Raw genomic sequence first — 144,179 nt, 5'->3', positions numbered from 1 at the left:
AATGCATTCCTGGCATCAAGGCAGCTATGCAAAGCATTCACACAGCAACCTAAAGTCTAAAACCACATACATTTTGTTCAGATGAAGATGCATACCCTTGAGGGTAGGTGGGAGGAGGAGGTAACACGTTCTTGGATACTAACTCAGATAATGGTTTTATCCTCCTGTGGGCCAAAAGAAGCCATTTTTCACATTCTCCTTTTCCCTCTTGCTTGTCAGCACATCTGACATTTAATGTAGCTGCTGGACTAGTTTCTTATGAAAGAAACTACAGAAATATTTTCAGGATTTTTTCTGGATATTTTTAAGCAAGAAAATTCATATTCAGTCCTCTGTGAATTTTACAACAAAGCAGATGCTTCAAGTTGCCCTCTCCACTGAGTTTTAATTAATAATGTCTTCCTTTCACATTTTATGTGAGTGAAGTGTTGATTGTGTGCCAGTTAACAGGAGGGACATTACCTAAACAGACACAACACAAACACAGCAAGGCAGTTGATGACTGTTCTGCTCCCCTCAGTCTCCATGCCATGTCCCCAAAATCTTCCATCACATGCTTGTCTTGATACACAGACAGTATGCTTACTACTGACTGGTGGGTGGTGGTATAAACCTGTCCTAAAATGAGTGCATTTTCCCCTTATTCCAATGAATGACAGAGAAGAGGGGATTTGCTCAGTGTCAACAGTAGGGAGAGTTATATCTAATCTATGAATCAAAACATTTCCAAATCTTAACAGTTGTACAACAGGTATTAGTTACCTACTACCTCTAGTTTAATAATTCATAATGTCAGTCGTTGTCAACTTGCTATTTTATTCATGTGAATATGCTTATGCAGACATATACTCTAAGCCTATAAATAAAAACTGAAAGTAGAAAATAATTACATGCAGATAATCACAAGAATTGGTCTTCCATCAACACTATTTCATCCAGTGCTGTAGAAAGCCTGGGCCAAACAGTTTGAGTTTTTCTGGCAATGATTTTATCTGATAAAATGGCATTAACCTACTGATGTATGGTGATCTAACATTGATGATTTTCCTGAGGTGCTGACGGAAATAGCATTCTACATAGGGAGGATTACCCTTTTATGGCAACGTTCTATCTCAGGTTGAATTTCTAACATTTGTGTCTCTCTGCTGTGCTCCAGAAGTTTAGATTTACTTTGGTTATATACAGTACATTTATTTACTTGTAAATGCCTACAGAGTTATGACTGTTATTCCCTAAAGACTGATAATTTAAAAAATCTATTCATTAACATCACAGCATTATTTTTCACAACATCAATGATTACTTCTGGTATTACTCAGAACACCTTGTATAAACCTGCGTCCGACAGTTAATAAGATGGTGACTTCTTGTCAAAAAAAAAGAGGGCCAACAACTATTTTACTCATTCTTTCTTGAATTTAAGCCCTGACATGTGAACACACTCACGTTAAACACCAGTATGGCTATGGTCTTTTATTCAAAATAAGTATAGACGTATTATATTTTAAACAAACACGGAGATCTGGCTAGAACATGTAACAAACAACTAAGATTTTTGGTCTTGTTGTAACCTGTAACAATCACCATACTTTCCAACAAGCTGCTTTTATGTTTGCTTTTATGAATATTTTCCCTTCTGCTCACTAGTTAAAAGTGGTTCAAAACAGAGGGAGTTCACCCATACTAGTGGGTGCATGTTGCCCTACACACTGCATCATCTTCTGTGGTTAGATTTAAGAAAAGCAGACAAAGGAGCACATATGCCAGGTTGTAGAGAAAGGAAAAAAATTTACATTGCTCTTGCAACGTAAAAGATAACCCCTCGTGCTGCTGCAACCCCACTCAAGCAGTTTGACAGAAAGCAGAAAAAGACTTCTCACAGCAGTTTTCTTTCCTGGAGGGGAAAAAAAGATAAAGCAAAAAGAAGCAGTGGAACTATCTGTGCACTCGTGACAAAGACAGTCAAAGCCTGTTCTCTCAGCTACCCCTTATAGAAAAAAGATGTGGAAAAGATAAAAGGCAGCAGATGTCTTCTCCATTAAAACTACCCACCTGGTCTTTATATATTGTTTTAATGGACAGTAGCACAGAAGCAACAGAAATTCTGCACTCCTTTGGAGTATACGTTACCTTCTTGTCTGAAGAATTTATGTGCCTAAAGGAGCTGGACAAGCTCCAGGGCACCACAGCACACCATATTTTTCTGCTCAAAAAAAACCCCATGAACTCAACAAACCTTGTTGGATTTAGACAGTTTACCAGACCTCTGTCCTTTCTCTCCCCAAAATGGCTTGAAATATCTGTTTGGGTGGGTTTTTCTACCTGGAAGGATAAGGTCCTATGTGCTCTGAACTAATCAGATACTCAAAGGTCTGGAGCTACTACCTAAAGCCCTTTTTAGAGACCCTTGGCCAAAAAAATCATAAGAAAATTAAAATGTGTGCTTAGTCTATATCCAGCTGCAGGTACTAATAGGAAATTGCAAATTTATTCTGGTGAAAAATGCTATAACTTAACTATGTCAGATACCTTGTTCTGTCAGGTTAACAACAGGCTTTTATATCCATGGTTTTATTACAGGAATCTAGAGCTCTGCTTTCAAAGGAAATAGCTTTAGGCTGCAGTGCATGTTATACCTCCATATGGTGATAGTTATAAAACCTTTTTCTTAGACATATCCAGGAAAACTCAGAGTTGCTGTCAAAGCTGACATAACATTCTGCTTTATCTCCTTAGTGGATGAACAGACTAAAATAGCCTTTTTCTCACTGAATGCTAATACAGTTTTGTTTCTATATATAAAACATGGATTTATTGCAAACCTACTGATAAAACTAGCAGTACAATAACTTCTGCAGACTACTTAGGAATTTTTTCCCCTTTAGAAAATTCAAATATACTCAGAGTACTTCTCATTTTCAATCTTTTTAAAAGTATCTTTAGGAAAACAACACAGTTTCAATGCACACTAACACTTCCTAATTTGACAACCATCTCAGAAAACAGACATGAACTTAACAATGCTAATTCATACATTTGAGCTCAATCTGTCAGCTAGAGAAGTAAAGTTAATATTCTATATAGGCATTAATTTATCAAATGTCCAACTAATAATATCTTGCCCAAATCAACTGACATCTTTGTTGACACCAGCGATCTCTAACCCTGCCTGGCTAGGATTTAAACTGGTGATCAGGTTTCACAAGACTGCATACCACTCACTGCCAGTAACATGAGTTATTCCAGCTCCCATAGACTTTCCTTTCCTATATAGTTTTCCCTGAAGCAGGGGAGGTGGAACTAAATGATCTCTGAGGTCTCTTCCAACCCAAACCATGCTATGATTAGTAAATCTTCATTTTAGACATACATTCTGCATGCTCTTGATAGCTGGTGGTATGCCAGCACCCTTATCCTCACCTATTTGCAGTTCTCCAAATAAATTTTTAGGCAGTTAAGTTTTTAGTAAGATAAAGGGAGGAAGGGGGAGAGAAGGTTATTTATGGTAAACTTTAAGCTGCTTTTCTCCCACATTCTTCTTACAAATTTCTTCTTTCTTTCTGCTTTAACTGGCAGGCTCTAGCTACTTCTTCACTGTGTGCGTGCAAGTTTGAGATCTGATGTGATTCCGACAACAATAGGCCACACCTTTCAATGGCAAGTTTCTAAGGTGTGGTAAGAATTACTGTCTCTTGTGCTTAGAGGGATGGGTAAATAGGTAAAATGCAGCTGGATCTCAAAGTGCTATTACATAATGCACCCACCTTGAGCTCCAATTATCTAGTAATGCAATAATTTCTTACAGTTCTGGGCGAGCTTTTTCTGGAACATGTTAAGTCTACGTAGGCTTTAAATGTGAGAATCTGCTCTTAGCACTATTCAGCAAACACTTTTCATTTCCTGGTAATTAGTAAACACTGGCCTCGGTATTCCAGAGCTAGAGCAGAACAAAGGCAAAAGAAGCCTTGGATAAAGCCGAAGTGAGAGAGTACTTTGTCTTTTTCTCTGTTTTGACAACTTGTTTATTGTGCTCCTTCCTTTTCAGATTTGCGGGGGGGGGGGGGGGGGGGGGGGGGGAGGGGGACGGGATTTAATATCTTAATTTTCCCTAAATGCAGAAGATCATATAGAAATATGCCATTTGCAGGCAGTTGTGCTGGCCTCTACATGCCTCTACATGGCCTCTACATCACCTCTACATGCTAACACCAGATGTAAATTTGCTATACTGTATCTTGCTCACCTCCATTTAATAAGGTGACATCGGTTTTTTAGGAAGAACAGTTTAAAAACTGTCACAGAAACTGAAACTGAGCCAGCCAGGAAAGAAAAAGATGTTCCCTTCCTTAAAAACATCAAGTAGAATAAAAATGAAGAACAGATCTTGCATTTTCCACTCTTACTTGCACTATCTGCATGCTGGAGATGGCAAGAGAAAATACGTCTGCTCTGAAATCTCTTCATTGCTCCTGAGTAGTCTTGTTTGCCCATATATCCAAACCTCTCATTATTCAGACAGACACTCATACTATTTTCACCTTCTTGCTTTGTTTATCCATGAAGGCATTTTTGAGTAGTTTTCTCCTTTAGCATGCAAATAGGTGTTATGATTTATGCTATGTTTTCTTAAATAACCTCCTATAGCAGACTCGCTCTTCTTCAACATACAGTCTCCAGTGCAGTTTTATTTTTTCACATGCATCAGGTTAGGTAACATTCATGTTGTCATTTCTCTAACCCCAGAACAGTGGCAGCCTGGCTAGAACTGAGCAGTACTTACACTAGAGCAGTCTGTCAGCCACGATGTTGACGTAAAAAAAGTTGATTGAGTGGCCATGGAAGGAAAGAAAGAGTTTGGTCTTCAAATCTCTTCAATCCTTGTCCTTTTTACTGAAACATTGTGTAATAGAAATATCTCTCCCTCTGGAATAGAAGAAACATCATATTTCTAGCCAGCAAGCACAAATTGTACAGTTTTTAGCCCATGCCAACCTTGACATGAACTGATAACTTCATAGATGAAAATAATAAAATCCCATTCTTCAAACCAATGATTCTTTGCCACTGGACATTACATTTTCAAATACTCAATAGGATTATATCATTGAGTTTTGTACATTTCTCCCACAGGAATTACAAGTTGTAAGTACTAGTGCTGATCTATGAATTCAGTAATCAAATCCTGTTTTGCAAGTCAAAATGACAGAAATCTTCCATTATATGATACCAGAATTTCCAAACCAAACATGCCCTTGTAGATGAAAAACAAAACAAAACAACAACAACAAAAAAAGTGTTGTTATTTCAAGGAAAAAATAAATATTCGGTAGCTACTACTGAAACAAAGCAGAGTAAATACAGAAGGACTGACATATTGTACGTATTAATGGATAACCACTTCACAATTAGATCTGCTATTTCCCAAATACATGGACAGTATTTACGTTACAGCTTTATTACATGGAGTGAAAATATTCTGAAAACTTTGTCACTCAGTAAATATCTTGAGCTAATTGTTAACACTAGATGTTAAAATTTAAATGTCCAACTTCCGTATCCTGTTGTACTTCATCATGTTATCCTGAATATGATGGTTTTAAATTGGTTTTTAAATTGGTTTTACTTTGCTTCACTATTCTTAACAAATCACTAAAATTTAGTGATTAAAACAAATCACTAAACTTGTCCTCAAGTCCCCTTCATCCTAGCACAGTTTCTTTTTTTCAACATAGAATGATACTGATAGTTAGATACCTTTGTTCTTTAACCGTGGGCACTAAATGTACCACATAACAGAGTTATAGTGACTTAAGTCATTCTTTTTGTGATAGTCAATGACCAGAAAATACTTCTGCAAATTCAGTAATGCTTCATCAGTCATTCCTTACACATTATAATAGTTTATTTTTAATTTTTTTGCTTACAAGTTTTGTCTCTGGAGGCTAGTGGTATTTTATATAAGCTCTCAGTTTCACAAAGGATAACAGCATTTATGATGGTAGCAACATGAATAATTGCCCCAAGAGGGATGCAGAGCCTACCGAGTTCTTCCTTAAAATTTTGAAAAAAAAACTTATCTCACACTAGGGATTTCGTGGTTTTAAGTGCCTCCAACTAATGACTGTTGCCCTGCAGATTCACAAGCTATCCAGTGTTTTCTGGAGAAACATACAGGCTAAATTCTTTCCAGAATCCAGAAAACAACATTTGCTCACTATAGATAATACTTTCTACAGATTTTGTTAACAGCTAATGTTTCTTACATCTTGAATAATTATAGCCTTAAGAAATTTTACAACTTGTCTTTATCTTCCCTTTTTTCTCCCTCCCCCATGGTGTCATATGAGATCTGGCTGTGTACCACTAACAGCCTGATATGTTCTGGATATAATCTGGAGCCAGGCCATTTTCATGTTAAAATATTTTTAATGAATTTTAAATAAGAAGCTCTTACTCCATCTATTAAATATGTTTTATGTTAGCTTCAGCTTTCAAACTGCCTCAGTTCATGAAATCTCCCAGAAATTTACAACTTATATACTACGATGTGATACCTAATTTAGTTTATGCTATGAAATTCTGATCCAGTTCCCATAGAAAAAAAAATGAAAAACCTTGTATTGACTTGAAAATCGGATTTGACTCTAAAAGTGTATAACTCTTTTAAGTAAGAATGAAAATTCGTGAACCTCTTATTTGAGAGAAGGAGAGAGATGAAGACATAATACCAGTGGAGTCAGCAGAGATAATGTGATATAAATTATTTCAGATAAATTGTTCCATTCTGACAAATGATCCAAAACTGCAGTAGCTGTTAAAGCCCCAGGTAAAAATCAAGACACAAAATAAAAATGATTTGCACGATAGAGACTCTACTTTTATGAACGTAAGATATATCCATCTCAGCATTTTCATCTTTTTAATTTTATGCTTGCATTTATGATCTTCTCTAGATTTTCTGCTCTTGTTTTCTTAGCAGTTGTAAACCTGCTACACTCTTTACTTAGGGACTTTGTGAACTATTACAGATTCTGCTCGGAGAGTATATATTTCAATCCCTACAGAGCACTGCCTCAGCACTATAAGCTGACTTTTTGTTTAATTCATATGCTACAGCTTTCATATTTGCAAATGGTATTTCATGTAGGGATAAGTTTCCTGAAAAATAAACCTTGGCCACATCAGCAGAAGTCCTGAGGTCTTCCTGTGTTCTGCATACTATGGAAAAAATAGTCTTCCCGAAGGTTGTTGTTGCTTCCTCAGATCTTCCAGAAGGAAGCATAGCAGCTGAAAAAGTTTAATTATTCTGTGCTGTTAAGGCTGTGTGTGACTGGCATTTGGGGATACACGTATTGCTATGAAGCACTTTCTGATACCTTTCATATAGCATGGGCCAGACTGAAGCTGTTACCACTTGGTGAGTGTGAAACACAGGGGCACCCATTTGTTTCCTCCTTATATAAAACTCCCTGCAGCATTACTATCTAATAGAACTATCACTGTGTATCTAGAACCATCCTGTAACAAGGCTGGTCCTTAAAATATGAATAATTGTCATCAATGACGTGCTTAAGTAGAATCTGATAAAGTTTACATACTTTTATATTTACTTAAAAGACAGCAGTAACTTACCCAAAATGTGGATTTTTGGAAAATAACGTTTAAAACTAGCAACACCCGAAGTGGAGCCACCATTAGAGAAAATTGTTGCTTAGGTTAGTCAGATTATCGGCTTTTTTTAGTGACTGAACTTGATCTGTTTCCGCAAGTGAAGAAGGGTATCAGATGTTAGGCACAGCCGTTCCTCTGCATGACAGTTCCCGTAACTACAAAGAGTAAGAAATCACATTTGTGGTAACATTGAGGTTCTTCATTAAAAAAGGCTATACATTTAGCAAAGAACATAAAAACAAATTGTAGAAGAAAAGGAAATACTATTAGCAAAGACAGAGAATAAGGAAACCTGCCTAAGATTCATTTGATTAATACATTATGAGTAACAAAATAACCCAGGTAATGTTAAGCTTCCCAGCGTTAAGTAGCCTTATTAAATTCTACTTCTCTAATACAAAAATATATGCGTGCTGCAGCTATCTATTGTGTTGAAAAATAAATTATACTTTTATTTACATAATTCTCAGTAACAGCAGCATATTTTAAGAAGCAAAAAATAAAGTAATAATGTTTTGTATTTAGGTTCTGTTCTATAGCCCCTGGAGTTAAATGTAGTCTCCCACTGAATCCCCAGCATTAAACTGAGCTTTAATAATGTGAAGTGTTTCATTCTGGGGTGTGTAATTGCTCTCTGGCCTATCTGCCACTCACTGAAATGCTGTATTTACCACCTTTCTGTAGGTGAGAAACTGAGTATCAAAATTATGACTCAAGCTCTCTACCAGGTTTTACAGCACTGCATTGCTAGGAGGTTGTGGACAGCAGCAGTTACCAGGAAAGATTTGCTGCTACCCGATCCTCAGCAGCCCAGACTCGGCAAAACATGAAGCAAGGGCAGATTGCTGCCAGCTCTTCCATTTGCATAAGGCAGAAAGTAATTTAGTGGCCATGAACGTTGTGTGTGGTGGAGTCATGGACCCCACTGGTGCTGCCCAGCTGCATCTTTTCCCTTTTCAAGGGGTAAAGCATGGCCAGACTGACACCATGCATTTGCAAGCATCTGCCATCTCTCTTTAGCAGCTAGATGCTGCCAGTTGACCGAAGACCCAAGCCTTAGATGAACTGTTAAAGGACTAAGAGTTAACATGAAACATTTGAAACCATATTCTCCTGTTCACGAATTCACCCCTTTTCGTATATTTTTCTCAGTGAAAATGATTTGTGAAGGGAGATAGTAGCTGTTTATAAATGTGGCAGCGTGTGCTATTACTGTGAAATACAAACCACTCCTGAAAAACATAAAATTATCTAAATTATGAGTGAGGCCGTTGAACCCAACAGTGCTGACATTTAGAACGGTAAATATTGGAATGAAGCAAACAAGTAAATAATGTCTTTCCACAAAACACTGCACATAATAATCGACTTTTTCAGTCCCTATTTTATTGTTATGTCGTATGTTAAATACTATTGCCAAATTAAAATATAAATTTCAAATTTCAAATGTTACAGAAATAAGTCCCACTACCTTGAGGAATTATTTTAAGGTCAAACACAATGGGCTCACCTGTAAACAACAGCTTATCTTCTGTTATGGACATTCTGCAAAGACATGCAAAAACATTTCTACAGAGGCAAACAGGTTTGGATGGGGGGGGTTATAGTACCCCTCTGGAGCATGTATTATTATACAAATACCAGTTTCTTTTTACCTGTAGCTTTGTTTATCCTAAAGTACTCCATGGCTCGTGTTATAGATATGATTGCTGATGGTATGGGGAAAGGTATGGGGAAAGATGGTGGAAAAGGGGAGGGAGAAAGGATGAAGAAGGCAACCCTCTTTCCCTCTGCTTACTCCACCATCCCTCCAATTCAATTCTCCTGCTTTCAGATGCAGAAGTACACAGTAGGGAGCGGTATGTGGGCGGAAAAGCTCTCCTGAGAGAACTCCTACAATTTTCAAGATGTTTTGTTGGTTTTTTTTGTCTGCAAAGTGTGAATACTATGCTCTGTACCACAACATTCAAAGCAGAGAGGAAATGTAAAAACCATGAATCCCTAGACTGCTTTTCTAGACTTCATGGCTGCCTGCAGCTCCCTCACAAGGGAAGCAGAGGGGCAGTTGCTGAGCTCTGCTCTCTGGGGACAGCGACAGGACCTGAGGGAACGGCATGAAGCTGGAACAGCCGAGGGTCAGTCTGGATGTTAGGAAAAGGTTCTGCACCAAGAGGTGGTTGGGCACAGAGACAGGCTGCCCAGGGCAGTGGTCACAGCCCCAATCCTGCCAGAGTTCACGTGTTTGGACAATGCTCCCAGAAATGTGGTTTACTTTTTAGGTTGTCCTGTGGAGAGGCAGAAGTTAGATGCCATGATCCTTGTGCATCCCTTCCAACTGGAAATATCCCATGATTCTATACAATTTAGATTACAAAGACAATGTTCCAGGTACAACAGAGTCAGTGTGATGAGTTGAGCCCATCAACAGCTGTACATCCAGTTTTGGTCAGTGAATATCTGAGGTTTATTAATAAGAAGCATTTATAATATTTACTAATGTATGTGCTATAACTAAAGCCATTTTTGCACTTCAAAGGAATTTGCACTGTATTTATTCCCTTTTAAGGAGTTTAATTTTCATCTGGAAACAGATTTCCTGTTTTGAAGCTTTAATATTTAAAACTAATATTATATCATATTAAGGTTGTTACCTAATGATTAAGACAGGGATTCAGCTCAGCTGGTCAAGTCACTTCATATCTCTCCAAGATGTCAGCTTTCATGAGATGAGATTACTAACATCTGCCTCCTTCATGCAAAGATGGGACAAGGTTTATTAGCTCTTTGTAAAGTTTGTTGAGTGAAGGATATTGACTTTGTGAAGTGAGGGAGGTTTTGCTGCTTCCTGTAAATTATCCTCCTGCACCACTGACCAGCATAAGATTCATGTTTTGCAGCCCAAAGGAGGGGTTGTTGGGCTTTAGTGACCCACTGATTCACTCAGACACAAAGGTACAATTAGTAGGATGTACCTGAGCATTCAGACTTCAAAACCTCTACTCCAAAGGAAAGGCTGATGCCGGGTTAAGTAGCTCCCATGAATTTTAGCTTGTGCACTCCATAATGCACCACATACATGAGGCAGCCCAGCTCTTTTCTGAGTTTTGCTGTTACAGATGACTTTTCTCACTCTGTCACAACTCTGAATATAAGAGCCTTGCTAGTGTGACGTTTTTGGGGCTTTACAGATTTTTTTTTATTATTATTTTTATATTAATTTTCATGAAGTATTTGCACAAGACTTTACAAGCACGTTGCTTTCAGCAAAGGAGGTGTGTTTGTTTATTCTCAGATTGCTTTTGACTCACAGACCTTTCCCAGATTAACAATTATCTCCAAATTACATTCTTGGTTTCAAGCTTAAGGAGAACAAGCTAATTGCAAAGAGACTTTATGCACACAGAGCTATTAATTGCAGTTAGAGTGTAATATACAGGAAGGCTGAGAGAGATAAAATTTTGTTATCTGGCTGCAATCAACTTACGCGGACCAGGGTTGTAAACTTTATTTCCCATCATATGACTTCTCGCTCTATTCCATGGTAGGCAGCCTTGAAAGACACCATTGTAATTTACAAGTCCTATTATATTTTCATAACTATTAAACTTCGGTGGTGATTTGCTGAGTATCCTGTACTTTATTTCCTCTTTCATCTTGGAGTGATTTCCCTTGATAAACATTCATGAAAATGCAAGCAAAGTTAATTGACACAATTTCCCATTTTTATTCTGAATGCAGTTGCTCTCAGTTTTACCCTGTTTGCACATGTCAAGGATCAATTGTCTCAGAGATAGACTTACTCTGCCTGAGAGAGAAAGCTCCCTGTTAATCATAACATTTTTCCACAGGCATTTCTGTGACAATCTCCCCCAGCTGTCCATAAGTCTTTTGCCAGTCATATTCATACCCAAAGATAGCATTAATCTTGTGGAAAATCCTCATAAAACTGAAAACTGTTTTCACTGTTAGAAATCAAGAAGCACTCCTTCCCTTCCACACAGCCCCATAACTTCTCCCTGAAAAGATGCATCCCAGAAAATAGATTTTCTAGCTCTGTTTTAACCAGAATGTATTTAAGAGTTTGCTTTTCTTTAGAGATTTACTTCTTCTCTAAGAGCCATGATGTCAAAAACATTGTTTGGCAGTGTTTCCTAAACAGTATTCATAGCACTCATTTGTCTCTAACCAAAGTTCACCAAATATTTAGTGACAATACCAACTACTCTTTCTTAAAAATAACAGCACCAGTTGCTGCATTCCTGAAGATTTTTATACCATTTCATATTAAGGTTTCAAAATAGGAAGATAACCAGAGAAAATAAACGTATATTTGTAACATTCAATTTTGTTTATGATGACATTATGTACACAGAATGCTTTCTTCAGACATGCCTCCAGCTTATGTATTATTTCCTTCTCAAAGCCCTCCAAATATTAGTATGTCGACATCAGTACAAAAGCAGCCTCCAGCACCAAACCGTGATGCTAGTAAGGTTTGCAATTCTGCACTAAAATGTCTTACAGTTATGAGTGTGTCACTTTATTCTTACTATAAGCTATAAAATATCATTACATTAAGAATTTGCAAATATTTTCAGTTCCCTTCTTTTATAAGGGAATGTTGTTACCATGCTCCTACAGATTCCCGAGTTTTAGCAATTTTCTAAAGCTTCTCCACAACAAATTCTGACTTACACTTGCCAGGCAGTTCTGCTGTTTTCCTTTTTGCTGTAGCTGCAGGAGCCAACCTGCTTGCCTTTGGGTTCCAAGAACAAGACCATGCCGAGTTAATCAGACAAGAGATTTTCCTGCCAAGGAATGGACAGAGTCAAAGAATGTCAAGAAAATTTGTGCATTCAATCCCATCTGATCTCAGTTCTCACCTCTCTAATCCCTGCAAAGCCAACCCTGCTGAGATCCTCCTGCTATGAGAACTAAGGTATCTGGACACCTTGCAAAGCTGGGCTCATTGCTTGAAGGTAACCCATGATCAAACGATTAAAAAATTGGCACTGAGGCATTCTGGGGCATTCTAAAATGTTTTTTTTTTTTTTTTGTATTAATTGTTTATTTGTTACTGGAATGGTATAGCAAAATAATCCATTCCCTGCTGATTGGATTTTCAAAGTAAGGCCACAGTTTTAGCATTCAAATTTGGTTTTCTTTAACATTAAATCCCCAATACTAGTTTTTTGGAAGTACCTAAGTCCTGAAGAAAATGAAAAGCTTCAGGTGATTTTGAAAATATCATCAGGCCTCTGTATTTTTCACACGCTTAAGCAGCAGCTTTTTCTGTTGGAAGAGACACAGGGGTTAGTCTCTTCACCCCAACATCTCTAGATGAATAGATGTAGAAAGCAGTGGTGCTTTTCTGTCTCATTCATCATCTGGGCAGAAATTATGCTTCTTTAGACAGGTATTGGGCCATGATTGTGTGCTGCAGATAGAGAGAGATGAATACAGAGACACATACAAATCTACTCTACAGCCTGATTGGGAAACAGGATGTGAAGGGGGAGCATTTATTTGTACAATGAGACTGTTTTTCTACAGGCTTTAAAGTTCCACATTACAAAACAGTCACTGATAATGACATATAAGTACAGGTAGTACGTATTCACAGGTGATCAGATCAGAAACAGGGATTTTCTCCATACAGTGGATGACACCTAAGGGGGCTGGTGAATGAAAGTGGTGAAAAAACTGTGTGTGTAATGGGAGTCAGCCTGTGGCAGGGGTGCTCAGGCATCACTTTGTGAAAAGGTCACTGAGACCTCTTCCCTGCAAACTCTCCATCCCACTGGCTCCAGATCACAAACCAAGAGGCTCATCCACTCTTCTGTAGCCACTCATGTTCAAGGACTCACGTTATTTCTATATCATATAAACTAATGTAGAGTAAGAAATTACCTGGTTACGTATCTCACTGTTCTCTCTGGTATGAGCTGATAATCAAGGGTGGGCACACCACTTCCATGCAGCAGCTGCAGGATTAGTATTTGCTGTTGAGAGATACAAAACTGGTAAAATATAACAGCCTAACGCAAAACCTCCTGAAGTTTGCAGAGTGACACCCAAAGATTTCAAGGGGATCTTGCTCAACCTCAGAGCACCAGATTTTCCAAAGATATTTCGATGCCTAATGGGATTTTCAAAAGTACCTTAATAGATTAGGCATCCAGTTGCCCTGAGATTTAGGCACCTCATTTTTTTTTCATTAGATCTTCATTTGAAAATGTGATGTCTGGGTGCCAGCTGCATTTCTGGAAATCCACCAATCTTTGCAAATTTGACTGCTAGCAGTTTGCCAGTGAGCACCTAGTATGTCAGTGAGCAAACTGAAGAGCACTAGCTCTCAATCACAGAGCCCAGTGATTGTGGCTCTCTTTTTGAAGCCTTAAGCATTAATGAAATGAGGATGTCTGACTGACATGAATAAAAATAACTGTAAAGACATCAAAAGTAATTCCATGTCCTGTGCATTCCACATTAAGTCTTATGGGAAAAGGAACAGGTATTTGTACTCTAGAGAGAAAGAAAAAATCCACTTTAGGTTTTGGCTTTAAAAATGCAAATTAATTTATTTTTATCTCATTCGGATGTCTGCTTTTATTTTTCACAGAGGCTGAAAACACTCTGTGCATAATTTTTTTTTAAATTTATTTTATTTAAATCCTTCCTTTAAGGTTCTATGCCCTATACTGCCTCTACTTCTTCATGGAAATTTTTACCATGACCAAAGAGGAGCAGGCTCAGTTAGTATAATTTCACTTTTCACTTTAATTCACTTGGCCTTTGCATGGACCTACATAGTTGCTTCTGATTTGCAAGGTTGCTGCTTTCATCTGGGCAAAAAGTGGTTGCTAAGCAGCAGTATTGCTTTTGCAAATGCAGACCCAGGGCCTGATCCTGCACCAACTCGTACATGTGCTTATTCACAGGTTTGTGCCCAAGGAATGGAAAAAAAGTATCTTATGCATATTTCCCACCTACACAAATGTATGTCTCTGTACAACTGACACAGGTGTGTGCATGCGTGTACACATATGTATCCACAGAGAGAAAAAGGAACGGTGTTTGTGTGATATGCATTTCTGAGTGCATTGGCACAATTTGGCTTAAAACCTAGTAGCTGTTCTCTTAAATGAATAACTAATTGCCTGTAATTGTGGTGGTGGTATGCAGCAGATCCACTGACTTGTGCCTTCAAACAATCCGTCACAAAAGCCTTGCATCAGCTTTTTGTTGTGAGCTTCTTGCCAGACTTCAAACACAGAACTGAAAACCTTTGAAGCAAACAAACGATGTTCATAATGTATACGAGAACTATCAAGTAATGTCTCAGCCAGTAGTGCATGGCTGTGTCTCTGACATTATTTATACTAAAAATCACTCATTTGTTGAAATTCATGCAAGTGTGCAAGATGCACAAGTGTAATATTGTTTCGAAATTTCTCTCATTTCATGAAATTTATGCAAGTGTGCAAGATGCATGACTCAGTAATAGCATTTGGAGATTTCACTCATTAATTCTTCACTGAGTTTTTACATTTGGTCTTGAACACAGCAGTCAGGAAAATTCATGCTGTTATTTTCATCTCATAAAACAGACCAAAAGCCTTAGAGAGATGAGTGCAAATACATGAATTAATTTTAGATGTGCAGGTGAAGTAACTTTAGCAAATGTAACGTAAAACATGGGAAAGCCACCATTCCATATAGTACCAAGAACTGGTGTGTTTTTAATATTCAGGCTGCTTTGTATGCTTTACCTAATTCTCAGCAGTGCCCTTGAGAGGTGAGTCAAGTATCTGGGTGCTTGTGCAGAACCACGGGAGCAAAAGCACTCTAGTGACTGTGTTAAACAGTGGGTTGGATTGAGCAGAGGTGTCATAAATTCCTTGCTTTGTGAGCCTTGTGGTAAATAGGCTGGACTGCAATCCATAAAACTAACTCATAAAATCCCCCAGATCTGGCACAGGCTGCCAGGTGACTTCGGGCAGACCACGTAGTTTATCCACATGTTGTTTTCTTTTTGTGTATAATGCACTGCTCTGGCTCAGCGTTGTGGCACAGGGGAGATAGTGTTGTAGCAAACCAGGCTACATACACATGCCTGACAGCTCTGGATCATTAGGGGACTGCACACATGCACATGTGTTTAGGTAACAGTCTGCAGATCACCATGTTCTCTCTTTCCTCCACCAGCATCTGCATTTTTGTGGCAAATCATGCAGTCATGAGTATTAAATGACATGGATGTGAACATTTTAAAGTGTAGTCACAATATCTGACAAGGAACAAGGTTGGTTGTGGGTTTTTGTTGTTGTTGTTGTTTGTTTGTTTTGTGTGTGTGTGTGTTTTTGTTTGTTTGTTTGTTTATCAGGCTTCTGCCTCACTCTTTCCCTGTTACTTTTATAAGAAACAGGAGACTGCAGAAGATCACAGAATCATCTAGGTTGGAAAAGACCTCCAAGATCACCTAGTCCAAACTCTGGCCTAACACTAACAAGGACTAGATGAACTTAGAGGTCTTTTCCAACTTTAATGATTCTATGATTCTATTCTGTGACTGCAGATTTTGTACAACTGGAGAATCTTTCAGCATCAAACAAAGGCTGGGGCCATGGTTTTCTTGAAATGAGCCCTTGTATGCAATCCCATGGACACAGAAGAATGGGATGATATTACTTCAGAAGAGCATGATTAATTTGGAGTACATGCCAGTAGCACTTAGCTCAGGTAAGATCCCTGGCACAAAAGTTGGAGCAAAACGAAACAAGCTTCAGAAGCAAACACTCTCACATTGTTGTGGTACTAAGGCCAGTTTGTAAAAACTCTGAAGTACTATAGAAAGAGACAAGGAAAAGCAAGGGTTAATCATCAGGGCTTGTCTCATTAATCCAGACAGGATTATACAATATACTTCAGTAAGCATAAGTCTTCCCCTGTATGTGTTTATTACTTTTTCAGACTACCCACCTTACTAAGCTTTAATAGTTAATTAACAATATATGAGTACATTGCCACAAGGGTGGGACTGTAGCCTAAACTCATATTTTTTTTCCACTGCTGCTAACATGAATTCACTTTTACAAGGTATTCCAGTAACCAACATTTTAACCACTCTGATGCTATCTTGGTCCGACATGGTCTAGACTGCTTGCTTATCTAAAATAACTTCAGCAGCCACTCAGTAGCTGTGTTCCACCACTGATTAAATGAGATACTCCTAGTACCTCCAATCTGAATTGTAGATATATGCAATCATATATACTTCTCTCATATTCTATAGAATTGTGTAAATGTCAGAGTTTAAAATGACTTTGCATTCTTAGCACATGAAAACTTAATGCTTTGGCCAAATCTCCAGTTCTTGGAAGAATTTATTGCTGTTTCTCTTGTGTCAAAAAGCAAAACTGATTTGAAGTATATTTTTAAAAAGCCAGTAGGAAGTTAAAAAGAGAAGTCATACACGATTCATGGTCCTGGAAACAGCTGTACTGCTTTTGGTAACAAAGGGTTGTTTTTATGCCTTACGTAACTTTGGCAAAATCAATATGCTGCAAACGTACTAAGCCAGAAAGGAATTTGACCCCAAATTTTAAAAATAATACAAGCTGTCCAATCTTATATCTTTAAAAGAGGGTACTTGTCTCTCCAAATATCTTACTATCATTTCCAGAGAAAAGAATGAGTGATGTGTCTGTGGTAGATTGGGTCACCGGGGAACACCACAGATAAGGATGGGTTCAGGGTTAATCACTGTTACATCAGGATTGTTTAAGAACATAAGGCTTGTTGATCAATTTAAAAAAAAAAAAAAAAAGACAAAATACCAAGTTGCACCTAGTCTAACTGCAGGCATCTTCATAGACATAAAAAGGGTTATATGAAACCACCAGGCAAATGCATCTGTACAGCACCTACCTGGACATCAATTTCCAGAGATCTCTGTACAGGGCTCTCAAAACCGCTCACTTCCACACTTCCCAAGTATTCTGAAAATCAGAGCATCCTCTTTGGTCCTTTTTTTCACCCTAATTTGCAGAACCCCATAACTCCATGTCTACTGGAGGTATAGGCTGATGTGATAGTCCTATCAAATCTCTCAAAACTGTTCCTTTACTGCAGTTTTTGGATCTGCTCCTGGAAAATAAAAAGGCATTCCAAGTAATCCAGCAGGCTGTGCAATAAACTGTTGTAGATTATCTCAGCTGCAGGAGAATCCTCAGTCTTGTACAGCAGCAAGAGATGGATCCCTTCATGGAACAGCTAATATTCTTATCCTTTTCCATTCTCCTGAACAGAAAGTGAGTACAGCTGCAGCTGGTATGTCTTCTTCCTCTGTAGCTCATTTTCTGTATTTTATCCATTTGAATCATATATCCACTACCAAAATTATAATCCCAAGATAGTGAAGCATCTATCCAAAGGCTCATGGCAGTGCTGTGCCTAACATCACAAAACTTGGAGACAAGTTGCTGTGGGGCAGTCAATCCTACAGGTCTGTTTCTGTCTTCACTTTGTGCTTGGCAACTGGTTTTGGTGGTGTACCAGAGTTGCTGTAGTCCCTGAAATCTGCAGCACACCTGATTCTCATGCAGTATTTCCAGTACCACAGCGCTGAGTGGAGGCAAAGGCTAAGTAGGCAGGACTCTGTGCAGAGCTCACTTTCTTCTGCCACATAAAATCAGGACATGTTTTCCATATCTAGGAATAGTATTCATGCTGTCTGATCTCCTGTTCCTTTAGATACAGCAGCAGCTGCATGCACAAGTGTACCAGTGGTCTGAGACAGGAAAGCAAGTGTTTCTGCATCTGTCAGGGGGTTTGTGAAGGAATGGGTCTCACTTCACCACTTCACCACCTGCTTTTCTAACCTAAATTCTGGGTAAGGGAGGGAGACAACAATGAGCATGGGAGCAAGCAGAGAGTGATCAGAAGTGAGAGGTGACAAGAAGTTTGATAATAAATGAAGGGTTTTCAGGCAGCAGACCTAGATGTGTGCCTGGGAATGTAAAGGGAGACTGGAGAAAATGACTGGAGACCACAATGAGCTAAATAAGTCCTAAGCTAAGGCGGAGTTAGAACTGGCAAAGTCAAATTCATGAAGAGAGTTAATTTTAGGATGAAGATGAATTGAGTCTGTAGGTGGAGAAGGATAAAGGAAAGTGATATAAGGACTGCATCTGAAAAAGGAAAAACACCACAAAATGCCAAACAATACCACTTCCATTCCATTTTGTTGTCTGTTCTGTTTGTTTGTTTGTTTATTTACTTCAGAAATCCTGGAAAGCTTCAGAATGTTTCCTTCTTTCCCTCCTCCCCCAGTCTTTTTGCTATGATCCTACTGTTACCAGGATTCTTCCACCAAACATACACTTTCCTAGTCCCAGTGTTTTATTTTTCAAAGTGGTGGCTAGGAATACTGCACAATACCTGCAAGTAGCCAGTTATTTTGGCCATCAGCCTTCACTGATGACTTCAAAAAAATCTCAGGTTTTTAATCTTAGCCAAACTAATTTCTGGGTATTTCCTCCTTAAGATCAGGCTGAGTCACTCAGATTCTTAAGGTGGTGCTCTTCTGGTTATAGTTACACAGAAGAGAAAAAGAAGCATGCATACATGAGTCATTTGCTTTATTCTTTCTTCACAACAGAACAATAGTTGTATGGTGAAAGTGTTGATAGAGGACTTGGGTAATCTGAATTTAATTCATAATTTTGCTATGCACTTCCGTTGTGATTTAAACCAATGGCTTAGCTTTGTTAAGCCTCAGTTGCTTAAAATGTAAAATGAGTCTATAAATCTGAATCATTTTGAGACTACAGTCATTAATCTTGGTGATGGGATCAGATACTACAGTGGGGAAAACTTTAAGAAAAGTATCTATAGTTACTGTATATAATATAATATACTATATAGTATAGTAGAATTCCAAGTAATGACGGCATAATCCTGATCAGCTCATAAAAAGGGAACGATTACAAAACTGAATGAGATCGAACTTTCACGTACAGGTTTGAAATGTGTTTTCCTTCCATACATTGTGGCTGCAACTTATAGTTACGCCACTTCCCTTTTCCTGTCAAGCACATTTTCACATCTCATTCTTGCTGTCATTTATAAGCAAAAGGAAAAGATAAGGCATCCCATAAAAGTACTACAATAGTAAAGCCACAGAGAATTTGTAATTTATCACTTTGTTTTTTTCCAAGTGACATAAAAGCAGACAATGAAAATTTCTGAAGAACATTCAGAAGACAGACCATAAATGAACAAGACAAAACAAGAGAAATGAATAAGAGATAAACATTAATAGATGAAGATACATGATCATTCTCAGTTTCTCTTTGGAATTCAGGCCCCAGCCATATAAAGTGAGAATGTTTTTGTGGACTGATATAAAATGAGCATCTGCCTTGTTTGCTGTAGTGACCACTAGAATTCACAAAAGCTGAATACACACTCTTGATTTTGGAGAGGTTGTATGTTATGTTTGGTCTCCATGCATTATCTGAAGACTGCTGGTAGAAAACACGATTAACATTATCTCCCTTTCCTAAATATATGTCTTTCCCTTTCTAATATTAGAAACGTACAAAATAATTAAAAATGTAAATCATGCTGCAATTACTTTAGTAAATTGGCTAAAATCAATGTGTAAGAATGATCGGATGGGTGAAGTAAGTGTTACTAAAGTCTATTATTTCACGCAGTTACCCAAGAGGCCAGTTCTTGGTCCAGCAGAGTTCAAAGGTAAACATGCTTTCAACTATCACAGGAGTAGAAACTTGATGTTGCTGGGCTGGGATGGCTGATGAGCTTTAAAGCTGGAACAAAATACACATAGCTATCACACCTCAATAATCATCTTGGCACCAGACACATTTTTATACCATCACATTGCAAACATTTAATCTTAGGTATGATGATAACAAAACAGTCCTTAAAATGAAGGTCATAATGTGGTATTTCATCTTAATAAAGACTGAATTAATTAAATTCCTCTCTTGAGCATGCTGGTATGCCTATATATAACACTTAAGAACAGCAGTATGTCATATATATATATATATATGTATAGATTTATTTATTTATTTATAGATTTATATAAAATTATATATTTAAAGAAATAAACTGATCATTTCACTGCAATGTGTTTGGCCAGGTAACAACACTACAAATACTCCAGTGAAATATGAGGCAGCCTGTAGCAGTTACCATTCTCTGTGCTAAAAGAACATTGCCAAAAAGTGAGATGTATGACCTTATAATGGAATTTGCAGTCCTCAGTAGAGTAGATATACATGACACCGAGTGTTGCATTTAGTTCACTCCCATTGGCAGCCAGCATGCTAGAATTTTAAATTTCTGCAACCTTTTTGTCTTCTTTCAAAACTGTGCTGTAATGCAGATTTTTGGAGGCACACTAGTGCTGCAGAAGAATTGTTTTCTTTTGCTCCAGACATGTGCCTTTACACATGTGCTGCTCTATCTTCCATGAAATTTTAAGAACTACTCCTATTTACATTTGCGTGCAAGTCTTCAAAGTACATGGTTATTTTCATTACACACTTTTTCTGTGACTGCATTACATAGTGTTGGCAACATAAAGTTCCGTCTGTGCATGAACTGATCCTTGATTAAATCAATATGTGGGTAAATTAAATGTAAAATCAGCCTGCTTTCTTCCTGTTTGCTTGTATTTAAATTAATAACTCTCACTAAGGAGCTACCGGTGTCCTTTAATTTTAATGGTGACAGTTTCCTTAGGTATTATCAGGTCACACTACAGACATTCAATACGAACATCTGTTAAAATTGTGAGAAATTTCCTCATGCTAGCATTGCAATCAGAAGCTACTAGCCTAATATTAAAAAAAAAATCAGAACTGAGAATAGTGACCTTCACAATTTTCAAAAGGAAGTATGTAAACAGAAGGGGCCTTAGGTGCCTCAGTTATCCTTTTAGCATAAGCACTGAAGAGATTCCTACTGCAATAAATACAATGACATCCTTATATCACCAAGTTTTTGTAGCTTTCCTTACATGTCCCCTGTCTGCCATATACTTCAAGATGCGCCCTGGCCTCTTCCAAGCTACTGAGAAAGAAGAGAGCTGCTAAAGAAACAGGGGGTTACCACCTCTGCAGAGCAGAGAAGATCTGGACAGCAAAAATCCAGCCCTCCCACAGATCTCAGGAGGGATATGCTGGAATTAACAGTGTTATAATCAAGGCCGTGCTGGAAGTGGTTCGGTACAGCTCAGTACAACCAGCTGTGAAAATCACAGGCAGTCCTCCAACCTCCTCTTATAAAAATAATTTCCATCATTTGCTTTCTGCTGCACCTCCCTCTCATTGCTCCCTCCCAAGAATTTTGGGTCATCCCTAGTATGAATCACTATGCATCTGACAAATGCCACACCCTGCGCTTGCGGAAGTCCCACAAAACTCCTGATTAGTGGAGACTGCCCCAATTTTCATTTTCTTGCATTCTCTCTAGATTCGGGAGTTGGGAAACGTACTTTTTTTCAACGTTGCCAGTTGCATAGACTCCTTTTGTGATCTCACACAAATCAGTTCTCTTCAAGGAGTCCACTCATCTGTGAAGAAAAAAAAAAAAAAAGAGAGAGAATAAATATAAAATAATTATCTTCTCCAATGCATTTCTATGCTGCTGAATTAATTTACATACTGTTCTGAGGTCTTCAAACAGAAAGCATTCTGGAATTGCAAAGTATCATGACTCATGAAAGAAATCATTCCAACAGATACTCTGCTGGCTAAACTCTACCTTTGGTTCAAAGACAGCTCATTTCTGTGAAAGCATTGCTCAGGCATATTGAAATCCACAATATAGTGCAGTTGTAGCCATCATCAATGTTTTTGGAAACAAATCATACCAGTAAAAGAGACATTTCACAAATGTTAAACGAAGAAACAAACAAACAAACAAAAAACATGTTTTATGAACTCCTGACATGGATGAAGTCAAAGAGGATCTAAGTCCATGTATAAGAGAGTTATTTTTTCAGATACTACCAAACTGCAGCATAATACAGCATGAGGACACAGTTCTAATAACTGTCTGTGTTCTTTGTATTCCACAGAGGGAATAAATTATGAGTTTTTAGGTTTAATTCATTGCTATTGATCAAGAAACAATATAGCTCATCTTTGGCTTGTTCCTGTGCACATCTGAAAAACAGACTGAAAGGAGGCTCTCTCATTAACCTTTTGCCTTTCTCTCAGGATGATCTACAACGGGAATAGCTTTCCTTTTGCAGGTCTAAAAGGATATTTATATTTTTCTTATTTTTTGAAATGAAATTGCTCAGAGCATTACTGTGGTAAATGCATACAAGCCAAGTTAAACTTTAGAAATAATGCTACTCTTCTACTTGTGCAGAGATAATATATGTATAGTCTGGGTTTTAAATCAATTCTATTCACATTAGCTTTAGAAGTTAGCACTATGTTAAAAAAAAATAAAGGCAATAGCTTTTTCTTCAAGATTGTAGAAACACTGAAAAAGGAGCTTTGCTTGAAAAAAAGCACCAAAACGGGATCTTTAGACCTACTAGTACAAATCTTTGCTCACTGCTGCCTGGAGCAGTTGCTGAGCTTAATTAACAGTTGCTTAATGGAAGAGGATGCTTAATTCTCTTTTATCTTATGAGAAAAGCAGATAAAATGACCTGATTGTTCCTGAACTTATAGCCTTTGTGTTATTTTAAAAGCCAGCCCAAGATGGCGATGATGGACAGTGTATTCCTCACAACCACTGGAATGAAAATAATCTAGATACCTTAAAGGAGGCTGTAGCGAGGTGGGGGTTGGTCTGTTCTCCCACGTGCCTGGTGACAGGATGAGGGGGAATGGGCTAAAGTAGCACCAGGGGATGTTTAGGTTGGATATTAGGAAGAACTTCTTTACTGAGAGGGTTGTGAGGCATTGGAATGGGCTGCCCAGGATAGTGGTGGAGTCACCAACCCTAGAGGTCTTTAAAAGACGTTTAGATGTAGAGTTTAGTGATATGGTTTAGTGGAGGACTGGTTAGTGTTAAGTCAGAGGTTGGACTCTGTGATCTTGGAGGTCTCTTCCAACCTAGATGATTCTGTGATTCTGCAATCTGTCTGGAAGCCCAGTCCTCAGTGCAGGAATGGTCTCACAATCTGTTAAGAGGGTGCTATGCCTGCTACCAAAGTTGTATGCTAGTGCTTCTAATTACAGTAATCAGTTAAAGACCAGATTAGGGATGTAAAATTCTGCAGAAGTGCAAGTGACACCACTGGCAGGAAGCAGCCTTTTCTAGCTGCTATGCCATAATGGGATTCACCGGATCTTGGCACAAGAGGCAGCTGCCAGATTTGCACGTCTCCCTTTCTTTTGCCTGTGTGATCTCACAATAATGTAACTTTTCATCTGGTTAGAGGCAATTAGGTGTTCCCTTGTTTGTTTGTTTTCCAGAGATTTCCAAATACTACTATCCTAATGCTTGAGAAAATTTGCATAGTTGAAGATTTCTGATTTATTTTTTAGATTTTTTCATTAGATCCCTGAGTGAAAGTAATGATGTAGTTTCTATGGTGAAAAAAAAAAAAAAAAAAAAAAAAAAAAGAGAGAGAGAGAGAGAAGGAAAAAGCTAATTGGGAGCTACCATATGGCAGTACAGCCAACAAATATATTTTGTGAAAGCAACACTAAGGACAAATAGTACAAAGCTCTTACTTGCATGCACAGCCAGAAGCTGGCAGAAAGTTTAAGGGTCATGAAGGCAAACAATTTAAGAGCAAACAGTTTTACAGCCTTTTATTGTAACACTCTGAACAGGATGTTTCTGCCAAAGAAACTATTGTCCTTATTGAACCAAGAAAGACGCACATGTATATGGAACAAGTCATCATTTTTATAATGAACAAGTACAATATATTTGCCCAGCAACCATAAATGAATATAGTTTGAAATCAGGAAAGAGTTAAGGAAATGTTATTAGTTAATTTTAACCAATAACAAAATTCCACGTTCTACAGGAAAGCCATTAACTGGAGATTTATTTTTTTTTAAAGGAGGATTCCTGATCCAGCTCTTGAGAAGCTCTTGAACACGCATAGTCCAAAGGACTGAACTTAAAGCAAGTCTCCCTTATGTGTCCCACCACGTTTGCTGGTGGATCAGATTTCAATATCAAATTTTGATTTGTTTCCCCAGACAGCAATGGCATGACAGATACTGCTTTGTGAACACTATTACACAGTTTACATACGCAAATCCGGTCTGTCAGATTGGCGCTACACCTTGGTTAAATACCATTTAAAATATTGCAGGCCAAATAAAGATGACTTGTAACATAAATAAAGGTGGTATCTCCATGCACTGAATGCATACACTGACAGTCACCATGTAAGAATTGTCTTGAAAGAGCTAAGAGCTATACTTTTTCAAAAATTGTAGCTATTTTCTCAATGCAAGATACATCTGCAGATTGGAGCTCCCATGATGCTTTATGATAAAAGCTGTGTTTCTGAGATTGCAGGAATGATCCTTCAAGGACAGGTAGCTAGATGAAGCTATTTTTTTTTAAGACACTAACAAGTGGCTCTGTCAGAATCCTGGGCAAATTTCTTATTGGCTTAATCCAGTGTAATTAATTAAAAATTATTCAGTTTATTATTCAGTTTATTAATTCAGTAAATTAGATGAGACACAATTTATAATCTTGGTGTAGAAGAATCATAGAATCATTCAGATTGGAAAAGACCTCTAAGATCCTCTAGTCCAACCTTTAACCTAGTACTGGCAAGTCCACCACTAAACCATGTTACTAAGATCGACATCTTCACATTTCTTCAAGAGAGTCTCTGGTTTTCCATCCAAGACAAAACTATTTGAAATCAAGGAAGTTCATTGTGGTGTCTCCTAAAATTAAGGAACAAAGTTGTTTACACCCCTTAAGAAAGATGAACAGAGTCTTGATAGAAAACTGGCATTTAAAATGTAAGGACACAGTTATTAACACTATTCTTCCATACCGTGTCTAAATTTCTGATAATCTTTGCTCCTGAGTAAAGAATTCATCCATGATTATCATGTTTTGCCTAAGAATAAATAAGGAAAGGAGATGAACTGCACTTCTCAGAGTAGCTGTTATCAGACAGACAGATGGCAAACGATGTGCCAGAATTTACAGGAAACAGTCCAACACAGACAATTAATTCCAACTCAGCTTCTACACCCCAAACACCATTAAAAATGTCACTTTTAAGGATTCTAAGAGCCAAGACACCAACAAAACATGTTCTACACAAGGATTTCTGCAACCATAATGAATTGCTGAAAATCCTTCCAAAATGTAGCAGGGAAAACTTATGGAACAGTAAATTGGTATACATAATAATATGGGAGAACATGAGTGACCTATCTATCTATATTTTAAATATATATAGATATTAAGTGAGGTTTCACTAAATTTTATTCAGCTTAACAAAACATTCTGTTCATTCATAAAAGCTATTTGTATTTTTAAAGGAAGACATCTTAAATGTCATGGACCTGACCTTGGTAATGTGCCTCACTGAGGCTGTGTATGTCACTGAGCTATACTAGTATGTGTCAAAAAAGAAAAGCTCCATGATGCTAGATTTAAAGCTATATTGTTGAGTTTCTTACCTGAAAGCAGTATTTGTTGTTACTTCTAGGACTTAAGTATTTTTTCTTAATTTTCTCCATTTTTAATGCAGCAATCCAAGCCACATATTTTGCTATCACCAAATGAAATATTTTTACGTGTCAGGTGGTCTTTGTGACTAAGCTGTGGAGGAAGCAGAGTTTAATGTTTATGACAATAAGCCTTCCTGGTACCACAAACTTACAAATTCAGCTTCCACAAGCATAACTTTAGTCTTTTTTTTTTTTTTTTTTTCTCTTGAAATACAGTGTTATTAAAGACATGCTGTTAGAGAAGAGTTCTCAACATCTTAATATTACTGTTACAGCATAGGACAGCTGTCAAAGTAGGAGCTCTAGGACCCTAATGAACATCACTGCTGCTCTGATGTTTGCACGTGTGCTAACTAGTTCTTCTGCTTTAGCTCCCAGGAACTTAATTGTCTGGTATCAACTTGATCCCACCAGCCCCTTTCAATAAAGTGTTCTTCTTTATGGATCAAGCAACCTCACTTACAAAACAAAAAATTGCAGTCACAGCTTTCTGCATTCTACTTGTTGACATGCTTCAAGAACTACGCAATACTGCCTACTTGCCTCTTCTGTTCCACCAAGCATATTTTTCCCTTCCAGAGACTTCACCTATACAGAGTGATCTCCTGATGTTCAGTGCTTGCCAGTGGCCAATTTCTGACTACCAGGTTTTAACGTGTATCATCCACAGTTCACTAACATGTGGAATGGTGAGGCTGCTATCTTAGCTTGGTCATTTAAACTATTATAATATTTATGTAAAGGTGCTCAAGATTTCAAGATACACTTTTGGCTAAGCCATTGGACAGTCTAGGTGAAACTCAAGCAGAAAATGTACTCATACATGTGATGTTAAATCTACTGTATTGTTATATATGAAAGAACAAACAAAGCAAGAGAGTGATACCTGAGTATTTCTGAGAGATCTTGCTTTCTTGAGCAAAAGTGACAGCTGAGAAGAGCACCCTTGTATCTCACTTTCACTGCTCTCTCTTATAGGAAGAGTGGTAATTGTGTCTAACAATTAGCATAAGTTTCATAGAGACAGATACCAGAGTGTTTAGCAAATTTAAATAATCTTATTTGCATGTTACAGAAGGTTTTTCCATCATCACAGGAAACAGTTACATATTAGCTGTAACAATGGTGTTTTAATAATGTATACAGATTTCATGTAAATCACAAAGCAAGAAGCACCTTTCTGGGGTTGTGAGTTTGGGTGATCATAATGCAACTGGTCCCAAGAAGACAATGGCCGAGATCAGTTTAGCCAGTCTCAAAAAGCACAAACATGTTCCTTTGTCACAACCATCTATGTGAAAAGAACTGGAAATACCCACCTGTTAACTGTGCTGTAAAGAAGATGCTATGCTTGCTCTTTGACATCACTAAGAGTAGCTGATAATGAAAATTAATGGTGATTCATAAAGACGTATCCTTTCCTAAGAATACTGTAACATCAGCTTGAGCAATAGCGAGATTTACTTAATTAAGGAACATCCCCAGAACTGTTTCATTTGATCATAGTACTTGTGCCTTGTCTTCACCTCCCTCTCCCTCCCAGCTTTACCACAACTGCTTTTGATTAGCACGTCCTTAGTAAGAAGCTTCATTCAAAAAGAAAGCAAAGAGTGGGAAGGTAGGCACTGAGGTGTGGCTAGTAAATTAAATATTGAAAGGAGCAGGGAGTGGAAATATATCAGAGAGAGGTGAGAAGCCAAGACAGCACTGTTTGCTGCAGGCAGCGTGAGTATCTGGAAAGAGGGCCCAGCATGGGTGCTGCGTTACCACACACATTGCCAGAGAGTGGTTAGATGTGTACGCCTGAGCAGTGTACCTGTGGCTTAAGGCCTCTGGTTCACCTCTTGTTAGACAATTACTTTCAGCACACTGAAGCACTTTCTTCTTGTAACCTCATAACCTTCCAACTCCAGTGTTCCAAAATATGCTTTTCTACTGAAACTCTTGAAGAATATTAGGTAAATGGGGAAGTATTATCATATATGTCTTATATATTTGACAGTTTAGATTCTGAAGCTGCATCTAACATAACCTCCTATAAGTTCCCTAGTTTCTGACCAATGTGGCCTCAGAATCACAAGGAAGTATGGAGGAAATAGCATGGGGAAGCATATCCCTGCCTTCCGGGTGACCTTGATGCTTTAAATTAGGAAATAAGCAAGGAACCTCAGACTTCATCCAACTACATGTTTTATGTATTGCAGTAGCACTCAGGGCTCAGCCATGAATCAGAAAGCCATTACACTATCTCCCATGCAAACACATAATAAACAGACAAGACTTGAAACACCCCTCATTTATCAGCAGTTATGTTTGAAAACTCCGTTGTCTAGGAAGATATGATTTATCTTGAAAAGCGGGGCCATATTTCACATTCGGATGGGAAAACGCCTTTATCCGAGCAGCTCACAGAGGCTGAGGCCAGAGCAGGCTGCCACACCGGGCAGGCTGCCACGGGGAGCCCCGTGCCAGCTGCCCTCGGGTTATGCCCGTCCACCTATCTGGCTGCCTTCAGCTACAGGCCCAGGTGAAGGGCGGCCACCATAGCTGAGGAGGAAAGGTGTGAGAAATAAACCCATCGAGCTGGGCGCGCTTGAGCTAAGAGCTACCAGTAAGGGCGCGAGGGCATCTGCGCAAAGACACGGCCCTGGGCCGGCCTCTGCCTTCTCTCACGCCGCCTCCTTCCCCTGCGGGTCCGGCGCTCTCCCAGCCCCGGGGGCAAGCCTCCCGCCTCCCCTCACGGCCCCCGGCCGCCACCGGCTCCCGCTCCCCTCGGGCGGCGGCAGCACCCCCGTCCTCCGGCCGGCCAGCCGGCACTGACCCCTCGGTAGCCAGGGCAGGACGGAGGGACGCACGGCAGGAAGGAGGGCGGAGGCCGGCAGGGCGCGGCCGCCCCGTGTCTCGGCACCGCCCCCCGCCCGCCCCGCAGGAGGCGGAGGGCGCCGCGGGCTCTTCCTGCTCCGGCGGCGGGTCCTCGGCGCCGTGCCCCGCTCCGCCTGCCGCCTGCGTTCTCCCTCGCGTTCTCCCTCCGCCGCCGCCTCACTCCGCTCCCTCTTCCTGCTGGCTGGGGCTGCGTCTCCGCCTCGGCTTCCCTCGCAGCCTGGAGCCTCCCAATATGAACGGCGTCGTCTGCGCTCAGAGGCACCAGGTGGGGCGGCGGCGGGGCGCGGGGGGCGGCGGGGGGCCGCGGCTCTTTGTTCCCGGCGCGGGGCATGGCGGCGGGCGGGGTGGGCAGCGCCGTGGGACCGGCAGGGCGAGCGGAGCCCTCCGCCTCCCCGCCGGGCCGCGGCGTTGTGCTTTTTGCAAGACGTTTCTCAAATCCCGAAGTTGCGCCGAGGAGAGGAGGCGCGATCCGCCCTCGGGCGGCGCTCCAAGGTCAGGCCGCCGCTCCGCCGCAGCCCGGCCGCCCGAGGAGAGCGCCCGGAGCCGGGCCTGGCGCGCAGCAGGTCACGGCCGGGGGCCGAGGGACGCGTGCTGCCACGGGCACGGCCGCCCGGCACCCGCATCGCTTCTGGGAGCCAGATAACGCGGCGGCACCGCGGCTGCGGGCCCGGTGGCGCTGCTGGAGGCGGGCGATAAATCAAAGCCCCTCTGGGCGTGAGCGCTCGAGGGGAGGGGGCGAGCCGCGGCAGGGCCGCCTGCCTGCAAGCGGCGGCCTCGTAGCGCCTCTGGGGCCCTTCAGGGCGGAGAACGGCCCGGCCTCGGCAGGTTCGGGGCTGCGCCCCAGACTCCCAGCAACACAAAAAGCAAATTGGTTGCGGTTCCGTGAAGGGTGAAAAAATGTTGACAAAGTGAGAGGCGAGGCAGCCGAGTTACTTACGAAGGAAGAAGGATAGCAAGGCCGAGTGGTGACAGGCTAGTGGAAATTCAGTATCATATCACTCTCTCCTTATTCGTCACAATTTGTGAAGGGGAAATCCTTTTTTTTTTTTTTTTCAGTGATGGGTGTGTAGACATCACATTTATTCTTTTCCGTCAGGGATCTACAAAGTAAGGAGCTAAGCAGGATGTACTGCTGCCATGGTGAGGTTGGTTTAATTTTAGAAGGTGGATTTTGTCACCACAAACCCAGCTCCTGGAGCACAGGATGCAACAGTCGGCAAATACATGCCAACTAGGAAATGGTACTTTAGCTACTGTAAATAGGTACTTTTTTTTTTTTTTTTTTCCTCAGTTTGAGTTTTTAAGGAGTGGGGAGTGTTAAAGGCAAAAACTGCCCAGCTGGGAGGGATGCGACAACAAACAAACCCAAACAGTTTGCTGGTTGTGTGATAAACATTTGAAGAACTGTAGGAAGTGTGCTAGCAGAAATCCATGGGGGTGAGGGGTGGGAGAGTTTTAACAGACTATGTATGAGGCAGAAAGTAGACAAAGACAATGAGAACAACAAAAAAGTTTTAACAAGGAGGAAAAGGAGAAGAGGAAGTGCAGAAATGGTATGGAAAAAGGAACATGAGACAGTGAAAGAGAACGTGGCAGAAGCATGGCAGAAAAGCACTGGAAATGAGCCCTAACTGGGCAGCTGAGTGTGTTGCAGCTGAGTTATAGTGGAAGGAGCAGTAACATTCTAGCACAAAACCTGCTTCTTGTAAATTTTTCTAAGTCTTCAAGCACGTTTGTGTATACAGAGCTCTGTAGCCTTGCTCTCTATAATACAGTACAAGTATTGCATTTTCTTGGACTACGTGTAAAAGGTGTTGGAAAATGTCCATAGTACTTTCTCCTTCCCCTGCAGTCCTTAACTGGTGATAGCAAATGCTCTATCCCTTTCTCCTCACTGTGGGGACATGGGGCATGGTGTGTGTTGATTTGTAGCAAAACACGTCAATGTCATTTACAGGTCACAGTTACGGACCAGACTAAATCTGTAGTGGAAAATAACCAAAAAGTAATACGCAAACCAAATTTGATACATAATCTATGAGTCTTTACTTGTATTAAATCACTGGTGTAAAGAAGTTGAGTCTGTTCAGTGGTGTAAATTACATTGGCATATGTCTTAGCCCATAGTATTTTACCCAAATGCAAACCCAGATGTGAAAATATATTATGATATGGGTAAGGGACTGTAAGTACTCATAGGTCTGACCTATGTTTCTTCTGAAGTAGGCTGTGAAAAGCAGGAAAGCCCACAGCAAGCAGAAAACATTTAGGAACACCAACTGTGGTGTTAAATTCCATTTATGTTCCACTGCATCAACAAGTGTCAATCAAGTGTCAATCATTGTATCAACAGGCATGAACTTGTAATCAAAAGTTTTAAAAGTATCTCCCAAACTAAAACATTAACTGAAAAATCAATGGTTTACTGTTGAGTTGAAGAGGTAATACCTTAATATGGCAAAAAATCTTGTGCAAAATTGGCATAAAGCATTGACTTCAATTTTTTACTGAAGTACTGCACATGGAAGTACCACCGGACTAGACCTAAGTTCTCAACTGGGAGGAAAAAGAAATAGCACGTGTGGTGTTTGGCCATGGGCAGCCTTAGTGCCGGGACCTGCCGGCCTGGTACCTTACCCGAGGCTGCAGCACGTGCTGTCCCCAGAAGTGGCTCTGTAGAGGACAGTCCTAGATCATGGCAACGGGTTTAAGACTTCAGAGAAATTCAACAGTAATCTTAATGCAGTTTTTTTTTAATGGCTTTTTAAAATATTTTTGATGTTGGAATGTTTTCTGTGTGAGGGGATTGTAAGTACTAAACACAACCAACAAAGTAAAATGTATCAATTATGACATTTAATTGCTCTTCTAACTGCCTGACCTGATCATATTTCAGTACTGTTTGCATTGCAAGATAGGTGTAAGAGGAGAGGGCAGTGAAAGATGAGAAGACATCGTTATTTAAATGAGTCTTTTGAAAATGCACCTTAAAGTGTATATGCAGTGAAATGACAAGATGAGTTTAAGAGGAGAAAGTATCTCTTCTGGGAGTCAGCTAAGTGCAGTGAACTTATAGTGGAAAATTTTTTAGCTGAGCTGTGAATCTTCCATAAGAAGATGTACCACTGGAAATGGAGATCTCAGCCTGTGCATAGGGGTAAGTGTTCGGGCACTGCAGTTACGGGAACCCAGTGAAGTTTCAGTCGAGTGAGAAGCAGGCACCTGAGTTATGGCGTTCCTCTGCTCAGCTGCAGCAGCATGGCGGGAGTGCTTAGCAGCCTCGAGCTGGCTTCTGGCTGCGGGGTGATGCCTCCAGGCTCAGCACCAGTCAAAATCCTTAAGGCAAAAACTACAATGCAAACCCTGATCACTCGCTTCTTGCTTTGGATTAAAACTGTGTGCAGGAAATAGGCCTTCTCTCAAGAAACAATTTTCTCAAATGGAGATACCCAGTTCCTGGTTGGGAGTGCTGGTTCTGTGGCTTTAAAGTCTTTAAATGATTCCATTTTGATGGAGCTTGAAAAGTAATTTCAGAGGTATCAGACCTCATGCTTTACCTAGCTTACAGTGATCTGTGACTGTCACACTTGATTAAAAATAAATAAATAAAAAAAAATCCAAGAGAATTAAGAATAGTAATAATAATAAAAAAAATTGTGATAGTTCTGGTGACAGTTCTTGATGGTAAGCTAGAAGGGAATATAAGAAAAAAATCAGAAAAACTGGTAATTAAAGGGTTACGAAAATTTCAAAGTGACCATAGAAAGGAATTTGTTTGCAGTACCTTTTTATAGCCTTTAAAGTAGAAAATGCTGTCACTCTTGGCTTTTTGTTGATTTTTAACTGATGAAAACAATTGTTCTACCATTGGTGTACCAGAACAGAAAGAGTGCAGAATGCAAATAACACAAGCATATTCATTAATGCTGCCTTTGAATACTAATACTAGCCATGGTTTGCATACAACAGTACTAAAACTTCATGGCAGTAGTTAAGATGTTCAGATTCTTAGAAAATATTAGAAAATACTGCTAGGTGCATAAATGCAGAGTCTTGCATTCATGTGTGAAGGAACACTTTAAAGGACAGATCTTTTGTTTAAGTCCAGAGTTATTTTGGATGCCCTTTATAGGTCTTGAAGGTTGTAAGTGAGCACACAGGGCGAAGTTGAAACGCTGCCCATGAAATTAAGTTGTTCTGTTAGAACAGAACATGGCAGGACATGCCTGGAGATGCAGACAGAATGGGGATGGTTCTGGTGTTTAACTGAAAGTATTTGAATAGTTGTCGTGTAACTTGAAATCTACCCAAAGCCTTGACACTGGTAATTAGCAGCAGTTCCAGTGAATATTGAACAGGGGAGTACCTAATGCCAATTGCAAGCAAGCTGGAAGCCTGTTTGTCTGGATATGGGAGCAATGTACATTTAATTTGCTTTGGTAATTGTGGACCTCAGAGCAGGTGAGCAGTGCCTCGTGGTGGTCCTTGGGAGGGAAAAGGCAGGTCTAAAACCTGAAATTGCAAACTCCGAGGTCTCCTGGCTGTAACTCTTGTACATTTGAAAATAGTCTTGATGAAGCCCAACTTCTACTACTTTCTTACAACTTCTTTTGGAACTAGTTCACTGCCATACTTGTGTAGAAATAGCATCTCTGCATCTTTGAACAAGAGAATATTTCAAACGAGATGAATCTCTGCGGGCAGTGTGGACACCAGGTTGTTTTTAAGAAGTGAAACTCCTTGTTTGCTTTAGTAGAAACTGGAGATGTCTTCCCTGCTGCACCAATAAGGCAAGAAGCCTTCATTTTCTGTTGTTTGCTTTGTGTTCATGCCTTTGCTAGTGGCCAAATGTAGTTAACTCTAACTCTGGCTACCTGGCTGTCTGCTGACTGCCACGGCCTGTCCTCAGGGTTGTGGGAAGCTGATAGGGATGGGTGGAAGCAGTTTCTTTCCCTGGGGAGCTGCTGTGCTGTGGGATAATGCCCCCTGCTGCCCGGGAGGATCGGTCCTGTGCTTGAGCTGCTGCTGATGTGCTTGAAGTCCGAAGGAGGGCCAGTTCCTGACAAAATGGTCCTGGCTGTGGCTGGGCAGGAGAGCCATGGGGCTCTTTGCCTGCTCTGTAGGTGACTTTTAAGTTTTGACAAGAAAAATGGGCTGCACCTATTTTAAGGAAACCTGATTCCCAGTGCGGCATTTAATCTGTAGCTACAAATATCACTCGGGAACTGCAGCGGGGAACTCAAGTGGATGAAGTGATTGATGTTTTCCCGGGGCGGCAGCAGGGTCATGGAAAGTTCCAGAGTGTGTGGTTGTTGCCTGCTCCCTCCCCACTGCTGCTCCTCCTCCCCTTCTCCCCTCCCCGCAAAGGCCGGCATAAACAGCCCCCGCACGAAGGATCCCCCCAGAGCTACCCCGGGCTGCGGTGCCTGCGTGGGGCTTGGCTGCAGCTGACGGGTCCTGCTCGGGCGTAGTGAAGATACTCATTATCCAAGAGGTTGTCGTAGAAAACGGCAATTTCTGACTTTACCGTTGTTTATTTGGAAGTACCTAAGACTGGAGACATGTCCAGTCCTTTCAGACGTGTCCTTAATCCATCTTCGGTCCATTTTAGGCGTTTAGGAGAAGAAGGATACAAGTAGACAAGTATAGGAAAAGCAAAAGGTAGGAGGCATGTGGAGTGGCTTCTTTTTCTATATATGTCTAGTAGTTTTTGTTTTGTTACTTGAGAGTTTGTCTTCTTGTGTAAGCAAGCAGCAATACGTAGATATAGGAAGTGCTGAAAGTCAGGATTGGTAAGGAATTGTCTGAAAATTGGATTCAGCTGTTCTAACTTTTTTTTTTTCTAAATACTGCTATAGCTACTATCTTGTCTCTGTGTGTGTAGGAACTGGTATGGTGCACCTGTTGTTAGACATGAGGCTGTAGTGGTGTCAATATAGAATTTCTCAGGTTGTTTTCTCTTTGTACAGAAGACTTGTTTTTGAGGCATCAGGAACTTCTGCTTTAGGAGACTAAATTTCACCAGAAATATGTGGTAGCATTATATATTGTCCTTACTTGATAATTTCTTTATTGCAGATTATGATGCACGATTATCACAGAAGAAATTCATGTCTATAGCTCTTAAGGACTTGATTACATCATCTTCAAGCCTGATAGATTTGGAATCCATATTACAGCTGCAAAGACAAGTCTGTTTTTGCATTTCAACAAACATCTTCCCTATCAGAGGATACTGAAACTGAAGCGCTCTGTTTTGACACAGGGATACCATAGGAATAATTTAAGACCTCCCAGTTAAAAATTTACAGTAATATATTTGCTAGGTAAGTTAATACTGGTAGATGTGTATTCAATAATTAATAGTTTTGCTGAAATTCTGTGACTTTAAAAACTTCCTGTCCTCTTTTTTTTTTTTTTAATTTTAAGTTGTAACAATTGAAAATCTATGCAAATAAAAACATCTGGAAGTAAGACTATTGCCAGTTTACAGTCAAATACTTTCTGTATTAAGTGAAGTTAAAACAAGTGGAATAAAGCTAAAATTATTTGTGTGGAGCTTGCTATTATTTTTGTACTTTATTTCCAATTTTTGTATTTTGTTGGGGGTTGTTTAATCATTTACATTTTTTTAATTTCATATGGAAATATAAATTACTGCTGACAATGTTACTAGCATTCCACATATTATTTCCTCTAAAATTGTTGAGGAAACTTTACTTTTGCATACATAGGCAACTCAAACTTAAAGATTTGAGAGAGAGACAAATTCAGTATGTCATCTCAGGGTCTTATTTTAGTACTCTTGGTTAGCTTTCTATTTCTTAAGAGGACTTTAGAAAAAGTGCTTAGATTTTAAAAAAAAAAAAAAAAAAAGTTAAATGACTTACAAAATAGCTTTCAAGTTCAACAGATAGATAGTTTCCTGAAGTTATTTTTCCAGTCTTGGTCCAAGTTGCATGAGGTGACATGTTTGTATATGGGTAAGATGTTCAGGGGAAGTTGCTTTAGCTTCATGAGGACTTAAAATACATGGTGGTGATACAGAATATATTTCAATCTGTCTGTTTTCTCTTATAGTTCTCAGCTACTCTGAAATATTTCAGCCATTACATTCATAAAATCAAACTTTTTTTTTTTTAATTTCTATGGCTATTTGACTTCCCTTTTTACTTTAAATTCTCAGTTTTTAGTTTTCGATGCAGCTGCGCTTTAGGTCTGTGCAGAAATAAATCTGGTCAATATGACATTTTATGCAGTGAGCAGAAAATAGCAATGAATCTTCCAGGTCTGATCTTCATGGAGGGAAATAAAGTTTCTTGCCTAATCTAGTGGTTTCCAGTTTGCTCACAGAGAGCAAGCACAGGTTCAGCATCTGTTGGTACCTGCGGATGGGATGTGGAAAAGTTGAAAGGGAAAAAAAAGTTGTGGAGCATCTCATTTTGAAAAATCAATAATCTGGGCAATCCAAAGTATTGTTGTTAACACAGTCATCAGCAGTTGTACTCTTGTAGTTTGTTTTTTTTTTTGAGGTGGATGTTCTTTTGAGAAAGTTCTTATGAATGTTTGCAAGTGATGTGTTAATTGTACTTCTATATGGAAGCAAAATGTTATATCTGAAAATGATACACATTCTGTTCTCAGCCAGACCAACTCCAAAATGATTCCTAATGGATATTTGATGTTTGAAGATGAAAATTTCATCGAGTCATCTGTTGCCAAACTAAATGCCTTACGTAAAAGTGGTCAGTTCTGCGATGTCCGACTCCAGGTAACTTTTTTCCTCTCAAGTATTATGGTTGAATATGTTTTTTCATTATGTTTTGTAGTACTATATATATATATTTCTGGAAAATCCATATTTAAAAAAAAAGAAACAGATACTACTTTGAGAGAAGCACCATACATCACCTGAAAAAACTCATTAGTGTTGTAAGTTGAAGGCAGTATTGATTACTATTGATCAATAAATTGATTTGAATCGTGCCATTCACTTGGGAAGGTCTTTATACTGTGTTACAATATAAATATATTTCTTTTAGAAAATCTTACAACCCTGTGGATTTTCATCTGTTTTTTAAATAAAGGTGTGTGGACATGAGATGTTGGCGCACAGAGCTGTGCTGGCTTGCTGCAGTCCCTACCTGTTTGAAATCTTCAATAGTGATAGTGATTCTCATGGAATTTCCCATGTCAAATTCGATGATCTCAATCCAGATGCTGTTGAAGTTCTGTTGAACTATGCCTATACTGCTCAGTAAGTACTTTTCTGAGAAATGAGGGCAAGTTTTAATTATAAAGAATCAAAGTAATGAAGTTACGTTTCTTTCTTCAATAGGTTAAAAGCTGATAAAGAACTGGTGAAAGATGTATACTCAGCAGCAAAGAAGTTGAAGATGGAGAGAGTTAAGCAGGTACAGTTCTCAGCTCTTCAGAGGTCTGTTCCGTTTTCTCAGTCAGTGTTACGCTTTTTGGTGGTAGTGAGACTAAAAAATTCTGTGGAAAAAGTGCTTAGCGGGTAAGCTTTTGCACAGTGTTAATTTGAGTGACATCAGCATGTATTGCTTCAGTTTGTGTTATCCTTGTGCTGAAGGGCTCTCTGAAGCTGTTTCTCTTTGTGCACATGTGTAAGTAAAATGGCTTATGAATCTTAGCTGGTTAATTACCTTAAGGTTCATGGGAGCACTGATGTGCTTGGTTGTTTTCGGGGGGGCATAATTGGCTCTGTAAATCTGTGGCAGTGGTACGTGAAAAAGAAGTAACACACACACTGCAGAACCTAAGTTTTGAGCTTGGTTTCCAAAATGCTCGCTCTTGCTGAAAATGGGGATACCTTTGACAAGGCAATTGGGATTTGTATCTGTATTTTTGAACAGATTTGCAAAGAAACGCATATATGTAAGTAGAAGAAAGTCCTACACATATAAAAGCTAATGTATGCATATTCTTATGGAAGGCGACATTTCATTTATAGCAGCTAGTGCGGGGAGATGACAACAGACAAACAGTCACTGTTGTGCAGTTAAAAAAAAAAAAAATTGTTTCTGTGTTGGGGTGGATAATACATATAAAATACATATAAAAAGTGTGTAAATTAAGATGCAGCTTCCTTTCTTAAAAGGTTTGTGGTGACTACTTGCTCTCCAAGATGGATGTTCAGAGCTGCATCTCTTACCGAAATTTTGGAAGTTCTATGGGAGACTCACGTTTGTTGAACAAGATTGATGGCTACATTCAGGAACATCTTTTGCAGATTTCAGAACAGGAGGAATTTCTCAAACTTCCACGGTTAAAGGTTAGCTGAAGTTTGTAGACTTACTTTTGGTATGGGACAGCAGGCAATGTGAAGGGAGTTAGAAATCACCTTTACAAAAAGTAATCCAAGGAACAAATGTAAAGTTTTCCTGCTCCCAAAAGGGAAGCCATAGTATGCTGAGTTTTTTTTTAAAAAAAACAACATGAACATTCTGTATAATATTCATGCTAATGTGCAACTTGACTGTAGAGCAGTCAAGTACAGCTGAGTACAACTGCAGTTGTACTTCAATGTGCTTACTAGTTTCTACTGTACAAACCAAAAGCTCCTGCTGCCTTCTAGCTCCACTGAAAAGCAGGAGTAATGCTCACTACATCAGGTACAGTATGCTGCAAATAAAAGGGTAAAACCCACGGAGTAAGTCATTCAGTAATTCACTTCCCTTCCTCTTCTATTTCAAGCTTGAAGTAATGCTTGAAGACAATGTTGGCCTACCTAGCAATGGCAAATTATACACAAAGGTAATCAACTGGGTACAGCGCAGCATCTGGGAGAATGGAGACAGCCTGGAAGATCTAATGGAAGAGGTTAGTCTTTAAGAAAATGGGATTAAACATCATTGTCTTTTTTTTTTTAATATAAAAAAAAATCAGTATGAAGGATGATCCCTTTTTCTTTTTTTTCCACTTTTTTTAACTATGACCCTAAAGAATTTAAATTTTACTGTAGGTACCCCTAAGCTGAGAAACTGGGGGGGTGTTCAGGTGAGCTGAATGAACTGTTCAGTCTGGTCTTCCGCTTTCCTTTTTTGCTCACTATGTGCTGTATAGAAATCTCAGAAGTGGCATGTATCTTGCTTTAGAACTGGGGAGGTGGTACTGAAACTTGCTGTAGATTCTTGATGTTTTCCTTTGCAGGTTTTACTTGTAAATGCAAAGTAGGTAAAAGCTTCTAATGGTTGTTCCTCCCCATTGATTTATCTCCCCATAGGTTTATTAACAAAACTAGGATACCAAGGCTGAAGAACCAAGAAGAAACCTCAAGTGTATTGACACGTACAGAAGCAGCAGTCCTGCCCCAGTTCTCCTAAGAAAATCCGCTGTGGGCAGAGAACGATGATGATGATTTAATGGTGTTTACTTACTCCTTTACAGGATATATTATTTTAAAAGTTGTGTGTTATTAAATGGCTTTACTCATGAATAATAATATTAGATCTAGCCTGGGCAGTTTTTAATGGAAAAATTGGTGGGGAATCGAAATTTCTAATTGGCTGGAAAAAATGGGCTTTAGAAATAGACACCAAACATCAGAATTTTCCCAGCCTGTTACTACAGGCACAGTAGATCTTCAGAAACACTTGTATAGGCAAAAGTACATGTTGATAACTGTCATACCTTCTTGAGTGTATGTTTCCACTTGGAATAACTAATTAATTTTAAGTTTTGATCATGTTGAAATTCAGATGCATTTCATTGAAACGGTTGCATCTGATGTTTAGACGTGGACAACAGTTTCTTCCAGAGCTTAAATTTGTGTTGTCTTCCCTCATCCCCATACCTTTCTTTTAGAGTCCACTGTTGGCTTCCCTTAACTCTTTCTGGTCAACATAAATATGTGTATTTTTCAAAGCAGAAAACTTGTTTGCGGGGATAACAAAAATGCTTGCATGAGATTGTGAATTTGTGTAATTCTGCAAATTAATGTACCTCTTGCTTGTCTAATGTTTCTGTGCTGGAAAAAACAGTAGAAGTCCTTGGAAACTGAAGATTTCTTTCAAGCTGAGAAAGTAAGGAACCTTCATCCAATGTTTGAAGATTGCCACCATGACATCTGCTTCCTTTTAGTTTTGTCATTCCGCTAGATTGAGATGAGATGACAAGAAGTATGCTGGCGACTGCCTTTTGTAATCTGCCTGTAGCTAAGTAATAATGGAGACAGTAGCCACATGGGTATTCTGTTGTTGTTTTTGCAGGTTCAAACGCTGTACTACTCAGCTGATCACAAGCTGCTTGATGGAAATCTGCTAGATGGACAGGCTGAGGTGTATGGCAGTGATGATGACCACATTCAGTTTGTGCAGGTACAACTTGCAGAGAGTCCGAGGTAACCTCAGATAGACCGGAGCAGTTCACAGCAACCTGAAGTCCTGTATACTGTAGCAGAGGAAGCAGCAGTAGTTTTAATGGTGAAATATGTGACAAGAAAGCGTATCTTTCTCAAAACTGCTGGACGCAATGATTTAGTTCTGATTGCTGTCAATGTCAATGATTACTGTCAGTTTATCAGCAGACTGACTCAAAGTGAGCCTTTGCAACATTAAGTGCTTTAGGTTTGACTTCTAAATAAATCTTAGGCTGTTAGAAGGAGGAAATGGTAGAGAAGCAGTCAGCTGTAGCAGATCAGTTGTAGTGTAGTAGAAATGTAGACGAAATCATCTCCAAGAGACCGAAAAGAATCGTGGACTGACTGCTTGGCTTGCAGTTTTCCTGTTCATGAGAATGACTTATGCATCTGTTAAGATTTTGGCACAGAAAAAGATTCCAGACATAAGTTCTGTTCTTTTAGCTGCCAGCATCCATTTCTTTTGTTCAGCTGTATTGGTAATGTGCAAGAGAGATTTCAAAAAAAACATCTGTATATAATTTCTGAGCCAGAGAGAGAGCTGATGCTTTGACTGTCTTGTGTTTTTTGATTTTTTTTTGTTTGTTTTTTGAGATTTATTTTTTTTTACTTCCAGCTAAATATGGTACTGATTCTCAGCTCCTGAAAAACACGTGGCTTAGGACAATGGAGACTATTTAAGAAACAAACATAAAAATAAACAAAGGCTAATAATAAATAATAAATGTAAACTATCAGTTGCTTTATCCAAATATAGTTTGTTTAAATTCACTGAGCTAAAAGTATGTATATTTTAATTCATAAGTGATGTGTGCAAGTATATATTACTTGAAATTTTTTGCAGATGGTTATGTAAAATACTTCCATCTTGTAATGTGGATTTTAGAAGTGAAGAGAGATGAAAATGCAGCCAGATAATATTCTACTTGTAATTCTTCTTAGCAAACCCTCACAGATTTCACCACCTTTCGATGCTATTCCTTATAGTAGTTAAAAGCTAAGAGGTGAACTTGCAAAAATTTCTTCTTCAGAAATGAGGCCAAAGAGCCCTCAACTTCTTTTTAAAATCCTTTTTGATAACTGGAATTAACAATTTCAGAAATTTGCATCCAGCTTTTGAAAAGTCAGGCAGTCGAGAGAACACCAAAAGCCCACAGACAATGGGTCTGGAGAATTGGTCAGTAATTTTAAAATTTCTGAATTACAGATGTTGTTTGCAATGTCAGTGACTGTTGAGGTAGTTCAAGAATAAAAGAATAAGCTTTTTAACTAAATGAAGATTCAGAAACAAAAATGCTATCCACAAATGAATTGGTTTTCATGCAAAACTGAGTGTAGCTGTCAAACTCTGTGTAAGGTTATCTATGAGTTAGATGGTGTATTCTGGAAATCTTATGACAGTTTCCATAGAAATCAGACTCCAGGGAACTGTGCAGGCACTGTAAATTTTCGTCCTGTGGTTATAATGTCTTCTTAACAAAACAGAATTTTAACCTCTCTTTTGGTTCTTCTGATTCAGAAAAAGCCTGCATATAACCTAACGAGCTGTCTCTGAAATGTGAAATTTTGGCTTTTCTTAGTTTAGCAAAATAATGTGAACTACAGTATAAATTTAATTGAAGAAGAAAAGAGAGCAGTAATCTCCTGTTAGTGGGAAGTATCAAGGGAGTAAAATCCAAGAAATGGCTAGTCGGAACACAGAGAGGAACTGAACTGAAATTAATTCATCTTCAGGGAATGAAGAGAATAGTTAATTCACTTCCGAAAAGGTTTATACAGTTAACTCAAATTCCAGAAGCAGAGTTCAAGTGTAGCTTCTACTTTGTAAATCTTTTTTTTTTTTTCCAAATAGATGGAGATTTTTCCTTAGCCTTGAAAAACCTGATAGTAATGCATATTCTTATCCAGGAATTTGGAATGATTTCTAGTCATACACCAGCAGTACAAAGGTGCAATCAGAGGATGAAATGAGTACTGAGCTAAGATATAGGGTTTTGGCTACTGTTGTTGAGTATGCAGTGGTAGGTGGGCTATACATGATACTCTGTGGAGGTGGTAGCTGAAGGGTTCTCTTGAATAGTTATGTGTTAGCTCAGGGAAGCAAAGGTAGAAAGAGGAGTAGTCTCTGGATAGGTTTCTGTAGCTGCCTTTTGATTTTGCAGAAGAAGCCACCACGTGAGAATGATCACAAGCAGATAAGTAGCAGCTCCTCTGGAAGTCTTTCTCCAAGTGCTACTGTTCAGAGTCCTAAACATGAATGGAAAATCATTGCTTCAGAGAAAACTTCCAGTGAGTATCTGAGGAGGCAGGGGAGTTGTCTAAAGATGCATCTGGTGTTACGTACCCATCACCTCTCACCCTCAAGGGTTTCCTTCAACATCTCTAAGCAGCACTTTTTCTTACTGATGATACGCTAATTTGTGGGATGTTTTTAAAATAATTGGGGCCAAGCTGGGATCACCAGTGTTTTGATCCCGTGTCCACAGGGCCATCAGAAATCCCGTGTTGTGTATAATTTGACCCAGAAAGTTCCAAGTCATTCGTATCGGTCTTCTTTCCTGTTCTCCTGACTTACAGGTAATACCTACCTGTGTCTCGCTGTTCTGGACGGCGTGCTGTGCGTGATATTCCTGCATGGCCGCAACAGCCCTCAGAGCTCTCCCACAAGCACACCACGACTGCTGAAGAGTCTGAGCTTTGAGCTTCAGCCAAACGATGTGATAGAGAAGCCCATGTCTCCCATGCAGTATGCTCGGTCTGGGTTGGGCACAGCTGAACTGAACGGCAAGCTGATCGCTGCAGGTAAGAGAATGAATAACAGTTCTTTAAAGCAGCTCCCTCAATTTGTAAGGGGTGCAATTGGTCTTTGGAAGTTTGATACCATTTAAACTCTTGATTTTAGGTGGATATAACAGAGAGGAATGCTTGCGCACAGTGGAATGCTATGATCCACAGAAGGACGCTTGGACTTTCATTGCACCTATGAGGACACCGAGAGCTCGGTTCCAGATGGCAGTTTTAATGGTGTGTGGAGATCAGATAATATGTTGAGATTATGTAAACATAGGTGGGACAAATATTGGAAACCTTATATAACCATAATACAAGTTGCTTAATTGAATTTACGAGCTTACTAAAGTGGTAATGTTTTGAGTTGACCACTTGTATGTGAAAGTACTCATTTTTTCCATGTAGGGGCAGCTGTATGTTGTGGGTGGGTCAAATGGCCACTCGGATGACTTGAGCTGTGGAGAAATGTATGAGCCAGAAATAGATGATTGGACTCCTGTTCCAGAACTGAGAACCAATCGTTGCAATGCAGGTAACACATCTGCAGCTGATCAACTGTTATTTTCTTTATTAATTTATTAGCTTACATATTATTCTTTCCTATATGAATAGGAGTATGTGCCCTGAATGGAAAACTTTACATTGTTGGTGGTTCAGATCCTTATGGCCAAAAGGGACTTAAGAACTGTGATGTGTTTGATCCTCTAACAAAATCGTGGACAAGTTGTGCTCCACTTAATGTCCGTAAGTCTGCTGTGCGATTTGGGAGGGAGGGGAAAAAGGGCAGTTGCAAAACCATGGATTTTAAACAAAAAAGCTGGATAAGTTTCAGCTACTGTGGCAAGTTATTAGTGCACTACTTCTGTGCTGGGCTGTAACTCGTGGTGTTTGGTTACAGGGAGACATCAGTCTGCAGTGTGTGAGCTCGGTGGGTATTTGTACATAATTGGGGGAGCAGAATCGTGGAACTGCCTGAGCAGTGTGGAGCGTTACAATCCGGAGAACGATACCTGGACTTTGATTGCACCCATGAACATGGCTCGACGGGGAGCTGGGGTGGCTGTTCACGATGGTAGGCTTCCGCGATCTTACACAGCCTCTTATGCTTAATGAATTTTTCATGTTGAGCTACAGTGAAAGTAGAACACAAAGGTGTGTTCCTTTGTATTTTAATAAAGGGAGGAAACGATACAGGAAGAACTTGGTTTATGCCTTCAATTATTTAAAAACTGTAACCATCATAACAAAAAGCTCTTATTTTGGGAGCATCTCCCCCAGCCCTTTTTTCTTCTCTCACTCTCTCCTCCTTTTCTCCCCACCCCCACACCAAACATCACCCTTGCAGCCTGCAGAGCTGCATCTGTTTGAATTTGGGCTTTGGAAATTATTTCAGACCAATCAGCCCTAATGATCAGAAGAGCTCGGTAGGGTGGTGCTGTAACTCCAGACCTTGAAAAAAGCAAGTTTCTGCCAGGAAACCCTTACGTTCCTTCGCTCTGGCTTGGTCTTCCAGGAAAGGAAGGCTGTGTTTGGAAGTACAGTGGGTGCTTAGCAGTGAAACACCTATTTTGTCTCTTTTTCATAGGAAAACTCTTTGTTGGTGGAGGCTTTGATGGCTCCCATGCAGTGAGCTGTGTGGAGATGTATGACCCTGCTAAAAACGAGTGGAAGATGATGGGAAATATGACTACTCCGAGAAGCAATGCTGGCATCACAACGGTGGCAAACACTATTTATGCAGTTGGGGGATTTGATGGCAACGAATTTCTGAACACAATTGAAGTCTACAATCCAGAAACAAATGAATGGAGCCCCTACACGAAAATTTACAAGTTTTAGATGAATTAAATTACCTTTTCAAACTAACAGGCTTAGTGATGTAATTGTGTTTTAGTAGAGGTACACTTGTGAATAGGGTTGGGGAGGGCATAGATGTTGCCAACAGCAACACAGAGCTTTTGCATATTGCATATTAATGTGCTGTACATATTTGTTTTGGAAAGAATATCAAGATGAAGGGTTTTTTGTGTATTTTAGAACTTTGTTTCAGGGTGGTGTTTTTTTGTTTTTTTTAAGACTTTGACGATAGTGCAAGAGAAACTAGATGGAGCATATCATTTCAGGAGCTTCCCCCAGTGTTTGTTTTTGTCACTTTGCACATTAAATGATGTTTTCTTTTCTGTACAATGTGTTCTTGGGGCAGGAAGTGTGAGGTTTATGGGGGATCCTTTTTTCATCAGGCCTTGTTTTCTTCAGTAACTGGAACAGTCTGTAACAAGAAGCCTTATTTAAATAGATATAATGGCTATTTTTTTTATTAAAGAAGCTGACATGCCTGCCAATACCTTATCTTTTATGATTGCCTTTTTATAACAGTTTTTATATACTCAACAGAGTATTTTATCTGTTGAAATGAAAACGGCAGATAAATGGACAACCTTGGAGTTCATAGAGACTGAGTGGGACTGCAATTTACCACTGTACTTGAGCTTCTGAGCTTTTGCCTCTGCTACAATATTGCAACTTAGTAGGCAACACTTTCATTAGATCCAAATGGAGTTTCTGAACATAACATAGCTGTGACTTTCTAGCATGGGAAAATTATTTTGGCTCCAAATATTTTGACAAAAACATAGAGGGTGCTTTCTGTACAGCAGTTTTGTTACTAGGGTTGACCTAACATTTGTAAAACAAACTTAAGTGTGGGGTTTTTCTCATGTTTTTTAAACTCTTCCAAGTTGGCAATGACAATATATTCATCTGATTAGTAACTGTTTTATTTTTCTAATATTACAAACTGAAAAGGTGATAGAACACCGATAACTTGACTTCATATGTACTCATAGTGCTATGTTTTAGTTCACTTTCTCTACTCATATGGATAAAATGTTGGTTTGGATGACTTGGTGTCTAATGTGTAGTGCTGCACATCTAAACTCCTGGTGCCAAAACTAGCACTTTGCTTGCTGCTGATGCAAACACATTAAAGGTACCTTCTGGGAAATCCTTGCACCACCCGCTTCCTGTGCTGTGTCTTGGTGTTCATTTCTTTAATGAGACAGTTTACAAAAAACTTACACCAGTGAAATGGGAGTTTCAGATGCATATAGGCTTCAGGCAAGCAATATAGGTTATTTAACTGAACGGCTGCAGCTCAGCCTTTGGGGGGTGAAGGGCTGTGTACTCCACTTGCCTGTGGTTGGAGATCCCTGAGCTCCTGGGTGCAGACACCAAGGCCTGGCTCACCACATCCAGCTGCTGCCCCTGGTTTTGAGAAAGTGTTGCTCCTACTAGGGGCCATGTGACTTGAAGTAGGGTGGTACTGAAGGTGATATGAGAAACTGGTCCTGTGTCTGAAACATTTAAAAGAAACTTCATTTAGGTGTGTTCCTGAGCGTTAAGCAAGTAGGTGTAGGAAATAAAGCTGCACCTGTAGTAGTGCTCTTTTCTGTCCCCATGCCATTTTGAACTCAATGCTTTGACTGATTTACCTCTCAACAAGATACCAGCTGACTAATGCTACCACTAGGAACAGGTTGCTGCTACAGCATGTTTCTACGTGACACCCTGTAATGCATCAGCAGAATGCTATAGCTGGACAGCAGAGCAGAAGAACAAGACCAAGGAGTTACTGATTACACCAAGCTGTAAAACTGTGTGTGTTCTCACAGGTCTCACAGCGTCTTAATCTATCAACTCTCTCCCCCTAAAGCTTATCAGAAGTAGCCATGAGCTATGACAGACAAATTAATGTGTGTAAGTGGGCCTAATTTCCCATGTATATGGTACAAACTGCCAAAAAAGATTATCTGAACACGGTGTCTTACCCACAACTGTGGGACAACAGCATCAATGAAAATATCCCCAATGAGAATTTTACTCTGATAGTTACTTTTACAAGCTACTTAGCACTAGGCACTTCAAATCAGGGAAGAGACCTGCATTAAACTTGCATCCACAGCAGTTAAGCAAATAGAGTGAAAATAAAGGTCATCAAAGCAACACTATCATCTAGAATTAACTTTCATTTATTATAACAATAAATTAGATATTTTTTTTACAATAAAGATTTTTTTACAAATACATCCAAAAGTTAATATCAAAATAAACACTTATAGAACTTTACTGGTCATCTCATCTCTATACAAATACATACATAAAAGAGGTAGCTTTAAAGGCCACAGCAGCATTGAAAATGGCTATTAGAAAGTTTTGTTGACTTAAAGCAGTTTTAGAAAGCAACATACAATACATTCAACGAGAGATGTCACCTGAAGAGCAGAGACAAGTCACTGTGTGTAATACAGAGGAAAAAATACTTCTGTCTTTACTAGAAAAGGTGACAGAAGGATGAGGAATTTACCAAAAGAATTTTTCTAGCAAGTTTCTACTGCATCAAGATTAGGTGGATATTTTAACAAAGGAAAAATGCCACTTTCCTCTGAACTTTATACTTTTTTTTTTAAAGCATATTTCACATGCTTTATGGTCCTGATCAGGACCACAAATGGTCCTGATTTCACTGCTGTTAACAGCCCAGAGTCTTCACTGGAAAAGGTCACACTGAATATTCTGACAAAAGTACTTAAAAGACGTTCAGGACAAATACTTACATGAGTTGTGGTGTGTGTGTGTTTTGCCTGTTTGTTTTTCAATACAACAAGCATTAATCCATTTCTTTCCTCATTCTATATCCTCCCTTCAGCCTTATGTAGCACAGTACGTAGGACACAGACATTGCATCTGTGTTTTAGTCCTTCATATCTGTAGGAGTGCAAACATCATGGGCCAGATCTGGCTTTGTAGTCAACTGCTCTCCTTTTAGTCTTTTCAGAGTCTAGATACCATAAAAACCCTTTTTCCCCCCACACTGTTCACTTCCAGAGTGTCAGGAAAAATAAAAACCTTACCTTTATTTTTCTGTACAATCACATAACTATTAGTAACAGCTCTGACTTCCAACACAAACTTCTAGCATTTAGAACACCACTCCAGCACATTTTGGTGTGTCCCAAAATCTTGTTGTATCGATCCAGAGACCCTCACTTGAGACAGAAAATTCTACTAGCTCACAAGGCTTGGCAGAAATTCTGACTTTTAATGTTATACATGTATAACTTTTTGTTTTCCCTTCAACTCAAATATAAAACGGCACCATTGAGAAAGAAGAAGGCAGATTTTTTTGGCTCCGTGAATATTCCCTTCCCTCCCACTATGCCCCTGAGGAGCAGGACTTCATGTGGGCAAGGCAAATGAAGGGGGATGAGCACTGCAACTCCAAACCTTGACTCAAGTGTCACAGCCAGCCCCTGTTCTTCGCTTCCATGTGAGCAGATGCATTGCACTGCTTAATAGTGTGCTCCAGCTGGGCCAGCTGGCAACATCCAACTTCCAGTCTTTCTCTAGAGACAAAAAGATACAAAACCAGGTTATCAGGACATAGTGGATCCCATTTGATAGATAGGAACATTTCAGCGTATTGCTTTAAAACAGAATTTCAATGGATTCTAATACTGTGCTTTAACACTGTCAAAAGCAGAGAATATTCTGTACCCCTGGAAATCCAGATGTTAATCTTTTGCTGTAAAAATAAAGTAAGCTTATTGCAGAGCCAGCTAACCATTACATGCTCCCAGCTGTATCCAGCAATGAAACCTTTAAAATGCAACAGCCTAAAAGGCACACAGCAAACACTATTCCAATCTCAACACAAACCAAGCCTTCAGCTAACATCAAATTTTGCCACTTCTCACAGAAGGTGTTTAGCTGCAGTTCAGCTCTGCAGTTCCTGTACACCTCTGGCCTGCAGACAGAACCAAGTTCCACCCAGTTATGTTACTGAAATCCGCATTTCAGGCGTGTGCAAAATTTAACTTCAATCTCTAGTGGGTATAGTAGGTCCTGTGGCTCTCGCACTTGCCTGACATCTGTATTTTTTCTGCTAATCCCTGGAGCACCACCAATCACAGAAGAAGAGACAATTTATAAGCTTGTGCTCATAGAAGTTAAATGTAAGAAACATTTTCCGGAGTCAAAAAAGCCCAAAGTCTGGTTTGGAACACAGGGCAGGCTGGCAGACAGTGATGAATGTTGAAATAGTAGCTCAGCACATGAAAACCTTTCAGTGGAACCAGTCAGTGGTTCCTCTGAAAGAAAGCACAACAAACCCTCCATCTTCAGAGCACTTAAGTAAGCACTGGCAAAATGACCGGAGCCAGGACATTCTTTCCCCATGTCTCACTTCCTAAAAATCAACCTGCAGACACCAAACCACCACAGGTCTGCTGCATTTGTACCTCTTCACGTGGTTTGAGGGTTTGTCCCACACACTTTGCCTTTTCTCTAAGCTGTAGACTTGCCAAAATACCCGTTCTTGTGTTTGTCTCCAAATTTGGAATAAGTTGGTAAAAAAAAAATCTACGTGTCTACACGCAAGTTATTGATGCAGCCACTCCCCCACATTATCTGCTGGGTAACTGCCAGTATTTGCAGACAAATGTAACATCTGAGCCAGAGCAGGCACCGCAAGGTGCTGCTGCCTACCAAGACAGTGGCTGCACAGCTTGAAACCTGCTGTCGTGACTCAAAGAAAATACAATTTACTACCATTTTTAACTAGAAAAGGATATTGCACATGACAAACTATGCAGCTGTGATCTATATAATTGTAGAGGCAATTTCCATAAAATGCAAGAAACAGCAGTAACTTTTGCCTTAAAGCTGCTAAAACCAAGGATTTTACACGAATACCTTAAAAAAAAACAAACTGCAACTCAGCAAAGTGGCAGAGCTGCTTTGGATGTTTTGCTTTTAATTGTAATACACAAAGGTAGTTTAAAAAAATAATCAGTGTTGAAAGGCCACTTACATCATCTTTCTTGACAAAATGGGGATTTTATAATGGTAGGTACAATTCAAACCACCGCTCATATGTTTGCATATTTACACATGCAATAAATCTCTTGACTACAGAGACTGATTATTTAATAGACGTTTGTTTCAAAAGAGAAACCTAAACCTGCTTGCACAAAAAAACATTCTGCAGCTTTGTTTTTTCAAGATACTTGTTGGAAAGAACATTTAAAAGACTCTCCTTAAAAAGCAGGGTTAAATCACATGAGTGCAGCCTGAGGGCTACCAGACCAGCCTCTTAAATCTTTTTCCTTTTTAATCCATGCCAAGCACAAATTTACTTTACTTTCTCCATGGCTGTATCCACGCAGCTTTTATTCCCATCAGCTATATCTGTTAGCTTTTCTTTCACTTGATCAACTTCTAAAATACATACACGTATATATATAAATACGTATGTGAATGTAATACAATTCAAACTCAGGGATGCATTTAGAAGGATACACACCATACCCCCAGCATTTTTCATTCTCACAGGTCACTTAAGGCTGGAGGATCAGCCCGCCAGCACAGATGACTGAAGAGTGGTTAAAATGAACAGCATTTCTCTGGACATAACGCCAAGCACTGGCAGGGCCGCGCTGACGACCACCCATCCTCCAGCCAAAGGAGCTCCATCGCCAGGTTCAGCCTCTCCAATGCTGCACGCGCCTCAACAGTCTTTAGAGAGGAGTTCTTAAAAACTGTCACAGAGAAATATCTCAGCTGAGACTTGGGTAATAAGTCACCCACATCTAATTAAAATCTCCCCTACGTTATTCTAGCAGCCGCTGTGTAATGGCTAAAATGGTAAATTGCATGTTACTAGCACAGGATTTACACCGCAGAACAGATACATAGAGGTTTCTGGTGTCTTACTGGAAAAACCTGTAGTGTTAATTTGTTGAAAACACAAAAAATGGCAACAACTAGATGTCTGGGGAAGGGTCAGACTTTTGTTACATTTATGTCTTTAAGATCCGGATCTTTATATCATAAAGACCTGGGCTGGCATCTTCTAAAGGCTGCTGTGATACCAAAGCCTGCAGCACCACATAGGGACAGGGAAGCAGTGAGAACTGTGCATGTAGCTGTGGCTACCTACCTTTAACAAGTCCTTTTCTTCTCCAGATAAGAAGAAATACTTTGGTTCAAAATCTCAAGAAGAGAGCATTTTTGGTTTATCCTGAGAAAGGAACAGTCCCAGTACAAATATCCTACACTACGCCACCTCCTTCAGGGGCCAGGCTGAAGGAAAAATGCTTACTGGTAATTGACCCTGGGGAAACACTTTGTTCAGGAATTTCTGCTGAAGCCCAAGTAGTTCAGCCTGCCTCAAAGCAGCCTCCATCCTGTGCCTTTGCTCTTGGAACACCTCCTTTTAACTAAGTCCTTTTAAAAGTTCATTTAACTCCACACAGTAAATGAGGGATGTTTTATTTCCCATCTGAAACAGCACCTAGCTTCATTCCTGTAATAACTGACAACAAGAGTTAGGCATAAGAGGGATTTTAAAATCCTGTGGATTAACTTTGTATGTTTTCAAAGCTTGTAACCTCCAGATAACAAAAACATCCCCCTCACCCTGTAGCACCACTGATCACAGAAACCAAAGTTCCGCTGAGAACATTCTTTTGGCAATGAAACCTCCTGTGGCAGACAGAAATCACAAAAACACTCCAAGTTTTTGGGCCCTCTGACAAAGTATGGACCGGGGGGCACCTTTCAAACATAAAGAAATTGAAGTTTCCTTGATACCTGTAGCACAATACCCAAGGCTGTAACACTGTAGATTTTACACAGACAATGACAACGATGTCCACAAATGTCTGAAAACCGCTGTTTGGGAGCTGTGGTCACCAGCTGAAGCCTGCTAAGCTCACAGACCACGTGTCTCTACTGATACTTGGATGGAATCTCTCCTTTCCCTGCCTAACTTTTCTCCCACCAGCCAGCAATGAGCACTTTTAAATTCACAGAAGAATTAGGAAATCAGTATCAATCCAGGCAGGCAAATGGAAGATTTCCAAAACAATTTTCCTACTTGGGTTAAAATAACCTGCAGGCCTTTTACACAGCTCATGGAACCACACTTCATATTCTGGTAAGTTACATCTAATTCATATATATATATATATATATATATATATATATATATATATATATATATATATAAAAAGCATATATATATATGCTTTAACAGGAACTTCAAAGAAAATATTTACCTACCTTTTATTATCCACTCACAATTTATTAAAAAAAAATAAATTCATTTATATAAATTCATGGCATTTTAAAAACTCAATTGAACCTGGTTTTACAAGCCCTCAATTACACAAATTCAGAAAAAACTTTCTCATAACCCAGAAAATTTCCAGTAAAGAACTAAGACTTGCATGACACTTATTTTTAGACTAATGTTTCCAAGGTCTTTAACTCAGCTGTACAACAGATCGTTTATTTCCCTCTGACTGAACTGTAAAAAATAAAATAAAATGGAAACAGAACTCGGAACCTTACGTTTGGCTCTCCTTTTCTTTCTAACTGTACTTTACTACACACAATGGCTTAATTTATGGCTTTAAGTTCTCATAGCAATAACAAGTTCTGCTACAAACAGAACTGCAGTTACAATCAAATCATTTTAAATACAGTCTCACATTCTATCCTACACTATAACAGATGCTGACCTATAATGGCTCTGTCTGCCACTAAACCATGAACCCAAAACTGGTACTGGGTAGCAGGACCAGCACCTTGCCCTGGAGTCAAACAGCTGAAAATCTCCTTCTGGGTGCTGTTGGTTCATCTCTAATTTATATTCTGTCCTCTCACATTCTGTTGTAACACTATATCATAAGAAAAAAAATCTTCATTCTTCATCCCTAGCCCCTTCTTATGATGGCAATTATTTTATTTAACCGAACAATTTCTCTTATATTACTCTGGAATACAGTAAAATGCTGTCCCAAAACCTATTTGATGTGGTTAGTAATTGGCTTACCGATATAACTCTTGCGAAACACACTCATAAAGCTCCTCAGCAGTAAATTTTATACTGTTATATATCTAAAACAAAGAACAAAGAACAAAGAATTACCTAAGTACATTACCAAGTATCACATATCAATTAAAATTATACAGCTGGTATAACAGATATTATTATTGCATTATCTAACAGGCTCTCAAGTTCAGACATAAATGAATAAAATCACACTGTGTGCTATAATATTAAATATTACCAATTAACAATCATGATTGTACATGATGGGAGGACAGATACCACCCCAGCTCCATTTTTGAATTGTTTCTGCACAAATGTAGAAGACCTTCAATTGTTCTTCCTCCCCTCCTATTTACCCTGTAAATCTATAGCAACCAAGGTAAGCTCTGATTTGCTTTAATTCCATAAATACAGTCATCCCATATGTACAGGTCTCAAAAACAGTAAGTATATCTTCCTGTATAGAAGAGGACTGCAAATCTGAAAAATGCAGTACACTAAACGGAAAAACACCTCTATTACACTGCAAACATTTATTTCTATTTCTCTTCTTAAAGTCCTTCAGCACAAATGAGTTAAAATTCATGAAAAACTGATAATTTCAACTTACCTTCTTTTCTCTAAACTACACACAGGATTCTCCATAGAATTACCCAGCGCAATGAATCACACAATCATAGCAGCATTTAGGTTGGAAAAGACCTCTAAAATCATCTGGCCCAACCTTTAACCTAGCAAAATTCTCTGTTTTAAAATGACAATGTCAGGGATGGTTTGGAGACTTCGGCTTCAATGCTTTCACTCTCTACAAGAAGTCCTTCTTAACAAATGAATGCTCCAAGAGTCAGGCAAGCAACTCAAATACTGGTACAGATTCTAATAATTTTTGGTAGGTATCAACTAAAAAAAATATTTTTATGTCTAATGTCTAATAAACAAAATATAATCCTCAAAATTCTAGTTTAATGGAAATATAATGATGAGACTGCTAACCTCCTGACTGTTTTAAGCAATCAGAAAACTGCAATAGAAGAGTATCTGACAAAACAATAACGGAAACTTCATACCTCATTGCTTATGAGAAAGTTATAGAGTGTCCAAATGTCTTGGAAACTACTGGTTGGGGTCAAAATTCTGAAAAAGAAATTTTTTATTTTTTTAAGTGTAAAATGATTCTATGGAACGATTTAAAAAATAGCAATCAGAAATGATTCATGAAAAATATCTAATTTTTTTCTTTAAACAAGAAGGAAACTAATTTTTGAAAAATTTTCCCTTCCACCCATCCTTTTCTGCTCCTTTGCAAGAACTAAAGATGAGCTTATTATGTCTGCAAGGTCCTTCTATGAAGGCTTTTCTTAATTAAAAATTCAACTGATATTTTTATGAGCAATTCCTCTGAAAACCAGCAATATTTAAAAGCCTTTTGTATCAGATAAGCAAAGCATGTTGCATTAATGTGGAGCAACAGAAAACCGACACGCTTAAAAAAAAACCTTCCCCTACTAGCCAACATTGTATCTCATTCCCTCCAGTATGTTAACATACAGCCCAAATTTTTCATTTTCCATACCATTTTTGCTACTTCTAAGAATAACCAATTCACACCCAATACTGAAAACTGAAACTAGGATTTGACAGCCAGAGAGGTGTTGTTTTAACAGAAGTACTGTTATTTTATTTAGCCACAGAAGGTGCAGAGCAGCCAGCAATGTTCTTGTCCTTCCCCAGGTCTCATCCCTGTCCTACACACTACGTTCAGGGATACCACCTGATGAAACCTGTACCTTCAGTGTCTCCATACTGAGCTGTGAGGCTGAGGGATGTAAGCCCTTTTCCACAAGGCTCCAAAAATTATCCAATAAGGAAGTGATTTGCTCACAAAAAAAAAAAAAAAAAAAAAAAAAAAAAAACTTCTCCTAATCTAGTTAAGCAGATATATTCCAGTTATACCTCAGCGCAACTTCATTTGCATTCACAAGGAAAAAAACCAGAACATTCTTGTATTACATTAAACATCATGTAGCACTTTACATATATTAAGAAATCCTGATAAAATCCTGCTTTATGTTACAATCCAAGTATGTAAATAGATTAAGAAAATGATTTAATGTGGAAAAAAAACTGTGCTTTTGGGAAACTGTATTTTCTTTCCCATGGGAAAGTGCCCCAATTCTCTTCCCTCCTCCCTCCCCTTGCAAGTCATAAACCTTTATAAATGAATTAATTAAGAACTGAAAAGAAATACAGACAGAAAACTATCAGAATCAGTTAAAAATCCCAGATAAAAATGACACCGTATTTTAAACACGCTGGAAGACGGTGACATACTCCAGGATTTATCGTAACTTGTAAGTCTGCTTATTTTCAACATGATTTTACACAGGAATTACCACTGTTCACAAAAATTAGTCACACATTCTTACCCCCTTCATAAGAAGATGCACCCAGGATTTGTTCCTTAAAGCGGAATATTTAGACCTGCCAAATAAAAGTCAGCAAGAGAACCCACTGGCTGGCTTTCCTAAAAATACCTCGAAATCTTCAACAGCTACTTCAGTGAGAAAGCTATCAACTTTGACAGGATAAAACCCCTGCACAGACGACCTGGCAAACATCCTCATAAGCGCTGGGAATTTTGGCAGCTTGAAATGCATCGCCGCTACGATTCCCACCGAGGAGCTACGCGCAGCCAGAGCCAGCAGCCCTGTCTGCACGGGACAATGCATCAGCTTTGGCTATTGCAGCCCTCATCCGTGGCATAAATAAACAAGCCTACCGAAGCCTGGGAAAGTGTGGTTTCTACTGCTGCTGATTTTTGTACCATTCTGCCTTCTGCTTTGTGCCAAGAGGAGAGCCTGCATATTCAACTGGTGTCAAAAAATGGAAGGCAGAGGGCTGCAGAGCCCAGAAGGTGAGGCACTGCAGCAACTCCCCTCGAAGGCCATTACGTGCCGCCACGCAACGTGCTAGGGCAAAATTTGCCCATCCATGTATCAGGACACACAGGGAAGGAATAGTACTGGGGTGGGAAACCAGCCAAGTAATCTCTTCACCTGGGGGAAAGAGAAGCTGGGGAGAGAGAGAAGAGCTGCAGAAATTACAAGCTTCTGAGCCCTGAGGAAGAGAAGCACGTGCATGAGGGAGAGACCAAGGGCAGAGCAGGCACAAGGTGAAACCACGCTCCGTCTCCTGACCGTGCTGCACCTTGCGCAGGGACTTCTGGCCACCTGACTCACCACGTCCCTCTCCCCGGGGCCTAAGACCCTGAGTGTCCCGCAGACCTTCTCAGTGAGGCTACCTTCAGAGACTGCGTCTGAATGTCACTCCACAAGCTGTATCAGGCCTTCGTTCTAGGTTCATTTTTAGACCTCTAGCTTTGAGCACAATATTAACTGTGGGCTTCAACTGACACCTCCCAGACCGTGCACTCTAGGCACCGACCAAGATGATCCTCACTACTCCTCCTATTAATTTCTGGTGAGGGGATCAGGTTGCAAAGCACACCTATTTCTGTACTGGTGCCAAATGGTACTAGCGAACTGCTGACACAATGAGTTCAGCTCACCAGACCCCAGGTGGATGCACAGTCCAGCTATATTTCCAGTTCTTTGAAAAAATCCAAATGAAACATGTTAATAAGTATGTAAGTAACTTACTGTTAAGTCCCGCATCTTATCTTACAGAGGCGGATTGGACAGTCACAACTGTTACTTCTGGGTTTGTAACACGACTAACATTTGGCTCAAAGCACTACGGTATCTTAAAATGAAAGGCATTTGTTGTCTTTAAGGAGGAAACATCGCTACACAGGGAGTTCTGAAAAGAATTCATCGAGAGGAGCCTACACAGCGACTTCCCCCACAAATTCTTAATAGTTCAACATCCATAAAAACGCTTATTGTTGTTTTCAACTAAATACAAGCTCCAGGCTTGGAATACATGGGCAGGGATTTTACACTGCTACTGCTGTCTACTGATTTAAATCGTTTCACATTCCTTTCGTCTCCTGTAGCCACTATTCTGTGTTACGGAAAACAGAAACTTTAAGAGATGTACATTTGGAAATCTGGACATGCTTGCATGTATACCTACTCTGCATCTACTTCCTCATTAAATCACACTGATCAAAGTTTCTCGATGAAAAAAAATCTACTGCAGCTACACAAATATAACTAGAAACCAACCTCTAAATCAGTAATGCAAGAAGCAAGTGGACTCTTACGAAAAAACCCTCCTAATGATCAATTTCAGTATAGTGACCGCTGCAGTATTTAACCACAGCTTTTTCTTCTCTCTCAACATCAAACATACTTCAAAAGCAAATCCACTGACTCACTTAGTCTTATTTTATTTATATTACCCTATGTCACGCACCTTGACTTTTAATTATTCCAAACACTCTGCTCTAAGCAGGTGTTGGCAAAGTTCAATTGTCATTAAAATGAAATTTGTTCAGGCACTGAGCTGTAGTATGGTTCTGTGCAGTTTTATGAAAATATTTAGTGCATGAGGTACAGAAGGGCATGCTACCAAAAAAAAACACACAAAATGCCAGTACGGGTACCAGCCACAAAATGGGGGTTAACCCTTGTTTTGGGGGGAGAAAGGAGAGAACCAGGCTTAACAATTGCTACCTCATAAGCACTAGGGCTTTCCCCACCCCTCTGAATGTTTGTTTACTTGCTGGCATCAGACAAGCGATAGGACAAATGCACGCAGAGTCAAAGATATGAGAATGAGAAAGAATGTAAATGGGTGGGAGACAGCTCACAATATGATTCCTCACTTGTGCACAAGACCTGGGAAATGAGCAAAGCCTATGTAGAAAGGATCAGAAAATTAAATTAGCAAATAAAGAATGATTTGGCAGGGAAAGCAGGTCTGCCTGCCTCCCACTCACAAACACTGCCGTCCTGGGCAATGACAAGCAAAGCACACAGCTACAAAGCCACGTGAGAATACGTGGCGAGTGTTCCCAAAACTGTCCATACCTCGGTATTTGTTACCCTAAGATGATGCCTCTCTTCAGGGGATACATGGAATTGCCTATGGTGTAAGACTGAGGGAGCCATCATGCAGCGCTGGCCAATTTCATGAATCCACAGGCTTCACCACAAAGGCATATGTGACTGAACTGTATAAAGTCAACTTAACCCATTAAAAGCCCCACTGAACCTCAATGACAGAAGATCAAGAAAGCAGAAGAGATGACAACTGGAAAAACAAAACTACTGTGTGGCTTAAAATCTTGGTAATTTAACAATTCCTCAAGGCCAATTCAACGAAGCCAATTTCTAGCCTTCCAAACTTTTCAGACTGGGCTAAAGGCAGCAAGGTGTAGGCACCGCATCACCTCAGCCCCACATCATGTGAAGTGCTGACCCATTTCAGCTTCACTTGATGGAGACAGAGGCCTTGAAACATTTTAATTTCTTAAAGCTCCCATTCAATTAGGCAGCTGGATAAAGGACCAGATTTGGAGTCTGGTAACAGAGAAGGCTGTAGGTAAATTCAAATGGAACAGAAGATTGCAAAGACTTCACTTATGAAAGAAAGTTACTACTGGAAGAAAACTGTTTGCCAGATACCACACATTTTCAGAAATATCAGACAACAATTGAAGGACACGATACTACAGAAAGATGAGCTTGATATATGTTATTACTGACATACAGTTATTTTTTTCTTAGTAACCACAGGCTGTTTCCACATTACTGCTGACCCCAGGAGAGGGCCATTTCTACAGGCAGCCCTGCACCGCGAGCTCCCTCCAGCCACAGCCCTGCCCGCAACCCTGCCAGCCCAGCCTGGCATGGGTGTCACACACCCTACAGAAGGGGTTACAAATCCACCCCCTGCTCACTGTTTGCAGGTAACTCTGATTAAGTTAACGCAGCTCATTCAGAGATCAGAAGACTGATCACACATAGCACACGCTGAAGCAGCGTTAGCCTCAGGCAGTGCCGTCAGCCAGATCTGACCCGTGCCCCATGTCCATGTAATGTCTAGGAGCTGTATTTCAAACAACCATTTCTCATCCATCCCAATTCGGTTTACCTTGGAAAACTGCATGGAGCTCAGCACTCTGAGGCTGAAATTTACATTTAATTTAACTGCTCTTCTTTAGTGGGTCAAGAATGTTTCATGTTTCATCTAAATTAACAATAAAAGAACCAAACAGCTAATGCTAGGAAAGTCCAACAATTTTTGAACTAGGAACTACTCTCTGTTTTACTTGCAGAAGAAGACAGTATGAGGAGTCTCTTAATAAAAAAAAAGTCTCTTAATATAGAGACTATGATAAAACTGACTAAATGTCTTGGCAGCCTAAAGGAAGAAAGACAGTTTCCTAACTAGACATCAAGAAAAAGAAATCTCAATTCCCTCACTGACTAGCTGAGGAAAGTTTCTCTGAACACATAGAATTGTTTTTAAATTAGCAGAACTGTTTTAAAGTTAGTTAGTCCCAAAACATTCAATTCAGTGATCAGATCTGATACAATGATGTTTTACTTCGGAAGACTACTGTTTTACTGAGATCCTAAAAAATTATACTTTAAATTACAAATATTTATGGATTCCTTATCTAAAACAGTGCTTCCCAAACAAGCAAAAATATTAGAAATTTGACCAGAAATTCCATTCAAGTAGAAAAAAGATGTTACTTACTTAAGTCAGGTTACTTACTGCAGTTACAGATAACTGTATTTATACCTGACATTATACTAGCGTAAATGTCTGACTATTGTATCTAAGAGTATTTGCTGTAAATTGTGAGCAATTTTCAAGTTCACATGTGAACAAAACATCTTCCTAGCATACTGATGAAAAAAATAACAAAACCAGAAATAACTAAATCAGTTCAACAAAAGACTAAGATTTTTTGTTGTTGTTAACAAGAATTTCTTATCTAAAACTTGGGCAGGAAGGCACAAGAAGTTTCCCATGTAATATTTCCCAGAGGTGCATACAAACCTTTGAATCACAAGTTATACTCAGCTCAGGGAAAGTGAGGCCTTATATAAACCCCTACAGACACATTTAAATGCTGCTGTTGAAGCCTTTGAAGGCGTAAGAAATCTGTTTCTAACATTCCAATCAGTATGTTAAGGGGATGTTTTAAAAGCAACAAGACATAATATGTTTCAGAAGACTGATCATAAAAAGCTCCAAGCACTTCCAATCTTCTGCTAGTACTGGCACACGCTTTACTTCAACAGGTGAAGAAACATATCCTGCATGCAGAAAGTGGAGGGAAGTTATGATGCAACTTTAGGAGACTGTCAAATACATCTCAAGTATTTACACCTGCTAGCAGTGGTCTCTTGTGAGGCATTCCGCACTTCTTAGAACAAAATTTATTAAGAGCTAATTATCTGTGATAAATACTTTTCTTCTTTCTTCTCCAAACCTTTTTTCTCTCCAAACAGGAAGGGCCCAAATGTCTTCCACCAGAATCAGTGGAAGAATGTTTCTACAAGTGATGAAAGACTTGGCACAATCCTGAAAACCCCTAGTTGCAGAAATACTTCTGTTGCCTCAGAGAACTACTTGAAAACCAAGAAAATACTCCGTGGATCAGGACTTAAATTAGGCCCCTCTGTAAATTAGTTCCAAATACTATCCAACATAAATAATCCACAATAAATATACAAGCATGAACAATTACTGAAAACATGCATAAATACTGTTCCATGCAAAAATTATTTTAAAAAAATATTTTAGTTATATAAAATGACTTATGGACCATCATCACTTTGGAACAACTGAAGGATGCCAGAAGATTTTCCAAATCAGTCAAGCCTTCTTTCTCCTCTCCTGTCTGAAATTTTATAAATAACTTAGTAAAAGTGCTTTGAACATGCCACAGAAACACCCAGGTGAATTCCAAGACATTGAGTGTGATAGATGAGGTGCTGAGTTTTGGTACACCTAACATACATTTCATGGCCTCGTAACTTCAAGTATAAATGTCAGAGGTTTAAGAATGTTTGTTAATTCCCGGTCAATGTAATATACGTGGAACAGATATAATGCCTTCTGCAATCAAAAGTGGAAACGAGACATTTTTTAAGTGAGCAAATCTCAAAAACACAGTGATAAAACAAGAGCTGCCAGGATCAGCAATATTTGAGAGAGAACTATAAAGTAACACGTATTTGTTTAAATAAGAATTATGCTGCTAAAAAAAACAGGTTATCTACAGTTGCTAAGCCATACTAACTATTGTCTTTACTGTAGTACTGAATTACTGTAAAACATTTATGGCATGCAGCACTTTACAGCATACGTTCTATTCTGCTATCAACGTCATCATAGGAAGAAGCAAAGATAAAATTAAACATTTGTACTATGCTGTACGACAAAAGTTTCAAAACAGGATATGATGCAAACACCTATTAGTAAGAACTCTTCTATCAAACAGCTGTGATTTTTTTTTTCTTTTTTAATATCTGTATTTGTCATAAGTATGTTCCGGTTATCAGTCTGAATAGCCATAGTACTGACACAGAATGTATTTGTTTGGGAGGAAGTACATCATCACATATTTATCTCAAAAAGTGTGATTGTGCTTCTCTAATTGTTTTTAACAATCTGAAAATCTAAACTTCTAATGCAGTTGTACTTTCAATGCAATCTATAGAACTTCCAAGCTTCTGCAAGACAGTTTCTTTCTTCTTTGTTCTACACAGCAAGGAATAGAAAATACCATAGAAAAGGCTTACATTTTATCACTAAATGCTGTATTACCTCCAAATATTCAAGTTTTTTTCCCACTAAGTTTTCTCCTGATGCTTCCTTTGATGTAATCAAACCATTAGGTTAATTTTAAGTCTCTGAAGGTATTTTAAAAATAATAATAATTAAAAAATAAATATATTCTAAGTACAGTCTTAGAAAGGCTGAGCAACCCAGGTAAAATAAGCATTCTCACTTTTGCAAACTTCACTTTTTGTTTGGCACCCTGTAATACATATAAAGCTATGATGATTTATAAACACGACTTCTGACTTTAGAAAACCTACTCAAAATCCTCAAATAAGATTAACATAGATCACACTTCACACACTTGCTGAATTTCTTGCTCCACGGTGCCCCCTACTGCTACTCTGAAGAACAAACACAGAGTAAGCATTTCAAAATGAAATCTTTCCAAGAAATTCATTCATACAATCATAGTGTATTCCAGTTTAGTAGTAGAAAAGTAAATTTGAAGGAGTACAAAATTAATTTTTGAAACTATTTCAATAAGCATTACTGATTGTCAGTGTAATCACATGGAACAGAAAATAGCCTCTCAATTTCAAATAAAGTCAAAGGACTGAATCCTGAATCTTGCTACAGATATTCCTCTAATCAAAAAGCACATCTTTTGAAGGGCAACTGCATCCTGGGCTGCACCAACAGAGGTGTGAACAGCAGGTCAAGGGAGGTGACTGTCCCCCTCTGCTCTGCCCTTGTGAGGCCCTACCTGGAGTCCTGCATCCAGGTCTGGGGCCCCCAGCACGAGATGTGGGACTGTTAAAGGAGGCTCAGAGGCTGAAGCACCTCTCCTATGAAGAAAGGCTGAGAGAGCTGGGGATATTCAGCCTGGAGAAGACTCTGGGGAGACTGCCTCTTTTCAATACTTAAATGAGACATAAAAAAAGATGGGGGGCAACTCTTTACTCAATCGGATAATGACAGGAAAAGGGGGAATAGTTTTAAGATAAAAGAGGGCAGATTTAGATTAGAGGTTAGGAGGAAATTCTCCTCAGAGGGTGGTGAGGCACTGGCACAGGCTGCCCAGAGAAGCTGTGCATGCCCCGTCCCTGGAGGTGTTCAAGACCAGGCTGGATGAGGCCCTGGGCAAATTGATCTAGTGGGTGGCGTCCCTGCCTATGGCAGGGGGGTTGGAACCAGATGATCTTTGAGGTCCCTTCTAACTCAAGCCATTCCATGATACTATTCTCACTAGGTTTTAGGACTAACTTAAATGCTTACCTACGAATTCCTTCAAGGATGTCATTCACAGCTGCCAACAGTTTCTGCAGACCTAAAAAAGCTTCTTCAAATGAAGACTTTGCAGTTACTGTGTGGGGGTCCAACTTTTGGAAAATTTCAAGACTAGTATTATAAAAAAAAAAAAAAAAAGTTAATAAAAATCCTCAAAATTAAGAGAACGTCAGTACCTATTGCATGCATTGTATTTTGGCTATTAAAAAGCCAAGGTCAAATATAAAACTGTACTACTACCATGTTACTTAAAGTAGTCTTGGAATAAACAGTGGAAAGACTATGCCCTACAGCTGTACTTCTCTGTTGAAAATCTTTCTTGGTAATTGTACTCTATAACAGTATTTCACTAACTTTGACTTAAATAGATTTATCATTAAACTTCACTTTACAGAGAAACAAATTCTTCATACCCAACCTGAGCAAACCTCTCAGAAGAGAAGAACTGCTAGGCTGAAGAAGCAAAGTAAACTGCCTTCGTTGCATTTTTCCAAGCAGTTTCATTCTCCAGATTTAGAAGAGGATTGACACCTTTCCTTCAATAGTTGCATTGGGATAAGCTGCATTGCATTTGTGAAGAATAATCTCCACTGGTGGGAGACAAGTAGTATTTTCTTGACCATGAAATGAACTATAATTCTAAAATTGTATCCTCTTTTCACAGCAAGGCTCTTAACAGCTGGCAAGAACCAACACCTCAGTTGCAATTTCATTATTAAGGGATTCATTTGAAAGAGGTTTTCCTCTTGAAACAATGCCTATATGAAATTTTGAAGTTCACAAATATCCCAGTAAGAGAACCAATTCTCTCCATTTTGGAGGCTAAATTGTTATACACTGACGCTGTCCTCTGGTGCAAATTCTCATTTGACTTGAACACCACACTGAGCCAACTCATCACAAGCTTAAAATGCAGATTAATTTGCATTGGTGTAAACCAAGAGGAGTTACACTGGTGCAAATCTTTAGTGTACTGAAATGCTAGAGTAGAAATGGCATTGTTAAGGTTACTATCATCACATATTACACGAGTCCTTTAGAGACCACCAAAAATGGTGTTCCTTTGTGCTTGACATAGCTCAGAGTCCTTCCTTTAAAAAGATTTTAGATTAAGACTACAAAAAGAAAACACAGTATTTATTCTGTTTTTTACAGCATGCAAAAGCACGGTGCTTCAATGATTTTCAAGCAGACTTTTTAAAAACAACCAAAATAAAAACAGTGGTAACACATCTAGGTGGAGGGGTTTTTCATTTCATGCAATTTTAAGTTTATGTGAGAAAGGAAATTTGTCGCTAGATTCTGCATTTGGATACTTCACCTTTAATATGAAGGATTTTGCTTAACAAGAAAATTGTCTATGTTGTAAACCAATTGAAATAATAATTTAAAAAAACTAAGTGCTTTTGCTTAGGCTAGTACACATCCACAGGGTTTGAAAGGAAAATAACCCCAAGAAAACTTAGAGCTTCAATTCCTCTTTTTTATGGACAAAGGTGAGATTTTCATGGATGCTCCCATTTGCATTTCTTAAAGGGCTTTCAACGCTATTCTCTGAAACAACTTGTTCTAGCTACTGTTATGAAAAAGAGCAGCAAGCTAGACAGACACAGACTGCATCTATGTTATAAGTTGTATGTTCCTAACTTCTTTGTGTGACAAGCTGTGTGATTTTTTTTTTTGTCAATCTAAACTAATTACTAACAGGTTTTTCTCTAAAATGAGAAGTAACAAGCAGTTCCTATGGTATGTTTGCTTGAAATTTATTGAAGATTAAATTCTGAAGTTCTAGATATTTAGCACACTGTACCTGTACAAGTTCATTGTATTCCATACACCTTCAAGGACTGACCAGATTTCCTGGTGCCTGTTTTCTTGAGACACATGAATGCTTGAAGGTAACCTTTTTCCTTCACAATTTTGCAGATTTGGTGTTGTTGCTTCCATTCTTTCACATGGAACACTTTCTGAAAGAACCATGATGTCTTCTGATAAATCCTGCTCACTGTCTGACCTCACCTTATAAAAGTTTAGCAAACAAACAATGAATGTATTTAATTCCTAACTTAAGAAAACTTGAACACTTCTAAATGTTTTGTGTTTGTGTTTTATTTTTGTTTTAAAAGTGATGTTCAGAGAACCAAGGCATATCTGTTTCAATTGTAACTGTCTTTATTATACTCTGTATCTAAAGCATCTCTCAGTCTTTTAAGGAGTCTTTCTGCTGCATGTATAGATCAGGAAACTGATGCACAGGGAACCCTACACTAAATACAGTAAGCTGGTATAAACAAGAGTTGCCTCTTATTTGCACATATGAAGAGACAACATTGCTCCCTGTCCCATGACTGTTGGCACACTCCTCTGGAATGGTATAAAGTATTCACATACTCAGGATAAACTGGTTCAGGAAATTTATCCAGGTAAAACTGATCTGACAATCTAGCCTGTGTATTGGCAGTTCTTTACAAAGTCAAATGTCAGACAAGAATGGTAGGAAACAAATTTTCCAACAGAAAGGCTGCTTCTTCTGGCAGCACTGTTCACAGAACTGTAGAATAAGTGGCCAACTGCAGTGCATGCAGAAGGTACAGCTGAGCAGAGAAACAAGACTCCCTAGCAAAAGCTACTGGATCATCCATCCTCCTTGATTTTCCTCTTCATCCTTTCCTCTTCAGCCTTCTCCAGATGTGAAAAGAACTTTTTAGAGTTCTGACCTGTACTTTTTTCCATACATAGAAATATTTGAAATCATCCATGCTCACTATTCCCTTTTTTATGCCATTACACTTGGGACTAACGATTACCACAAACCAAGACACCAACATTTCTCCCCCAGCAACTCAGATGAGCTGTGTACAAATGCACATCTCTGAGAACACAAAATGTATCAGGACACTCTCAACTACCAAAAAGTGCATGGTATAAAAACGTTCCTGCTGCATGTGTAGGAACAGAGCTACCGAGAAAGCTGAAATAACATGCCCAGGAATAAGGTCAAAAGTAGAAATTACAATTTTATTTTTAATCTTTAAGGTTTTTTTTATCAGTTACAAATGCAATAGAAAACTAATTTTTAATTAAAAAAAGATTCATTTAATTAACTATTAATTATTTTTAATTAATACTTAAATTTAATTATTTTAATACAATTGTAATTATTAATAAAATTAATAATAAGATTAATTAAAATAATTAAAATAAATTTAATTTTAAAAGACTAATTTAAAAAGATGTTTTTCTTGAAGGTAACTAAGTAATGTTTTTTAGTCACCCTTCTGACACCAGCACATTTATATTAGAAAAAAGGCCTACCAAGCACAAACATAGACACAGATATTTGCTACAAGAAAATAGATGTTAAAATTGGGGTCTATTAATTTAAAAAATAACCTAGCAACATTTCCTGCAATAATTTGTTGAATTTATGGGAATAATTTAGAAGCGTAAGATGGGTTTTTAGTACAAATATAGAGTATCTCCAAGAACTTGTTAAGTGAATGAACACTGAAGCTCCTCTTACCTCTGTAAATGTTTGGTACAGCTTACTCACTTCGGCATAAGCCTGGGGAAGTACACCATTATAGTCAGACCTTGAACTGAAAGCATGCAATAATTTCTTGGATTCCTGAAGCAAGATACCAGCTGTTGAGGAGTTCACTGTTTTACCTGATATTTAGACATTAATATGGGAAATTAAAAAGAAATAAACTAGATGTTAGGAGATACTACTCTTAGGAGGCAAATCTAATACTCATAGCTGAACGAACTGAAGCGCATATAAAGCATTGAAAATGGTTCAGAAACATTGAACAGCCTCAAGAGAAGTATTAACAACAGTGTGTAGTGTTAAGACTTCTCCCTTGTTAACCAAGTCTTCCCAACTTATCCAGAGTCTGGCAAGAGGCTCAAATGGCATATTTAACACAATTGAAGAACAGCAATATCCCAGAGGATCTTTATCTGTTATAAACAAATTTATAAAAATGACATTAAATAAATGAAAGGGGGGGAGTTGTTTGTTTGGTTTTGCTTTTTTAAAAACAAACCTCCCTGTCTTCATCTGTCACATAAAGTAACCTTTACCCCTCCCCAATTTGTTTAGCAAATGTAGATCATTTGGCCACACATAATGCGGTGGCAAATGAAGGAAGGATTATTTGCTTTTTAAAAAGAGTTCAGAAACTTCAGTGACCATTGCTGCATATTTCCATTAAAATGTTTTTTCCTTGATTTTTGCAGATACAAACAGATGTGTGAAATAGATAACCCTAAATTAAAAGAAAAAAAGGAGAAGGACTACATTACTATTAATACTATTTATATATATATTTATATATAAATTTATAACTATTATATACATATATATAATAAATACTATATCATAAATATATTTATATATACCTGGTTTGGTAGGGGGGTTGGACCCGATGATCTCTTGAGGTCCCTTCCAACCCCTACAATTCTGTGATTGTGTGATTCCATGATTCTGTGATTTTATCATACAGACTATGTGCCTTTTCAAAGTGTCTAACTACTAAAACCAGAACAATGAGTTTATTTACAAGTTTATAATTAACTTTCTTAAAGATTCTTACCTGTACAAAAGTGTTTATAGAGACATTCAACAGTTGCAAGTAAGCTCCTTGGCACAACATGACCAAAGACAGCCACCCAGTGTTTTTTAAAACACTGCAGCAAGTTTGCTAATGTCCATGGTGGCTTCAGGTATAGTATCTGAAAAAGAATACATTTAAAAATCCATAGACGTGGTCGTATACATTTCAGAACATCTCTGTTCTTCAATAACGTTATGATTTGTGCTTGCTCAAGTATAATTTCAATGATTCCTCAGAAATAGTTATACTCAGATTTAACAAATTTATCTATCTAAAAAATGTGATTTGGCAACATTATGGGTTACACAGAGATGCTCATGTAGGAGTGTCCAGTGTACAATAATAACCTTTCAACATTTGCATGAGGCTTTGTTCTCCTTTTCTCAAATATTGAAAACGTCCTCAAGTAAACTCTAAAGAGATTTAATGCATTGTTTATGTAGAAATGCCAGAGTAACAGTAAACATGCCTTTGATTATCTACAATTACTGAGAAAGTAAAAAGAAACACGTTTCCTACCTGTTGACTATACATACATGAAGTAATATGTGCATATCGCAATGAAATTTTAATTTATTACTATAAAGTAAAACCAGAAATTGGGAAGACATTGACAAGAATCAGGTAAGTTAATTGTAAATGCCTAAATACTTAACACTTAATCAAAGCTCTCTCTTGTGGAACAGGAGATGCAAATAGTATATAAAAGCATCTGCTCTGATGGGAGATAAGTGCAACAAGTTATTTATTTGCAACAAGTGCAAATAAAATTAATTAACTAATTAATTAAATTATTTAATAAAATAAATAAAATATATTATTTAAAATATGATTAAAGTATTTCTTGAAGGACATATTTACAATGCAGTGATTTAATCACACTGGAAAAGCAGAAATCTAGATTTAATGAAATTAATACAAAGAGGTCTGAAAACTCGTACTTCACGGCCAGCATTTCTATTACTGTATTATTAAAACCCTGCCCATATTAGTAAAACACTGCACAGTCATTACTGGTTAAATACAATAATCTTGTTAGAAAGTGAAACTGGAAAATGGAACATGCTTGGTAAGTGAACTGTTACGTTAGTGAATTGTATGAATTAGCTGTTTGGTTTAGCATAGGTACTAACACCGTTAAAATACCAAGGACACTTAAACCTCTTAAAACTTGAAATATTAAGAAAGACGTCATATGAAACTACCTCCATCCATAGGTTTCCAAATGCAATTTTCATTTCAGTTTCCAAAATACATGATAAAGCTTCTCCTAAATTCTTCTCAAGATCTGGAAGGATATTTGGAAATTGAGCAGAAAGATGAGCTTCGCTTCTTTCTGTTTTCTGGAATTCTGTATCTGTAAAACCAATGGCAATAAAAGGTACTTATTGCAACTGCTTCTGTATCTAATTTAGGTTGATAGAACACAAATCACTTGTTCCCATAAATAAAAGGCAGTCTGCATTTCATATTTATGTTACAAAGCAGATAAGCTAATTAAGTATCAAACATTTTTACTTATACCCACTTGTATTGCAAATATTTTTAATTATGAGCTACTAAACGAGAAAATCTTATTTCTCCAAAGTATTATTCATTTGTCATCTCATTCCATATTACTTTTTTCCTTAAATAACTTATATACAGCCAGTGGGGTTATCAGCAAGTATGAGAAGAACACTACTTACTATTGTAAGCTGTGTAAGCTATTGTATTTGCATTTTTAGAAATATGAACGGGCAACCCAAGAATTAAGACTTACTGGTTGGGAGGCAGGTAAAGCTATTATTATAAAATGTAAAGGAGTGACCTAAACATACAAAATTTTACAACTAAATATGAATAGGACCCAAACTGGTTCAACCGGAAAAATCTATTTTCAGTCCTAAAAATTTCAGAACACCTTTTAAATGACTATAAACACAGGTAATCCATGCTGTGGGTTTGTTTCTTTTTTCTGTTAAATAAAGATATGTTTCATGAATTTTCTCAAACCCTACGAGACAGATGTTTTAATAGAGGTCTCAAACTTTCAGGAACCTGTCCAAAACAAGAAGTACTTTTATCCATTCAAAGTGTATAAAAACCGAGCTTAGAGTAGAAACTCTTCTCCTGCTCCTAAGTGATTACTGTCTCAAAAGTCAGCATATTTATGTACACATTAAACAAACTTACCATATTTTGACTGTTGCAGCTCAACACAGTTCTGGTGCCTGTTTACATTCAGATTCTGTAGAGCAGTAACCAAATCTGCTTTGCAAAATGCCTTGACCTCACTCACAATGGCTTTATTGCATAAATTTTTATCATCCCTAGAAGAGAATTAATTTCTGACATAAGGCTGACATTACTACATATTAAGTAATAAAAGTACCACATTGAATGATTTGTCTTCTGTAAGTTAATTTTGTAAGCTTCATTATATACAGAGTTTTCCATCTCAAGCAATTAGAACCAGTGCAATGAATTAAACCAGAATATTAACTAAAGCAGCTATCGTGAAAAAATGTGTTCCAGGCTCCAGGCTTGCTTTATGGAAAACAACCATAAATACTGTAGTAGTGACACCCAGTTGCTATCAACTTAGAATGCAAACAAAGCAATGTTTTGAAGACATATCTAATTAGATTAACATAACAAATCCTCATTTTTTACACCCATTTCTACTGTTCTGCTGGCCAAACTGTCACAGATGCTACCTTGAGTCATCCATACTCCAGCAGAACTATTACATACATGCAATACAGACGTGGATTCTAATAATTTCCCACAAATTCCCATTGCTGCTATTGTTGCAGCAATGCATTTTCAGATGAAAAGCACTCCTGAAGTCACCTTCAACATCTCCTGTTCTTTACTCTGATAAATCTGAAGTCATACCAACACTGTGACTGAAATAGTATTTCCAGCAACAACCCAGTTTCACAAATGAACTTACACAAACCTATGAACTTAACCTGAAGCTATACAGCAAAGAGTTTTAACAAAGACCAAACTATATACAGTACCTGTCAAGTAGTACAAACCTCTTAAAAACTAGCTTTACATGACTTATATCAAACCAAGGATCAATATTCGAAACTCAGCTGTTACCATCACAGAACAAGAGCAGAGGCAAATCTGTCTCTGTCTTCCATCTTTCTGTGATTGCCCTTGTCAATGTTTATTATTATTTCCAACCAGGTGGGCAGAAGCATGTACCTAACTGGATCTCAATCAGTAAGACATTTTTTTTTATTTCAATTTCATAACTCTAATATTTTTTGTGAGAAGTCAGAATTAAATCTGAGAAAGCTATGCTTTCAAAAGTTTTAAAATTGAACATTGAATAAACTTCATCCTATTTCAGGCCTCCTGCACATGAAGGTGATTAAGCCTACAACCTTTGTGTTTTATTGTACCCTTCTACTCCAGCTTTTAAGAGGGTGACTGCTCCTTAAAAACCTTATTGCTGAAGCAGCCCTTCACTATAAGGTACGACTTGAAAATGCTGTTTTTGGCACAAGACTACCTTAAACTTCATAAGAACTCTAGAAACACAGGAACTCACGTGCACAGTATGACAACAGCTTGAGGAAAGAGGCTCTGATACTGCAGACAACATTGTAAAACACGATCATCATTATTCTCGTCACTCAGGCCATCTGTAAAGTTAGTTAAGAGTTAAGACAGAGCTGACTTGTAACTAAACATAAGAAATACTTCAGTGTAGTCATGGCACTGTTTCTAAATGTAAAAGTCCCTAAACAAGGACAGAGAAGTGTAATCAAAGCACAAATATGAGTTCTGAATTCTGAGGTATTGCTCCACTCAAGAACACTACAGTTTTGCCAGGAAACCTCCAAGTAAAACATGCATAAGTTTCTGAATACGTTAGATTTTGCTACAACTTACCCAAGAGCAAAAGCATAAAACATATCCTTAGCTTGTAGATTAAAAAAAGGAGTAACCAGATGAATTTTCATTAAGTAATCCCTCACTTAGCAACATAATAGGTGCAGTTTAAAGTGAGAAACGACCAATAAAACAATAGTGCACAAAGCACCAACACGAATAACCTATTTGCACACTATAGCCTTGGATACGCTCTGAAGCCTGCTGTAAGCCATTAGCAAATTTTTATTAGCAAAGTGTAAAATCAGAGTGAAGACCGTATTAAACTCAAAATTTATTGCTGAGGTTCACACTAGGCAAATCACAAGGATTTAAGAACCCAAAACCAAATAAACTGTACATCTTACATGTTTTTTGAGAAGCAAGCTGCATGGATTGCCCCCACAATTTTGGATCTTGTTTTTTGAGACACATGTAGATAAACTGGACTGCAGGGATAGCTTTGTCCCGAACATGCTGCAACATTTTCCCCTTCTTCAAATTGTCCAACTCTTGTAAAACAACCCAGGGAATTATCAGTGCAAGTCTGCCAACACCTACAAGGAAAAAAAAAAAAAAAACAAACAACAACAAAGACAATTTGAAAGATAAACTGATAATACAGTTAAATTTGAATCCAAACACCATATTTATCTAAGCTCACCCTCCCCACCTTTTTTTTCCCCCAATAGTTTTCATTTTCAGTGCTCAGGAACACCTAGCATTAAAAAATGAACAGCTAAAGTTCCCTCTTTCTAATCTAACTTCAAACTGGAAATGTACCAATTGCACGTGAAAGTAACAATATTAGGCAAACAAAATGAATAAACAATTTTAATCAAATGGATACCTTGAAAACAGTGTGTAGCAATATTGTAAAACATTTATGGTGATTAACACCCCATCACACTCACTGTAAAATGTTAAAGTAAGGTGACAGTAGCTGAAAATACTGGAATGAACATGATAGTCACTATACAAACACAAACATGAAATAAAAGAGTAATGGTTTGCACTAACTGCCAACCAGCATTCCTATAAGATAGAAAGAGGAAGTATGGATATTGGACCATGGTTTTATTTGTAACTAATTCAGAAATTCTATGATTGTTTTGTTGGTCCACCCAAAACAAGTACTTCAATTGTTTTCTTTCCCATTCATATGAGAATACAATATTTAAGATATACATTAACATCCACCTGCATTGCAGTAAATAGGTCAGTAATCATCAACCCTCTGAACCTTTGGTGTAATGGGTCCGGTGCATGACCAGAAACAGGGAGGTGCAATATTCTAAAATAAATGCATCTGAGCCAGCAGCTCCCATTTTACACAATGCAACACCATTCCTAACTTGGGAAAGAGAAATACAGTCTGGCACACTCTTGAAAATTACTTGGACCTTTATTAAAGTTATTTTCCATTTGGCTGGAATAGGTGTATTCATTAGCTAAGAGAACTAAAGCACCACAAGCACTCTGATAAATTCAAAACACGTTGAACAGCAGCTAACATGCACAATCCTAATTCTGCTAACAGTAAATCACTAAAACATCACTACCACTAGTGGATTAATGGATTAAATGTTTCAAAGTATATTCTTGTCTCTAAATGTAGACTTATTTACTTCTGAAAATTCATACACATTCCTGGGAATGTAAGTACACCAGTATAAGCATAGTAGGTACTACTTCATATCTGAACTTTCCTTAAGAGGTAGCCTATTTGGGTTCACTGAACCAGCCACAGAAACAGTGTGAGCCTCTTGTCTCTGCATGAAACCTGATGTCTTTTCAAGGAGCCTTTTTGTTTTTCTGTGGTTTAGTTTTGTTTTTTTTTTGTTTGTTTGTTTCATATAGTCTGAAATTCTTACATCTGTTTTTTCTTAAAATTTCTTGTTGGCCACTACGTATTCACATACCTGGTATATCCTCAGATTTCAGGGACTTGACAAACTCAAGGTGACTGATCATTATATTTGTGTCAATCACTACTAGTATGTTCAGACCAGAAGTAGAAGCCCCTGGGGAAAAAAACAAACAAACAAACCAGTTGTGAGAAAATCAGTTGTATACTCTTTACTCAGGTCAGTAACTGATTTTAATGACCAGACTCAAGTAAATACCAAAGAACGTAAGATCACGACATACCAGCGGAAATATTTAAATCCTGTTCTGGAAGATCTATTTCCATACTTGTAAGTTCTCCACAGGTCTGTGCTACAGACAATGACATCCTCTTTTCAATACGAGCAACATGCAAATCTTCAACTATCTGCATCTACAATGAAAAATATGTACATATATGAACTTAATTACGTTTAAGTAATCATTTCTGAATTGTTTCCAAAAGAGATACATTTTCATTAATGGTTTTATGTTGAAACTGACTAAAACTGAAACAAAATATTTTAAGTTGGTACAGCAAAGGTAAAGCTGTGAGAATCTTCTGCCCATCCTCCACTGTAAGAAGTCCACAAAAAGACATCCAAAATATGGCCTAGAAGCCTTTGTTTGTGACCTAGTACCCCAAATTTTTCCTCCATTTTTTTGCTATATAGACTGCAATTCACCTATCATATGTTTCTCAAAAAGTATCTCTCTTCCTTCTGGAAAGTTACAGGTAGGCAAATGTGATAGCTAGATTATGCAAGCAACTACAAAGGCCCCCAGTGCTGCAGAGAATAATATAAATATTATACATTTCTATCTCAGAAAGTTCCTGATTAGCAATACTTCACTTTAGTATTTGAAAAAAATGCTCTACATATTTAGAAGTGTAGATCATAAACTATCAATGAAGAATATTAGGGAAGGCCATGGAGTTGTCTAGCCACAAAACTCCATTTTTTAATATAACTAGGAAGTGTTAAATGAAGCATTACTAACCTCTTGGTCTCCTTCTAGGTTCTCACTGCCTTGAGGGGGTGGAAAGACTTCAAAGCTCTGTAGGAAGAGTTACAAAAACATACCAACACCACAAAATATCAAGAAAGACTGAGGAACAAGTGATCCCCTTGTCATGAGATTCAGAATATAGCTCTTTAGTATTAAACAAGTGCATCACTTACCTTTTGGATAGATTTTATATTCTCTCTGACTTGGTAGGAGTCAGATGTGCATGGGACCTCAAAATTCTAGAAACAAATAGTAACAGAAGTAGGATATGTTACAGTCTTTCAAAAAGAATTATTTTTAGAAAACACTGAATATTGCCAAGTGAAATTAACAGGTAATAAAGTGGGTTTTTGATATCCATGATAAAGCATCTACAACAGCATTTTAAAGGGCTTATAAGGTTGGTTTTCCTTTAAAATAAATGTAGTGTTTTACACAGTAAATTTATTTTTCCAATCTCTTGTGGGTTCAATGATTTCCATGACTCTGAATGTGATTATCATCTTTGCATGTGCACAAAATGATTGCACTACTACATGAACTGAAATTTCTAAAAATTAATGCTAGGCATGTTAAACAATGACAACAAAAAGTAAGGATGCTCAAGATAAGAAGATACGTAAATAGAGGTGTGGAGACAAACACCACTAGAACTCACAAACAAACTGTATCACAGCCAAACAAGAATTTATGCAGGAAATTAATGAATTCAGTCCTAGATCCACAAGAACAAGTTCTCCGGGCATCACTTTGCTGGCAATAAGCATCTGTTTGGCAGGGAGTTTCATTGGCTCAATTTGTGCATACAGCCCTGTCAGCTCAGAAAAAATTTCCATTGACTTACATCTAAATCGAAGTAACCCAAGCACCTGGCAGTAAGGTAAAGCTACAGAAGCATATGTGCAAATGCAGTCCTAACAGACATTTATTCCTCCAGTTTATCTAACCATTTAGCAGAGCAGAGAAGCATTTTAATGCGTTTTACAGTGTGAGCAGAAAAATCCATCTAGTTGGTTCTGGAATTCTGTTTGAATTCTGCAGGACAGTCAGCTTACATAAAAACCACCAGCAATTCAGAAAAACTGCCTGGAACAACTATCTGCATTATAACAGAAATAACTGTGTTCTTGTTACCTGCTTAAAACATACTGCTGGGGCTTCAAAGTCTGTTTCCTCAGTCCCTGAATTACCAGTAGCTTGATGAGAATCAGCATCCTGTTTTTTCCATTTACAACAGTCCCATCGTTGAGGTGTTTCAGTTGATGGTGTACATTTATTAGCTTGGAGATTTTTCTTAGAAAACTCCTCATATCCTTCTTCATACTCTTCTTCACAAGTCCTAGATAATTTATTTGACTTCTTAGTGAAAGGCCTATCATCATGCACAGTCTCTGTGGATGTGCTAGGTGACTTTTTTGGAATTCTGACATCTTCACTCCATTTTTTGGCTCTGTCTGCCTTTTTATGGGGAACATGCAAATCATACACAGATGACTTAAGTTTTTCCAACATAGTTTGTTCAGCTTTTTCCTTTAGTTTGCAGAGTTCAACTTTCTCTTTCCTTTTCTTCACCACCTTGTCCCTCTGAACTGCAAAGCTATGCCAGAGTCTTTTTCCTTCTGTTCCATCTAAAGTACCTTTGTTGTGATTTTCCCTGCTAGTAGTCATTACATCAGTGGTGCTTGCACTTTTTCCACATTTAGTTTCTTTGGATTTAAATTGTATAACTATTCTCTTTCGCTTTTCAGATTGGATTAAAGAATTGTCTGAAGTTCTGCTTCTGTTTGGAGATTTTCCTTGGGATCTTCCATCAGCACCAGTCTTAGAACTTTGGTATCGTTTCTTCCCTTGCCCATCTTTCTCTGTTTTGAATCTACAGAAATGTTACCAAAAAAAAAAAAAAAGCTCAGTTGGTATAATAGAACAAAAAACAAAGAAACAAACAAGCACAACTGTTCTTGATTTTGGCAGTTACAACTATATATTTGTGAGTAGCACACTGGTGTGTCCTTAACCATGAGCAACATCTGTCCTTTAAAATAACTTGATAGAGCACTTTTGATGTATACATCTTTACCGGCTGTACAGCAGTTTCAATTTACCAAATTGAGAAGATTTTTTTGCATTTTACTACCTTTTGGTTTGAGAGTTGCCCTAATGCGATCTTATCACATTGCCAAGTTTTAACAGCATTTTAGTGATGCTAAGGTGCGTCACCCTAAAATTCAAGTATGCAGCAATCTTGGTCACACAGTGCCAAGCACTTAATGGCTTTCAAACAGTGCAGGTTAAACAGGCTGAGTAACTTGGAAAAGGAATGACTGAGGGAAATACATTAACATTCTACAGGAATTATGACAGGAAGACTGAATAAGAATCTATTTCTTGTAAGAGCAGAGAAAATACTCAATGAATTTACGATACAGTAGGCTTAAAATACCCAAAGAAAGTTTCTGCCCTACTCTATAACAGCGTTATCAAAAGTACTGGAGCAGTAAAGGTTGTTTAGGAAACTTGTGTAGGACAGGTTACTTAAATGCACTGATAAGCATGCAAAAAGACTGTGCCACAATTAAGAAACAATCCAAAGCTTTACCATCTCAGGATTCACAACATCATTCTTACCTTGTGTTAAACAGTTTTTGAACACTGTTTCCACATGCTATGCTTAAGGTGAAAGATTGCTTTATTTGCCTTCGAATCAGTTACTTCACACATCTGAAGAACTCAATGATTTCAGGACTACAGGGGATCTATTAAAGGTGCTAATTTCACCGCAGAATTATCCTCCAGACTTCACTGTAGCTTTTTTTTTTTTTTGTTTTCCTAACAGAACATGTGTAATATGCAGTACAGATCAAGAAAGAAGTACTCAAGACAGAAAAAAATATTTTTTTTTATGACAGTAGTGTAGGAAGGATATTATTCCTATCTTATTAGAATTTAAAAAATGTTGTTTGAACCCTGTTTTCTCCACTATCTCAACATGACCATCTTAGACAGAATCCACTCATACATCCACTCATAAATGCAATGCCAATACTTCATCAATTAAAATGCCAGATTTTATCTGGTGAACAAATCGAATACAAATCTGAAATTCAAATTCAATTTTTTAGCAGTTCTCTTTAATGACAGAGCAAAAACTTACCTGTGAAATTCTGTCTCTCCTCTCATAGTACGATTATAAGATCTTGTGTCTTCAGAGTTCTGTAAGAAGGGAGAAAAAAACTAAGGGTTTATAAAGAAAACAGCCATAACAAAACCTTCACAAGATGGAACAAGCTATTATTTCATGCTAGATTCACTCTGATTTCAAGTAAGTTAACCTTGAAAAAGGCAGATCCATACCTGTCAAGATCTAAAGAAGGTGTTTTCCCTCAACACAGCCACGATGTGCTATATACACTATCATCTTTTGAATTGTTCTACAGTATGGAATTGGATTAGATTCTCTAATTCCCTTAAGAACAGGAACCAGAGTTTGTATTTCTAAAGGTGCAGCTACTATAATAGGTTCTGTATCTATAAGGGCTGTATAGGTGGCTACTAGTAATTTTTCCCAAGGTGAGTATCATGCCGTCGCTTTGAACTAAATTGTAGAGTAGTTAATAGGGATTTCTCAAGAGCTTGTTACCACAGCCCCTCCTGATATACACTCACGTTACTTGTTTCTTATCAGGAAAATCCCCGATTACTCCTGGTTTGAGTGGAACTTGTTCTATTTCTTTAGCTAAAACCTGATAACATGACAATGTAGGGCTGTTTGAATCCATCACAGGTAAAAGCAAACCTTTCCTGGTCCTCAGGTTGTAATGGCACCATGAAAACATATCCTCAGTGCCTGAGGCACTGTGGTGGGTACACTCCACTCCTGTACTTGGCATAAGTCTTGCTCAGGCTTAGGAGTGGCAGCAGACCTCAATGAAATCGCTCCTCAAAGGGATAGCCCATTAACAATTGAGCCCCAGGCAGAGCTCATGCCAGGGCACAACCTGATAAGGAATCTGAGAAGGACTAGGAGTCGATCACTTCATCTAATGAATATGAAAGGAAAAGCCATCATGGCAGAATTCCTCAATTCCTCTGTTACCTCCAGAATTTGGTGAAGTCTGACACTGCCTCACTCCCCCGTTGGGGGGGGGGGGAGGAATAGCACAACTTCATTCCTAAACGAATCAGCAAAAAACCTAAATCCTGTACAATTACTGACCAAAAGACAACAGTCTTGCAATCCTACAAATAGCGATCCCAAACAAAAACCCCTGGAGCTCTCCAAGGACCACAGTGGTCTGTGCCCTCCATCTCACCCTGAGCTGTGGAGACTTCAGGACACCCCTGAGTAGATGCGCATCGCAGGGCCGACCCTTTGAGGCACACCCTCCTCTGTGGGACAAAGGAAGAAGGAGGCTGAGTAATTAAATCCCAACAAGGGAGTAGGGATACCCCTGAGGGGATGTACATCTCAGGGCTGAACTCCTTAAGGAACAAGCTTTCCACATACCAAGAGGAAGTAGGCTGAGTAATTCACTCAAGGGGATATTTAGGAAGCATGTGACTGTATTTTTAACCGCCCATAGACCCTGTGGTAAGTCCCAGGTGAACCTTGCCATTCACAAATCTTTAAGTTGGTGTTTCTACTGTGGCAAATTTCTTTAGATCATTGTGTTAATTAACTATTACTTAGACACTAATTAAGTGTTGCCAAAATCATGTCCCTGCCCATGGCACAGGGGTTGGAATTAGATGGGGTCCCTTCCAACCTAAACCATTCCATGATTAAATCTAACTTTGTTATTTGTTTTAATGGTATATAATAAATCTTCAATTGCTGCATTAGAGTTAACAACAGTAGAGTTGTGCAAAATCTAATTCCATGACAGGCACCATCTAAGGATGAGCCACTTGTTATAAACTGTTATATATGGAGTGGTAATTCGTGTCGAGAAAATGGCTGCTATTAATAAAGAAGGGGGAGATGTGGGAGTGTGGCCATGGGGGTTGGAAAGCCCCGTGGTTGAGATAACATTAGACTCTTAACGATGAGGCCAGCAGGAATGTAAAAGAGTTTAGAGGGAACAAAGAAGGGTGATTCAGGAGACTCCATGCAGTCTTGGGTTTCTTGTTCTCCAGCCGTTAAGGCATGGAAGTTTCTGGGTGTTTGCTGTTGTTGTTACATTCAAAGTTTGACCAATGAAAAGTTGTTTTGAAAAGAATTGCTGTGGGGAGAAGGGTATAAGAGGGGAGCCTGTCCTCAAGATAAAAAAAAAAAAAAAAAAAAAAAGGCAACGCGATGTGATGAAGTTATGTCATCAATAAAGCAGAAAGAAGGAATGAAAAGGAACAGGCTAGCGGAATGGAGACCAGGATGGGAACAGGCACATTGATCGCCTCATGAAGATAGGTTTGGCCAAACTCAGCAAACTGCTCAGAGAAGCTCGTACTGAAAGTTGCTGGAAACAGGCGCTCTGGAGCTGGAGAGAAGCTCAAGCTGAGAGAAGCAGACCCACGCACACAACTGCCCCTCGCTGGTAAGCAGCCGGGCATTATGGGGAATCATACGTCCTTAGGAACAAAGACTGTCCTGGTAGCCTCACAGCTTATTCTCCTTATTAACAATCAGACAGTTTATGAGCCTGAAATAACGGGACCAAATTGAGGTCAAGGTGTGGGACTCTGCAACTAAAACCGACAAGGTTGCAGTGGGATTGCTTGGCACCTGGCGAGCAGTCCCTGAGGCCTTAAAGAGCCCTGTGGGACCACAGTTCAGAAATGTGTGGTTTGCCAGATAGTGAGGGAGCTGCGGGCTCCTTTACTGATCCGACTGCTACACCATGGGCCCCTCTGCCGCTACAGCCATCGCAGGCCTTTGCTGTTCCGCCCCCTGTTGACCTGAACGTGCCTTTTGACCCAGGCCTCATTCGCCTTGAAAAGGAGATGGATATGCTTTTCTTCAATCCGGGAAGAACAGGATACATAAGGCCTGAAGACCGAGTTGCTTGACAACTTAAAGCAAGACATTTTGTTCAAAAGGAATGGAAAATGGAGACTTGTTTGTAGTCAAGAAAAGGAATGGAAAATGGAGACTGTTAAGTCATGGAACTTAAAGGATTGTTTGTTACCTTTCCTGATTGTATGTATGTATAGGCATACTCGGGTTTAGTATGTAAAAGCAATGTTCTATATATTTAGAATGTTTGATGTTCGTGTGTGCATGTTGGTGGAGCGTAGACTCCCTGCACACCCAACACTGTTTACTTGCCTTTTATACCTTTATAGCTTTTATACCTTTTATAAATATTTGTTTTATAAATATTACAAAATTCAGATTGAGTTGAGACTTCATTTAAAACAACAGTAACAGAGGTGACAGCAGCATGTAACAGTCTGGTATTTTCATTCAATTCATAATGATCTGTTGTCAAATGCCAGGTGCTATTAGGCTTATGAACAGACCAGACAGGGAAATAATATGGGGTATGAGTTTTCTGAACAATACCAAACCATTCTAAATCCCAAACATGATATTGTTGTACATGAGTTAAGGTACTTTGCGACAATTTATGTATGGCCTGCAATAGAAAAGCAGTAGACCCCTCATCTGATATTCCACCCATGGAGATTACTAAATTTTGAGTTAGTTTGGCACTCAAGTACCTAAAGGAGCCTCAATGCTCTGAGATCTTAGTGTATCTGTACCTAATATGCTTAAAGGTCCTACCACAACTACAGGTCTCAGGGTCCTTCCATTGGGCAGAGTCAGTTTTATCCCGGCTACGGGAAGCTCTTGCCTTTTCCCAACAATTCCTGTGACAGAAATTCTTGAATTTTAATTTTTAATCCAAGAGCATCCTCCACCCTGGACTGGTATTGAGGCCCCTATATCCATGAGAAAAGAGACAATGTAATTATCATTTACGTTTAGCAATATAGAAGGACTGTTGCTAATATTAATTCCAACAATTTCAGCCACTTGGGACAGTTCATGGGAACTCCATGGGCTTTAGCTGAGGAGTTCTTCTGTCAGTTTGAAGACAGAAAGGCCAGGGAATCAGGCAGAATATTATCTGGGGTCAGAAAAGAGGAAGCAGAAGGAACAAGGCTGTCTGGCACCCTTCCAGCATTCACACCAGGGGTCTGAGCACAACTGCAACCCCTCCTGTGCTTATCCCATAATCTCTGTAGGAGAAATGTAGGCATTTTATCTATATGACCTGATGTAAGTCCTACCTTCACAGAAGACCACATAAAGACCTCAGTCTAGGCCTCCATCCTGTCTATCAGAGAGTCTACTATAACATCAATTAATTTCAACACAGAATTTAGGAACATTTGTCCCTTATGGGGATTTCCTTTTGACATTTGCGCAGCCCTCATCTTTTTTTCCCTGTGGCAAGTAGCTGAGTCAGGATTATTTTTGATGAAAGACGTCCAGTTTTACAGTTCTCAAGACGTTGTATTACTCCAAGTCTGGGCTCCACTGTGTAACATGCATTTATTTGCCTTAGAGAATGCAATATTGAATTTAATAGAGAGAACATATTTTGACCGACCCCTGCATTGGGATTTTAAAGAACTATTATGTTTCCTAGGAATTTCTGTCCAGTTGTATCCTGATGAAGCATGAGAGCCCCTGCTCCCAATTTGCAGCACTGTCACACCTATCCTAACTAGTCCTCCACTGAATATTTGGAATATTGTACATATACCTGCCTTAGCTGATATGCAGTGTAACTGGCAGCGGTCACTGTGACCTAAGGTGGTGGGGGAGCACCTCTGTTGGCAGGAGGGAGTTGTACCGTGCAATTTTTAATGACAGGGATCAGAGACTATGTTATCTTGGTTAGTTCAAATAAGGATGTGGGGGCAGAAAATTCAGCCTCAAAGTCAGCATAATCCTCCTCATCAGCACGTTTCAGTGTGCATATTCTTTCAAGGATTTCACTCTCTGAAACTAGACATGTATGCTCTTGTTCTAACCAGCATAAAGCCAGAGGTCTGAAATCAGTTTCTTAGTTGTTTTTCAAATGGCAGCTGCTCATGTTTTGGTATCTTTAGATCACTGTAAAGCAGCTCACGAGTCTGTTTCTTTTCTTCTAGAAATCTTAGTTTCTAGTTATTACAAAAAAAAAAAAAAGTGCCTACAGTAGCAATTGGCTCTGCAAAGAGCCCAATGAAAGGTCCCTTTCCTTCTGCTCCTTTTACATTTATGACTTTCTTGACACCTCTGAAATTATTCTTGCAGGATTTCCCAATTACAATTCTCACCTACTGAACTCCCATCCCCTAGGGATTTCCCTTCCCTTATATTCTACTCCATTTTGCTGTTTTTCCACAGCCTCCCCCCACGTATCTATGACTTGTATGTTTCACAAAATCCCCTTTCTGACACCAATTAAAGTCCAAGGTGTGGAGCCACCCAGCCCATGGGTATACAGAGATCACAACACTGAGTTCAGGTAGAACTGTTCAGTTCCTAGTTAGGGGGAACACTTTGAAAACAGTTACACAGGCCTGGTTAGGAATAAGGATAGTCCCCAAACAAAAAAAATTGAGCAGTTCTTGGTTAGAAGGCAGTTATATTACTGCTTGGCATATCCTTATTGTCAGCTGTATCACATTAGCGTCAGAGATCAATTGGAATGCAATTTTGATCAGGTCAGAACAGAAGCAGTTCGCTACTGCAGCTACAGAAGAGGACACAGAGCAGCCGAATGACAGACTACTGACACAAACTCTGCCCTCCGCTGATACGACTTCTGCACAGTTAGTTTATACACCTTTGGGTTAAACGACTCAAGTTTTTGCAGAACTACAGCAGAATGTAGTAAGTTACAACAGAGAAGGGTAACACATGGAACACTTCAGATAAGGAAGCTGTAGACAGTACATCCTTTTATAAATAATTCAATCCTTCAGCTATTGGGTCATGATGACTTGGCAAGGCCATTAGGTCACTGCTGCAGACGTTTTCCTAAACAGAGAGGCTCACAAAGGCCTAGGAGGCATTAGCTAGTTTGCTTGTACATTAGAAAGCACTTAAAAAATAGAAGGGTTACAGAAACCAGTAGAGCCCTAAGGAAATTAAAGAAATCTTGAAGTTCTGACTATGGTTGATTCTAGAGTTCCAGCACCAAAAAAAAGCAAAGAAATCATAAATTGAGAGGCTGTTACAGGCTGCTGCCATGCATAATCATGTCATGTTACTTGCTGCTGGAAGTGCTGCTCAGCTCACATGATTATAATCAAATAGGAATCAAACTGTTTCATTGGTTTATTAACAATTTGATTAACTGGCAATCAGTGAGCTAAATGCTCAGAATCAATACCAACAAAGTCTGTTACTGCTTTCTCACTTCAGGTCTCTTCCCCTTCACCTACAAGTTCTTGAGATTTTTAAAAAATAATTCCTTTAAACTTAAACCCTTTTCTCAGAAGTCTCTTGATCATTCCCTGATTTTCACTTAATTTGGTCATCTTAAGCAAACTTTCCTACTATGACTTTCCTCTTAGCATTATCAGTCTTGGGTAAGTGTCCTCTTGGAACAGACTGTTTTACTGTATTTACACACAATTTACAATCACACAGCAATCATATCATCTGTTGTTATGCAGGCCGCATTACCAAGAGGTGGCAGTGCTGACTCTTCCAGACAGCTCTATTTAAAGCTGTTCTAAATTATCCTGTAGCAAGTGTCCTTTCATTCATACTTCCTGAATTATATGCCAAACTATTATATGCCAAGAGGCATAAAGTCTTCTGTGATCTGCCGTCATAGTTAAATCACACAGAAACAAACAAACAAAAAAAACACAAACACCCTACAATTGTACACAAATATGACGCTATAGAAATAGCTTACCCTTTCATCTGTATGAGCCAAAGATCTCTTATCCATACTATGATCACACTAAAGATACACTTGCTACTATTCAGAAATTTCCTTATCAGTTTGCTATTAATAGATCAGGTTCCCACAGTTCTTTGCACTAGGTCAATGCTTGCATGTAGTAATATTTAACTTTGGCCCAAACAGACTGAAGACATGCAATAGCGAACTCAGTACTCTTTGAATTGGTATAGGCATTAGTAAAGGCAACACAGCTGTAGTAGGAGGTTTCAAGCAAGATCTTTAACCTTTGCACTATAGAAGAAAAAATAAAAAAGGTAAAGCCTTAGAGTAAGCTAATATTAAAAGACAAATGGATAGAGAAATTTGGGAGAAAAAACAGTAGTTACAAACATTTGGCTTTGAACTGTAATTTCTACATGTGCAAAAGGTTTCTTACGTGTATAATTCAGTTTATAAGGCCACAATTCATCAACAAACACTTGTAAATATTTGTTGAAAGATAAGACAATATAAGACAAAAGCACTCACCTTTCATATATGCTTTACGAAAACCAAAGGAAAAATCTAGCAAACTGAAGCATGGATTTATTAAATTACTGATTTATTGGCTATATATTACACTAGTAGTAGGAAATCTTTCTAGAAGTTCAAATGAACAATAAAAAAATGAATGGGAAGCTACATACAAGCATGACCAAAATGATTATCAGTGATTATTTTATACACACGCAACACACCCCAGAATATACTAAGACTATATACAATTTTAGTCATTGCTTTGAATCTCATTGGTTCAGAGGAAATACCCAACAGACACTTGTTAAAATATTGCAAGTGATCATAAAATTTATACATTATATATATACACATACATATATATATATATATATATATACACACACACACACGAGCCGAAACAACGAACAACCCAGGAAAATGGCAGTAGTTTTGGTTACAGATTTCAGCTCTGCATTCCTCACCAGGAAGTTACACTTAAAAAAAACAACTATCAACTTCCGACACCTATTCCACCTGCAGGCTCTAGAGAAAAACATACCAGCTACCTGACTAGCACTTCGCAATTATCTGACAAATTCAATCCTCCTGCTGTTCTTAGTGGTCCTACCTTTCATTTTAAAGTTTGATTCATCCTTCCATAACAAAACTGCTAAATAATTCATACTCTCCCTTGAATGTGGGGATGTGATTTAAAAAAAATAATACAACTATTCCTACTTTGTCATCCTGGTCATCCAAACTATCCTCCTTTCCATTTAATTTCTTCAGTTTCTTTTTAGGCATCTTCAAATCCTAAGGGAAAAAAAAAAAAAAGCATTATGATTATTATTTACTTCAAATTTTTAACCCTTACTGGTATAAATATAATTTAACTTCATTATGAAAAAATACTTTGTTTTCTCTTTCACATACGAGCCACAGCAAACCTGAACAGTGTTGACAATCCATATCTCACTGACAAAACTACCCAGAAAAAAAGGGTGGCCATTCCTTACTCTACTATCTGCTCCAGAGATGTAGATTTTCTTCTAGTAAACACACCAGATGAGCAGAGGCAAACACCCTTTTATAGCCTGTATTAAAACAGTGAACTTTTAAAGCAGTTTAACTCTAACTCTTGCCTTAGACTCCCTTCTTCCCAGGAAGAAAGGTGTTATACGACACAGGGCTCTTTGGATGCTGAGCGACAAAACTATACAGGAAGCAATACCAAATTTGCCATGACTTATTACAGAATTGAAGGACTAGTTTTTGCCAATAATAAGCAAAGAGCACAACCGGATGACAGAGAGGAGCAGTAAGTACTGTCACACCAGGACAATGCCTTGGACGTGACACCAGGTCCAGCCGCCCAAGGCACACAGTTAGCGCTCCCTCAAACCGTGTTTAACCCAGGCTGAGGCTGGGAGCCCCTCCTGCTCCCTGCTGAGCTTGTCCCGATCACTGTTGGCCCAGAACTGGACGCGCTGCCTCTCAGACCGTGCCTCGCCCCAGGCCGACGCGCCCCATGGAGCAGCGCAGCGCGGCGCTCTGGGGGCACCAGCCGCTTACCAAGGAGGCCAGCGGCGGGCGCGGAGGGCCGTGGGGAAGCCTCACCGCCCGCTCCCAGACCCCGCAGCCGGCTTCCCGAGGCACCGGCCAGCCGGCGGAGCGGTGCCGCAGCAGCTGGTGAAGTAACCGCGGCCGGAGCCGCTGCTTAGCCGAGGCCCAGCAAGTCCCGGCAGCGCCTGCCCCGCCCTCGGGGCACGAACCGGGCGGCCTCCCCCCGGCCTCCCCCCGGTCTCCCTCCAGCCCCGCCTTGCCCCGCCTCGCACCCACCGCCGTCGCAGCGGCCAGGCACCGGGCGCCTCAGCCCCTCACCCCGCTCCGGTCCAGAAAGCGACCGCTCCCAGCTCCTCACTCCTCCTCCTCCCCACCCCGTCCTTCCCCGCCGCGCAGAGCCCAGCCCGCGGCCCAGCAGCGCTCTGGGAAGTGTAGGCGGCGCTCGGCGCCTCCCCCCCCGCCCCGCCATCGCCGCGCCCCCCGCCCGCCTCCCTCCGTCCCTCCCTCCCTGCGAGGCGCGGGGCTCTCGGTCCGGCCCCTGCTCGCCTGCCGCACGCGCCCGGAGAAGATGGCAGCGGAGGAGGCTGCGGAGGCCGCGCTGGCTGAGCTGCCCCCCGAGCAGGAGCGGGCCGAGGAGGAGGAGGACGAGGAGGAAGAGGAAGAGGATGAGGACGAGGAGGACGAGGAGCGGAGCCCCGGAGGCGGCGGCGAGGCCGCGGCGCTCAGTAAGGGCCGCGCGGGGGCAGGGCGCGGGCAGCGGCTCCCGGCGGGCGCTGGGTGGGCGGCCGCCATGTGGCGCCGGGGCCGCGGCGTGAGGGGCGATCGCTGCGCAGCGCGGCCGCGGCCCGGTAACAAAGGGCGGTGCTGGGCCGTGCCGGCCGCTGGAGGTGCGAGAAGCGGGCGGCAGGTGCCCGGTCGCTGGCGGTGCGGGCTCTTCTCTTGCCGTAACGTTAGCAGCCGCCTCGCAGCGCCTGCGGCCGCGTGCAAGCCTGTGCCTTCCTACAGTTCTCTTACAAAAAGGTCTCGGTTTTATTCCTGCCGTTAATAAGCTACGTGGAAACCGTCGCCAGGCACCACGTAACTCTTTAATAGATGGGTAGGCAGGACATCAGAGTACGTCTCAGGTGAGTTTTCAACTTTAAAAATAGATCTGTGAGAAATGCAGCGATGCTCTGAGTTGCAGGGCTGCTCTGTTTTTTTTGTTGTGTTTTTTTTTTTAAGGTACTTGGAAGAATTTTGCTCCGCACTTTTAACATTTTTTTACACTATTTTTCTCTAATCTCTGTCTTCAGGCGTTCACTCCATTCCTCTTTTTATTGCTTTGCAATAGGCAAGATTTGGGTCAAACTGCAATGTTTAAAACCAAACAGACCAGACAAAACAAGGGAGCCTTAAGAACTGCTGTAAGACCTGTTCAGGCCTTATCCTGGTTCCAATAGTGTCCAGAAGTAGGTGACTGGGAGCAGAGCAGAGCAACCAGCCGACCACTAATGCATTCTCCAGACACACTTTCAAACACAAAACACCTCGTGGCTCATCAGTTTCTTGAGCCAAAGGTAGCGCTTTGGGATTTAAAAGCCTGTAGTGGATTTCTCTGCAGTATAATGCTTTCTTTGGCACTCACAGTCCTGCAGCAGCCAGTGGCAGGGAGGTCTGCAGCATAGCAGTAGGTTATACAGAAAGCTTCTGCTCTGATTTTCCATCTGCTCTTTCCATTTGGTCCATCCCAGGTTCTGCTGGAGCACTGCTGATGTCTGTGCTCCCCCAGTGTCTCATGACTTTATGGATGTTAGGTACAGGCTGAAAAGTCATAGCCTGTTCTATTGTTTCTCCATGGCTAAGAACCTGTGCTGTTTCTTTCTGTTGTTTCTTGCCACCCTTTTTTGGAACTTTGCTGGTTCTGTGTCCCTTTTGAGCTTGGGGGATATGTGGCAGTACTGTTCAATATGCAAGCTTTCTGCCTTTTTTCCCATAACTTTCTTATGCTGGGTCTTGGAGAGGATTTATACCTGTTCTTTCAATCAAAATTGTTTTAAAACCCTAAGGTTGTAATCCTGATGATGCTCAGCTCAGAGCTCATCCATTCATTCCATTCATATGTGAAATGAAGATTATTTTTCTCCCATGTCCACCAGTTCTCCCTGTTTCATCGCCCACTCAAACTCCTTTTTCTGGATTGTTCAACTAGTCATAAACAGTTCTAAACTTTTGCTTTTAAACTTTATTTATCACTACTATATGATTAAACATATTTGGACTTCCTGCTTGCCTGCCTTGTCTTGTGTTGCATTTTGCCAGAAAATAACATGCAAATATTATTTTATTAACTTCAAACATCTGATAATACAGATGGGTGTGAATGGTTTCTTCTGTGGATTCCAAGGATAAGCAGTAATCATTCTGATGTTCTCAGTAGTGATTATACAATTTCTCTCCTTCACGGTTGTTAGTCACATTTGCTGTTAGAAGCACCAAATAACTGGAAGCAAGTGAACTCAGTTGTATAATTCAAGCATATCAGTGACAATTTTACTGTTGTTCTTTTTGTTGTTGTTGTTTATTTCATTTGCTTAATTTTCTTAAGATGGTGTGATCGACCTTGGAACGGTGCAAAGCAACAACCTGGGTGTGAAAGTTACCGAGTCAGAAGTGGAAACCAAAGAAAAAGGAACTGAGGAAGAAGAATCTGCAAGGGAGTCTGAAAGTAACATTTTGGATGTTTCATCTGATTATCCAAGAGGTGTGCTAACAAACTATAAGAATATTTCGGTTGTGTGCTTGTACAAAGGAGGAAAAAAATAAAAATAGTGGGAAAGAAAGGTAAAGGGAATGTGTGAAATTTCATTCGTAATACATCTGATAGGTATCAATGCTTTTTCCCATGCAGATGCATACTAAAATTTGTGGATGCCACTTAAGAATTTGTGTGCAATACAATACAGAAACTGGGAATTAGGAATTTAACCTTAGCTTTAAAACCAACTGCTATATCTTCATACATCAATCAATTGCTTTATTTGTTTCACATAAAAAAGTCTGAAAGACTAATCTTGTAAGAACATTGTGTGAAGGTTTAAAATCACTTCAGTATCGCTATAAACTGAGATGTTCTGTGTGCTGTAACCTACAAAATTGATCAGGTAAACTAATTCTCTTGTTTTTAGCATATTCTATGCTATTTGCATAGATAAGTTGAAAAATAGGAAGGTAATTTTAAAGGTTCTCAAACACTCTCATAAGGGAAAAAAAAAAAGAAGATAGAATTTAATGTATCCTGCCTGCACAGTGAATAATTGCTAGTTGCAACTGGTCTGTTTCTGACCAATACTAGTTTTGCCAGGTAGTTCATGGGATGATTTTATGATTTTATACCGCTTTGTGTGTGGTTTGCATTCTATAACAACGCCATGCAGTAAAATCAGAAGTAAATGGTATGTGATTTGCTCTCTTCTGCTTGTTTTTTCAAATGAAGATCATGCCGGTTTGAGAATTGTGATGTGTGTCAGCATGAAAACAAGTAGAAATATTTGTATCCTACTAAATAACCATTCTGAGGATAAATTTTGGAAGTTGTACCTTCTACTATAGTTCTGCTTGTAAGCTAAAGGATGCAGACAAGTGTTCCAATTGGTACAATAGGCCTTCCCTAGTAGATTTGAACTGATGGATTGAAAAACAGTAGTAAGCTAGAAGAAAAGAGTTCTTAATGAAGTATGTTTAACTTCTAAATATCTCTTGATTTTTAGAGAAACATATTTCCATTCAAAGACAACTTGCTGAACTAGAGAAACTAGCTGGCCTGAGTGAAGGTGAGTTTACCTTGGCAGTATCCCCGAACACAGATCTTCACGTTACAGGTATTTGCATTCTTCCTTAGTTTTTATTTTTAAAACATGACATCACTTGAATTGATTCATTTGTGGTGCTGAAAGATTAAGGGTTTCATAATAAAAAAAAAAGTGTCATCTCCCTCCTCCTTGTTTATCAAATGTTATATTTCCTTCAGTAAATTTAAGGCTTTAACGATTCCTTTCCATCAACTTTCCTCTGTGTTGTAGCACTTCTGATGTTGGCAGTGTGCATGGAATAGCAAAATATTAATTCTAGCTGTACATCATCAGTTTAGTCTCAGTTATATTTTACATCAAGTGCCACATGAATAGGGAAGCTAATTTTTGTCTTTGCAGTGTTTGAATATCATTTTAAACAGGCATGTCTTCTGTTTTGGTTGTTTCCTTTTTTTCTCTTCATTCAGTGGTATATTGGAGAGTTGCTTAAGAGTGCTAAGTGTTTTTATTACAACTCTTAGTTTTTTTTTCAGATCACAGGTACGTATTTAGTGCTAACAGTGGCAGCCCTTGCGACTGAAACTAGTTTTTATTCACAGAACAAGAAAAACATCAGAGTGTACACAGGTACTGCATCATACAGCTGTTGCACCTTAACCGTCTTTTAGAATATCCACTGACAGAAATAATAGCCTACTTCCATGGCTGTTTAATTTTACTAACGCATATGCCAAGAGTAAAACTACAGAAGTTAGCTTGTTTCCTATTTAATGAGGAGTTGGGTCATAAATAGTTCTTGGGTCTGATATTTATATTTCTTAGCCATTACTGAATTGAATTAGATGCAGATCCACAGTAGTGATTAATAATAAATAAATAAATATTCCCTTGCCTGTTCTCAGTAGTCATTTATTTCTTCTGCTGAGAATGTGATATTCTTTTGCTGTTAATGCATTAATGGACTGACTTGTATCATCACCTCATGTATTTGAGACTCAGTAATGTGTGACAGTAGCAGAGTCTGATCAACATTAAAGAGCAATGATGATTTTTGTGAGCTGTAGGTCACCTTTGCTGGTTTCAGTGGCATGAGATTCTTCACAGACAAGGTAGTCCACTTGTAAAAAGGCCATATCAAAGGAATTTTACTGTCATGTGAGCCTAAGTAATTATTACACATTGCCCACATTGTGTGGCATGTTTCAGTATTCATCCTGTACTATTCAAACACAAGCCTGTCTGCTAAATTCTGCATGAGAGGTTGTTTGATTTTCAGCATTGTAGGACCCATCAGCAGATGTATGCACACTCTGATTCATAATTCTTATGTGTAAATGTACAGCATGTCTCCGAATAGCTAGTTTTTACTCAGGATAGTACTTCAGATGCTTGAATGCTTTTGTTGTCAGATAATGTCATCCTCACTCTTGTGTTTTTGATGTGTGATTTCCAAAAAGAAAGGTTGTTTTTAATATTGAGTGCAGTATTTTTGCACCTTAAAAAGTTACCAGGCACTTGTTTTACCCAAAAGCACATTTGTAGGCTCAGGGGGGGAAGGAAAGAGATTTTTACTCTTAACATCATCAGTTGGATTTTCTTGAAAGTCTCTATAGAGTTCTATAAAATTCTTTCATTCTGCAATGCTCTTAAGAAGTTAGATGGATCAAATGGGTCTAAAACAAAATGTCCAAAAAGTAAAACTAACAGTTGTAGAAGTTTATGATCTTGAAAGCAATAGTGGTTCTGGTCCGTATTCCATAAAGTAGAAAGCAGAGGCAATCCATATATGGTAACATTTTGCACACCTGAAATCGAACATACCTTGCAAAATTCATCTTCGATTCTTCCTTCTTTTTTCTTTTAACAGGCATCTCTTTTGAAATGCATGGTAACTGCAGCTTACATGTTTCTCGTACTTTGTGTTTTTAGATGAAAAGAAACCTTGTCCATTGTGTCCTGAGGAGAAATTCAAAGCTTGCTATGGTCATAAACTCCATCGTCACCTCCAGAATTTGCACTGGAAAATTTCTGTTGAATTTGAAGGTAAAGGAAGTCATATTTCAGTAGTAAATACGAGAAGGAGTAGTGGATGTGTAGGACATTATTCTGCATTTTGTCTTGTTAAGTTCCTGTTGACTTAAGCATGAATTTGATGCATCTTGTTATCAGCTCTCAACTAGAACCATACTTTGAGAAGATGAATTTTGCTTTGGGATGTAAAATGTAAATAGCTCTGTATTTTCTACATGACAAAATAGTCCCAATTGTGCATTTTCTCATTAAAAAAAAAACAAACAAAAAAACAAACAACAGCAATTGCTTGGCATTTCATGATAATAAAACATATATATTTATTTTATGAAAATTACTTTAATAAAAGTTTTTTTTGTCGTATTGTTAATAATCAGAGCAATTTCCACCATTGCTACCACCACACCCTGCCAAAATTTTTGGCTTGTCATTACAAGCCAAGATTACATAGTTTCAGATAACTACTTAAAGTTAAATTTAATATCACTATTTAGTAGCTTTTTCTCCCATACAGCCAAACTCTCTGATCTGTTTATAAAATGCATTAAAATCCCTACTAGAAATTTAAGAAGGAAAAGAGTGAGCAACATCTGTCTTTTTTTTTTTTTTTTCTTTTTAAAGAAATAGAGGTATGGGTTTGCAAGAAATAAAGTAACCAACCAGAATATAGACAACATTAAAGTTAAATTTTAAAATGATCCAACTGAGGTTCTTTTTTTTTGCGTGCATCAGCATGTGTCTTCTCTTTGTTTTTCTTTATACCATGAGACAAGTTTTTACTTCACACAAGTCTGTTGGCCATGTAGCAACACTTGTAAGTGCTTGTATTGTATTTTTGAAAGTTATATACTCTACAGCCTGAATACTCACTGTAGCTCTGTAGGAAGCTAAGAGACTTATCAAAATGAATTGTCTTTGTACGATTTTTGAACACTTCAAAAATTCAGTGTATACTTAGCTGATAAATGTCTCTGTCCATTGGTTGAATGTATCTCACCATTGTCTTATGGCAATATTTGGGAATCTTAGTTGAGACTATGCAATAAAAAAAAACGTAAAACACTCTAAATCAAAGAGTTTCTAGTATAGGACATAAGCAATTCTGTTTGCTTACTGTACTGTGTTGTGACATGCATTTGTTCTTTAGGGTACAGAATGTGCATCTGCCACTTACCTTGTCGTCTAGTAAAGCCAAACCTCGTTGGAGACCAGGTAAAATGCCGAATCAGGGAAATATTTGTTGCCCTACATCATGGGGGAAATGGGTGATTTGGAGGAAATTCTGCAACCTATTCTTAGTCTCAAAGGATGGTGTGCTATCCATTCTGGCAAACGTGCATCAGTTGAGAATATAAATGTGTAGCTTTCAAGTAGTTGAATGCAGTTGTCTGTCCCTCTTATTTTTGTGGGTAGCTGCCTATCATGTAAACAGCAGCTTTGTGCGGAAGAGGTGAAGGGATCACAGTGCCCAGCAATGGGCGCGTCTCAGTCCCTTTCCTGTGTGCTGAGTACATGGAGTATTGGCAGGCAGCTGAATGTTGTGGTGCTGCGACAGGACAGCTGTGCTGCCTCTGTGGGAATGATTGTTTCAGTCCCCATAACTATAGATGCAGGATATTTTGTGTGTTGTAGAGTTACAGATGGATGACTTCTTCATCTCCCCATATTTAGGGATAGTTTTACTTGGACCATATTTGTGTATTCTGAAACTGCGTATGTTTTATTTCACAGACGTTTTCAAAGATGGGAGCCCATTACCATTGCATTATCTGTTCGGCAACTATCGCTCGGAGAACTGACATGATAGGGCATATTAATCGTCACGTGAATAAAGGAGAAACTGAATCAAGGTTTATTACAGGTAGCTTCTCACTACTGTAAAATGTTCAATTCTTTTAGACCGTGTAGTACTTGGGTTAGCTATGATACCCAAGTGAGAAGTGTAAGAAAAATTCCAGAAGAAAATTATTTATGTTTACTAATGAGAAATCTGCCCTTAATCTGTCAGAACTTTTTTTTTTCCTCAAAGATGTAGGAGTGTTGTGATTTTTTCTCTGCATTAACTAGTTACTCTATTCTTACTGATAAATAATATTCACTTCAAAAGCAGTTTAAAGTTGTAAATGCAGGCTTCTGCAAAATAATGGAGGACATGGTATCCATAACACAAAATCTGGCCAGAGAATTTCATGCTTTTCTTTGGCTGTGTTTGTATCAGTCTTCAGTAAATCTCTCTAGAATATGAAAATGCTTTGCTCTTCTTAACCAAACCGCATCAACGTGAATTTACAAAATAAGACGACTTTCTTCCAGTACTGGAGAATCATGATAGAGGTGTCAGTGATTCTTTGGTAAAATTATAATCCTTGTCTGACTCTCTGAAGAATTAGAATTCTGTTTCCAAACTTGGATAAACTAGATTGAAAGTATTTTGAATAACTAGAATATTGAGTGTTTAAAATTAATTTTATTTCCTTTATTTTTGTAAGTCTTCTGTTCTCTGCAGATACCAATTTAAAATTTTCATTATTGATTACCTGGTGTGTAAAAACTCAACAGCTTTTTTTGTAATGGCCCAGACTGTTTACTATTGCAAATTGGTCTGTTTTTTGTTTGTTTTTTTTTTAACCCCTCTCTATCTCTGTATAGATGTGTGGATTTTACTTAGTTCTAGTAAAGATGGGACTGGAAGCTATTGAGAATCATACTTAGTTCTGTTATCTGTCTGCAGTTTAGGGAATAGTAGCTTAGTGTCTGGGAATCGGTTTTCATGTCTAAGAAGCAATAGTTGGACATATTTCCACAGCTTTAACTTTAAGTAGAGTTTGTGATGTGGAATACATTAATCTGTGCATCATTCCCTCCAGAGCAGTTAGTACAGAATGGCTGATTTGTCCTTTTTACGTAAAATGCTTGTGGTTATTTTCCCTCATGGAGAGAGGTGAAAGCTACAGATGACACGTTTAATACTTAGGAGGTACTTGAGCAGAAGTTGAAGGCTGTAAATGTGGAGCAGGTGGTAGAGCAGTTCAGATAATGTACTTAAAAGCACGGAGGGATAGGCGGCCGTGCACAGAAAGATATCTGGTTGAAAGCTAACAAATTTTGCCTGTTTGTTTCTGGGTAAATTTTGCTACTCTTAGACTGGGGGTAAATTTCTCAGGGGAATGACAATGTGCATTTACAGCTGCCAAACCCAGAAAGCTTATTTTGCCACAAACTATTTTATACAAAGTTTAAGTGCTGAAACTGTCCCTATGCTTGTGCTATCTGTACACATTTCATGAAGCTGCTCGGTAACTTACAGAGATTGAATCAAGGAGTTCAATGGTATAAATTCAGCACTTTGTTAATAGGGTTTTAATTACTTTGCAACATACTACATTTGAATGTGCAGAACAAATGTAGTAAGCCTCAGGCTCAGGGGCTTCCCTTCTAAAATCGGAGTGGATACATGTGAGAGCCCAACTGAGAAACAGATCTGGTCTTATTAGAAGGAAACTGTGGTAGAGCTTGAGCCTAGTCAGCCACTCTTAAGACTAGAAGATAAATTGTTACTTCTTTTTTTGCCCCATGTATGAGTTAACTGATCCATGTGTGCCAGCTGGATTACTGCAAAGTTTAGTCCTTTTGCTACCTGGGAGCACGTTTTCAATTTCATGTATCAAATGTGTTATCATTAATTTCAATTCTCACTTTCCTTTCCACACAATTACTTTCCTTTTAGCTCCTGCTCCCAAGTCATCTTACCAAGTGCTGAAGGAGTCAGACACAGATGTGCAGGTTCTTCCCAACTACTCCACACCGCAAAAGACAGATTCCTATTTTAACCCCAAAATGAAACTCAACAGGTGAGAGAACAGGGAGTGGGAGGATACACAAAAGGAATGGTGACTTTGTAGTGAAGAATATTCACACATTTTGAAAAACAAACCCTGTGAACTCTGTTCAGAGGGAAGGAGAAATAGCTTTTTCAGTAACAAGATGGTTCTTGGGATAAGATTCCATTTAGACATGTTCCATTTTATTTGTCTGCCAGGATAACTTTTGTTAATTTTGGAAAGTTCTCCATCAGAAAACTCTTCTTGACAAATAACATGTGAAACCAAAAACACTGCGTGGGAAATACTGTTGTCTCTGAAGCAATTAAGCATGTTTACATAAGTAGTTTATGCAAAAAAACAGGATTTTAAAAGAAGAGCACACTTGAAAACACATTTCCTTGTACACACTTCATATGTTTTTGTGTCTCTGTTATAAATCGCTCAGTCCCAAAATAGGATTATAATCAAAGTTTACAATTTATTAAAAGAATAGAGGTAAGCAAACAGCGCTGGGTGTGTCGGGAGTCTCCACTCCACCTAGACGCACACCAGTTACATGAAGTAGCTGATTTTTATGCTCCTAGGCTAATGCATATTCATTACTACTTCTGAAAAAAAACGGGTTATTATAATTAGCTTCCGGGATCCAATCCCTCCTACTGGAGCATGCGCATCAGTCTCTGGTGGTCCCCTGGGGGTCTCTGGGGGTCTTTCATGCTGAAGGCTCATAGTCTTCCTCTCAGTTTTTTTTTCTTGTCCTTCCCTTTTGTACTCCTTGGCAGCATGTCAAAAGCTTACACAGCGTCCCCTGCAAGTTTTATCTTCTAGCCGTCCTTCAGCTTCTTTCTTTCTTCTCCTTAATCTCCTGGCCAGATATCAGGGGCTTGCACAGTGTCCCATTCAGAAGCCATAACAGTTACTAGTTGTTAGCAGTTGTTCTGAAACCCCCAGACATCAGAGACTTCAAAGAAAGAACATACAAATACAAATAGCTCTCTATTGACACTTCACGAGTTGTTAAAACATTCCTCACAGGCCATTCACAGGGACACTCCAGTCACATCTATAGCAGTGCTAAATGAACCACAAAGAAGGCAAAAAGGTTGTAACTGTTAGGAATGAGTTTGGAATAACAAAAGCAAATAGGCTCATGGATTTTAGGAATATTTCTGAAGATTTGATAATTTGACTATAATGAGGGGGAGACTGGGACACTGGGAGGAAAGGGAAGAAACCACATCTGTGGAAGAATTCAATTGCCAGTGCAGGACCCAGAGACAGAACTGCTCTCTATTGACATGAATTGTTAAAATATTCCTTTGCAAGGTACAAGAACTATATACATTAACCATTCTGTTTTTCTTAGACTTGTGGTTATACAAGGGTATGTAAAACAGAAGGTCGCATTCATCATACCATGCGGCCCTAGCACTGTTCCATACTGACACAAATCAGATGAACATGTATCACATCTCCATGAGATACAGTGGTTGGTGACTGCTCTCTCTCCTTTAACTGAACAGCAGCATACCTATAATTTACAGCTTTCATGTTGCAAGCATTGTTTATATCTGCTTTCCTCTCTGGGGTGCCAAATTCTCAAAAGTTCTTTCTCGTATTTGCATTAAAAAAGATAAAGGAAGGACAGGGTTGGTTTTTTTGTTTTTGTTTTTTTAAGGAGACTCATAAATATTTCTATACCACAACTAAAATGTGCAAGCATTAACACCAAAGCATAGCAGTAGGCTTCAGCCTGTGCAGACCCGTCATGTTTTCAGTGCTGTAAATATTTCAGCTTCCAGGTTTAAAGTTAGCTCAGATACATCTGTCAAAACTTGCCTCTGAAGAATGCCATTGCAACTAAGTTTGTGATTATGCCTATGTGAACAATGCCTGTTCCTTGAAACAGTGGAATTTTTTGTTTTGCACTTGTTTCTGATTTCCTTTCAAACCCAGAGCTGTTAATAGGGTAACATCTGATTGTGCTGGGAATGGAAGAGAAACACTACTTACTTATAAATGCTTACCACTTTTCCTAGTGCTAGAGTAACTGTAAGATGATTCAGGATCCTACTTTATGAATATTCTGATGTGTTGAGTCACTAAATTAAGTATGAAACACTGTCATATCAATTGAAAAGGTTAAAAGTAAACAATTATTTTATTTAAAAAGTGATCTAGCTTAGAAGTTCTAGGAGGTTGTTCAAGGGGAACAAATAACCAAGAGGAAGAAAAAAATATTTTCTTATCTTACTGTGGCTTTTTTTTCCCCTAGGCAATTGATATTCTGTGCACTAGCTGTTTTAGCTGAAGAGCGTAAACCAATAGAATGTTTGGATGCATTTGGTGCCACTGGTAAAGTCAATTTCTTTAGCTATTATCCAATACTATGAGACTGCAGAAATCTGTAGTAACTGATACTGTTGTGTTCCTCAGACTGTGTTTGACTATGCAGTTTTCCTCCTTAGGCTTCTAATCATTGGCTTCCATACAAAAAACACAGCCTTCAAGAGTCCTTCAAAAACTTCGTAAATAATAAATCAAAGTTGAGTAATCTGCTTAAAAATGAGTTGCCTTAAAATGTCCTTGAAATACCACCTTACTAAATGTGTGACCAGGGTCCCAAACCTTATGTGACTTTGTAAAATCAACCTCTGGTTAAAAAATGGAAACGAATCCAAGCATTTTCTACATATTCATCTGTAATTGATTTCAAAAAAAAAAAATCTAAAGAAATCTGACCTCTGCTGCCTTATTATCAGTCTGCTATTGTAAAGCCAGGGTAATTGTTGAGAACAGCGGTAACTGCTTAGCATTTTTCATAAAAGTTCTTGGTAATGAATTTATCACTGTTCTGAGCCAGGCCAGAATTGCAGCCTGTACTGCACTTCTTTGTAGTTACAGAGTTTACTATGAAAGTCAGCAATAAAGTTTGGAGATGGCCTAAGCGTCTTCAAGAAGGTGACAAATTGACTACTGCACTTAAAACTTACTCTTGTTACTATTACAGCACTATGTGCGGATGAAGAAGGTCACCAACACAGTTTTTTATGGAACACACCAAAACTTGCACCACATTTCCATATTATAAGCATTTTAAAGGATGGATTTTTTTCTCACTGATTTCAGTGAACCGGAAAAGAACTCACTGTTTTGTCGCGGAGTTACAATTCTTATCTTTCCCTAGGTATAATGGGATTACAATGGGCAAAGCATCTCAGAAGTTCCGTGAAAGTTACAATTAATGATTGTAATGAAAATTCTGTGACAATGATTCAGGAAAACTGCCATTTAAACAAAATGAAGGTGAAACTGAACACTAAGGAAGAAAACAATGACGAAGCTTTGGGAGGTGGAGAACAAAATACTGACACCATTGAGGTGACAAAAATGGATGCCAATGTTATAATGCATATGAGATCATTTGATTTTATGTAAGTGTTAAAAGTTTATCTTAATAAGCTTTCTGTTTTGCTAATAACACCCCATATCCCACCCCAGGCCCCACTGTATGATAGGGAAGTTGGAATGAAAGAAGTAACCAACAGTCAGCTGATAATTCAAAAGTAATTGTATTGTCCTGGGACAGGTGTGGAAATGGAACATTAAATGTTTTAGAGATTACCGGGAAAATATTGTCAAAGCCTTCAACATCCAAAAGGAATATAAATATGCATGAAAATTTTAAGCCAAAGTATTTTTCATAAAACTTCATTGCCTGTTTGATAAAGAGAAATGTTAAATTTGTCCTTGAGGTTTTTAATTAGTTAAAAAATGTTTCATTTGCATGATGTTGTATAGGACTGCATGTTTGTTGCATCACTTGTTTTAGTCCATTCTGCAGTGTGTACATCTTCAATTGAAGTCTACTTCTTTCAAGTTGGACTTACAGATGGATAAATTCAAAACCCATACAGACATCAGAATAAATTATTGGATTTCTTTTGGTATTGATTAACATCCAGTTTGTAGCTAATAAAGCAGCATTGTCGTGGTTTAACCCGGCCGGCAGCTAAACACCACACAGCCGTTTGCTCACCCTCCCCCCTCCCTCTCTGGGATGGGGGAGAGAAATGGAAAGTGAAGCCCGTGAGTTGAGATAAAGACAGTTTGATAAGACAGGAAAATAATAATAATAATAATAATAATAATAATAATAATAATAATAATAATAATAATAATACAATGATGATAATAGTACTACTACTACTAATGTGTACAAACAAGTGATGCACAATGCAATTGCTCACCACCCGCTGACCGATGCCCAGCCTAACCCCGAGCAGTCCAGCCCCCCACCCCCGGCTAGCCACCCCTATATATTGTTTAGCATGACGTCAGATGGTATGGAATACCCCTTTGGCTAGTTTGGGTCCTGGGTCTGTCCCCTCCCAGCTCTTGCTGCACCCCCAGCCTGCCCGTTGGCAGGACAGAGCAAGAAGCTGAGATGTCCTTGGCTTAGTATAAGCACTGCTTTGCAGCAATTAAAACATCGGGGTGTTATCAGCACTCTTCTCATCCTAAGCCAAAACATAGCATTCTACCAGCTACTAGGAAGAAAATTAACTCTGTTCTAACTGAAACCAGGACAAGCATGCATTCAGAGTGAAAATCACGCAATTCAGTACATAAACTGGAATGCATATGCTTGAAAAGCAAACTTGTTTTTAGAAGTTTCCTTTTCTTTTAAGGACAAGGATAAGCATCAGGCCAATGTTCTTGTAACATGAACTAGTCAGGGGGACCAAATGCCAAAAAAAAACCACCAACTTTCAGTTTTTGTGGTGATGTGTATTTTCCAGTACAGTTCTGCCTTGGTTCTTGCAGCTTGACATTTAATCCTCTGGTATTCCAGACTAATTCATGAGAGATGTGCTGTCAGTTTTAATCCTGCTTTCTCACCTTGTTTTAAACTGGAACATAGATCCTTAAAGTTTTTATTATTTTTACGAAGGTTAGACTGTTGAGCATCTGTAGATGCAGAGCGAGACTTGTTTTCATTTCAGACATTTGGACCCATTCGGAACTTCTGTGAATTACCTGGATTCTGCCTTTAGAAATGTGAGAAATCTTGGAATCGTGTCCCTGACATCCACAGACATCAGTTCTCTGTATGCAAAGGCTCAGCACGTTGCCCTGCGTCATTATGGATGTAACATTGTCCGAACAGAGTACTACAGGGAGCTGGCGGCCAGAATAGTAATTGCTGCTGTGGCAAGGTTCTGTTAAAACAAATCGGCTCAAATTCTGGGAGAAAATTGTTTTTGATACAAAACTTCAGAGTGCTGCTGTAGGTTGTGCATGTTGAGTTTCCAGAATTCTTTAATCCTAAAAAAGCAGACTTTTCAATATGAAAGTTAGGTTTCATATATTATGTGTGCTGCTATGGGACAATGTAAATCTTAAACTAAAAGACCAGGGAAGGTGAAAATGCATAAATGGGGTAGGTGGTTGGGATGGTGGCAGATTGTTGTTGTTGTTATTCTGTTTTTTTGTTTGTTCGATTTGGTTTTGACTTTTTGGGGGAGGGGTGGGAAGATGGTAATCTAAAAAGTAATAGCCAGACTTGCACATCTGCAAGTTCTTTTGTTCTTTTTTCAACTTTGTGGTCATTTCAGTGCTGCATAGGACTTTGCAAATGTTAATTAAATTACTTGAGTGGTTTCTAGCTAAGCATTACAGTTATACTTGCCTTAATGAAAACGGGAGTTAACGGAAACTGGTGTTCACTTCAGGTCCTCGTGCTTGAGATTAAAATGATGCATCTAATTATTAACTTGTGAAATAAGTCTTCTGCATACAGACATCCTTACAAACTTCAGTCTGATAAATAAATGAAGATAGTAAAACTAGTTCTTAATTGAGGAAGAAAAGATAAAAGCAAGAGCATTGGACAACTGCTTGGGAAGTTGAGGAGAAAATAAAGTGTGCAGAGGTCATAAGCATGCTAGAGCTAAAATACCCACCTGAATTCTTTTAGATTTTTCTTCTTTATATCTTTGCGTGTGTTAGGTTGTCCCTTGGGGAATATTTTTAGACACATATTCTGTATCTAATTAAATGTGACCTTCCTATGAAACTATGTGATGAACTGAGATTTTGGCAACGGGGATGAACTTCTTGGCTGTTGAAGTGAAGTTGTAACTGTGCTCTGGGTTACATGCTCCAACTTCCCTAAAAGTTTCTTCTTCCTTCTCAGTGCTTACCTACCCAGGAACTACTCACTTACCTTCCCACAGCCTTTATTCAGTTAACAGTTGATGATTTAACATCATGTGCGTCCCTCTAAAACTCTACTTTCTCAGATTTTCATTTAGCTTGTTAATATTTTTGTTGCAACACCCCGTCATTAAGCAGGTATTTATATAGAAAGATGATGCAGAGGACAGACTGCTGTTTCTAAGTGTGATAAAAAGTTAACCATGACTTCCATAGCCTTACAGGGAGTAGAGAACACTGCACATTTAAGAAATAACTCTCCATATCACTTTCTGAGATCTTCAGTATCACTTTCTAGAAAGTGGATGAGGTCAAGAATCTTTGAACAGGTTTAGGTGTCTGTGGAAACGTTAGTCTGCTGAATTCAGTACAATGTGTGTTTGTGTTTGTTCTTCCTTCGCAGAGCTGCAGCTCGCTGTAACAAAGGCATTGAAGTTTTACTTGCGGTAGCTCTAGAGCACTTTGTTCTAGTAGTGGTCAGAGTTTTAAGGGGACCATCTCCAGCGGATGATTCAGCAAAGAAAGTAAGATACCTAATCCACTGCCAGTGGTGTGAAGAGAGAATCTTTCAGAAAGAGGGTAATATGGTAGAAGGTAAATAGATCTTCCACTGATATTCTAGAAGGTCTGATTCCTGTATGTTTGGGTGTTTGTTTTTTTTTTTTTCTTGTTTAGGCCTTGTTTATATTTACATGCTTTTGGTAAAGTGGTATTCTGTAGTATTTCTTTTTAATATAATGAGTATTGCATGAAGTGGAAAAACTATTTCCAATGCAAAATAACTGTTTTATGGTACCACGTTAGATCCTTTGTGTGCATGGATTTTGCCATAAATGTACTGGATTTGTTTGTAGACGGGATGTTCTCCAGCTAGCTTTAGCTGCTGAAGGGTGCTGTTAGGCACCTATTAGGGCCCTTGGATCTGTCCTTTCAGTGAACGGCATGAAGAGTGGGACACCTGTGGCTACTGTGCTGTTCCTCCATACAGGGGCAGTTTGATGAATTTAGGTGTCAGATTGCTTTTCTATAATATCACATTCCCCTCAGGTGAGGGTCTGTTCTGCTTGACCTTGGGCAGTATCAGTAAACGCCTGATAGAGATAATCCCTGTGGGTGTGGTAGGCAAGGTACGCAGCATTCCTGTGATTTATCTAATGCTTGGTAATAAATCAAGGCAGCCTCCAGGTTAAAAGCCAGCTGTTCGTGTGCAGTCTCTATACACAAGTTAGAGGTAGGAGTCAAAAATGAAGCTAAGGAGTAGCTCCTAGCCAGATGGTAGTTTGAATAAATAGAAAAGGAAAAACCTTGGCTTCAACGTTGCGGGTTCTTGGATACCAACTACTCAGCTGATGGTGTCTGAACAAAGTCAGGTGCAACAGTGTGCGATGTTCTTATTAAAAAGATTTGGTCCTGCTTTAAGAACAGAAATGAGTAACTGATAAGAACAGTGTTATGGTAGAGATCTTAATTAGTAAATGAATTGTTTACTTAATGCCTTACCTGCAAGCAGGCTGATTTATGGCTTAGAAACCTTGTAGGTGGCTGTATTTTGTATGTGTAACTGACAGATGGTTGCATTTTTTTGTTGTTGTTGATATTATCCTTGACAGCTGCTTATATAATCATGGGAAAGAAAGCTAGTAATTTCCACATTATTTGAAATGTGCCAAAACATATAGCACGCTAGGTGGCTTCGTGGTGTTTTTTTTCCTTTAGTGTCATTTCAACAGTAATCAGAGATCAAGCCATGAAGCACTCAATTTTCACAAGTACTGCAGCACTGCTTCTCTGAATTGAGAGTTTTGTTGCACTTCTGCACTTGTTTACCCTTTCAAATACATCCATTTAAATAAACTAGTACTTCATATCTGTATCATCTCTCTTCAGCAAAGTGAGCATTGCTGGTTATTTCAAAACAGCTTAAATTCTGTTTTTCTGTTGTAGAAAACCCTTATCAGCAGCTGCCTTGTGATTGTCACGGCAGTATGCCTGGGAAGACAGCAGTAGTTCTTGGTCCCCTCTGGTAAGTACAGAACACAGAGGAATCGGGGAGTAATTGAGGCTGGGAGGACATCTGGAGGTCACATTCAGTCACATAATAGAAATGCAAGTCTGTTGGATATTTTAGCATTACTAAAGAAAGCGTAGCCATCAGGAGTCATTCAAGAAAGAGGTAATGGATAGTAGTTCCTGAATTTAGTATAGGTTGTTCAATTGTTGGTTATGTTCATAGAGTTCAAACGGGTTAATATGTAACAAATTGACATTAAATTTCACATTTACTATGATTGTTTTAATACATCCTGCACAGGAGAACCTGGCTCTGTGTTCTTCTAGTTGCCAAATGTCAAGCAGCTCTATTACTTGGTACTTGCAGAGAATGTATGTAGTAAATCCTTACACGTGCTGACAGTAGCAAATAATACACTACTTGATAATTAATACTTACTCTTATTTCTCACAAGAGAAAATGTTAAATCCTTCACTAAGTTTTTTAATGGTTTCAAAGCAAATTAAAAATAGTTGACACTTGACAGTACCTTCCTTCCAGACAAAAAACAGGGTTAGATGTCTTTCTCAACTTAGTTGGGCAAGTCAGTGGTAGAAATAAAATTCCTGAGACGGTTTTTAATGTGAGATCAATGCTATTGTCCTTGGAAACAAAGCAATGCTGTATTGCTGCAGCAAGAACACAGTCAGGTGCAGTGCATTGGTGTAATGTCACTGCTAAACAATTTGGGTGAGAGATTTTTTTAAGAAAACTTTGCTTTCATTAATAGGTCTAAACTTCTCGCTTGTCTTGTGTTTCTTAGGTCAGGAGCCCTTTTTAATACTGGATTCCTCAGAAGAATGCTGTTTGAGGCGGTCCAGTATGGCTTAGATGAAACTCAGCCGCTTTTGAAGACGTTAGTTTGTGAAGCTGAGTGTACAACTTTAAAGAATTTTTCTACCCATGGTCCTTATGATGAGAACAAACAAGGTAAGAAAACCAGCAGTCATTTTGAAAGAAGTCTGACTTGGTGGTGATTTTAGAGAATGCTCTCTGATAACTTAATGCTAACAGCAGTGTGAGCATTAGTTATGTACACGTTAGGTCAAGAAAATATTTGTTGCTTTGAATCCAGTGCAGGACTTATCTGTGCTGTAAAAAGACCATGGTCTGTCAGAGCCAGAGTGCTGGATTTAAACATCTTCAGTCAGTACAGCAGATTGTGAAACAAGTGAATATTACGCAGGCAGACTGTGAAATCCAGCACATTCCCCAGGAGCTGGAAACAGCATGTGTCTGTTCTCTGGTGTACTCTGCTGCAGACCTGGGAGCCCGTGCCATTAGGAAGAGAACTCAGCTGTCCTGCTCTGCATTCTCTGCAGGAATTGCAAATCATTGCACAAGAAGAAATAGTCTTCCATAGGGGAATGCTGTTTTACCATAAAATTAAATTGCTTTGACTATCCCAATGCTGATTGCTCAATCAGATAATGACAGGATAAGGGGGAATGGTTTTGAAATAAAAGAGGGGAGATTTAGGTTAGAGGTTAGGAGGAAATTCTTCCACTCAGAGGGCGGTGACGCAGTGGAACAGGTTGCTGTGGTGGTTTTACCTTGCTAGGCTGCAGAACTCCACCACAACTGCTATCTCACTCCCCCTTCTCAGAAGAGGGAGGGAAGAAGAAAAGGAAAGAAACAACTCACAGGTTGAGTTAAGGATAATTTAATTAAAGGAAAAATAATTATTAAGGGAAAATTATTATTAATTAAATAATTTAACTAAAGGGAAAAACCAAAAACAAGCGAAGGCTATGTGGAAGCACAGAGGAAAGAAATTACTGTATTTCCCACCAATGAGCGATTCTTGAACATGTCCTTGAAGCAGGGCCTCAACGCACGTAGCCATTGTTCGGGAGGACAGATGTTTTCACGAGAGCCCATCTCTCCCCTCTTCTTGTTTCCACCTTTTATTGCTGAGTGTGACATCATATGGTATGGAGTATCCCTTTGGTTGGTTTAGGTCAGCTGCCCTGGTGATGTTCCTTCCTCACCTCTTGCCCACCCCCAGCCTGCTGGCTCTGGGTGGGATTAGAGAGTCCTGATGCTGTGCCAGCACTGCTCAGCAGCAGACACAACACTGGTGTGATACCACTGCTGTTCTAGCTACAAGTGCAGAGCACAGCACTGTATGGGCTGCTGTTAACTCCATCATAGCCATACCCTTTGCCCAGAGAAGCTGTGGATGCCCCATCCCTGGAGGTGTTCAGGACCAGGCTGGATAGGGCTTTGGGCAAGCTGGTCTGGTGGGAGGTGTTCCTGCCTATGGCAGGGGGGTTAGAACTTTGAGGTCCATTCCAACCCAAACCATTCTATGATTCTATGATCCCCTCTAAATTCAGTTACTGAGCTGGTAGGTAAGTTACTCGTGCGTGTGCTTCTTTAGGCTGCAATGTGGTGGACATTCTTTCTGTTTACGTAAGGTATTTTGCCATCATACTGTTTTACAATAGACTTAACTTTGATCTTTAATTGTATTCCAGAAGAGTGTGGCGTATATATTAAAACACCAGATACTTCAGCAGAATCCTGCGTGTTACATGGTAAGTGGATCATTTGGTGCAACTCCAGCAGCTTCAAATTAAAGTGCAGTTTAAGTGATGGCTAAACCAACCTAGTGTTCACATACAATTTTTCTATATTCAATGATACTTAAGCAAAAGTTATTTTCCCACTGAATACTGATTTTACTTTTTCCAGAATTGTATTTTCTGGTACAAGCAAAATGCTAAATACTGAATTATGCATACCTGGCCTCACTTGTTATTACTGAAAATGGTGTGTAATTAAATTCTGGCTAGATTTTAACTCTGCAAAATGTTATCTCGTATAAGCATGCATAAATGTGTGCAGTTGCTGTGTGGCTTTTTTGTACTTACTGTCTTTGGCTTCACTGGCATTTTTTATGGACTTTACTGAATATTCAACAATTTCACTGGCATTTTCTGTGGTCCAGGAAAAAGAAAAAATAATGAAGTGGTGCGAAATGCAGCCAAGCGACAAAAATCTGACAACAGTGCTGAGCACCCTGCATTCTACTACAATATCCACAGACACAGTATTAAAGGAATGAACATGCCAAAGTAAGGCTTTAAGTTCCACTCTTACATTACTGTGAGAACTAATATGTAACTTGTATTGAATCAGCCTTACTGGTGCTAACTCCTTTTTAAATGGCTTTTTCAGGTTAAATAAGTTCTTAAACTATCTCTCTGAAGCTGGATACAGAGTCAGTAGGACCCACTTTGATCCTATGGGAGTTCGCACAAATGCGCCTTTGGCGCAATTTAAGACTATTCTTGCGAAGTACAGCACTCCCACATACACCGGGGGGCAGGCAGAAGGCCCTCTCCATCTCACTGAAGATGTCCACATGGGAGACCAGGTTCCAGCTGCTGCAGATACCAAATCTGAAGACGCTGAATTTCTGGAAGATAATAAATCTGGAGACGCTGAATTTCTGGAAGATAATAAATCTGGAGATGCTGAATTTCTGGAAGATAATAAATCTGGAGACACTGCCACCATGTTCACAAACGACTGCCCTATTCACTGTGCAGCTGATTAATGCAAATCGTCTTGGTCAGGACTTGGCAACTACACCCTGTTTGAGTACGCCCATACTTCTTACAGAAAGAACTGCATTTTGACAGTTTGAAGCACCTGCTATTTTCATTTGAGAAGACAGTTTAGAATTATGTAGCAGAATTTAGCACTGAACACAGTGTGTGTGGTCAAGGTACTCTTACTGTGGGAAAGCCTCTAGACGGCTCTTTCATGCTCACATCCACTTCTACACCAAGGCATTGTGGTTACCCCCAAGTCTTTGGACAGCCTTATTCAAACTGCTAGAACAGAATCCAGAAGAGCAGATGGGGCTGAAAGTCTTAAGTGTTTCTGAACATAAGCTTGGTATGAAACAGACTACCATTCCTAAACCCTGACCTATTAAAAATCAGAGTGAGGTCACGTTAAAATGGTAAAATAGTACAGAATGAAATGTGATGTGAACTGAAGCAAGCAAGAAATTGCTAACTCAGTGCCCTTCTAGCTCCACATTGCTCGTGTAATTCGGCCTTCAGTTCCAACTTTGTAGTTCTACCTACAGGCAAGATCCTAACACAAGTGAGAACAGAAAGGAATGGTTACAAAACTGTTACATAAACTTCAGTTCTTAACCAAACTTCAGTGATTTGTGTTTAGTCACACTAGGTAATTGTCAGAGATTAAATTTGAAATTTGGTTGTATACCATGAGAAGGAACAGTGACCAGACACAAGTCAAAATTCTGGAAAAATATGTTCATAATACAATCTTTGCTGTTAAAAGATCTCTTCAGTGAATGAGCAAAGATGCAGTGTGTTGGTAGTCATTTCTGATTTCCTTAAATATATGGCAGCATTCCAGCCAAATAAGCTTGACTTTGTCCTTTTTTCCCCCCCCAAAAAAACACTTTTTTTTTCAGATACCTGCGTATGTTTCACTTGACTATCGCATTTGAAGTAGTAATTCCAGTTTTTCACAGGATTAGTGTGCAGCCTAGCACAGTGCCAGGTTCTCTGAAGAGATGGTGGTAAGGGATTATTCTTATTTTCCCATCTTGGAAGCTTTCATTAAGAGCATTAATTGTCTCTCATTGACAACTGAGTGCTGAATAAGAGTATTATGACAGATACAATCCTGATAGCGCAAAACTTAATAAGCTCCTCTCAGTCCAGAATTGTTACTGCCTGTTATAACCATCTTAAATTCATGACTGCTTCTCTAAGAGTTATTTTCATTTATTGCCTTCAAAAATGTAGTGCTTTTCGAAGGATAACTTGAGATCAGCTTGGAAAGAGTCTGAAGTAAAAGAATAGTTTCAGTGTTCCCCAGTTGTTCTGAACTAAGTATATTTTTTAAGTGGAGAGGATGGTTATAAGGTTTCATTTGCAGGTGATGCACTGCTCCCTTTAGTATTAGCGTGAGATGTAATCAGTCACAAGATCACTTAACAGGAGCAGAGGAGCGTGCTCTAATTACAGTGAAGTAGGCTAACAAGAAAATGTAACTCGTGCCTTTGCAGGGAGTTGTTTTTGATTATTTTTTGGCTTCTCTTAAGTAACAAGGTATTGCACATCTGTCCTCTTCAAAGCACTTATTCCTATATTCTTAGATGGACATCAGTAGTGACAGAGAAAGCAAACTTCCAGCTCATCTATGCAATTCAGGCTTTTTCTTCTTGCCAAATGGGTAGAAGCATCCATAACCTGGCCCCTAGAGTGCCACCTGTTCCAGGAGCCTAGCAGCAAGGAGTTTGTGACTCAGGCCTGGTGGCCTTCCCTTTCTGTTCACTGTTCATGGTGCTAGACCTGCCACGTTGCGTATTGATCAGCTAGGATCGCTCTGACAATAATCACTAGTGTTTACTCAGGGTTGTTGGCTGGGGGCTTCCTGTTGTTTCTTGTCTCCACTAGAAGGCATGGCCAACTCGGTGTCCTCCTGCTGCAGGGAATTGGCTCTGGGGAAGCTCCCCAGCCTGCTCAGCTGCACCTGAAACCACCACCAGCAGTGCTGGAGGGTCAGGGGCTCTGCTCCCCCCAGCAGGACCCAGAGCTGTTCTGGTGAGCCTGGGCTATCCACGGTGCCAGAGAAGCCTGTGCAGAGCCTAAGTGAAGAGCTGGTGGCAGGCTTGCTGCTGCCCTTCATGTTCTTATAGCCACCAGGTGTTATGTCAGGAGCACTGTGCCAGCTGCCTGCACCACCAGCACACCACAAATCCTTGTCAAGGGCTTGAGGTAAGCTCAGGAGTGATTTGACTGTTGAAACCTTTAAGGTACTGAAGTCAGTATTAGGTCTTACCTACCAAACACACACCAAAGGATGATGGAAAACAAAGTTCCTATAGGATGCGGTTAGTTACAGTAGCACTTGGAATACCTTTTAGATGGACACATGCCTCAGCTACCCCCTGAGGGCAACTGCACAGGTATAATACAGCTCCTGCTGCCTTTCCTGGCATGCTGGGGGTGGTGCAGGCACACAGTATGAAGGACAGAAGCAAGACCTGGGTTGCAGAGCTGTGGAGGAAGTGGGGCACTGGCCCCTGGTACGAACCTCCCTCAGGGTAATACGAACCTGAGCAAACTTCCACTCTCAAGCATGTCTGACACACAGAGCCAGTGGCAGATACAGCTGGCACACCTTGCACTTGGCTGTGAGGCTTGACAGGGCTGCAGCAGAAACTATATCCAATAATCTTTACCTCTCAGCTGGTAATGGACTCTACCAAAAAAAAAAAAAAGAGAGCATTACTTTCCCCATTCTCTAGCCCCTGAAAAAGCAAGGTCTTCAACATCATTTCATTTGATGACTCTTCAACATTCCTCTAATCTTTCAAGTTCAAGGGAAACCAGTGGTCTGCAAAAATAAATACATGTGTAGGGAACTAAAATTCAGCTGTTTGTAATGAGCTTTAGAAAGCTCAGTATCATTAAAGTCCCATCATTCACAACATGCTGTATTAATCTTCAGTATTCTGGAAGAGTAAAGGTGATTCCTCAGTTACCTTTGTGTTGCATCACACATTCAGGGCTGCTACTGTATTATCTCAAGCATAGGCTTTTTTGCTGAAAATGTTCTCAGAAACTGGTTTGATGTTCATCCAAACTATGAAGAAATACATGTTTGAAATGCAACAGAATAGCTGCATGCAAGCTCTCGAGCATTCTCTGGGTCTTTCCAGTTCAGCTGAGATTGAGGACAATTTTAATGGAGATAAATCTCTTCTGAGGCAGCTTTGAAAATAGGTGTCAGCACAGCAAGCAGCCTGAGTACAGCCTGAAAGGGACCTCCCTCTTCCCCTGCCAGAGAGCAGTTAAGCTCAGGCCATCCCAGTATACCATACCTTTAGTATATACAAGAATTTTGTCTTCAACTTTTTAACCAGAAAAATGCAATCTGAGTTGTTTTATAGTTCTGTGTAATAAGTAGAGTTATTACAATTATATATATCACAACATCAATATGAAGACAAGAACAGATTTTTTTTTTTTTTTTTTTTTTTTTAAGATAACATACCTCAACCTACGTGATTTGTTAGAGCTATCCTATAGGTACTATTTCTGTGGTGTTTTCTGTTGAACCTACTCAGTCTACAACTAAACACAGCCAAAGTTGTTGCATTAAGTACTGTGGAAATCCTTGCGCTTCTCAGGATGACAGACGTCTGCAACAGGTTGTGGCAAAGTGATGGAAGAGCTGTTAGCCTTTACTTGCCACGCACACATGTTCCACATCACCTCTATTTCTCATTCATGGTGTGCGATGTGCACGGGAGTTCAGCTGGTTTCAGTGGACTGTAACAGTGCTGAAGGCCAAACTCAAATCGCATTCTGCTAGCCAGGATCAATATGCACGGAGGTCAGCTACATCTATTCAACCTTCCCTCTGGAAAATCCCATGTACAGTAGCACTAACCCCTCACACAACCAAAAATTAGTTAAACATTTTGTTTTTAAGAGGAAGCAGCATTGGAATTTCCATTAGTTCATTTATAACTTTTGTTTTTATTGTTAATTTATGAGAATTTCAGCGTGATTGTAATTGGATACTAGTGCTTACCCGTACCTAACACGCATCATGTACTTAAAGTAACATGGCTTAAAAAGATGGAATAGTAAAGTCATTTTGAAAATAAAATAGTTTATGGCACTAATGAGTCACAGTGCAATCAATGGTTTAATCAAACAACTACATTATATATAATATTTAAAGAACATAAATATTCAGTAAATTCACTACAACATGAACATGAAAAATAAAAGCTTCACATTCCCCTATACTTTAAGAACTGGGGACAAAGTGACAGACGGTTCCTAAACAGACTGCTCAGCTTCACGAACACCTCTCTTGCTTAAGGGACTGGACATTACCTTAGCTATCACAATGGGCAGGTATGCTGCAACTAAACTAGACATTTCCCTGTAAATTTTAAAGCATTTATAATCACAACACCCCCAGCCCCCTTGGATTATATTCCATGGACATGCACTAATAGTCTATACAATGCAACACTTCACCAGAAAGGAATGAGTAAAGTATTTAATTAAAAACTAACCCCCTGTGATCTGGGGCCTGAAAACTTCAGTTTCATTGTCAAGAAGAAACAGGTATTTCCAGTCAGAGAAAATAATTATTCAAAGAAGCCTGTGTAGTTTTCACATGGGGATAAAGCTGAACTATGACAGCAGTCAGAACAGACACGTATTTACAAGTGCTAAGCTTGAAAGACAGAAGGAATGGAAGGGTAGTTCCTTCCTGAGAGTCCCCGAGCAGTTGGATACTTACATACCACATTCCAAGAGCTCAGTCTAACTACACACAAGACAGAAGAGCAATACCACATGGGTGCAGGTATATTGCTTCTCACCTATTACAGCAACTCTTTTGCCTCTAGCTTCAGATGCAAGCACATGGAGGCTTCATCAGCAGGTCTTACAGCAATGGGAATCTCGCGGTAACACATTTCCCCTCAGACAGGATGCTAATAGGTACAGCAGCCCCCATGAAGCGACAGCAAGGTCCAGTGCCAGGGAAGAGGAGCTTAACATGCACATGAACAGCAGCTACTGGACTTCACACAACAGTCTACTGCCAAGTTTAAAACTTGAACCTAAATTTAAGACACTAAACGGTAAACTTTGTCAAGTACTAACATTTTCTTCCAAAGTGCTATGCCACATTTGTTAAAGCTATGGCGCAAAAAAAAAAAAAAAGGCAATCTTAGAGCAGCTTATGGTTGAAGTCCTCCCTACTCAAACTGAAGCCTAGATAAGCTCACAGCAGGGGTGGCAAGAATTCTATAAAGCAAAAGTATTTTGATCGTGCATTTTGTCAGTGTGCTAGAAGTCAGAGGATTTATGTTTAAAAGAAGTTTTCAAGACAGTTCTTTACAGAACACTGATACATTCACAATAAAAATCTGTTATAACAGGGAACAGAGTAGGGCTGTAAAACTTCCAGATTTCATTTAATTAAGCTTGTGAGAACAGGATCATCACTGCAACAAGGGCCAGATGGGAAACTGCAGTGTGAATCAAGACTGGGATGTTCTACACAGGGAAGGGCTCTGGGTTTACTTTTTTCTGGTTTTGTTTGAACTATATGTTAGAAAGCAGATCAATCTCCCAAATCACCTTGCACTGAAGCCCAGTAAACAGCAAGGTTTTAAAGTGTCAGTTTTCTCACTATAGCTGTATTTGCTCACAAGAAATTGTCTGAATAACAAGTCTTTCTTCAGGAATCTGATCACCTCTAGCTGCAAGACCATCAGAAATCAATTCTCTACTATCTTTTATATGGATAACCATTAGCAAATTACAACATTTAACACATTCCTTGGCATATGTTACTATTGAATAGACTTACTTAGCCATCCAATGCTCAATACTTCACAGAGGCTACTGTAACTGTGTCAAATGTATTAGAAATCCAGATTTACCTGGACAAAATTAAGACATTCCAAACTGGAACACTCGTTCAGTTATCATGCATCGGGAACAAAAAAGCATGTCAAACACTGGAATGCACTGGAGAAGGTCATTTAGTCTCTTAGAGAAAAAAAAAGTCTAAATTAAATACAACCAAGAATACTGCCTAATCATATTAATAAGTATACTGAGAGAGCCTGAAGGCATCGCATGTATTGTCCATGAAGATAACGGTGGTGCCTGCTCTTAATATTGAAGAAGTCAGCTATAAAAACAGTCCCATCTCAGTTTTCCAGCACAGCTTATTTATGTTCCTTTGTTGGTGCATAGTACAGTTCCATGGGTTTGTTCACTTTCCAGTACTTCTCACTGACCAGTTCCAAGGAGAACGACCCATTTAAAACCTGGAAGAGAACACCAGAACAGAAAAGAGAAGACCTGATAGCTTGCATACATAGTATGGTATCACTAGAAGACTGCTTATATTAGAGCAGCACGCTGACTTAAAGAAGTCACTGATGAGGTGGAACAAGTTATGGCTAAACACTCGGTGTCAAAAAACAGCAACGCAAGCTATTTTGGACTCCTGGCTATCTCACTAAAATAGTGCTGGAAAACTGTTTTGCTAATTATATACAAAGTGAATATAGTTGTAAATTAAGTCAATTTCAGGTTTCCTGTGTCTGTAAACAAAGAGTAATAGGTGTGTATTTACACCAGAAACATCTACTTTTTTCTAAGGGACACACTGCAGTTATATTTGAAAGCTGTTCAAAATAGATTCTTATTATGAAGCATCTGTGTATCTTTAACCAGAAGACTTACTTTATTCAGATAAATGCCCAAGTATAAGACCAGGCTCAGAGTTCAGGGCAATATTGCAATTGGATTGTTGTTGTATCTGTATTCTTTGAAGTCAGCAGCTGAGAGGAGGGATTCTTCCCTAACTGTGCTCAGAGCAGCTCTTTCATATTGGAGCATAAGATTACACTAAAGCAGAGAAATGCCACTTCAAGAGACACTTCCTGCTTCTAGGACGTGCCATCTGCTCTTCAAAGAAGATTCTCGAAAGGATGTTTTCCCTCTTCAATTATAACTGTGAAATAGAAGTTCAGGTCCTAACCTGAAAGAAGTCAGTAGTTGCTGGCCACACCCTACTTCTCCCAAATAACATACATGCCTTTTTTTCTACTAGCCAAGCTTTGTCTATATACACTTTCTTACAAAGCAAACTATCTGAATAAGCAACCTGGTGCTATGAATTTTATCCCTAGGTCAACTCAGGAGAAGTCCAACTGCATGTATTTTAATCAAATCTTTATAAAAAATGTACTGATACTCAGTATAATTCTTAGAAATTCTACTTACAGTGAACTGCCCATTGGCAGTAGCTATGTAAATGGTATACTGCTTCTCACTGGCCGTGTCAAGGTTCATCTGGTTTGACTCTCCCTTGCTGCGAAGCTCTTCCAGAGCCAATCTCACAGCTAGGTACTTGGACAGATGATCAACGGTGGCGTTGCCTGAGGTCTTGATGTATCTGCACCAACAACCACAAAGTTAATCAGGCACTCGTATTATCAGTATGGGAAAAAGACATCTGGAACACTCGCAAATGGTAAGCATCAAGTGTGAAAAGGCCTTTAAAGACAGTTCACAAATAAAAGCACTAATTGCTTTCACTGGAGACATGCATGCAGCTTACCAAATAACATTATTCCAAAGAGTCCTTACATCTTTTTGACAATCCTCCCATAGGCCCTGAGCTCTTTGTAAAGCTCAAATAGTGCTGTCCTGTCATCTGCTTGAAATGAAAAGCCTACTAGCAGGCTGCTAAGGGTTTTTGAGAACTGCTCACAACTGCTGAAATCTGCACATAGATGCAGTCTGACCCACCCAGACATGAATCCATAAGGTGTGAAAGCAACACCACTCTCTGCACCTCTGCTCCTTGTACAAGGTACTCTTCCTTACTGCCTCGTTATCAATTCCTCTTTAATTCTTTATGCAAGAATTCAAGTCTGACACAAATGCTGCAGAGGCCTCTCCCAAAAGCTTTGTTTTCTCTTTGCCTTTCAGAACAACCCCCAAAACTCCCTTGCAATTCCAAACCAAAAAGAAAAGCTGGCTGAAGCTTATAATATATTTTTAGACACCACAAAGAAATGTCTCATCAGAAGAAAAAGACAGGAAGAGATCTGAGAAAACTCCACAAGACTACTCATTGCTCTGATCCAAAATTTGCAGTCTGTGCTCACACTGGATTATAGAAAGTCAGGTAAAGCTTCTAGTCTACAAATCATGCTGACACAAAGCTGCTCCAAAAACTGCTGGCACTTATGCAAAGTTTGTTTATTCCCAAATAATCTTACAAGAAGTAAATATTATACCATCATGATATTATACCATTATCCCAGTACCTACTGTGAACTGCTAGAAACCCTTAAAACCACCTTTATCTCTGATCAAAAGTTTAAAATAGATTGCTACTGTAACACTGTGTTTGATAGTAGTCGAGCAGTACCATCAACCACACGTGCATATAGTTAAAAAGGAGGTGGTAATGACTGAAGCAAATCAGTTTTAAAAAGCCCCAAAAAGTGATAGACAAGAAAACAAAAGTGACAGAAGATAACAGCAGAGTACATGAAAAGGAATAGAAGACATTTACCTTGTCTGTGCACTGTCATCGTTCTCCATGAGGGTAGGATGAGGCCTGAAGACTAATTCTATTTCACTAGCACCATCCATTACAGGGTCTATGGCCACAGTTGTGTTGTTATTGTCCAGTTCTAGCCCAGAATCATCTGATGTTTTGGTCCTCTTATTGCTAGGCCCTGCTTCCTGATTGCTGTGTGTTGAGGCATTGCTGCAGTGTGAACTGTCACCATTATCTTCTGCTCCACTGCCATTCTCAATCTGCTGTTTCTTGCCCCTCTGTAACCTGATGTAAGTATGTAGAAATGAAGCTAATCTGCACTCGGAACTCACCCAATACACAGGCCCAGCCTACTCATGCAGCTCCTCCCTCTCCCCATCTCAGTCATGCCAGAAGTTAGACATGGGCAACATACTGCAAAGCATATACATGCACAAGCACTAAACATTTCTGAGACAGAGTTTAAAAACAGAAATTAAATCATTCTTATATAAAGATAACCACATACAAGACTTTGGATTTTTCCCTATCCCTCAAGCACATTTTAGGCATGTTTTAAGATTGTTTTTAACGTCACTCAGTTTTCACTCTTCACTACAACAATGTCTGGGGTCTCCTTCCCAGCTAATTCTCAAGTTTAAATGCACACACGCAATTCCAAGACTGTGTAAACACCACACATTCCAGTATTGGGAGGTAAGCTGCACTAATACCTTCATCCTGGCATTACATGCATTTTTTCACATGTAATAGCAATACTGGTACAGGATTTATTGCATTAGTCTATTATTAAAGACACAATGTGTGATTTCATAGAACAGCATCTAGCTGCCACAGATGTTACAGGGAGTGATACAAAGTTCTCTCTTCATAGAGAACTGTTAAAAGTTATTTTAGCAGCCTTCAGAGGAGAGGAATCTCTTGCTATACAGGGAGCAAGGAGAAGAGGTGGTACACTCCTGGCATTAAGGCAGACACACTGACATGAGGACAAACTACGCCATCGCGTACCTGTTCATAGCCTGAATCTTTAATCCTTCCTCAATGCTGTGACTTAAAGCTTGCTGGTTATTGTGTTTGCTGATTCTTGCTAGCACTCTCTCCTGATGAGCTTCATATTCATCACGGCTTGGATAAATTTTACTGATGAGAGCATCAAAATTGGGATCTGGTCGCAGTGATCGTTTTGACACTAGCTTCTTACGACAAGTGGGACATTCTTTGTTGCTAGACATGAGGAAAGAGAGAAAGCAATACTAAGTCTATGGCAATAACAGAAGCCTGCCCCAATGCCACATTTCTTAGACTCAGTGTTTACAGTAAATCTGGAAGAGGGCTTCTATCTTTTGACAGATCAAGTAATTCAAAATATTCAAACAAAATAAACCACGCATCTCCTTGCTTCAATTTTTAAAGTGTGTTTACTCAGAATGTGTTTAAGCAAACTGTATTTAGACTGAAGAATTCAGAAGGTCTATGCTGCAAATTGTTTCTCCCCTTAACCCTCTGCCTGGATTCTCCCCTAGAAGAGATGCATTTTGCATTAAGTTATATCAAAGGCATGGTCTTTCAGAGGACTCTGAAAGGATGTAACAGGAGGATGAAACCAAGGTTGAGGAACCCATTCTGAAGTTCAAGCACTAATTACTGGGAAAACTAAAACAGAGTTTTATCCTTCCTACCCTTTGGTCTCATTTAACCAAAGGTTCACATTAGGTTCATGTGGTTTCTTTTTTCCCGTCTAAAAGGAAGAGGCCTCAATAATGGAGATGCAGACTGTCTTGAGGACAGTTTTGTTTCTCTCTAACGACAAAAGTATTTTTCCTAACCACTCATCAGAATTTCCACAAGCACAGCAAATTAAGCGTGTCCTCTGAAGATGGAAATAGATAAACCACTGGCTATGTTGCTGTTGATTACTTCAGAATTCTATTGCTTTTTGAGAAAATATGAACTTGTAATTGAGTATACAAGAGAAATGATTTTCTATATCTGCAGAAAGCCTGATCTGGTCTGCCACAGGTGGCTGAACACAAGGAAATGAAATATGAAAGGTGTGCTACCCATTCAGAAACGTGCAGTGCACAGGCACATAACTCTTACTCATCAACACCCAAGATTTACAGGATTCTTGACCATATTTTCATCTGAAGCAGAATCCCTTTTCCTTGTAATGATATTTTCATACCCGCTCCTGAGGGCTGTAATGATACAGTCAGCACAGAAACGATGCAAACACTCTTTTGTCGTCATGGTGTTTTTTAACATATCCAAACAAATGGGACACATCAGTTCACTGTGCAGGCTCCTGGGTGACACCACTATCTCCAAGCCATCAGTGATTGCTTCCTAGCATAAAATAAAGTAAAAGTTCTTTAATGAAATTTAGTGACTTTCTCACAGAGATTGCATGTTTTACTCTTTTACATTAAAAAAAAAAAAAAAAAGAGAGACAAAACAAGAGACATACACAGCCACATCAAACACGCACACCCCTATTGCTAAAGGAATGAAAAAGACAAAAATCAAACATCAGTATAGTTTTCTAATATTATGAGAGAGGAGGAGTTTTGGGTAGAGTTTTTAAAAATATGCTGTCAATTAAAACAGGCAGTTAGCACTCTTAAAGGAAAATCTTAAACATCAAGCTGTAACAGGTTTAAAATGAAGAACAAGTCCTGCCATGAAGGCCAGCTCTTCAGCATGTATTACCTGAGGCGTCCTTTGCAACTCGTACAAACTGAGCTCCCAAGTTTTGCTTAAGGGCTGTGTTCCGTTGGTCTGCACAGCTTGAGACATGGCTGGGAACAGAAAAAACACATTGCATGGTCAGGTGCACCTGACTCCAAGAGCAGCTCTTCCTCTCCCAAGCAGACTTTCTTCCAGGGTCCCTTCAGACCAAGTGCCAACAAAGCAGAAATACAGTGGGAATGCATCCTGCTAGCAGACTGCTTGGCGTTGGACACAGATAACTCCATGCACTGCACCAAAACTGAAGGAGTTACTCAGCCATGAACACTTCCCAAGTATCAGTTCAGGTCGTTAAAACAGAAGTGACATGGACCTGAAGGCCATGAAGTTTGGGCTCTGTGGTGTAAACGTTTTGCACAGCGGGTGGCGTTTGCAGCTTTCCAGAGACGTGTGCTCACACATGCGTAGGGATCAAACAGATTCAGCTCCTAACCAGTGGAAGGTCAAAATCATGCAACCACACAGGAAAACAGCTGAACATGTTCATTGGAAGCACCCTATAATACCTCTCTTTCTTCCCGGACACACATCCCTAAGGTTTCCCAATCTAATTCAGAGAAAACTGAATGTTTCCCCCTAGATTCTGGGATTGCTGCTAAGAGATGAAGCAAAACTAATACACATGTTGATTGCACCCATGCCAAAGGAAGTCAGGTTAAAACGACAGTAGAAAGTATTTTCTGTTTGGAAATATAATTATGTTGGAGAGGGGACAGTCATCCCTGTCTCTCTAAAAATGCCTGACTTACATCAGGAAAGCTTATCCTAGATTGTGTTGTATATTTGGAAAAACAAAAAACAAACATTTAAGAGGCAAGATTGTAGTAGCTGACATTTCTACTAGGTGGAGAAAATAGAAGCGATTTCTTCCCAGATCACTCTCTCTCTATATATATGTATATATTTCTTCATATATATATAATCTGTTTTTATTTCCAGACCCTTCAAATTGGCAGCCAAATACAGATTCTATTTGCATCCACCAGCTATGTTATAATCTAGTCCCAAATTCATTGAGTTCTACATGAGTCAGCCTCTCAAGAGAACATGGTTACTTTATAAGCTTTAATTAATTGTTAAGGGGAGAGCAGGAAAAGCAGTGCAGTGAAGATTATTGCATCTATTCTTCTTCAGGCCCAGAGATTAGATTTCCCAACTTATTAAAAAAAAAAAAAAAAGGAAAAAAAGCCTGACAAAAAGTAGACATGATCATTATGTCTAATAAGTAACAAGGGTCTGAAGGTGTTAAAAAAAGAAGAAAAGAAAAAAAGGAGATGACAGACTTCCAACTCCAGTTTTTACTGTATATCCTGTGCCCTAAAAATTCAGTTTAGTTGTCACAAGAGACACGTTGCTCCACAGTGATCACGTGGAGAGCAACAGCAAGTACCCAAGCTAGCATGGAGAAGCCACCACGACCCTGCTGCAGACTGTCAGCTCCACACCTGCCAAGCACTGCATTATCCTGTCTGGGCATTTTCCTTAAAATACTCTGAGATATGAATTTAAATTATCGTATTAAGTAACACAGCTCAACAACGACACAACATTGAAAAGTGTGCCAGTAGAAAATAAAGGAAGTATTTCTCTGCAACCTAATTTTCACTATTTTTGGAGTAATTCCAGGTATACAAGAAGTCAGGTCCTTCAGACAAGGTTTTCTGTTGTGTGTTGTTATCAGTCAGTTGTTCTAACAGAGATCCAACATTATTATTCTGTGTTTGCATTGAATTAAGCACTCTTGAGTGCTTTTGGAGCTGAGATATTTAATTAACTATCATCTCAACTACTGAAATGCATGAAGCTGCTAAGCACTCACACCCCTCCCAAAATCTGCTCAAGCACGCAATCAGACTGCAGCAGAGTAAGACGTATAAGAGATCTTGGACTTCCTGGGACTTAGCAGAAAGCCTGCTTCCAGCGTTACACAGCTCCACCACCGTAAGGAGCTCATAAGCGGCCCACGGCAGAGATCACCATGTGCAGGTACCATCCTGCCTCAATGTGCATGCTCACGCTAACACAACAGCAGCTGTTCTGGTTCCAGACCGCCAGCAAAACCCTCAGCCCAGAGAACAAGCATAAGAGCATCATCCCTTGTATGGCAGCACTGCAACACGCCAGAGGCTGCACTACAGAAGACATGGTACAAGCGTCACGATAAATAATTGATTAGCTTTCTTTTAAAAGCTTCCAATTTGAGATGTAAAGTGCTTAATTCTCACCCTGAGGTCTGCAGTGATAGCACTTTCAGACTTGAAGAGGAAAACCACTGGCCTTAAAGCTAGCTGAAAGTGAGAGAGAGCCACACACTCCTCTTGGTCACCAGCAAACACCTCCGCTGTCACCACTGCATACAAAGTCGAAATCAGAGGAACACTGGAAATGTGGTCAGTTCAAACAGGCTGAAAAGCAAAATCAGCCAACAATCACATCACACTGTATGGAGTTTTTCATCTGTTTGACGAACAGAGGAGCTTCCTTAGCAGTTTTCCTGCTTCCGTACTTTTTATAATCCATTTCCAGATATGTACTGGGCCTGAAAAAATGCATGCAAATGAGGTTTAACTTCTTTCCCCAATAACATTGTTGGACACCAGCTGTGAGAAGAAATGTGATGCAATCTAAAATCTAACACAGCAGTATCAACAACTGGCACCAAAGTCAAGGATCATCAAGGATCAAACTCCACATTCTGACCTAAAATTGCACTGACCACATAATAGCCATCATCAAGTAGCAGCCTCCAAATCATCTCTGAAGTGATGGCCCCGGGTTATGCTCGTTGCTGACTCATCTCCTCTCCTCACTTTGGGAAGAGAGGTAGGAAAAACCTCTCCATTAGCTGACTTTCAAGGCAAACATTATAACCAAGCAGGAGGAGCCTGCACCTGCCCCTGGCCATTGGGCTTGGCAGCAAGTAGTCGGACAGCTACACTGACACCTGCTTTAACCAAGCGAGCACTGTACCAGCAGTCATTTTGACTGCACATCCCAAACAGCATTGCCCAGTTTATGCTCTAGTGCCATTTAACATGCTGCTCTACAGAAGAAGACAAGGCTCGTGACCAGGCACGTCTGCCCTGCACTCCGCTGCTCTTGTGGCTCTCGTGCTGGCTGTGCAGCTGAGTGGCTGCAGACAGACCATCTCGGGCTCTCCTCACCTGGTACAGAGGTGAGTCCCTCAGAAAGGCTCCTTCTGGCTGTTGTTCTGATGGTGCCAAGGTGTTCACAGCCTCAGTGGCAGCGCAGACATCACTCCTCAGTTTGGCTTCCTTTTAAGGCAGCCCACCTCCATTGGGATTTGATGCAGCGACAAAACTAAAAGAAATCAACTGGTCTGGTCTGCACCAATCAGGATCCTTCCTAAAGCTACAAAGCCAAGAGAAAAGGCTTTGGCAAGCCAAAGAAAGTTCACTTTTGTGTTGACACTTTGTAGAGAGTGAAAAACAAAGCAGAAAGTTTCTAGAGAGAAGGAACAGACTTTCTATTAACTGCTGCTGGCAAGGAGAGAAAAGATACAAAATAAATATAAAACTCATGTTTATTCATCAGTCTGGACATTTATTTCACTGAAATCTCAACCTGTTAAGATCAATCAGATCTTTGCTGACAAAATTCGCTGTCCATCTGCATCCCTTTCAGCCTTTTTTTTTTTTTTTTTTTTAAATTAAGTCTTAGAGAACAATGCTCATGTTCATTTTTCCAACCCAAAATATTAAGCAGATTTCATCACAATATCTACTTCAGTTTTCAGCTATTCAATATTTCAGATCTTTTCCACTTTACCAGCAAGGAAGACGGGATCTTAGAGGTCGTGTGCTGGGAACACAGTGCAGACAGAAACCCCCTGAAAGCCTTTTTTTCATCATTAGTTTTTGAAAAAAATCCTAACACACCATGACTTTCTACTTTTTATCATTTTTTACCTTTGTGACTTTTCTGCTCCCTCTGGCTACAAGAGGAAATCAACCAGCTACGTGACAATGGGGCACTACAAAGGGGAGAAGCCCAGCCTGGTAGGCAGATCAAACACCTTTCTCACTTCCACAGGTGCCAGTTGTGTGATTTCTGCCATAGCCAGAGGGCTGCTCTTGCCAGCCACTCAAAGAAAACACAGGATTATAAGGACACCTACAATCTTTCTGACTGACTCACTCTACAGGTGCAGGAATACTCCAAGGCACAAGTTTTGCAATTACGGAGCATGCACACCTGCCACTATCAAAGCTGGAGACACCCAAAAGACATGAGAAAACCATGAGAACCACAAACGCTATGAATCTCCTTGGGTTTGATTTCCTGTCACCCTCCTGTTCCTAACAGCATTTGGAAAAACGAAAACAAGTTAAGATCTAATAAATATCATTCCATTTTGTCATAAAGTTTGCCTAGTTGCTTCATGTCTTTTACAGAAGCAAACTGGAAGATAAGTCAGGGAGATTGATGAACATTACAGAATGTACATACATTTTAATTCATCTGTACCCAAAGGGTTTCTCCATTCCCTATGTTGCCATAGCATTAAAAACAAAACAAACCGCACCTGTGCTATTCTGAATGTGTTTCAAAAAGTTTCTGTTGATTTTCTGCAACCAGGCTCAACCTCTGAGTTGAATGGCTCCCTTACCAGAGCCAGAAGAGAAGCCTGGCAGTGCCAGCAAAAAGCACCGCATCACTTCATCTGAAAGACTGACTCTTTAAGCCTGGTGTCCTTGGAAAAAGGGGCTTATGCAATCTCACTCTTTGCACTCACCCCTTTTCAGACTATTTTCCACAACTGATTTGAAGACAAGTGACTGGGGCTTAAAAACAGAACAAGTCTTGGTCCTGCAGTATTGAAAACCAGGCAGAGAATTACAGCAAAAAGTACAAAAAATCCACCACAACATGAGAAATCCGTCTGAAAAGCCACTCAGTCATCTCCTGCCTGCTTACTGAGCAGACTATTTGTGCCAGAAAATCATTACTGAAAGCCATCACTTAGAAACAACTCCAGTAGAGCAACATCCTTGCTTGCCACACACACACATTGAACAAGCTCCTAGACTGAAATACACTTAATTATTTGCTCAAACATGGTTGTGAGTCACAGTAGGTCAGACATTTAGGTATCCCATTCCTGAAACTGCCCAGCACAAACAAAATCCAACTGGCAAAACATGCATTTCAGACAACTCGGAGCTGCCACCAGACATGCTGTTCTGGCCACGAGGGAGCCAAAGGGCTCACCGGCAAGTCCTCGCCCTTATTTCTCAAACTGCCAACGTTTCTCATTTGTGAGAATTTAGGAATACATTGGCTGCTGCTTGGAACTAACCTTGGCACTGGTCCTGCTTGAAGCAAGGACGGAGGCACTTGCTACAGGACAACATTCAGACTCCCTCCAAGGCTGAGCCTTCCCTGAAACACGTACCAGTGCCTATTTTAGTCCAAGCAGAGGTTGGAAAGCAACTGCACATGTGGTCACTCCAGCATGCCTCGAGGTGTGAGAAGGGGTGAAATAGTACCAAGCAGCCAGAGCCACAATCCACAGAGCCATCTCCAGTGTGACCACAGCGGTGCCAGCTGCTACTTTACACAAACCTGTGCATTCTTTTTGAAAACTTTCATCAGCAAACATTTTTGAGGGTGGGGAGGGAGGTGGGGGGGGGGGGGGGAAATACATCAGGCTCTTTGAAATAAATATACACATAGTAGTATTAAACATGTTAAAAAATCCACTATTTTCTGTTCCAAACATCAGAAGTTAAATATTTAGACTTAAAATAGTAAGAGACTCAGACAACTTTTCAGCATGCCAAGTTCAACAGCATTTTCAACTCTTCTGATTTTACTTTTTTTTTTTTAGCAAGGATTATATATATACACATATTTAAATAAAGAGGTATCGTTGTCCAGTTACTTTACAAGCTTAATGGATTTAGAATTTTACATTTTACTCTTTCTGATTCTGTAACTAGTATTAGAGACAAATTGCCTGTTTGGACAAAGTATTCTATGTAAGAAGTTCATTTGTTTATTTTCTTTTGTTTGTTTGTTTGTTTTTACTTCCTGGCTAGGAGCTTGATTTGAAAAAATAATTTTATATATATATATATATTTCTGGAAAGACACACTATTTGACAGAATTAATCTTCTCTAGAGTTCACTGCCAGCTCAGGTTGCTTTACATTCAACTGTAATCTAGGACAACTACAACTAGTCCTTGAGTACAATCCAGTACAGTTTGTTTTTTTTTTTTAAAAAAAACAACAACAACAAAACACAGAACAAAAATCTGATTTTAAGTACGATTTGAGGTATAGAAGTGTTTATTCTTTTCTGAAGTGCCTCCCCCCCCACCATCTCTCGATCTCAAAATCCCTAGGAGACAGCCAAATCGGGCTCTGGCCTGGAGCTCATTTTGTTCCCAGCTCTGAAATGAACTGCTTGATGATCCTGAACAAGTATGTCACCGCATTCATCTGTGCCCCCTCTTCCTCTTCTGCTTGTTTATTCACATTGTCACCACTCCTGCAAGTGTCTCTCCTAATGTTTATATTGCATGCACTGTAATTCTGTGCTGATCTCCAAAGGGGATAAGCTTAAGAGAGGAACGTCTTACCGAAGTATGCTTAGTTCATTCAGCTATCAGTCCTTGTCCTCTCGATACCAAGCTTCGGTGTCACAACCTCCCTTACTGGGAAGGCTGCAACTTCTTTCTAGTTGCAAACTGCATTCAATACTATAGCAGCTACATGTACTCTCATCTTCTCTTGACACAATCAGCCCCTCCACTCCCCTCATGAGGGAGCTGCAGGCCGCCATGAGGCCTCCCCTCAGCCTGCTCTGCTTTGGGCTGAACAAACGAAGGGACCTCAGCCGCCCCTCACACATCTTCCCCTCTAGACCCTTCACCATCTTCATAGCCCTCCTTTGGACACTAATAGCTCCATGTCCTTGTTATGTTGTGGCGCCCAAAGCTGCACCCAGTGCTTGAGGTGAGGCTGCCCCAGGCAGAGCAGAGCAGAGCACCCCTCCCTCAGCCAGATGGCAGGGCCGTGCCTGAGGCACTCCAGGGCACGGTCGGCCCTTTGGCTGCCAGAGCCCGCTGCTGGCTCATGATCAGCTCAACACCGACCAGAAACCCCAGATCCCTTTCTGTAGGGCTGCTCTCCTGCCTCTTGTCCCACATCCGTATGTACAGCTGGGGCTGCCTGGATAAACTCCACTGGATGTGATTCTGAATGATCTGACCTAACTGGCCCTGCTTTCAGCGGGAGGCTGTCCTAGATGTCCTCTGGAGGTCCCTTCCAACCCACATTCTGCCATTTATACAGTGAGACATATCTCACTACCAGAGAAATTCACACGTCATTTCTTGTACAGAATGTGCCACGGGCAGGAGAAGCGGAGGACAGGTGCCGCCAGTCACACACTGCCCTCCGAGAGCTGAGGAAGCCGCAGCTGGGGCCTCTCCCGCCCCATCGTGCCTCACCTGCCTTCCACAAGGAAACCCAGCAGTACCAGAAGGCTCTTCTGGGACTACACTGCTTCCACACAGCTCAAACTGAGGGGTTACACTTCTCATAAAACCAGCAACGTGGGCACTGAGCCTTCAGATGCTGATATACTATAGAAAATAACCACAGAGTCTTCTAAACACTGGCATTTCCTCTGCAAACACGATAAAAGTGCAATTTTAAGCAAAAGAACACTTTCCTTAAATACTTCCTGAGACCCTGGGGAATAAATCAGCAGTAATATTTACATTGAGGGATTTTTGTCTAACATGAAGAATAAGCCCTAAACCACCACACAAATGCTTTCCAAGAATAGTTTCTCTCCCCGTATGTACATTTAATCTGGACAACAGCATGCAAAAACACCTTGTTTTCTGGCAGAAGCAGCCCTCTCCTTGAGAGCTTATGGTATCTGCCAGAATTTCAACCTGTAACTGGTAGAACATAGCTGTAAATGGTGATGGATCAGTAGTTAATGTGCAAATTCATGAGGAACAGAATTTGAAAAAACAAAAAAAAAAGACACATACAGAATACAAAATGAATGTTATCAAGTGAACAGTTTTAGCTATCAGACAACACCCAAAAATATTATTCACAGGCTAATTTCAGAATTATTACCAGACACTTTATCAATTAATACTCTACAGTACTGTAAGTGAGCTCCTTTGAAAATGCCTAAGACGTTTAAAAAATGAGTGGTTAGCAAAACTTACACAAAGCTACTGTTTAAAAAAAAAAAAAAAAAACTTTTGTAGACATTAACTAGAATTCTATCATCTGCAAAGCACAGAGCCAATTAAAATGCTATTAAAGATGCCAAATTAATGCTAACTATTAAGCTGAAACTTCATATAGTAATTACATGCTCCAGAAGTCAGATCTAATAACAAATAACAAGTACTTACACCATGCTTTCCACCCTTCAGATGCACCAGCTTGCAAACAAGCATATCTTTGCACTCTACTTGGGGAGCAGAAATGCTGGATTAGAAAAAAGCAAGGGAGAAGAGAAGCTATAGCTCATTTTTATATGCTCCATGAAAGCAGCACACCAGTAATGCAATGGGCAACAGCACTGCCGGGAAATAAGAAAGCAATCAGATTTTTGTCAGACCATCATCCTTGGATCCTGAACTGGATTTCAGCCACCTGCATCACTACAGCCCTGCCCAGCTCCTCCGCTCTTTCACCTCCCTTCAAACCTTACTGCGGGAGCCAAGACGATGTCAGCCCAGAACAAAACCTCACTACCTCCACTGCACGTCCCACTGCTGCCCCTACACCCCACCCCAGACAACCCAATGACAGCACAAAGCCCACAGTTACCAGTGTTCAAAGGCAGGTGATAAAACCTGCACCTCAGGAAAGCTACCAGCCTCTACGCACTCACATAGTTAAATGCTCTCCTTGGTATCACTCTTTCCAAAATTCATTTTTAAGGGGTTCTGCAAGTCACTGTTCAGGAACAAATCTGGAAATCTCCCCACTCCTTTTTTTAAGCTAAACAAAAAATAAAGAAGCTAAATGTGAATAGAAATGCATTACAATGAAAAATGGCTGGGACTACCCGGAGGCCACACATTACCATCCATTATCACGTATATTAACGCAAGCAATCTGACTCGGTACACATCTCAGCCAATGCTTGGTGTGATGAAACAACTGGAAGGCAGCCTACCCTTTCGTTACTTTAAATCATTCCAGTTTCAGCTACACTTGAAGGATAGTGTGATACATGCTGAGAAATAAACACACACAGTGTGACAACCATCCTGACAACCCCATTTTAACAATGCTTGTATCTGGTTCCTTGCCATCCTGTTTTCTTAATTTATTTACAGAAGTAAATTAAAAGATCAACATTCAAGTGTTTTCATCCATTGCATCAATCATGCCCCACCATAACTGAGAAAACAATATAAATAAAATAAATACCACATTTTACTGTCAGATGGGTACATCCAGCTCCCACTGATGTTAGATAGCAGTCAGCTGATACAATGAAGTTACTATTATAATAAAATGAATTGTACATACACGAGTGTCAGACATTCCTCACAATCAAGGTTTTGCTTAATTCTACCTTCAAAATACAAAACCAGCCTGTTCTGTACAGAAAATATATCATATTCTCCTTTTATTTATAACACAGTGGGGAAACAATACATTTTCTAAGCAGTTTGAAGTATACATTTCTACAGTTTGCTTGAAAGAAAGCACGTGATCTTTAAGACATTTTCTCAGATTCTCTCAATTGCCACTTAAAATTGAACCTGGATTTCTCAAAATGCAAAGTTCATTGGAATTTACTGGAAAGGTCACCCTAGAAAGATTCATAGTTTTTCCTCTTATCCCCTTACTTTCAATAATAAAGTCTTAATTAGGAAGAGACTGGACCACATAGGAAGTTGTTTTATGGCACTGAACAAGTTTAGGGAAGCTACATTCATTCCCAAAGCATTATGAAGCTCTACATTGTTAGATGTTTGTACTGAAAAAAAGTTTGTCAGTCTGTGCGCTGAATCTAGCAGACACTTCATTTCTGCTGCACAGCACTGCTAGCCAAGAGAAAAAACAAAACAGTTATATAATTCATTCAAGACCCCAAAAATGTACCAAAGCAGCTGGTATAGCCAAAGAATGCACAGGCACAGCTCAGCAGCACTGCAGAACCTTTCCCAATATAACTGTTGCCCACAGTCACAATAGTTCTGAATTTTTACTTTTCTGGATAACTAGTCCCAAACCTCCGTTCTCCCATGATCTGCCCCATACAGTCAGTAAGCATTTCTCTTTAATATTAATAAAAAATCCCTGAACACCCAATACTGTCACTATGAAACCTGTAGCAGGTTCCCTGGCAGATGACAGGATCCAGTAGCTTGCTAGCGCGTGATCTTTCACTGCTTCTTCACTGTATTTATTCTCCTACAGAAGGACATGATTTGCCTGGTGCCTTAAGACACTGCATCTTCCAGTTAATTGCCATTCACAATTTACTGGCACTGAAGTGAATTGATCCACGGAGTTTAGCAGCATCCAATCTGGCCATCAAGCTGCTCATCCTGGCCTTGGGAAACATTTGTGCTATGACCTCATACAAACCATCTGCTGCGCACATTTACACCTATGGAATAACCTGGTGAACCTAATGCTGGTAGAAGTGACCACAAATGAGACGACACTCCTACATTAGATACCAGGAGTATCAAAAAAGTTGTAACACATTAGTGTTTTGGTCATTCTCAAGGCTGCTTAATCACACAGCCTTAGGAACAGCCACACACTTTTGGGCATGACAGAAGTGTATGGTTTTAAGTTGGTGTTTCTGTGTGTTTCTAGCAGTAGAGTAAAATAAAGTATAGGCACTGGACAGCTGTATGAGAGTAATGCCCATAGACGACACTCAAATTCCAATTTATTCTGATGGGTTCTGTATTCCCTGCCAAGGGCATCAGCAGCCATTTCTGCTGCCTCCCAGATCACTGCATTATTGGTCATAGCCGAAATCCTCATTGTTAATGTTACTCAGTTCTGCTTCACACCCTCCTGACCTTCTCTGAGGTACAAACACTGCAGCACACATGATCACCACCCCACTTCCACAGAACTCTCTCTGCAGCACATCAGTTGCCTCCAGGTAGTCCAGAACTCACCAGGACACACATCCTCCCCTGGCTGCCATACCTACAAATGCTCACATACATCACATTTCAAAGCCAGGCTACTCTAAACTAAAAGGCTGTGGGATTTTGTTTGTTTGCTCGTTTTGTTTTAAATATTAGAAGGATTAAGTAAAAAACTTTTAAATCTTCAGAAGAAAAAAAAAAACAAAAAAAAAAAACAACACCAAACCCAAGATTGCCCACTGTTCTAACACAGCAGGCAGTAAGATTATTTTAATCGTCACAGCTAAAACAAACTGGCACTTACCCTCCACAGACCATCTGTATCTTGTCCAAAGTGAGTACTACAATTCTGCTGGGAGTACAAACGAAGCTGTTGCAGGAACAGTACCTGTTCACTGCTGACGTGGGCCAATAAATCAGACAAGAATTCGACACCAAAAACATCGTATGTGCCAAAGACCTTTGCCAACAATTGATATAAAAGAAAAATAGCCATGACCAACTTAGCCCCATGAAGTAACACTATTAAGTAGAACTCTGGGAGGTGGAGTAGAGTTACCACTTTCTCTGTTATCTGTTAACTTTTATGCAGTTTCTCATATTATCAAGCATGCTACTGTATATAGTGCCTATGGCTGCCCACATGAGCTTCAAAAATGAAGTTCTTATTCTACGGTTGATTTTATCTCTAAGAGCCTTCAAAATTAACAGCTGGCTGTAAAGGAGAAAGGCCAAGTGAATCTTTCCCTGCCTAGAATTAATTTCAGTGCTGTATCAGATCAGAAAAGGAGGGATAAAGGACTGAAAGAAAACAAAAGTGAACTTTCAAACTCTGGAGAAGTTGAATCTGTCACAGAAACTAAATGAATACAGACAGGAATGATGCACACTGCCTTAGGGTCAGACTTGTTTCCTCCCCTTGACTAAGTGCATCACCTAAGCATGATGTACAAGCAGAACTATGGATAGAGTAAATCTTTGCAGTAAAAGCACTCCATTACTTTCACACCAGAGCAGCGATAAGAACGTGTATTATGATCTATGGTTATAGTGTTGTGTAACTCGCAGTCCACAGTAAAAGACAAGCTTTACATGCATGTGATTGTGTGAAAACACCGCACACCCTGCTATCGTGGAGCGCACCCCCTAGGCACAGAATTATGCTTCAGAGCCAGCACTTTCATTCTTACACTGCCTTCTAAGCCACACAGCGCTGCTGGCACATTTTTTGAGGCTAACCAACTTCTTGCTAGCTCCCCGAAATAACAGCTGAAGAAGATGAGAATTGACCACCCCATTCACTAAAGATTAAGTCTGATGATTTCAATAGCACTGTCATTAGCCTTTTAGCTTGCAGTACATTTTAAAAGAAATCCTATGAACATACTTACACAATTCAAACAAAGCTTTCCGCCTCCATAAGCTCAGCAGCAAAGGTAAGGTCTCTAGAACACTTTTTTTTTTTTTTTAAACAGTTGGAAGCACAGCAATATGCAGTCCTTGACTGATGAGTACGCTGAAAGAAAACCCTTTTATAGCTAGTCACACCAGGAGAGAAAAAAAAAAAAAAAAAAAAAAAAGCAAAACACACACTCAGCTGTTTTCTGCCCAATAGGTGACTCCAGTTCAGATGGCGGCAGTGACTGAACTGCAGCCCTCAGACTGTGCAGATTTAGCACAGCGCTGCACTCATCCAGAGGGAAACTCCTGCCAGAGCTCCCAGGTTCCTTCCTGACAGCTGTGGGGGCATCAGGCGCTGTCAACACCAAGACCTGCAGACACGAGGGGAACCTTTAAATGGCATTAATAACCAGGATCTGTTACCTCCAGTAACATTTGTTAGAGGACCCCTGGGGTTCTACCTCCTGCTCCTTCCCACTGCTGCTGCCCCAGACTTCAGACACCCCTCAGGGTCGAGGGGGAGCAGCTCGGTCACCAGCAGGGTGTCGAGGCTGGACTCACGCAGGGAGCTGCCGCACCACCCCGAAGTGCGGTGCTTTAGAAGCCAGCACAGATCTGCTCCCACATCTACTGGGCAGCCACCGTGGTTTGGTTTTTAAACTCCATCAGCAGAAAATAAAAAAGCCTGCACACCCGTTTCTTGGATTAGCAGTCTGCTTTGTTACACTGCTGCAGCATCCAAGGTGCTTCTCAGAAACCTCTAAGAAACATCGTGCAGCCTCAAGCTGAGAGGTGAGCACATCTCAGTCAGGTGTGCTGCTCTTGCCGAGCCACTGGGATCACATCAAGCCAGCCACTTTGTTATCCTTCTCTTCTGCATGCAACATACCTACTGTCCACCACATTTATCAATATAAAGGGCAGCAAGTAGCAGTTTTCCAATGTGTATAGATTGTGGGAAAAGTGTTGAGAGTATCAGATCAAGAGAGATGCTTGTTTTTCCAATTTTTCCAGGGATATATTTGCTACCCACAAAAAGTTCCTACCCATTTGTGATCTGGTGAGACCACAAGTAACAGTGATCTCATTTTATTAGTAGGAACAGAAGTTGGCTTCCTCTACCTGGCTATTAATGAACAGAAAATAAACACAAAATCAAAGAGACAAAAGGAAAGACCCCAGGAATCTTACACACGACTGACTCAACACCTCCAACAAATACACAGAAACAAAGCTGTTACGTGAGCATGCAGCTTTCCTCTAAAGCTGCGTGACAGCTGACAACAACTTGCATCTGTCTCAAATAAAACTCTGCATTTTACAAACAGTATGACAGGAGCAATACTTACACAGTTTAAAGCCAGGAATCATCCCAAATAGTTTAATTTCATCCCTGAGAGGTGAAGAGTAAAGAGTGGATTAGGTTTTTAATTAGTTAGCAGAACACTGCTGCTAGCTCCCAGCTGTTTGCAGGCCAGCTCCATGATCCAGAAGGGGGGGAAGGCAGACAGGGATAATTCCTAAAATACTTCTCCACTGCAACAAGTCCAAACAGCTCCATAATACTGAACTCTGCTCATTCCTCAGAAAATTAAGAATTTAAGGTCAGCTTCAGAGGCCAGTTATTTTCACCAACAAACAGAACCCAGTTTAGGCTCAGCAACATCCCTTCTCCAAACCCTTTCCTCTCTGTTTGCATCATTACTAAACTGCTGTTCCAGTCAGTAAAAATAGGTATAGGGTATTTAAGTATTACTCTGATATTTTCTTCATGCACATCCTTTAAATTGGTGCTTCACTAAGAACGGATCCAGTGCTGCTTTTAGGAAAAAGACAACTGAACTGTTGCAGGCTCATGCCTCATTTTTGAAGTTCCCTTTTCCCCATGACATTTTTTACCTCATATTCTTTTTATTCAGCAAGACAAAGAGAAAATTAAAGGAAGTAGATGAAATTCACATACCCTGACATCTATCGCACATTTTAAACTGACAGCTGTGCTACAGATGCCAGTCTTATTTCTAGTTCCTGATAAAACGGCCCTGAAGATGCCAGAATTCTGCTCTTGCCACCCAAGATGCCCAAGTGAGTCTTTCCACTCCACATATTATCATACGCCCATCCTAAAACACACAGCGCCATTGATAAAGGCAGCCCCATGCAATTCATCTCACTGGTGCTCACGCTGAACGACATGCCAGGCGGTGCTTTCCTTGGCGGCTGCAGCAGTGCTGGTGTTTCAAAGCTGCAACGCCAAAGGTCAAAATTGTAGCCACCAAAGAAGTTAAAAATCGCCTCCAAGGTGAAATTCATGTCCCACTGTTATTATGAGGCTGAATGAGGCATTTATTAAACATGATAATCCATAACTCACAGAGCCAATAACCTCTAAAGAAGTTCTAAGTTTATTTAAATCTCATCACCGAAGCGCAACAGAGCCACAAAGCTTGCTACCTGAAAGCACGGATAATGCTAACGTCTGTCCAGTGAAAATTCCTCCCATCTCCAAACAACTGGCATCGCTAATCCTTCAAATCATGGTATTTTTAAACATTAAAGGTACCGTTTATCAATACCTGCTGCTCTCAAAGGGAGTGCCTCTGTCTTAGCTGACAATCTGAATGCCAGCTCTGAGCTTGACATGATGTAGAAAAATGTCAAATTATCTCATTACAGAAGTTTCTACTGAAAACACAGATGAATGCAAATGAGAGTACCTCTTCAGGGAACTCCTATAACAAATCAAGTCTTTGTCACTGAATGAGTGACACATTTGATTAAAGAACTTTCCCCATGCAAAAATGACTTCACTCGCACACCAATCATATTTTTTTCATATGCAAATGATTTCCTTTAATCCTTAAAAGCCTGCGTGCAATGCGTAGTTATTGCACAGACGAAGCTATAGCCACTTCCAAACAGGACTGGATTACGGTTTATCCGCCTGGAAATCATCTTTCTCCACCAGTTATGGTCTGGATTTCTAGGCAGTTAGGCACTTAGGCACTTGATCTGGTTATTTTCCACAGCAGAGGATCAGAAAAGCAAACAGCTTAACCAAAATCCCCCAAAGAAGAGCACCGCTTAGAGCGTTTGTTCCATTCACGCAGCGGGATGGGGCCGATGGAGGCAAACGACTCTGAAGGGGCAGCTACCGCCGAGCGCCAAGTTGGCAAGAAACAGGTGCCACACTGGGGCTGCGGGCAGCGGGAGAGACGCGCCCATGGCGCCTTCCTGCCCTGCCGCCCCATGGCATTCCCGGGGAGCTGCCGGGTGCTGCTCGCGTCGCTCCGCCAGCGGCCGTGCCCGGTGGGCGCCGCGCTCCGGCTTCGGGAGAGACAAAAGACCGGCGGGGAGGACACACGCAGCGCACCCCATCTTTGAGCGGCGAGGGTTCATAAACTAGCAGCAAAGGCTCGTGACTCCGCTAACCGGCTCCCTCCCGCTCAAGAAGGCGTCGGGCAGTGCCCCCTCAGGGCTGGGGTCACAGCAGCCCTCGGGGTCACAGCACCCCGGCCTCGTCAGGGGGGCGGCCGCGGCCCCAGTCACCCCTCCGGCCCTGGGAGGGCTGGGGGCGGCCGTAGTGAGGGGGGGCGCAGCCCCAGGCTCGTTCCGCAGCCCCCGCGGGAACAGCTCCGGGGCCCCCATTTTACCTCAGGAGAGGGCGGTGGGGAAGGAAGAGCCCGACCCCCGCCACCCCCCATCGCTTCCCGCCGAGCGCCCGCCGCGGGACCCCCGGCTCGAGTCGCCCCCCAGACAGGACCCAGCCCCGCGGCTGAGGGCTCGGGCACCGCTGCCGGCACCAGGCGCCCCTCCGCAGCCCCACTAGGGGGAGAGACCCGGCGGCGGCAGCGGCAGCCCTAGTGGCGGCCCCAACCCTGGCCCCAATCCCCGCCCTGCGCTCACCGCCCGCCGCGCTCCCGTCGCCCTCTCTCGCCGGCGGAGCCGCCGCAGCCCCAGCAGCACAATATGGCGAGCAGGAGCCTCCGCAATGGAGCTCGGGAAATAGAGGGGAGTTACATATTCATGGCCGGGGCTGGGCAGGGGTAGCGCGGATGGGGCTGCCGACACCGAGCCGCGCAGTGCCCGCCTCCCCTCGACGCGGTGGCCGCTGGCTCCTTCCCCGCGCCTCAGCGGTGGCCGCCCGGCCCCGGCTGCCCGTAACCGCCGCTCCCAGAGGGCGCCCGCCGTCCCCGCCCTCCCTTACCTCAGCCCGCAGCCCTCCCGCCCTGCAGCCGTGCGAAGCCCCGGGGGCTTCCCCCACCGCGAGCGGGGAGCGGGTCCGGGCTGCTGCCACCCCCTCAGGAGCTGGGACGGGGGCAGCCGGGCGCCGAGGGAGCTCTCGCCGCGCCCCGGTGGGCTTCGAAGTGCTCCTCGAAGCCCCGACCCGCTCTGCGGCAGCGAGTCGAGAACAGGCATTTATTTGTCTCGGGGTGTCGGCGTTTTAGCGTCTGGTAAATTAAGGGGATGGCTCTCAGGAGCGCACGGTGTCTCACCGCGCCTTCCCCGGTCTCGTCGTTAACTGCGTTAAGGCAAGAGCAGAGGGTCGCACCTCGCGTAGTGCGCCTGAGCCTGGTGAAGGCAAAAAGCGGGCAGAGCTCCTCTCGTGAGACATAAGCCCATGCTTCAGTCTTTAATGATGCTACAAAATAACGTAGAATTGCTCAATATGGGGTATTGCAAACGCTTTAAGTTTTCCTTGAGTTTTACAGTCAACGGCTGCACAACTGGCATATGAACAGGTAAAGTCCTGGCTGGGATTTTTTCTCTCTTTGCAAAACTTCTTATTTTTAAGAAATTCTGGCACAAACCAGGCTATTCCTGGTGGTTGTAAACAAACGTTTTTACCTAGCAGCTCTTACTCCCCCACACTCCTTGTGACCAACACAGCAGCCTGTATAACTAAAGCCTCCCAAAGGGCTTGCTTGCCAAGGTGGCCAACAAGTTTGCACTTAAAACTCCGTTTTCCAAGTGCGATCGAATCTCTCCACTAAATCTCACAGCCAGTAAGATAGGGATGGATTTAACAGTTGTCTTTGTTCCTGACATGTTTTTGGATATTTTTTTCTTATTAAGTGAGCTAGGTTGGGCTTTTTAAAGTTGAAATTCAAAAGCTGTATAGAAAGATTAAAAAAAAAAAAAAAGATTTTGATCAGTTCTATTTAGAATGTAACAGGTCAGAATCAATAACCGAAATTTTTCTCATGTTTCAGCTGTTCATCAGCAGTGAAGAAGGGAAGACTTCAGGGAAGCTACACCAGAAAACATCGTTCATAGAAACTGCCTTGCTCGCTTAGGGTCTTCAGTACTTGGGTGAGTGGATTAGCTCATGTCTTAATGTGTGGCCATTGGTAAAACTGGTCTGAGATGAAAAAAGCCAAATGAATTGTATGTTGCAAAAATAAGATTGGCAAAATTAAAGCACACAGTTTCGTGGAAGGCAGATCTCCAAAGGAAGATGGAGTGTGAGGTATGTTGGAAGTATCTGGTAAAATCCAGGGGTATACAGTGGCACGTAAATTTAAAAAAAGCCAGGCGTTTTTAAAAGCAATTGGCATAAAGGGAGACAAAAAGAAATTCAGCACAGTTAATCAGTTATGTCAGTGGTATCCAGGTCACCATATTTATAAGAATATTTATTTGATTGTGGTTTATGTTTGTCATATTTACCAGTTCATAACAGTACATTGGATCTTCTCTGCAACACAGTATTGTCAGTACTTTTAAGGGTGTTTAATAATAATAAAAAAAAAAAAGGCCACTGTATATTTTTCAAGTGCAGGCTGTTAGTCTGCCAAGACATTGACATGAAGAGGTTTCCTGTTCAGGGGAAATATGTGGTGTAGATACACAGTTCTGCTCCATACCAAATACCCTGCTTAGTGTGGGAATGGGGAGCCTGCAGAGCCTTGGCAGCACTGAGGGCAGCAGCACCCTGCATGGTGTGAGCAAGACATTTGTTGGGAATTTTCCCCCCTCTGTTTAGCAGTCATTAAAAAGCATCCAGGTACTGTGTCCGGTTCTAGGGCCACACTACAAGAAAGGCGTGACTAAACTGGAGTGCAAAAAAAAATAAATAAAACAAGAATGATTGAACAGAATATGAGGAAGACACAAAAGCAGCACACGTGTTGCCCTGATACACTCAGCCATCCCCTACCTTGGGGGTTTTTAGGACCCAGCTGGCTCAAGCCCTGAACGGCCCGATCTGACCCCAGAGCTGAGCTGCTTTGAGCAGGAGGGTGGACGGGGACTTCCTGAGGTCCCCTCCAGCCCACGTTATGCCACCATCTGTGATTCTGTTCTCCCAGTGCAGACAAGGAAGCCTAGGACGTGAATAATACTGTATTTCAAGCCTTCTTCTTTGTGTTTGTTCTTTGCAGCTTTCTCTGTAGTAGGTAGAAAAAAATGTGCTGCGTGATAGGTTATATAGCTTTCATCAGCTTGTGACTTCCAGTGTTCCTTGTGTAATGGGAACTCTTCTCATGCTCCTTGTAGCAGCAAAATAATAGTACAGAAAATTACCCCAGTCAACCGAGACATGCTGTTTCCATGTCCTCCTTCCAGGTAAAATAGTTATTACCTGTTAAAGTGATTGAAGGTCATCCATTCACTACCTTTTAGAAACTAGTATAAATAGAGAAGAAAATGGAAAATAAAGTACTCCCATTTTCAAAGTCTGGAGGCAGAGAACTGTAAGTAACACATAAAATGTGGGAGAAAGTAGGAAATGTCCACATTGGTGTGTTACGTTGCTGGTGCATTACACTGGGGAAAAATGAGCGTATAACTAAATGACAATGAGGAAATAATACACAGGTGGTGGATTGGTAAAATGAGGTGAGGTAATTGGTGGTGCCCTAGGTAGGCTGAGAGTCTTGTCTGCCCTCACATTGGTAAAATCAGCCTTTCTCCTTTGCTGGCTGCCCCTGCTAAACAGGGCAAGAGAAATTTCTGACACACTTACCCTTTGTGCTCATTGCAGATTGTATACAAAGGATCTAATAAGAAAGAAGGGAGGAATGAAGAAAGGGCTCTGAGGTTGTTCCTCTGAACCAACACTGGCTCAGAATCATCATTTTGCTACAATTTAAAATTTAGTTTCATTGCAATAAAAGCAGAGGCAAACAAGTTGTTTGATCTTAGTTAACAATGAAAAACCCTTGATACTATGAATGATAAAAGAGTGACATTAAAGAAGATTGCTCAGCACAGGTTGTGTTGTGACAGACCACATTCTAGAGAAAGTTCAGGATACAAGAAAACTTTGTGTTCCAGCTTCAATGCTAAATTAAGATACTTAAAGAATAAACATTTGCTTGACAATATCTTGAACTGACAAGCACAACTAGATCCATGTGTGCCAATGATGTGATGTTGTTGCAGTTGTAGCAAGTTGTTATTGTTGTTGTTGTAGCAAGTGGCTTCTTGCTAGGGCTGTAAGAATTCAGTGAAAACATCCAGTAGAAATCCAGAGTAAAGACTCTTGACTGGACGTAAGAGCAGCACAAATGTATGGTAAAGGAAGGAATTATGTCCACTCATTAAATAAAAATTCGCTTTCATACAGATGTTGTGTCTGAAGTAGGGCTCTCTGGCTGTATATGGGTTTAATAGGCCAAGAGTGATCAGTGATTGGGGGTATCTTTCATAGCAAGGCTGAAGTTATGTCACTTTATGCAATGTTTGGATGAACATCTTGAAGATAAGTGTAAGGAGTTACTTTAGATATACTTGCTAACAGTCTGGTAAGTTATATTGAGCAGTACTAAACATCCAGAGCCATAGACTTTGTCTGTTTCACTAGTGGGTCACGTGTTCTAGACACTTGTTTGTGTATGCCTCAAAAATAGTTCACTGTGTGACAGAAAAGATCAGCTCTGCTGTAATCTAGATTAATTTCCATGATTCGTAGGAAACATAATACCCCACTAAAGTATTTCTCACAACTTTGAAAAGACAGTGACTTTAAGACTTGTAGACAAAAACATTTGTGAAGGAAAAGAACATGGTACATTATCTACTCACAAAAGTAATGTGCATAAATGGGAATTTTAGCAGAATCCATATTACTTAAGGATTAAATTGCACAGATTACGGATTCTATCTGCTTTATTCATTTGGAAAAGAAGTTCTGTGTGAGGCAATGCAGGATCTTCACTATTCAGGCCCCACTATATAGCTCTTGCTTTCAAAAAAGGTCACTCAAGACCAGTATATAGCCATCATTTGGGCAATCAGTGGTGATTCAGTGGCAATCAGAGGGAAAGTTATCTCTAAAAACAGTGGTTTGTAAATCCTGAATAAGCTAGAGGTAGCAGAGATGGCAGCAGATAGTAATACAGTGGATCTTGTTTAGTATGAAACATTTGTCTTCCTCTTCAATGCTTCCTGAATATGTTGAGGCATCTGACCCTAACATGTCCTTAGTCAACTGCAATGCACTTCTTATGCAGTGTGCAGAATGGCAACAGACTTTGAGCAATCAGGAGCGTCAAATTTTTCACCAGCTTTGATGGTGTCAGGCCAAACTATCTAATGCAGATTACTTATAAGAAGGCAAAGATGAGAGTGTAGGGGAAAAAAAAAATCATCTCAATTCTTAATAGGAAGAAATGACCTCAATTCTTAATGGACACTATAGTCTAATAGCTTTGGAACAGGCATGAACCATTCCAGCGTAGGTACAAGACAAACAATTATGCAACCCTGGAATAACCGTAGTACAGTGGTATCAGTAACTGGTAGTAATTCAGCAATATGTTGTATTTTCCAGCCACTGTTTTCATGACATGATTGAACTGCGTGCTTCTGAAAGTAATCATATCAGCAAAGTAAAATCCGAAGTGACAACTAGCCAAGAACTTCAGGAGCAGTATCAAAAAGGAAAGATGTTTCCTACTTCATAAAATTAAGTTTCAGGCAATGATAAAAGGATTTTGTCAATAAAAAAAGTTCAAAATAGCAAACCTCCAAATTACAGAAATGGCATATAAGCAAGAAAGTTAGTACATGAAATTCAGATTCTTAAATATTTCAAAAGGCAAAATACCAAACTCGCTTAAACTGAAAAAGATATATTTATAAAATCTGTAGCCTTAGGGCTGGTACTTGAAAATATGCAGTGCTTTCATAATATTCATACTTTGAGTAGACATTTTATGTCTCCTTAGTTTGTGAAATGTCTTTAATACAGATTAAGGTGGTTGTCTGACATAAGAAAGCTGGATAATGAAAAGTATTCTTTGTAAAGACATGCCTAATTTGGACTTCTGGGGTGAGGTAGCATGCACTTAATGGCAGGTATTAATTCTGAACTTGATATTTAAGACAGTATGTTAACAGGTGTAGAAATTCAGGGAGACAAAGTAATTATTTAATCATGTAATTAGCTTATTAAAGATATTTTATTTTGCTGGGAACGCTATCCAGGCATTTCCTTTATCCCTTAAATATGGTAAGAGAAGATAATTAATTGATTTTATCTGAAACATTGTTTAGCCACTACAAAGGCAATGTGTGTTTTTTTTCTGGCATGTGCTGCCAACAAAAATCAAATGTGCTGCCCCAAGCAGTACCTTTCTAACAGTATTTGCAGCCATTTAGGTGCTCTAACATAGGTGTGACTTTACTGTTGCTAACACATTGTGTTCTGGTATAGACTCTAACAAGTGAATGGAGCTGCCTGGTATTTTCCAAGTACAGTAAACATTTTGGTTTCGATTCAGTAATGATATCAACTCTGATAGCAGAGTATTCCCCCTGCTCAGCTTATTTCAAGCAGTGAGGGCGATGTGCTGAACACATGGTTTTCTTCTACTTCTGGGATGTTGTGTAGGCTGCCCTGTTCCATGTAGCTAAATGGACATTCAAAATCCAGTCTCTGAAAGATGAAGTGTTAATAGATACTTCCATTCCCATAAATCCCAGGCCAGGAGATAAGGACAAAAAAGTGATGAATTATTGTAAGTAACTAGGAGAAAGATGCTGCTCCTTTTGAATGCTAAATCAAATTGTCTGTTAGGAATGTGTCTAGAAAAAAAACAGAAGAATCCCACTCTATTATAACTATTCTAAGAATAAATTCTAGGCAGGGAAAGTTCTTCACTTTCCCACCAAGCATATTTGTTCCCTTTAGAAGGAAATTACAGAATGTGCGTGGCTGACAAACTATCACTGACCTTCTTCTGTGCCCCTGTAGGCACACGCAATAAAGATTTGTAAACTTTTCTTCTCTTCCTAGGGGACAACGTCCTGCCATTCCACACCACATTTCCCACTAGTGTTACATCTAGAGGCCAGGGCTAGTTTGTGCTAGCACAGTTTTGCCTGCAAAGGCATGAATGAAAGGCAAAATCTGGAAGACAAAATTCCAAAGGTGCAAAGTATGTGTTACCACCAAAAGTACTTGTGCAACATGAACCATGATAAGGAAGAAGCTGGAAGCCAGAAAACACCAGCAATGAGTCAGTTTCTAAGTAAGGACAGGATAGAACAGGAGAAAAACAACCCCACAAGAGAGAATTTTAGGGGGGATACAGGACTCAGGATTTCTCTGTTCCCACTCCTGGATGGAATGACTCAGGCCCACCTTACTTTCCAATGTGCCAAATTACGAGGTCTGAACTCCACAGTGTGGGTTGGCAGCAAAGAGAAAATACAGGTAGAGTTTGGTGTTTGCAAAGGTGCTTCCCTAAGGTATTTAGAGCAAGTCACTAGTAATATATCCAGGATGTCCTGGAGTGACCCAGAACTTAGTGGGACTTGGATCTCCAGCCATGTTTGTGTTTCATACTGCCATTAACTTTTTTTTTTTTTTTTTTTTTTTAGGATTTAACCAACAAACATAATTTCTGTTTTCCTAATTCTCTTTCCTGTGCTATGTAGGGGCTTCTGCTTTTAAGCAGTTGTTTCAAAATTGTTACAAGTGAGTCTTGTAAATTTGTTTTAGATGACTTTTCAAAACGCTTTAGTTAGGCTGTAGGTATTCCTGCAGTCAGCCACCTTTCTCTGTAAAATGGCAGTAAAGAGGACAGAAACCAGACTAAGTGTCAAGTGGTATCTGGTTTTCCTATAAGTCCTTTTTTACTACTTAACTTACCTTTTGCATTATAACAAGTGGATTGAGAGGACAGATATATAATATATATTTATCTTCCTATTTTCCCAAAGTAACTGGAGATTTTCCACATACTTTCAGAAGAATCTAATTATTCTCAGGGCTGAGAGAAATGCAAATCAACTTTAGTTGTAACTGGTTATTCAGCAAACATGTTTGTAATGTCATGTCCTCTGCAGTAAGGAATCATTAAGACCTATCATATGTGGTTTCCCATAGGGGAAGTTCTGTACAAACATTTTGAAATATATATATATATATTTTAATAACTAGATAGACTTTGCAAAGATGAGGTCAAAGTCCTCTGAAGCTTGGAAGGTGGCAGTGTTTGGGGGAAAAGCTCTACAAACTGAGACTACCTCATAATAAAGACGTCTCTTGCACAGATAAGCTTTTCATTTGTAGCAAAATAAATAAATAAAATTAAAATTGTATTATGCCCTGGAAAACAAATTTTATGACCATAGCTCTCATCATAGAGCTCTAGGCAATATTTTAGGGATGCGCCACAAGACAGCATGGTAGTAGGATGAGAAGTGGGGCAACATTTGTAGAACATCATAGAATCTAACTGTAGAAGCAGTACCTGCTTCCAAGCTTTCCTTGAGATTTGAAACAGAAACAGCAAACTTCAAATTAAGCGTCAACAGAAACACTGAACTTGCCATTGAACGTTTGTATCCTGAAGGCCTGATGTGCAGTTGGTTAATACCACTGCTGATCTCTAGTTGCAAGGAGCTGCTTTTTCACAATAGCCTCCTGGATGGTATTTTAGATAACTATCTGGTGCCCTCTTGTGGAGTTTTTCATATCACACAGCAGTAGGATTGAAGTACCTTGCAGCGTCAGCAGAGATCCCATTAAAGTAGAGCACTAATAAGTTTAGTTAGTCACATTTGTAAGTGAAGCAATATGAAATCAAATGAAGAAAACTTTCAAAGCTTTCTCTGAAATTATTACTACAATCCTGCAAATGAATACCCCAACCAAGAGCATCTTTTATGAAGTTGCTGAAGTTTTCTGCTTATATTGAAAACATATATGGAAGGGAAATAAGTATAAAGATGCCTTGGTTTATTGTG

General features: G+C 39.8%; 4 protein-coding genes across 7 annotated transcripts; 2 read left to right on the top strand and 2 right to left on the bottom strand.

Annotated features, from left to right (window-relative positions):
• The first annotated feature begins 29,339 nt into the window (after positions 1-29,339).
• IVNS1ABP (influenza virus NS1A binding protein) lies at positions 29,340-46,464 on the top strand. 2 transcript variants are annotated; one of them, XM_084291025.1, is made up of 15 exons: positions 29,340-29,547; positions 35,361-35,608; positions 36,931-37,053; positions 37,370-37,539; positions 37,621-37,696; positions 38,404-38,577; positions 39,000-39,125; positions 40,514-40,621; positions 42,825-42,951; positions 43,240-43,464; positions 43,565-43,686; positions 43,858-43,984; positions 44,065-44,196; positions 44,351-44,524; positions 45,038-46,464. In XM_084291025.1, exons 3-15 carry the CDS (start codon positions 36,943-36,945, stop codon positions 45,289-45,291), a joined length of 1,926 nt encoding a protein of 641 aa, XP_084147151.1. In that variant the 5' UTR covers positions 29,340-29,547; positions 35,361-35,608; positions 36,931-36,942; the 3' UTR covers positions 45,292-46,464. The 2 variants fall into 2 exon arrangements, with proteins under 2 accessions (XP_084147151.1, XP_084147150.1); XM_084291024.1 differs by having other exon boundaries at positions 36,927-37,053.
• A 1,119-nt stretch (positions 46,465-47,583) lies between these two features.
• On the bottom strand, positions 47,584-86,994 carry SWT1 (SWT1 RNA endoribonuclease homolog). Of its 2 annotated transcripts, XM_084291279.1 has the most exons (19): positions 86,928-86,994; positions 85,827-85,901; positions 77,888-77,946; positions 75,871-76,609; positions 74,910-74,975; positions 74,728-74,784; positions 73,990-74,119; positions 73,761-73,862; positions 72,207-72,395; positions 71,516-71,609; positions 70,141-70,277; positions 69,171-69,322; positions 67,945-68,083; positions 66,870-67,015; positions 65,157-65,365; positions 63,335-63,457; positions 54,415-54,481; positions 53,348-53,412; positions 47,584-48,854 (listed from the first exon to the last, which is right to left on the bottom strand). In XM_084291279.1, exons 2-19 carry the CDS (start codon positions 85,890-85,892, stop codon positions 48,749-48,751), a joined length of 2,646 nt encoding a protein of 881 aa, XP_084147405.1. In that variant the 5' UTR covers positions 85,893-85,901; positions 86,928-86,994; the 3' UTR covers positions 47,584-48,748. The 2 variants fall into 2 exon arrangements, with proteins under 2 accessions (XP_084147405.1, XP_084147406.1); XM_084291280.1 differs by lacking the exons at positions 47,584-48,854; positions 53,348-53,412; positions 54,415-54,481 and having other exon boundaries at positions 65,157-65,313.
• Positions 86,995-87,141: 147 nt separating this feature from the next.
• TRMT1L (tRNA methyltransferase 1L) lies at positions 87,142-108,961 on the top strand. Its single transcript, XM_084290911.1, has 16 exons — positions 87,142-87,376; positions 89,236-89,391; positions 90,398-90,460; positions 92,369-92,482; positions 93,618-93,682; positions 94,202-94,331; positions 96,198-96,321; positions 98,570-98,649; positions 99,482-99,728; positions 101,301-101,513; positions 102,917-103,107; positions 104,458-104,536; positions 105,327-105,493; positions 107,044-107,103; positions 107,517-107,643; positions 107,747-108,961. Exons 1-16 carry the CDS (start codon positions 87,220-87,222, stop codon positions 108,126-108,128), a joined length of 2,355 nt encoding a protein of 784 aa, XP_084147037.1. The 5' UTR covers positions 87,142-87,219; the 3' UTR covers positions 108,129-108,961.
• Positions 108,962-112,146: 3,185 nt separating this feature from the next.
• RNF2 (ring finger protein 2) lies at positions 112,147-135,974 on the bottom strand. Of its 2 annotated transcripts, none has more exons than XM_084290953.1 (7): positions 135,885-135,974; positions 119,402-119,490; positions 118,878-119,038; positions 117,701-117,916; positions 116,702-116,974; positions 115,399-115,570; positions 112,147-114,434 (listed from the first exon to the last, which is right to left on the bottom strand). In XM_084290953.1, the coding sequence occupies exons 2-7, from the start codon at positions 119,486-119,488 to the stop codon at positions 114,333-114,335; spliced, it is 1,011 nt and encodes a 336-aa protein (XP_084147079.1). In that variant the 5' UTR covers positions 119,489-119,490; positions 135,885-135,974; the 3' UTR covers positions 112,147-114,332. The 2 variants fall into 2 exon arrangements, with proteins under 2 accessions (XP_084147079.1, XP_084147080.1); XM_084290954.1 differs by lacking the exon at positions 135,885-135,974 and adding an exon at positions 121,666-121,707.
• Between the last annotated feature and the right edge of the window lie 8,205 nt (positions 135,975-144,179).

This window comes from Netta rufina (assembly GCF_964035555.1).
Source record: "Netta rufina genome assembly, chromosome: 8".
In the NCBI taxonomy this organism is placed as follows: Eukaryota; Metazoa; Chordata; class Aves; order Anseriformes; family Anatidae; genus Netta; species Netta rufina.
The sequence above is the reverse complement of the archived record's forward strand: the minus strand, read 5'-3'. Positions and strand labels throughout refer to the sequence as shown.

Coding starts and splice junctions, on each gene's coding strand:
- IVNS1ABP (XM_084291025.1), top strand. CDS start 36,943: ATGATTCCTAATGGATATTTGATGTTTGAAGATGAAAATTTCATCGAG. Junction 43,465..43,564: donor CGGCAAGCTGATCGCTGCAG/GTAAGAGAATGA, acceptor TCTTGATTTTAG/GTGGATATAACAGAGAGGAA. Junction 43,687..43,857: donor TCCAGATGGCAGTTTTAATG/GTGTGTGGAGAT, acceptor TTTTCCATGTAG/GGGCAGCTGTATGTTGTGGG.
- SWT1 (XM_084291279.1), bottom strand. CDS start 85,892: ATGCCTAAAAAGAAACTGAAGAAATTAAATGGAAAGGAGGATAGTTTG. Junction 70,278..71,515: donor GCTGTTGTCATACTGTGCAC/GTGAGTTCCTGT, acceptor ATTCTCTTCTAG/GGATGATAAAAATTTATGCA. Junction 63,458..65,156: donor AATACAATGAACTTGTACAG/GTACAGTGTGCT, acceptor TTATAATACTAG/TCTTGAAATTTTCCAAAAGT.
- TRMT1L (XM_084290911.1), top strand. CDS start 87,220: ATGGCAGCGGAGGAGGCTGCGGAGGCCGCGCTGGCTGAGCTGCCCCCC. Junction 90,461..92,368: donor ACTAGCTGGCCTGAGTGAAG/GTGAGTTTACCT, acceptor TTGTGTTTTTAG/ATGAAAAGAAACCTTGTCCA. Junction 92,483..93,617: donor AATTTCTGTTGAATTTGAAG/GTAAAGGAAGTC, acceptor TTTGTTCTTTAG/GGTACAGAATGTGCATCTGC.
- RNF2 (XM_084290953.1), bottom strand. CDS start 119,488: ATGTCTCAAGCTGTGCAGACCAACGGAACACAGCCCTTAAGCAAAACT. Junction 119,039..119,401: donor AGTTGCAAAGGACGCCTCAG/GTAATACATGCT, acceptor ATTTTATGCTAG/GAAGCAATCACTGATGGCTT. Junction 116,975..117,700: donor AAGATTCAGGCTATGAACAG/GTACGCGATGGC, acceptor TACTTACATCAG/GTTACAGAGGGGCAAGAAAC.